At 45.0% G+C, this 144179-nt stretch overlaps 5 protein-coding genes across 13 annotated transcripts in view; 3 read left to right on the top strand and 2 right to left on the bottom strand.

Moving 5' to 3' along the window:
* The first annotated feature begins 2236 nt into the window (after nucleotides 1-2236).
* ZDHHC4 (zDHHC palmitoyltransferase 4) lies at nucleotides 2237-38376 on the top strand. 2 transcript variants are annotated; one of them, XM_089686789.1, is made up of 7 exons: nucleotides 2237-2363; nucleotides 3865-3994; nucleotides 6442-6503; nucleotides 8194-8372; nucleotides 20468-20593; nucleotides 23331-23575; nucleotides 38028-38376. In XM_089686789.1, exons 2-7 carry the CDS (start codon nucleotides 3872-3874, stop codon nucleotides 38094-38096), a joined length of 804 nt encoding a protein of 267 aa, XP_089542915.1. In that variant the 5' UTR covers nucleotides 2237-2363; nucleotides 3865-3871; the 3' UTR covers nucleotides 38097-38376. The 2 variants fall into 2 exon arrangements, with proteins under 2 accessions (XP_089542915.1, XP_089542914.1); XM_089686788.1 differs by lacking the exon at nucleotides 38028-38376 and adding an exon at nucleotides 25394-28621.
* On the bottom strand, nucleotides 35435-78834 carry E4F1 (E4F transcription factor 1). Of its 6 annotated transcripts, none has more exons than XM_089686785.1 (13): nucleotides 78648-78834; nucleotides 61471-61619; nucleotides 61194-61281; nucleotides 58838-59037; nucleotides 58631-58751; nucleotides 56860-57012; nucleotides 55650-55786; nucleotides 52594-52696; nucleotides 50949-51166; nucleotides 49382-49580; nucleotides 45550-45689; nucleotides 44118-44183; nucleotides 35435-41316 (listed from the first exon to the last, which is right to left on the bottom strand). In XM_089686785.1, the coding sequence occupies exons 1-13, from the start codon at nucleotides 78751-78753 to the stop codon at nucleotides 40861-40863; spliced, it is 2136 nt and encodes a 711-aa protein (XP_089542911.1). In that variant the 5' UTR covers nucleotides 78754-78834; the 3' UTR covers nucleotides 35435-40860. The 6 variants fall into 6 exon arrangements, with proteins under 6 accessions (XP_089542911.1, XP_089542910.1, XP_089542907.1 ...); XM_089686784.1 differs by having other exon boundaries at nucleotides 58838-59040; XM_089686781.1 differs by having other exon boundaries at nucleotides 58838-59040; nucleotides 61194-61284; nucleotides 78648-78833.
* A 3634-nt stretch (nucleotides 78835-82468) lies between these two features.
* PGP (phosphoglycolate phosphatase) lies at nucleotides 82469-89424 on the top strand. The gene is made up of 2 exons (XM_089686790.1): nucleotides 82469-83131; nucleotides 88629-89424. Exons 1-2 carry the CDS (start codon nucleotides 82531-82533, stop codon nucleotides 88952-88954), a joined length of 927 nt encoding a protein of 308 aa, XP_089542916.1. The 5' UTR covers nucleotides 82469-82530; the 3' UTR covers nucleotides 88955-89424.
* Nucleotides 89425-100695: 11271 nt separating this feature from the next.
* BRICD5 (BRICHOS domain containing 5) lies at nucleotides 100696-131053 on the top strand. 2 transcript variants are annotated; one of them, XM_089686793.1, is made up of 6 exons: nucleotides 100696-100772; nucleotides 105556-105696; nucleotides 122434-122583; nucleotides 125965-126072; nucleotides 128630-128783; nucleotides 130532-131053. In XM_089686793.1, exons 1-6 carry the CDS (start codon nucleotides 100749-100751, stop codon nucleotides 130621-130623), a joined length of 669 nt encoding a protein of 222 aa, XP_089542919.1. In that variant the 5' UTR covers nucleotides 100696-100748; the 3' UTR covers nucleotides 130624-131053. The 2 variants fall into 2 exon arrangements, with proteins under 2 accessions (XP_089542919.1, XP_089542920.1); XM_089686794.1 differs by having other exon boundaries at nucleotides 122446-122583.
* Nucleotides 131006-144179, bottom strand: part of MLST8 (MTOR associated protein MLST8) — a 48513-nt gene continuing 35339 nt past the window's right edge. Inside the window, exons 8-10 of one of the 2 annotated variants that reach the window (XM_089686792.1) lie at nucleotides 137766-137929; nucleotides 136263-136353; nucleotides 133837-133966 (exon numbers count right to left, since the gene is read on the bottom strand). In XM_089686792.1, the coding sequence (XP_089542918.1) occupies nucleotides 136292-136353; nucleotides 137766-137929 (226 nt within the window). In that variant the 3' untranslated portion in view covers nucleotides 133837-133966; nucleotides 136263-136291. Of the gene's footprint in view, nucleotides 133967-136262; nucleotides 136354-137765; nucleotides 137930-144179 lie in introns of both variants that reach the window. The other variant, XM_089686791.1, reaches the window with a different exon arrangement.

Raw genomic sequence — 144179 nt, forward strand, 5'->3', positions numbered from 1 at the left:
ATCACAGAAAGGCAAAAGGAGGTGAGAATCAACCACCACAAACAGACAAAAAGATACAGGACTAATCTTCTGAGTTTTGCAGAAAGTCAGTAGCAGGGAGACAGTTTAAGGTGGAGAACACACCGCAGGGTCCGGGGAGACCAAATATAGTGAATGCAGGGTCCGGGGAGACCAGATATAGTGACTGCAGGGTCCGGGGAGACCAGATATAGTGACTGCAGGGTCCGGGGAGACTAGATATAGTGACTGCAGGGTCCGGGGAGACCGGATATAGTGACTGCAGGGTCCGGGGAGACCGGATAAAGCGACTGTGGGGTCCGGGGAGACCGGATATAGCGAATGCGGGGTCCGGGGAGACCGGATATAGCGAATGCGGGGTCCGGGGAGACCGGATATAGTGAATGCGGGGTCCGGGGAGACCGGATATAGCGAATGCAGAGCCCGGGGAGACCGGATATAGTGAATGCAGGGTCCGGGGAGAGCGGATATAGTGAATGCGGGGTCCTGGGAGACCGGATATAGTAAATGCGGGGTCCGGGGAGACCGGATATAGTGAATGCGGGGTCCGGGGAGACTGGATATAGTGAATGCGGGGTCCGGGGAGACCGGATATAGTGAATGCAGGATCCGGGGAGACCGGATATAGTGAATGCAGGGTCCGGGGAGAGTGGATATAGTGAATGCAGAGTCCGGGGAGGCCGAATATAGTGAATGCGGGGTCCGGGGAGAGCAGATATAGTGAATGCGGGGTCCTGGGAGACCAGATATAGTGAATGCAGAGTCCGCGGAGAGTGGATATAGTGAATGTAGGGTCCGGGGAGACCGAATATAGTGATTGCAGGGTCCGGGGAGACCGGATATAGTAAATGCAGGATCCGGGGAGAGCGGATATAGTGAATGCAGGGCCCAGGGAGAGCGGATATAGTGAATGCAAGGTCCGGGGAGACCAGATATAGTAGATGCAGGGTCCGGGGAGACCGGATACAGTAAATGCAGGGTCCGGGGAGACCAGATACAGTAAATGCAGGGTCTGGGGAGACCGGATATAGTGAATGCAGGGTCCGGGGAGAGCGGATATAGTGAATGCAGGGTCCGGGGAGAGCGGATATAGTGAATGCAGGGTCCTGGGAGACCAAATATAGTGAATGCAGGGTCCAGGGAGACCGGATATAGTGAATGCAGGGTCCGGGGAGAGCGGATATAGTGAATGCAGGGTCCGGGGACACCGGATATAGTGAATGCAGGGTCCGGGGACACCGGATATAGTGAATGCAGGATCCGTGGAGACCGGATATAGTGAATGCAGGGTTCAGGGAGACCAGATATAGTGAATGCGGGGTTCGGAGAGACCAGATATAATGAATGCAGGGTCCGGGGAGAGCGGATATAGTGAATGCAGGGTTCGGGGAGACCAGATATAGGGAATGCAGGGTCCGGGCAGAGCGGATATAGTGAATGCAGGGTCCTGGGTTTAGTAACACTTGAAACTCTACAATGATAACCTGTAAAGCCTTTTATAGTGTCACCAACTGACAATTTTCAGGCTCCGTAGTTTGTTGCCATTTTACGGGCATGCACAATTTTAAATCTTGACATGTTTGGTACTTATTGACTCTACACGTCATCATAATATATATTTTACCTAAAAGCTGGCTATTTCGTTGTTTGTGCGCGCTAAAATTCATTTCAGGTTATCCATGAAAACGTTCGTTAGATATGCGGCTGTGCAAATATCATGCAACATAAAAGATTGCAAGTTCATTCTCCAGGGCCTCTGCTTTTGGAAATTATATCATCGTTTGGGGGTTCTAAGTCATTTTCTAGCAAAAAATGCTGATTTTTATTTGTATGTGAGAAATGTTGAAATATCCCCAGATGGCAAGTGGTTAAAGTAATGAAGCCAGGGGACAAGCATCACAGCCAGGGGATTAGCATTTTCAGGAGAGAAGCCTCCACATTACTCAGTACTGATTCCCTGACACCAGGGGTCCTGCTACATTCCCAGGTACCGTGCTGTTTACTATTGAAATGAATGGAGTAATGTACATTCGCTCCAATATAATAACACCCTGCTAAGAGTAGCCATAGTGCCTCATCCTTGTCCTTCTCCATAGTCCTCCCATCCCTCCCAGGTGCCTCCACAGCCCCCATCCCACCCAGGTGCTTCCACATCCCTATCTGTGAGCAGAGTCGGCAATCCTTACTATCGGCGATCGTCTCCACCACCTGAAGCGCGTCACATGACCCCATCTGCCTGGGTGTACTTCAATCCTGTGCCGAAGTCGCTCTCCTCTTCCGGGTGTAGGAAGATGGCGGCGCCCAGCGGCGAATAACAACACACAGGTGGTTTGACATAACAGCACGTAAGTGTCTCATTTATTCTGATTTATAGGAGCTGTTTTGTTTTTTAGGATGTTGTAGTGTAAAATCAGTCATAATTAGGATATGCAGCAAAATATGTCTTCAGGTAAATGCAAACCTAAATTCTAAAACCTCATGTGAACTTTAACATGTTCTTGTTATTTTAAAAGGCACTTTCGTTCTCTTTAAATCTGCAAGTTTCATAAAAGGAATAGCTGAATATCCCTGCCATGATGGTCCTGGTACTTCCTGTTATAGGGTGACAACCAGGGATGAGCCCAGGTGTGTCCAATCCCAACCCAAGTGAGTGATCCAGCCGGGAAGCTGGCAGCTGTACTGGGCCAGTTATCTGTGGCTGGGGCATTGCCCTCCTCGCAGCCACATGTAAACAAGGGGGATGTATACTTGCAGCTGTTGGGGGAGGGGATACCTTGGCTGAAGGTGTTTGACCGCTGATGACAGCTTCCTGGCCGGGTCACTTACTTGGGTTGGGATTGGATCCAAACATGCCCAAGCTTCATCTTTAGTGACAACGCTCTGTCCCTGTCTTGGAGTTGTACTCCTGGGATGTCACTCTCTCAATGTAGACTGTACATCAATTAGCTATAACTTTATGACCACCCACCTACAGCCCCAGGGTGGATTCCATTGACATTGGCGGGGATCAGTCTGTTTATCTCCCGCTGATCAGAGCAGAATGGGTGGATGAGCATACACAGAGCCCACTCTGCTCTTTCGGTGCCTAAGAGTAAACAGACTCCGCTGTCCGTTTACACCCATCTGCCCTCTGATCCAATCCTTTTAGATGGAAGGGAACGGATCCCCTTTCATTTTTTTGTTTTGTTTAGCGGACTGGATCAGATTGGTGGTAGGTGGTTGGAAACAGACACAAGTTTGTTTACACCCGCCAGTCCATGAGGTGAATGGACTGTCTGATCAGGTCCATCTGAAAAACAGACACGTGCACCTGCTTGGAACCGCTGTGTGAAAGGGGACAAAGGCTTAGAAAATAAACTGCAAGGGACCATTTTTATTTCCCTGGAACTCATTTTAAGGAACCTGTTCACACCAGGTACGTGGGACTGTGCTGGGCAACCTTGCCCAACATGGTCCCAGTGCAAGACAAGGCAAAAAAAAAAAAGCTTGATCCTTACGCTAGCCAGTAGGCTAGTTCACACAACTGTGCTGCGGTGGTGTGTGCTGAAAAAAAGTGTAGCATGGAGTACTTTTTTTTGTTTTTTTTTTGTTTTCCCTCAGCACAGCATCGTGCAATGCAGTCCACCACATATCACCTGCCAATAGAATGTAATGAAAGTTCACACACAAAAAAGAGGGGTGGAATCAGCAATATTTTTCCAGTGCTCCCCAACAGTTGTGCGTTTAGTTTGGCTGCTGATGTGAACAAGACCTTGCTCCCCCTGTTTCTGTAAAGTAGCACAGCTTTGAATTACTCCCACTTACAGAGGAATACATCTAATCTTCTATGTCTGTGTTTTCTTCTAGTTTCAGAATGGACTTCCTGTGGCTTTTCATCCTCTATGTTTCTGTTCTTGTTCTTTTTATTTCCATTTACTGCTGCTTATCAGGAAGATCCAGGAGCAGATTGGACAGCGTGTTCTACAGAGCTGAAGAGGTGAGACAGTTTTTCCAATACCAACCTAAGGACAATGTCGGACAAGTATTTTGAACACAAGAAACTTTATTTAGGAGAAATTTGTCCTTGCTGCTGGTAGCAACTAGTCAGATTGATTCTATCACTTATGTATACTGACATGGATGAATAAAAGGAAGAAAAAAGAATAATCTTTGCATCCGCAATACAGGTTGGAGATGCACCTCTTGCATTGTTTTGACCAATGTAGTCAGTGTGGTAAAACCAGATAAGATAGGTAGTCTCCAGCACTTCAAGAATGCCCACTTCCACGTCCACTTCAAACAGTGTCACGTTTTATTTATTTCAGGTACTTATATAGCGCCGTCAATTTACGCAGCGCTTTACATATACATTATACATTCACATCAGTCCCTAACCCTCAAGGGGTGTACAATCTAAGGTCCCTAACTCACATTCATACATACACATACTAGGGACAATTTAGACAGGATCCAATTAACCTACCAGAATGTGGGAGGAAACCGGAGTACCCAGAGGAAACCCATGCAGGCACAGGGAGAACATGCAAACTCTACAGTCTTCTTCTAGAGAGTGCTTTTATTTATTTATTTCAGGTACTTCTATAGCGCTGTCAATTTACACAACACTTTACATATATATTGTACATTCACATCAGTCCCTTAGTCTCAAGGGGTGTACAATCTAAGGTCCCTAACTCACATTCATACATACACATACTAGGGACAATTTAGACAGGATCCAATTAACCTACCAGCATGTCTTTGGAGTGTGGGAGGAAACCTGAGTACCCACAGGAAACCCACGCAGTCACAGGGAGAACATGCAAACTCCAGGCAGGTGGTGCCATGGTTGGGATTTGAACCAGCGACCCTAGTACTGCCAGGTGGAAGTGCTAACCATTTAGCCACTGTGCTGCCCATCACATAAGTCATAATAACCAACATTTCAGGGCCTTGCAGGGTCCCTATGTCAAGGTGACTTAGATCTTATGAGGACATGAAATATTGGCTATTATGACCTATATGGAACTCCTTTTTTTTTTTTTCCACACTGATTGGAACAAATGGATATTCTTGGAATGCTTCTGACATTTTAATATTTTGTGTAGCACTGCAGTTTTTGGTCACTGTGCATAGCAGTATCACCAGAGGTATACAGGGACTGCCAATGCTGACTTGACAATGCTAGTTGCCTGGTTATTATCCTAAACAACTGTCTTCAAAAGTGTCACTGACCCAGAAAAAGTATCAAGAAATTAAAGGACGAGACCTAAATCCTTATAAACATGCTTGTTTTGGGTTTGTGACCCAAAGTATTAAAGCCAAAGGGTTCGTGACAACCCACCAACTAGCATTTTCAGAAGGTCAGCAATGATGGCCTCCATGTTTATCTCAAAACAAGTTTCCTTTAAGTAAATTTTTAAAGGTGAACTCTGGGTGCATGCAGATATGTAAATATTATCCACAAAGAATATAAATCCACTTTGTGCACCAAATTCTCTTGCACAACCCATTATTATCTTTTTAAAGCAGTGATATCACCCTGTGTTACATGTAGACTGTGTAGAGAGCATTGCTTTGGCTGAGATCCAGAAGGTTCTTTTGGCCTTTTATCCGCCCCCCCCACTTCTAGTTGGTCACTCTGCACAAGAAGAGGGAGTGGTCTTTATCCTCCTAGATTGTAAGCTCCTAGGATCAGGCCCTGAAATCCCTCTTGTATTGAACTGTATTGTTGCTGTATTGTCTCCCGTTATATTGTAAAGTGCTGAGCAAACTGTTGGCGCTATATAAATCCTGTATAATAATAATAATATATAAATCCTGTATAATAATAATAATATATAAATCCTGTATAATAATAATATATAAATCCTGTATAATAATAATAATTATAGGAAGCTCCTCCATAGAGACAGTGTTGTGGGTAGTCCTCCGACAACTGGCTAAAGAATCTTCAGTGTCCGACATACTTCCTGGAGTGTCAAATGCCTTATGTCCCACAGCACTCTGTGGCATTGATGAAGAGGTCAATGGATGAAATCTAGCACACAGCAGGGGACCAGGCTGAAGATTCTTCACCAGCTTAGCATTTTAAGGGGGCAAAAATTGGCAGTGAGGGCAACAAGACAGTCAAGTATTTACACTCTCCTTTTTAGGAAGTCCTTTTTTTTTCCCATTTTAAAAGTTTAATCTGCGGAAGAGTCACTTTCAAGTTTAGAGATAAGATGGTCCTTTACCAGACAGATCCCATGTTAACCCAACATACATGAAGAGAAGACTGGCATATCAAGTAAACATGAAGTCTACCATTCTCTGATCCAAACAACCAGATCCTTGTATACCCATTTTTTATTTTTTTTTTTTTATTTTTTTTTTTTTAGCTACACCAAGGTGGAAAAAGATATCCATTTCTATGTGTAAAGCTGAACTCATTTATATTTGCAGGCTCTTTCCTATGTGTTACCAACATGGCTGCACAGTCGTCTTACCAACTACTTCTATACAAGGTATGTTACTTACAATTCGGTAGGTTAGACGCCTACAGTGGTTGTCACTTTCCTCTCCTTTTCTTCATACTTTTTTTTACTTTTTACATTAACCACTTCAAGTCTGGACACTTTCACCCCCTTCCAGTCAAGGTCAATTTTCAGCTTGCAGCGCTATCACAGTTTTAATGACAATGGTGTGGCCATGCAACACTGTACCCATATGAATTTTTTTAGCATTTTTTTTTTTTTCTTTTTTGAGACAGATAAAACTTTATTTTGGTGGTATTTATTCACCACTGGGATTATTATTTTTTTTTTTTTGTTATATAAATGAAAAAGTAAAAAGTGTTTTTCTTATAAAATTTTGCATATAAATAATCTTTCTTCAAAAATGTTGGGCAAAATGTATTTGGTTATCTTTTTTAGTAAAAACAAAAAAATAACCCAAATTAGTTCACAACCAAAAATTCTAATTTTTCAAAAAAAAATTTTACATTTTTATTTTTTTTTTATATTATTTGTTTTGTTTTTTTTTTTTTTTTTTTTTTACATACCACTAAACATTTTGTGGGTGGAGTTGAACATGTTAAAGGGGAACTCCAAGCAAAACTTTGTCTTTTTAAAGCCATTTGTTTCCCTGCTGGGGAAATTATCCCTGTAAAGATTATTATTATTATTATTATACAGGATTTATATGGCACCAACAGTTTGCTCAGCGCTTTATAATATAACGGGAGACAATACAGCAACAATACAAGAGGGTTAGGAGGGCCCTGATCTTGGCAGCTTACAATCTAGGAGAAACGATATGGAGTCATATCAAGGCGTACGTAACATCCCTCATTTCCTGTCCAGGAGATACCTGTCACCAGGACAGGAAGTGAGGGGAATCCTCCTTGCAGTAGCACAGACTAGAATAAAAAAAAAACATTTTTAAGATAACGGGATCTCTCAAAAATTGATAGCCAACACATTTTTGGGTCAAGCACAAATCCCCTTCATCGGGGCATAGATTTATTATGTGAGAACAATCAGGACAGTTGCTTAATCTTGCTCATTAGAGTTTTCTGATCAGAGGTTCTAAGTCATCTCAACTCCCGCTATGCAACATGAAATAAAACATTTTACCTGGTGAGAGCATTTAACAATATACATCATAGATTGTAAGCTCCAAGGAGCAGGGCCCTCCTATCCCTCTTGTATTGAACTGTATTGTTGCTGTATTGTCTCCCGTTATATTGTAAAGCGCTGAGCAAACTGTTGGCGCTATATAAATCCTGTATAATAATAATTAATATAACTAGTGAAGTCTAAAAAATTCTGAACTCCTGTCCTGCCTGCTTGTTTTAGGTCAGAGACTCATGGGGGGTTATTTATTAAATCTGCAAGGTGCAAAATCCTGCTGCAGTTCTGCATAGAAACCAGCCGGCTTCCAGGTTTTGTTGTCAAAGGTTAAGTGAACAAGCTGAAGTCAGAAGCTGATTGGCTACCATGCACAGCTGCACCAGATTCTGAGTGCACTGGTTTTAGTAAATCTCAACCATTAAATAGCTGTGTCAGGAACTGGGATGACAGCCCTGGAGTCTATACCTTAATAAAAAAAAAAGTCGGCAGTGGCAGCTCCTGTATTTTATGCTCACAGATTCTCTTTCGTATCTCCACATAGGGTTGTTTATTGTGAGACTTCTGTTACTTTGCCTTTTTATAGGAGTGGAGCTTTTGTGGTTCTGCACTTGGTTCTGGATGCAGTGGTGTTTGCGGAATACACCTGGGAGGTGCTGGGCTACAGCCTGGAGATGGAACTACGCCGGATATTTGTCTTCTTGCCCTATGCTTTGATCACTGTGAATCTTTATTTCTTTTACAAATGCTGCAAATCCGATCCAGGTAAGAAGGCACACTTGTGTTTTTTTTGCTACAATTTGTAAAGCAGGAAGAATATTACATATAAAGTGGAAGCCACTTTCTACATTATCCACAGTTTGTGGATATCTGACTGGTACATCTATATGTGCTGTTTGGACATTCCATTCTAAAACCATGAACATTAATATGGCATTTCAGCAAGATTTGAAGTGTTTCTGTGGGAATTTGTGCCTGTTCAGTGTAACGGAACCGGACCCAGACTGCACTTGGATATTTCCGTTAGACTCACGCTTCCCTGTCCGAACACAGATCCCCAGACACCACCGCTGACCATACAGGAAATAGACACCCCAGTCTTGTACGAAAGACAGGTAATGAACTGCTTTATTTTAACATAGATACAAGATATATACACAGGGCGGGGAAATACAACCAGTAACAGGAAACACATCAGCAGGCCGTCCCACCAGGGGGAAGGGCTGCCAGAACCCCCCCACCAAGCCAGTACAAACACATTAGAACAATGGGATACACCACCTGGCAGTAGACAATACACAAACCCATACATCCCATAATAGTTTGCTCTCACGCAAGTCACACAATAGAACAATGGCAGTGAACAATGGACAACCCCCACACCAATACACAAACATTAAGTCCCATATTAGTTTGCTAGAACAATGGGATGCAGCCGCATGGCAGAGAACAATGAACAACCCCCACACCAATATTAGAACATTTCATCCTGTACCCCTAACAGGCACAGGATGACTTACACATAATAGGAACATGGGGAGCGGAGACAGGGGTCCCTCCACCCCCAAAAGTCACTCCCGTCACAATCAGTCATTCAGGACATTTGTGAGGCTGGGGGCTGATGTTGGGAAAAATCTGTCCTGTAGTGAGTTCCAATTCCTCCCAAAAGTATTCAGTAGGGCTGAAATCAGGGCTGGCTAGTTAACGTAAAAAAGAAAAAAAAAAGGCGTGGCACCCTAGTAATTTTTGCTGTCCTCAATGTTGTCATGCTAGATCTCCACCTTTTGAAAGGTTACCTACCCCTGTCCTAGCCTATACAGCCACAGGACTGGCGGAACAAAAAAAATGATTTTCCCTATTACACATTGGGTTGAAGTTGCTGAGAAGTGGGCAGATTAGAGGAGATGCATTTTAGTTAATGTGCAATTATATTAATTACTGTTTCCAGTCTTTGGTGGCTATTAATCGTGTAATGTGTACAAAACGCAATTAAAGAATTCTGGCTTAAATGAAACCGGATATTGACTTAAAGTGAAGAGCTGCTGAAAACAGACACATATTTCTTAGTAAAATGGGTTTATTGTGTACTGAGAATGTCTGTCTGTCTTAAAGTTGGTTGCATGAAGGTAAAAAACCTTGTGTGTATCCTGATACTCACCTAGGCCCCCCTCTCGATCCAATGATGTGAACTGGAGTCTCTGCTATCCTGGGACTTCCTCACCTCGTTGGCTGAGATTGGCTCCTGCTGCTGTCGATCAGCCAATGAGCCAGCGAGGAGAAGGGGCGGGGCCGACCCTGGACACACAGAGCAGCAGTTGGGGAGTGCGCATGCTGGGGCACCCCCTTAACAGGCTGCTTCTTGCTGTGGGGGTACCTGACAGGAGGGAGGGGCAAGGAGCGCCGGTAGGGGTCCCGAGAAGAAGAGGATCCGGGCTGCTCTGTGCAAAACCACTGTACTCAGCAGGTAAGTACTATGACATTTTTTGTTTTTAATTTAAGCCTTTAAAATCACCTTAATTTATACTACAATATAACACTTTGTACATTTAATGTCTTCCTTTAATGGGGGGGAAGCCAATATGCAAGCCAGGACCCCATATCCTTCACACCCTCCCCTTCCACTGATTCGAGCTGACCAACAATACAGTTGCAGAACATATACATATACTTTGCTCTTTATTCCTGATAGAAGTCCAGTTCACACCATGTTACTTCTGTACCATGCGATCCGGTGCAGGCAAACTCGCTGCGTTTTGTAACCTGCGTTTGGGGTGTTGTTACATTAACAGTGACACCCGCTGCAGATCGCAGTGGTGTGTTTTGAACATGGTGCTGGAAATGCGCATATAAAGTGCATTTCCTGGTCCGCGTTCTGGTGTGAACTCGTCCTTACAGTTGCTCAGGAGTGGCATGCTGAGGAGGAAGTATGGCTACCTGTAGCTGGATTAATGATTGAAATCCATATATGTGAATTGTTCCACCTGCCAAAGGTGCAGTTCTGTTCAGCCAGTCTTGCAAACCCATTCACATGCTGTGTAGACAGGTGGATGACACCGCTTTCTTTATTCAATAGTAGAGATGAGCGAATCGAAGTAGGCGAAGTGGAATTCGAGTTGAATATTGGAAAATTTTCGATTCGCGCCGAATCCGAAAAATAGCCTACTTCAGAGGCGCGAATCGAAATTTTTCCTAAAATGGCGGCGGACATGTGCGGCGACGGAGCGGGGATGTCTGGGAAGGCGCGCAGACAAGGCGCGCTGACCCATAATGCATTCCTTAATGACATGTGATCGCATTAGCCAATCAGCAGCCAGCCAGCCAGCACTGTGTAATGGTCGAGCTATAAATAGCGGCCATTTTAGAATTCTTCATTTGCCTCCAGTCATTCAAGAGAGGCAGACCGCTCTGTATTAGGGACAGAGTTAGGGCCACAGAAACGTTACTTGGGGACAGAGAAACGTTACTTAGGGACAGAGAAGCATTACTCAGGGACACAGAATTGTTAATGAGGGCCACAGAATCGTTACTTAGGGCCAAAGAAACGCTAGTTAGGGCCACAGAATTGTTACTCAGGGACAGACAGAATTGTTACTGAGTGCCAGAGAATTGTTACTTAGGGCCACAGAAACATTAGTTAGGGCCACAGAATTGTTACTCGGACAGACACAGAATTGTTACTGAGGGCCACAGAATTGTTACTGAGGGCCACAGAACCGTTACTCAGGGACACAGAATTGTTACTCAGGGACACAGAACCGTTACTTAGGGCCACAGAATTGTTACTCAGGGACAGACACAGAATTGTTACTCAGGGCCACAGAACCGTTACTGAGGGCCACAGAATTGTTACTGAGGGCCACAGAATTGTTACTGAGGGCCACAGAATTGTTACTGAGGGCCACAGAATTGTTACTGAGGGCCACAGAATTGTTACTGAGGGCCACAGAATTGTTACTGAGGGCCACAGAATTGTTACTGAGGGCCACAGAATTGTTACTGAGGGCCACAGAATTGTTACTGAGGGCCACAGAATTGTTACTGAGGGCCACAGAATTGTTACTGAGGGCCACAGAATTGTTACTGAGGGCCACAGAATTGTTACTGAGGGCCACAGAATTGTTACTGAGGGCCACAGAATTGTTACTGAGGGCCACAGAATTGTTACTGAGGGCCACAGAATTGTTACTGAGGGCCACAGAATTGTTACTGAGGGCCACAGAATTGTTACTGAGGGCCACAGAATTGTTACTGAGGGCCACAGAATTGTTACTGAGGGCCACAGAATTGTTACTGAGGGCCACAGAATTGTTACTCGGGGACAGACACAGAACTGTTACTCGGGGACAGACACAGAACTGTTACTCGGGGACAGACACAGAACTGTTACTCGGGGACAGACACAGAACTGTTACTCGGGGACAGACACAGAACTGTTACTCGGGGACACAGAATCGTTTAATTAAAGAGTATGTCAGACAACATGCAGAGGAGTGGCAGAGGAGGCAATGTTTTAGGAGCGAGCAGACGTGGCAGCAGAGGAAGGGGTCGAGGCAGCACTATTCGCAGCCAGAGGCTAGTGCTCCCGGTGTCATCCAGTACAGTGAGGAAGAGCTAACAGAGGGCGGTCAGGAACGGGGGGAGACATCCGCCTCTTCAGCAGCCAGGCGAAGAAGTAGTGGCGAGGAGAGTGGCTCGGTAGCCGGTGTAGAGACAGGTCTGTCTCCTGACCCACACGCAGCCGAGGGGGCTAGTAGTGAGGCGGAGACCCTAATTGATGATGATGAGGCTGATCGCACTTGGCAGCCTCGTCGTCATCAGGCTATTGCTTCCGCATCATCAGGAGAAGAGGGTGGCAGCTTGGCAGCGAGCAAAACAGTCGGTGGGTTGTCTCCATCGCCACACTCTGCCATGTGCCACTTTCAGGTCTCCTCACACACTGCTGGTGTGTTGAATTTTTTGACATAGGGTGCTGGCAGATTACGGGCCTCCTATAGCTGCTGCCAGGCCCCTAATCTGCCATGGGCCCCTATACCGCCTCCTCCTGCTGCTGCCAGGTCCAAAGTCTGTCATGGGTCCCTGTACGGCCTCCCATTGCTGCTGTCTCCATCGCCACACTCTGCCATGTGCCACTTTCAGGTCTCCTCACACACTGCTGGTGTGTTGAATTTTTTGACATAGGGTGCTGGCAGATTACGGGCCTCCCATAGCTGCTGCCAGGCCCCTAATCTGCCATGGGCCCCTATATACCGCCTCCTCATGCTGCTGCCAGGTCCAGAGTCTGTCATGGGTCCCTGTACGGCCTCCCATTGCTGCTGTCTCCATCGCCACACTCTGCCATGTGCCACTTTCAGGTCTCCTCACACACTGCTGGTGTGTTGAATTTTTTGACATAGGGTGCTGGCAGATTACGGGCCTCCCATAGCTGCTGCCAGGCCCCTAATCTGCCATGGGCCCCTATACCGCCTCCTCATGCTGCTGCCAGGTCCAGGCGAACGTAGTCACACAGGGGAGGAACTTCTCAGTGTAATGAACAGAGAAATCGACAGATGGCTGTCTCCGCGCAAACTGAAAATCGGAACCATGTTGACCGACAACGGAAAGAACATGGTGTCTGCTCTGCGTCAAGTAAGGTTGTGCCATGCGCCATGCATGGCTCACGTGTTCAATCTGGTTGTCAAGCGGTTCCTAAAATCCACCATCCCACTGCAAGACATCCTTAAAATGTCACGTAAACTTTGCATGCATTTCAGCCATTCCTACACCGCAAAGCACACCCTCCTTGAGCTGCAGCGGCAGAACGGAATTGCACAGCATCACCTGATCTGCGACGTTGCAACAAGGTGGAATTCAACCCTACACATGTTAGACCGCCTTTACGAACAGCGAAAGGCCATCACCGATTTCCTGATGTTACAAGCGGATAAAGGTACTCCCCTGTGTAACTTAGATGTCAGCCATTGGCAGCTCATGCGTGACACCTGCCGCTTGCTCAGGCCCTTTGAGGAGGCCACGCTATTCGTGAGTCGGCAGGACTATGGGATGAACGACGTCATTCCTCTGTTGCACGTCCTGGAACAAATGCTGTTAACAATGGCTGGTCAGGGTGCGGTAGACGTGGCGCACAGATCTCAACGCCACATGACCCCTGTGGGGGCAGGACAGGAAGAAGAGGAGGAGGTAGAGGAGGACATTTGTGCTCAGGAATTATTGAGTGAAATGGGTGGTTTTTCCACTCAGCGGACAGGAGTGGAGGAGCAGGAGCATCTGGTAGAGGAGGAGGAGGAGGAGGAGACAGAGGACCCAGACGCATCGTGGCAGTATGCTGTGAAGATGGAGGCAGGGAGTCCCTCGCATTCCTTGGCACAAATGGCCCATAGCATGCTCGGTTGCTTGCGTAGCGACAGCCAAATAATAACCATCAGACAGAGGGATGACTTTTGGCTGTCCACCTTGTTGGACCCTCGCTACCGTTCAAAAATGGTGGCCTTTTTCACACCTGCTGAGAGGGAGGCCAAAATAACGTACTATAAAAACCACCTATGTAGTCAGTTGGTCTCTGCCTTTCTGCGCCAATGTCCATCCTCAGACACTGTGGGCCCTGTGCGCTCGCGTTCCGCTGCCATGGCAGCAGGGGAGGGGTGGGGTGGTAGGAGCAGTGGCAGCTCCACCAGCAGCGGCTGCCTCAGTCTGCAGTCGATGATGAGTAGCTTTCTTCACCAGCGCAGTGAGGAAACTACTAACCAGCAGCAGCAGCATCAGGTGGACCTAGAGCAGGAGCTCAAACAACAGGCTTGGGCCTACTTGGACAGCACCCTGCCAACCGAGGTAGACAATCCCCTTGACTACTGGGCAACGAAACTTGACCTTTGGCCCCAACTAGATGAATTTGCCCTTGAAAGGCTGTCATGCCCGGCCAGTAGCGTGGCATCGGAGCGCGTGTTTAGTGCGGCAGGAGGTATTGTAACTCCGCGGAGGACACGACTGTCCACCCAAAGTGTGGAGAGACTCACGTTTGTGAAAATGAATCAGGCGTGGATTAGTCTGGATTTCAAACCACCAGTTCCTGACACAACTGACTAAATCCGCCATGAATCATGCCCCAAACATGTGCCACTTTCACGTCTCCTCACACTGCTGGTGTGTTGAATTTTTTGACATAGGGTGCTGGCAGATTACGGGCCTCCCATAGCTGCTGCCAGGCCCTTAATCTGCCATGGGCCCCTATATACCGCCTCCTCATGCTGCTGCCAAGTCCAGAGTCTGTCATGGGTCCCTGTACGGCCTCCCATTGCTGCTGTCTCCATCGCCACACTCTGCCATGTGCCACTTTCAGGTCTCCTCACACTGCTGGTGTGTTGCATTTTTTGACATAGGGTGCTGGCAGATTACGGGCCTCCCATAGCTGCTGCCAGGCCCGTAATCTGCCATGGGTCCCCGTACCGCCTCCTCATGCTGCTGCCAGGTCCAGAGTCTCTCATGGGTCCCTGTACGGCCTCCCATTGCTGCTGTCTCCATCGCCACACTCTGCTATGTGCCACTTTCAGGTCTCCTCACACTGCTGGTGTGTTCCATTTTTTGTCATAGGGTGCTGGCAGATTACGGGCCTCCCATTGCTGCTGCCAGGCCCGTAATCTGCCATGGGCCCCTGTACCGCCTCTTCGTGCTGCTGCCAGGTCCAGAGTGTGTCATGGGTCCCTGTACGGCCTCCCATTGCTGCTGCCAGGAGGCAGCAGGGTCGCAGCAGTGTCAGTGGAGCCAAACGGCCACGGAGTAGAGCACCAGCTCCATTGCAGCCTACCACCACGGCCAGTAGTGGTGCCGGTGTGCACGGAGGAAGTAGCAGTCAGCCAGTGAGGAGTAGCGGGGGCAAAGTTTCCTACTCGGCGGTGTGGCAATTTTTCGTCAAGCCGCCCGAGGAAGTAAACGTAGCCGTATGTCGACTATGTGGCCAGAAAGTCAAGCGTGGCCAGGGGGCCCATGTTGGGACTACAGCGTTGCGTCAGCATATGCAGCGTCGCCATTCGGTGGCCTGGGAAAACCGTGATAAAGATACGGCAGTTCTGCCTGCCCCAGCCCAGGGTTCCATTTTGTCATAGGGTGCTGGCAGATTACGGGCATCCCATTGCTGCTGCCAGGCCTTAATCTGCCATGGGCCCCTGTACCGCCTCCTCATGCTGCTGCCAGGTCCAGAGTCTGTCATGGGTCCCTGTACGGCCTCCCATTGCTGCTGTCTCCATCGCCACACTCTGCCATGTGCCACTTTCAGGTCTCCTCACACACTGCTGGTGTGTTGAATTTTTTGACATAGGGTGCTGGCAGATTACGGGCCTCCCATAGCTGCTGCCAGGCCCCTAATCTGCCATGGGCCCCTATACCGCCTCCTCATGCTGCTGCCAGGTCCACAGTCTCTCATGCCATGTGCCACTTTCAGGTCTCCTCACACTGCTGGTGTGTTGAATTTTTTGACATAGGGTGCTGGCAGATTACGGGCCTCCTATAGCTGCTGCCAGGCCCCTAATCTGCCATGGGCCCCTATACCGCCTCCTCATGCTGCTGCCAGGTCCAGAGTCTCTCATGGGTCCCTGTACGGCCTCCCATTGCTGCTGTCTCCATCGCCACACTCTGCCATGTGCCACTTTCAGGTCTCCTCACACACTGCTGGTGTGTTGAATTTTTTGACATGGGGTGCTGGCAGATTACGGGCCTCCCATTGCTGCTGCCAGGCCCGTAATCTGCCATGGGCCCCCGTACCGACTCCTCATGCTGTGACGTTGCAACAAGGTGGAATTCAACCCTACATATGTTAGACCGCCTTTACGAACAGCAAAAGGCCATCACAGATTTCCTGATGTTAAAAGCGGATAAAGGTACTCCCTGTGTAACTTAGATGTCAGCCATTGTCAGCTCATGCGTGACACTTGCGCTTGCTCAGGCCCTTTGAGGAGGCCACGCTATTCGTGAGTCGGCAGGACTATGGGATGAACGACGTCATTCCTCTGTTGCACGTCCTGGAACAAATGCTGTTAATAATGGCTGGTCAGGTTGCGGTAGACGTGGCGCACAGATCTCAACGCCACATGACCCATGTGGGGGCAGGACAGGAAGAAGAGGAGGAGGTAGAGGAGGACATTGGTGCTCAGGAATTATTGAGTGAAATGGGTGGTTTTTCCACTCAGCGGACAGGAGTGGAGGAGCAGGAGCATCTGGTAGAGGAGGAGGAAGAGGAGACAGAGGACCCAGACGCACCGTGGCAGTATGCTGTGGAGATGGAGGCAGGGAGTCCCTCGCATTCCTTGGCACAAATGGCCCATAGCATGCTCGCTTGCTTGCGTAGCGACAGCCGAATAATAACCATCAGACAGAGGGATGACTTTTGGCTGTCCACCTTGTTGGACCCTCGCTACCGTTCCAAAATGGTGGCCTTTTTCACACCTGCTGAGAGGGAGGCCAAAATAACGTACTATAAAAACCACCTATGTAGTCAGCTGGTCTCTGCCTGTCTGCGCCAACGTCCATCCTCAGACACTGTGGGCCCTGTGCGCTCGCGTTACGCTGCCATGGCAGCAGGCGAGGGGTGGGGTGGTAGGAGCAGTGGTAGCTCCACCAGCAGCGGCTGCCTCAGTCTGCAGTCGATGATGAGTAGCTTTCTTCACCAGCGCAGTGAGGAAACTAATAACCAGCCGCAGCAGCAGCAGCAGCAGCAGCATCAGGTGGACCTGGAGCAGGACCTCAAACAGGCTTAGGCCTACTTGGACAGCACCCTGCCAACCGAGGTAGACAATCCCCTTGACTACTGGGCAACGAAACTTGACCTTTGGCCCCAACTAGATGAATTTGCCCTTGAAAGGCTGTCATGCCCGGCCAGTAGCGTGGCATCGGAGCGCGTGTTTAGTGCGGCAGGAGGTATTGTAACTCCGCGGAGGACACGACTGTCCACCCAAAGTGTGGAGAGACTCACGTTTGTGAAAATGAATCAGGCGTGGATTAGTCTGGATTTCAAACCACCAGTTCCTGACACAACTGACTAAATCCGCCATGAATCATGCCCCAAACATGTGCCACTTTCAGGTCTCCTCACACTGCTGGTGTGTTCCATTTTTTGTCATAGGGTGCTGGCAGATTACGGGCCTCCCATAGCTGCTGCCAGGCCCCTAATCTGCCATAGGCCCCTATATACCGCCTCCTCATGCTGCTGCCAGGTCCAGAGTCTCTCATGGGTCCCTGTACGGCCTCCCATTGCTGCTGTCTCCATCGCCACACTCTGCCATGTGCCACTTTCAGGTCTCCTCACACTGCTGGTGTGTTGAATTTTTTGACATAGGGTGCTGGCAGATTACGGGCCTCCCATAGCTGCTGCCAGGCCCCTAATCTGCCATAGGCCCCTATATACCGCCTCCTCATGCTGCTGCCAGGTCCAGAGTCTCTCATGGGTCCCTGTACGGCCTCCCATTGCTGCTGTCTCCATCGCCACACTCTGCCATGTGCCACTTTCAGGTCTCCTCACACACTGCTGGTGTGTTGAATTTTTTGACATAGGGTGCTGGCAGATTACGGGCCTCCCATAGCTGCTGCCAGGCCCCTAATCTGCCATGGGCCCCTATATACCGCCTCCTCATGCTGCTGCCAAGTCCAGAGTCTGTCATGGGTCCCTGTACGGCCTCCCATTGCTGCTGTCTCCATCGCCACACTCTGCCATGTGCCACTTTCAGGTCTCCTCACACTGCTGGTGTGTTGAATTTTTTGACATAGGGTGCTGGCAGATTACGGGCCTCCTATAGCTGCTGCCAGGCCCCTAATCTGCCATGGGCCCCTATACCGCCTCCTCATGCTGCTGCCAGGTCCAGAGTCTCTCATGGGTCCCTGTACGGCCTCCCATTGCTGCTGTCTCCATCGCCACACTCTGCCATGTGCCACTTTCAGGTCTCCTCACACTGCTGGTGGGTTCCATTTTGTCATAGGGTGCTGACAGATTACGGGCCTCCCATTGCTGCTGCCAGACCCGTAATCTGCCATGGGCCTCCGTACCGCCTGGTCACGCTGCTGCTGGGTCCACAGTGTGACATGGGTCCCTGTACCGCCTCCCATTGCTCCCACTCTGCCATGTGCCACTTTGAGGTCTCCTCACACTCCTGCTGGTTTCCATTTTGTCATAGGTTGCTGTATGGCCTCCCATTGCTGCTGCCTCCACCGCCACACTGTGGCTCCAAACACTGGTTTTGGCCCCGTGACTGGCCAAATGAGTGAAGTGTGCGGTGATTCTAAGATCGACGGCACTCATCTGCATGTCATACTGACTGACAGTATTATTTCTCTTCCCCAGCAGACTCCAAGGGCATTTAAATTAAAGGTACAGTGTTCTGCACTAATATTTAGTCTCTCTGAAGCCTAGAAACACCCTTTTTTAAGTTAAATTCACAGCGAATATATTCGACTCGAATCGAATATTGTCCACGAATTCGCCGAATCAGTCGAATCGAATTTTTGAATACTTCGCTCATCTCTATTCAATAGCAAAGACTTTCTCCCTGCTCCAGCCTGCTAATTGGACAGTGAAGGAGCCACAGCCCTTTTTGAAGTCCTTTTTTTTTTTTTTCCCTCCTGTAAGCTTGTTTATAGTGTTAGACTGATGTCTGTATAAACCTGGTAAGCTGATGGCAATGGCATTTCCTTTCTCTATCTGAGTTCAAAGTGCAGAGGATTACATGAAGCTAATATGCATAGACATATTAGAGCTAAACTTTTCACACTGTATTTAACCACTTCCCGTCTGACCCATGTATATAAACGGCCGAACGGGAGCAGTGCAGGGGCGGGTGGTCGTTTATAAATGTCCTTCCTGCTTGTGTTCGCTCTCTGGGAGCACGCAGCACTGCGATCCGGTGCCCGCTGTGTCCAGAGGACACAGCAGAACACAGATTGTTGTACGGGACATCTGTGTGAGGTCCTGATCATGTGATCACTGATTGGCCAATCAGTGATCACATGAATAGTAGTAAGCAAGATGTCACTTCTGACATCATTGCTTACTACTAGTGAAATCTGTGAATGATCACAGAGGTCACATGGTACAAGGCTATTCACAACAGTCTTGTACCATGTGACAAGCTGTGACCAATCACAGTTCACACAGTATTTCTCAAAGGCTGCAAGAATGCAGCCAGAGAGAAGGAGAAATTTTTTGGGGCACGAAGTAGAGCCCGGAATACATGGTGGGGGTGCCATTACCCCGGGGTGTGTGGAAGCAATTGGGCAGCAGCCCGACTGCTTAACCCCCACCCCTGCTGCCGCTGTCAGATCTGTATGACGTACAGACCTGGCAGCGAAAGGGTTAAATCCAGAACTTTTTGTAGATTTGAATAGAGTAGGGGAAGGGTTAAAACCTGCTGTCGGTTTGAGGAAATTTCCTTTCATTGCCTGTTCCAGAGACGCAACAGGAAGTTAGAGGAAATCTCCCAAATGCAAGGATTGCCCTCTTAGACTGCTGTCTCCAAAAACAGGTGTCCACATAGGGAGATTTCCTCTCACATCTTGTTCTAGGACAACTATAAAATTTTGTAACTCCCCTCATTAATTCTTGGTGACCATCATTGCTATAAAATAAAAGTAGAGAATCACTCCAATGGGGGCACAGACATCTATATGAACTTTGACAACCTCTCCATCCTTCACTAAAAAAAAAATTTTTTCTCTATAAATACACTTAAAGTGAATTGTGATTGGTCGCTGTGAACAACTGCACTGCAGTACCGGGTATTGCCAGACTGTGGGACTGCAAGCAAAGTCTAGATCTGCAGTAGGGTCATGTAAGAACACAGCATTAGGTTCATTCATTCATTTCCTTTTCTGTGTTTTTTTTATAGGGACAGTGACAAAAAGCAATGAGGTGTTTTGCACTGAGATGTACCAGTATGACAACGTCATGTTTCATCAAGGGAGAAAATGTCAGACGTGTCTCCTGATGAAGCCAGCGAGATCAAAGCACTGCGGTGAGAACCTTTTATCTGGAGAACAGAGAATTTGAAGAAACAATTACAGGAAAGGTGATAGCAGTCAGTCACTCATGTCAGCCAGAGACCAGCAACACTGATCTCTGCACTACACAAGTACCAATAGACATCAAAAGGAAGCCAGGACTTCAAGAAAGAACTTCCTATTGCTGAGTCGCTTTAAAGGTGCAGAGTGTGTGTGTGTGTGTGTTGTTGTGTTCACTAAGATGCCCATCTAAGAGGTTTGTTTTAAACCATCAACACTTCCTGCTGACACCACCAATTGTGGAAGGAAGTTCCATATCCTTACTGCTCTGACAGTAAAGAACCCTTTATGCAGTTTAAGTTTAAATGGGTCAGGGGTCATGCAGCCTCATAAGACAGTCAGAGGAAAATGAAAGCTCCTCCTATAAGATAAACAAGTGCTCAGCTGGACACTGATGGGAGTCACAAGACTGCTCTAACTGCTGATGAGAAAAGGTATTTTAGCAGTTTTTTGTATTTGCTAAAATAATTGCATTTCCATGTACTGTGGGAGAACAGATATAGTGAATGCAGGGTCCGGGGAGAACAGATATAGTGAATGCAGGGTCCGGGGAGAACAGATATAGTGAATGCAGGGTCCGGGGAGAACAGATATAGTGAATGCAGGGCCCAGGGGAGACCGGATATAGTGAATGTAGGGTCTGGGGAGACCGGATATAGTGAATGCAGGGTCCGGGGAGACCGGATATAGTGAATGCAGGGTCCGGGGAGACCGGATATAGTGAATGCGGGTTCTGGGGAGACCGGATATAGTGAATGCTGGGTCCGGGGAGACCGGATATAGTGAATGCGGGGTATCCAGAGAGACCGGATATAGTGAATGCGGGGTATCCAGAGAGACCGGATATAGTGAATGCGGGGTATCCAGAGAGACCGGATATAGTGAATGCGGGGTATCCAGAGAGACCGGATATAGTGAATGCGGGGTCCGGGGAGACCGGATATAGTGCATGCGGGGTATCCAGAGAGACCGGATATAGTGAATGCGGGGTATCCAGAGAGACCGGATATAGTGAATGCGGGGTATCCAGAGAGACCGGATATAGTGAATGCGGGGTATCCAGAGAGACCGGATATAGTGAATGCGGGGTATCCAGAGAGACCGGATATAGTGAATGCGGGGTATCCGGAGAGACCGGATATAGTGAATGCGGGGTATCCGGAGAGACCGGATATAGTGAATGCGGGGTATCCGGAGAGACCGGATATAGTGAATGCGGGGTATCCGGAGAGACCGGATATAGTGAATGCGGGGTATCCGGAGAGACCGGATATAGTGCATGCAGGGTCCGGGGAGACCGGATATAGTGCATGCGGGGTATCCGGGGAGACCGGATATAGTGAATCCTGGGTTTAGTAACACTTTAAATATAAAACTTTTCCAAACAGAAGTATGGTGGCCACCTTCTGAAAATATTTCCTGGCCTTCTGGCTTCTGTTCGTTCTGAGTCACTGAGCAGGAACAAGTGTGCAGATCTGGAAAGTCAGAAGTCGTTATTGGCATACTTGTTCTGTGTTAGTGATTCAATCTATTAAAGAAAGACAATCAGCATGACAGCCAGGCAAATAGCACTTGCTGAATAATACCTCAGCAATGGCAGCCTACATGCATCTCTCTAGAAAGAAAGGTTTATTTCAAGAAAATCTCATATTATTTATGGATCCCTACATGTAATATCAGATTCTTCATGCAGTGCCTCCTGCTGGTGAAAATATGGTATTGCAACTCAATCGTGAAACCAAGATTCCTTTTTAGAGTATCACGCTGGGGTCAATTCGATCAAGTAGTGCAAACAAACACACTGTTATTTAAAAGGAATGTCTGAGAGCTTGCATCCCTCCACTTGACTATATAAAGAAGTGCCAATAAAATATGTTGTGTGCTTTTTTTTTTTTTCTGTATTAGAGCAGGAAACAGGACAGGGAGTGATGGAAAAACCAACATTTTATAGTTTTCTCTGTAACAGGAATAGAGGGAAAATCCTTGCAATACAGACACCTGACCAGTTACAACTATCTAGGAAGATTTTTCCTCACTTAGGAGAGCTTCCTCAAAGGGACCCAATGGAAAAAAAAAACAAAAAAAAATTGATGGGTCCTTTTTTAACCGCTTCCCAACCGTCCTATAGTAGAAGTACTGCTACAGAGCGGCAGGGCTGCGCAAAATCAAGTGTGTGTGTGTGTGTGTGTATATGTATGTGATTTCGTATTTCCTGTGTAGGGGGGGCGCACGCGCGCACCACCCTACCCACGCTGCTGCAGCTACAGCTGTCGATCACTGGGTCCTGGCTGGAGATTCGCCACCGGCACCCGATGATCGCTGAGGAACACTGACAGAGGAGAGGTCTGTATGTAAACAATACAGATCTCTCCCCTGTCAGCTCCTGCATACTGCTTTGTATGGCTATGCATAGCAGAACCATACAAAGCAGCATGCTTACGCAGTAAAACACACACACAAAAATAGTAAAACAGCACACTGTTAATCCTTTGATCGCCCCAGAAATAAATTTGGGGTTTTTGATATAATAGTAAAAACTTTCATTAACCTCTTTTTGTATGATCTCTTTAGGTTTTCTGCTTTATTAGCTGATCCTCTCTTTAAGTCTAGCTTTTGTTTCGTCTGAGATTTTAGCTCATTGTATTGGTGTGTAAGAGGCCCTGAATATCACATATGGTAATCTTCTTATAGGTGTATGCAATGTCTGCGTGGAGCGATTTGATCATCACTGTGTGTGGGTTAACAACTGCATTGGAGCCCAGAATATAAGATGCTTCTTCCTCTACCTGGTCAGTCTGTCTTTCACAGCTCTGTCAATGGCTGGAGTCATTGCAGCATTCCTCCTGCAGGTGGTTCTGTTGTCACATATGATGCACGCAGCCTATAAGGACAGCGATGGCCATGAACAGTTGGTTGGCATTGTTTTCATCATTCAGGTAGGCTGCATGAGTTTTAAATGGTATACAAATCTTAATGCTGCAAAACTATTAAAGTATAACAAAAGGCGATTTTTTTTTTTTCACTGTGAAGAAACCTTTAATTGTTTGGAGATTAAATTTCTTTTCCTCCAGATGTAAAGAGTGCCCCCTTGTCCTCTGTGATGACCTCAGGGTGAATAACTACATCGAGTTCACTATATTAACCACCGATGTATTTATGCATAGAGATCATATCCCCCCTTATGTATTATACATGGAGATCATATCCCTCCTTATCTATTATACATGGTGATCATATCCCCCCTTATGTATTATACATGGAGATCATATCCCCCCTTATGTATTATACATGGAGATCATATCCCTCCTTATGTATTATACATGGAGATCATATCCCCCCTTATGTATTATACATGGAGATCATATCCCCCCCTTATGTATTATACATGGAGATCATATTCCCCCTTATGTATTATACATGGAGATCATATCCCCCCTTATGTATTATACATGGTGATCATATCCCTCTTATGTATTATACATGGAGATCATATCCCCCTTATGTATTATACATGGAGATCATATCCCCCCTTATGTATTACACATGGTGATCATATCCCCCTTATGTATTATACATGGAGATCATATCCCCCCTTATGTATTACACATGGAGATCATATCCCCCCTTATGTATTACACATAGAGATCATATCCCCCCTTATGTATTATACATGGAGATCATATCCCCCCTTATGTATTATACATGGTGATCATATCCCCCTTATGTATTATAGATGGAGATCATATCCCCCCCTTATGTATTATACATGGAGATCATATCCCCCCTTATGTATTATAGCTGGAGATCATATCCCCCCCTTATGTATTATACATGGTGATCATATCCCCCCTTATGTATTATACATAGAGATCATATCCCCCCTTATGTATTATACATGGAGATCATATCCCCCCCTTATGTATTATACATGGAGATCATATCCCCCTTATGTATTATACATGGAGATCATATCCCCCCTTATGTATTATACATGGAGATCATATCCCCCCTTATGTATTATACATGGAGATCATATCCCCCCCTTATGTATTATACATGGAGATCATATCCCCCCTTATGTATTATACATGGAGATCATATCCCCCCTTATGTATTATACATGGAGATCATATCCCCCCCTTATGTATTATACATGGAGATCATATCCCCCCCTTATGTATTATACATGGAGATCATATCCCCCCTTATGTATTATACATGGTGATCATATCCCCCCTTATGTATTATACATAAAAACACACCCCCTTGAGGTTTCCTCATCATGCTGCTTGGACTTACAGGAGACTGCTGCAGAGAAAGGTGCCATGTAATTGCATGATCAGCATTCTCTGCAATGTTCAAGGCTGCCTGCCATTGGTGGACAGAAGTGGAAGAAAGGGGACCTTGCGTGTTGTGATTGGACAGAAGACACCGAAGATGTTTATAAACATTAATTTTAACACAAATGCTGGGAGGTTGCTAGATTGGAATCGCTCCCTGCAGGAGCAGATTGTATCATGCTTTGCTAAGTTTTTTTTTTTTTTTGTTTGTTTTGCCTTCCTCTGGATCAACTGTGGGTATAGGATTGTGACTTTTATTTTCTTAATGGTTGAACTGGATGGACTTTTGTCTTTTTTCAGCCAAACTAACTATGAATTGGGATTTAAGTAAGGTGAATTTGTGTGCTCTAATTCTCCACACACCAGAACGGATTGCCTTTTGTGAGATTTGCTATTGTGTTTTTGTTTCCCCAGCACCTCTTCCTGACCTTCCCGCGGATTGTCTTCGCTCTGGGATTCCTGCTCATGCTTACTCTCCTACTAGGTGGCTACACCTGCTTTGTGTGTCACCTCTGCGTCACCAACCAGACCACCAATGAGTGGTACAAGGCCCGAAGTCTCAGCTCCTCATCAGCATCTGCTAGGACTTACTCCAGAGGCATTATGGGTAACTTGAGGGAGGTTTTCCAGCCTTATAGGAGTTGTAACAAGAAGAGATGAGACTGTGATGGCAGTGACTACAATAGTCAAAGGGCACCAGTCACATATTATGCAGGATGCCTGGTATGAACCAACACTCAGACCAATGCCACAATGACCGTTCTAGTTCTGAGTGAATGAATGGCCTGAAGTACCTGGCCTTCACACATCATGGCTGCTACAGGTGGGGAAATGGGACATCGTATGGAGAATAATAACTTCCAAAGATTCACCATTCCTTGTATATTTCATGGCACTGGCCCATCACTTAACCAGAGAACATTAAATACCTGCAGTGCAGAAGATTCGCTTTTGGTGGAGCTGATGATGAAACATTAGGAAAAAAATGTTTATAGCCAACCATCAATTGCACTAACAAAATCCATCCCCCCCTAAAAGGACAAGTTCTCCATAGCCCACCTTAATTTTGTTAGTTTTGAATATGTATAATTCCCCATGTGACCAGACTATTACATACCCTATGGGGTGGGTTTACTAAAACTGGTTCACTCAGAAACTGGTGCAGCTGTGCATGGTAGCCAATCAGCTTCTAACTTCAGCTTGTTCAATTAGACTTTGGCAATAAATCCTGGAAGCTGATTGGTTTTTGCTCCAGAGTTTGCACTCTCCGGCATTCGTAAATAAACCCCTATATGACCAGAAGTATGTGGACACCCTTCCATATTGAGTTCAGGTGTTCCCAGTGAAGGGTAATGCTACAGTATACTCCATTTACAAAGCTAAAAATTGGAACTCCAGTTAAAAGTTTGAAAAAAAAACTCCATACAGTTTCTAAAAGTAAATACACATTGGGCACTTTCTGTGGTGCACGTGTTGTAATTCTGGAAGCTCTTATGCATTGTTTTGGTCAGTCCAGCTCGGACATCGGTGTATGTGTAGTCCACACCCACTGTCCATAGAGATCTGTGTTTTTGCTGGCACCAGTCAAAAAAAAGAAAAAAGAAAGGTACCGTTGAATCAATTTTCATAAAAAAAAAAAAAATGAATGACCTTAACCACTTCTCAACCGCCCGTTTCATATAAACGGCCGGACGGTGGCAGTGCAGGGTCGGGTGGCCGTTTATAAACGGCCTCCCCGCACCCTGCTTGTGCAAGCTCCCTGGGAGCGCGCAGCACCGCGATCCGGTGCCCGCTGTGTCCTCCGGACACAGTGAAACACTGATCGTCGGACGGGACCTCTGTACGAGGTCCCGATCATGTGATCACTGATTGGCCAATCAGTGATCACATGCAAAGTAGTAAAGCAAGATGTCAATTGTGACATCATTGCTCACTACGTGTGAAATCTGTGAATGATCACAGAGGTCACATGGTACAAGCCTATTCACAAAAGCCTTGTACCATGTGACAAGCTGTGACCAATCACAGCTCATTCAGTACTTCTCAATGAGTGCAAGAATGCACACAGAGAGAAAGAGAAATGATTGCTTTTACATCCTATATGGGTGTAAAAGCAATTGGTGTAAATAAAAAAAAAAAATCTTCATCACCCCCCACAAGTAGTACAGTGTCACCATGGTGACACTGTATTGCTAGGGTGACAGTATGTAAAATAAATAAACAATATAAAAATGTAAAAAAATGTTTAAAAATGATAATTTTTGGTTATAAACTAATTTGTTTTTTTTTTTTGTTTTTTTTACTAAAAAGATAACGGAATAAATTTTGGCAAAGATTTATGATGAAATATTATTTATTTGCAAAATTTTATAAAAAAAAAAACACTTTTGTTCAAAATTTTGGGACTTTTTCATTTACATAGCAAAAAAAATTAAAATCCCAGCGGTGAATAAATACCACCAAAATAAAGCTTTATCTGTCTCAAAAAATGGTAAAAAATTAATTTGGGTACAGTGTTGCATGACCGTGCAATTGTCATTCAAAGTGTGATAGCGCTGAAAGCTGAAAATTGGCCTGGTCAGGAAGGGGGTAAAAGTGTCCGGTCTGGAAGTGGTTAATAAAGCACTGGGATGTTTTTTTGACTTGGGGCCCATTTACACCAGAAGGTCATACAAGAAAGGTGCGTTCCATGTGTATTTCCCGCACCATATTCAAAACACACTGCCATTGTGATCTGCTGCAAGTGCCAACACATTGTCAGTGGCATGCCAAATGCAGAGTCTTTGCTGGCACCAGATCGCATGATACCGCAATATTTTTGCGTTGTGGTGTATTTTGGATATTTTTTTATAAATATTTATTGGTTTTCAATCAGATATAATTAACAAACATTTTCTTCATTAAATAATCATTATATTCCTCATAATTTATTTAATTCCCACAACCCTAATTCCCTCCTAAGCCCCTCCCCGCCCACGCCCATCCTCGTATCCCCCCTCCATCCCACTCTGCCTTTTCTTTTCTAATCCGAGAGAGAAAAAAACAAAAATATATATATATATAGCGCTATCCTTTTCTTTCTAAAACTCATTTCTAAAATACATTATTCGTTTCAAGAGGTATAAATCAACTATATTTCACTTTCTGTCTAAATTCTTCCCATTTTCCCCACTTTTTATGGTACATCTCCATCCCGTCTATGTGAGGCAGGGCCCTCCTAACCCTCTTCTATCGAATTGTACTGGAACTAGACTTTCTCCAGTACTGTCTGTTTTGTAAAGCACGCGCCCCTTACCCGGAAATGCAAAATCACGTATATATACGTGATTTTGCACACCCGTGCCGCCCTGTAGCAGTATTTTTGCTATAGGGTGGCAAGGAAGCGGTTAAAAAAAGGCTGCCTAACAAGTCAAAATGTAGCAAAAAGGTACATGTACTATTTTCTGTAATGTAGTGCACTACAACACACAGCAGATCATAACTGTGTGCTGCAACGTATGTTCATCAGCAAAGTGTGTTGGGGCGCCATTTAGGAGGTAATAAACCACCCTAAACTGGGCAAAATATGTTTTTCTTGTGTCCCAGTTGTAGAAATAGAAAACGGTTGGCGCACACACCTAGTGCATTATCCAAGGTTTATTGTAGGAGTGAAAGAATAATAAAAACATACTCACAGACGAAGCATGTATCTAAAAAGCATAGAAAAATGACGATGGCCACAACGGCAGACAAGGTGTTCTCACTGTCAGTGCGATCAAATGGCTGACACGTTTGGGGACGAATCCCTTTCCTCAGAGCTGATGACCAACCTCTGATGCTGATGTATGATGAATGGAAAGTAAGAGCCTTGCTGTTGATGCCTCAGCCATTTGACCGCACTGACAGTGAGAACACCTTGCCTGCCATTGTGGCCATTGTCATTTTTCTATGCTTTTTAGATACATGCTTCGTCTGTGAGTATGTTTTTATTATTTCACTCCTACAATAAACCTTGGATAATGCACTAGGTGTGTGCACCACCTGTTTTCTCTCTATCCAGTGGCTGATTTCCCCGTCTGAGGAGGGCTGCACCCCTGAAGCATTTCCTTTAGTTGTCGCTGTCCTGGTACCCTTGGCTTCCCTTTTGGCTGTGCATATCCTGAGGCGCTGGAGTGTACATGTGATATCCAGTTGTAGAAATGTTTGTCACTTCTTGCCCCTGATAGCAAATCATTAAAAAAAAATGAAGACTTATAGTAGCCCTTTTCCACTCTATTGAAAATATATTTTGGCTGAAGTTGGTCTCCCCCTTTAGAACAAATGCTTTAAAAATGAATAAGGCATCTGCTACAATTTCCTGCATGCAGATTAGTCTTCTATATAACAAAGTAAATGAATATATATATATATATATATATATATATATATATATATATATATATATATATATATATATATATATATATATAATTTATTGAATTGTTTATGTTTACGCTCCTTAGATTTCTGTCATGGCGGGATTTGGGGTGTTTGTGGTCGGTAGGGGTCTATGGAGGCCCCCCTCTAGGGCTGATGGCCTTCTTCCCCTCTTGGCCCTTTCCTTCACTTCCCTTCTTTTCTATTTGAGTGGTCTATGGCCCTCCTTCCATTATTTCTTATCTTGCATATTTAATGGTACTTAGAGTAATCTCATGGAATGTCCGAGGTTTAAACCATAAATTTAAACGGTCCCTAATGTTTACATTTCTCCAATTTCACAAACCACATATTCTTTTTTTTTTTTTTTTTGCAAGAAACTCATCTCCTGGGTAGCAAAATTTTATCCCTCCCGTAGGGCCTGGGTGCAACAGGCTTTTTCATGCTACGTATTCTAGTTATGCGAGAGGGGTTGCTATACTCTTGAATAAATCTGTACAGTGTACTGTAGTGCAGGTATGTTTAGATCCTGGGGGCAGATTTATCATTTTAATCCTAGAGATTTGCAATGTGAAATATTCTTTTGTCAATTTTTTTTTTGCCACCACCTTCTCTGCTGAGGTATTATATAAGATACAGGAACAGCTGGCCCCGATACATGTCTCTGAGGTGATTATTGCTGGTGACTTTAATACGGTATTTGACGTCTCTTTGTCCTCCTCGAACCCTAGGAGGACTGTCTGTCCGGATTTGGAGATATGGTCCCAAACCTTTGTTTGACTGAGCTGTGGAGGCTTCAACATCCTGGGGTATGATACTAATGTTTCTCGGCAGCTCACAGGTTGGCCTCTAGAATTGATATTGCATCTGGCTCTTGTTCATTGTCTAAGTCAGTGCAGAGGATCGCTTACCTACCGGCAGGTATCTCTGATCATTCCCCACTAGAGTTGACATTGAGGTTAGGAAACGGGAGACAACCAAGATGTTGGAGACTGGATCCTATGTGGATTCGCATCACAAAAGTACAAGAGTTGTTGTCTGGGTCCTGCTCACAGTTTTGGGAAATTAATGCTCAGTCTGCCTTCCCTCTGTTAGTTTGGGACGCTTTCAAAGCTTATACACGAGGGCATTATATCTCGGCCATTAAATCAGCAAGGAAGGATTTCACCAGCACCACTTCCGTGTTGGAACGTAATGTTGCCAATATGGTTTATAAATTCACGGGCTCCCTTACTGAGGACAATTGGCTGGGGCCTGCAGGGAGCTGCAACTACATTTTACGTCCCTGTCCCATGTGGATGCAGCCCTTCTTGCGGGCAGATTGTTTGAATTTGGTGATTAGAATGGCAAATTTAGTAGATGCATCTCATCAGCAGACAATATTTCCTCGACTTTTGTCCTTTACAGATGACCTCCTTCTAGAGCAATCTCAGATCCTGCAGGAATTTAGAAGTTCTTTTCAGTCTCTTTTATAGTCCTTGCCCCTCTCCGGATCCCATAGTCTTGGGGGATAGACTGGGGAGCCTTTCCTTGCCGCGTTTGTCAAGTTCAGCTGCATTGTCAACTGACAAAGAAATCACTATCCTAGAAATTGAGGCAGCTATTCATTCATTCCTGCCCAATAAAACCCCCCGGGCTGGACGGATTACCTGGAGATGGTATAATTTATATATTTCAGATCTGGCACGGCATCTTTATAATCTCTTCAGGGAAAGCTTGAGCCAGGGTTTCCTCCCCCCCATGTATCAGGCTCACATTGTCTTGATACCGAAGCCTGGTAAGGATCCTTTGCACTGCTCCTCCTATAGACCCATATCACTATTGAATTATGATTTAAAAATTCTGACTAAAATTTTAGCACAGAGGTTGAGGAAACTCCTTCCTTCTCTCCCAAGCATGGATCAGACTGGGTTTATCCCTGGGAAATCCACTGATATTCATTTGCGACGCGTTTTGTCACATATTCAATTCCTTTCAGCAGAGTCATCCTCCCGGGTGATGGTCATGCTTGATGTTGAAAAGCTGTTTGACTCTGTTGACTGGGTTTATATGTCTAAGGTGTTGAAGCTGATGGGTTTTTGACCAACATTTTAGTTCCTGGTTAAGCATTTTATATAGTGATCCCAGACCCAGATCAAATTGGGTGGTGACCTTTTTTGACCCTTTCCCTGTGGGTAGGGGGACAAGACAGGGATGCCCTCTCTCCCATGCCCGCTTTGCATTGGTTATGGAGCCCTTGGCTCAGGCTTTGCGGATGTCCCCTGAGGTTCTATACAGGTGGGCACTATTAATGAGAAAGTGTCTCTATACGCAGATGATATGGTGTTGTTTCTCCATGATCTGGGTCCATCCCTTAAGGCAGACGGCCTTGGCCCTGATTTCTTGCCATTTTTGAGACTAAGGGTTAACTGGGATAAATCTCAAATTCTCCCTATAGACCAGAGTGTTAAAACTTTGCTTGATCCTGACATCCCCTTGCAGTGGGCCTCCACAGTGAAATATTTGGGTATTGTGGTTTCATGGAACCCCTTAGATTTCTGTAGGCTCAATTTATTCCGGTTACTCTTGAGGACGAAGCAATGTATGGCATCATGGACTAACCTTCCACTCTCCCTCATAGGTAAGATTAACTTAGTCAAAATGAAACTCCTTCCCTCCTTCCTGTAGGTACTCCGACATACTCTGGTCTGGATTCCACGGAACTACTTCAAACAATTTGATGCAGCAGTGGTCTCTTTACTGTGGGGTTCGAGACAGCCGAGGTTTAAACTTAGGGTGCTGCAGAAACCCTGGACTGAGGGGGGATTGGCTGCCCTAATCTATATTCTTATTACCTTGTGGTGTTGCTCTCTCATGCGCACAACTGAATAGTGGCTGATGAGACCAATGCTGCTGTGGTATTGGAGGCAGCTTTTATGGGCTTTTATGAAGCCCTCCGTAACCTATTATATAGGGGTCCAGCCACACCTCTTCCCATTACTGTGGCTATGAGAGCGGTCCTTAAGGCCTGGCGGTTACATTTTCCTTTTGCGTCCTGAGTTTGGTCGCCCCACACACCGTTATGGCTGAATCCCTCTTTAAAAAAATTCTCTTTTCCCTGACCCTCAGGTCTGGGCATCAAAAAATGTTAAGTATCTGCAGCAGATCTGTGAGGCTACGTCATGCTTTTCATTTACAATTTCAGGGTAGTCTACTACAGTTTCTGGAGTTGGGGTGTGAGTCCATGCTGTGGGATGTGTCCCTGAGGAAACCCCTCTCCTCTGTTTACAAAGCCTTGCGTCAGTCCATATTGGTCTGGAGCATCTTTTTACGCAATGGCGAGTGGAGGTGCCCGATTTGGACTCTTGGGATTGGGAGGACATATGGGAGCATCCTGTGCAGCAATTGGTTTCTACTTGTAACCGATTGATTCAGTTTAAGATTCTACATAGAATATATTATACTCCTCAGAGGCTGCTCCGGATGTTTCCGGAACACCCTTCTAGATGTTGGCATGGCCCTAAGGATCCAGCAATATTTTTACATATCTTCTGAAGCTGCCTTGTTATCCAGAGGTACTGGACAGATGTAGTTAAGAATATCGCTGTTATAGAGGATATATGTCAAAGTGGAATTCTCTTCATGCTCCCACATCCAGTTCCTGGAAACAACTGGTTAATACAGTTCTCCCTCCTATATAAATATACTTATGAATCTAGGGTAGTGATGGCGAACCTTTTTGAGCCCGAGTGCCCAAACTGAAATAAAAAAGTTGGTTTTGTGTTGCAAAGTGCCAGCACTGGAATTAATCACTTGCCTACTGGGCACTTCTACCCCCTTCCTGCCCAGGACAATTTTCAGCTTTCAGTGCTGTTGCACTTAACAATGACAATTGTGTGGTCATGCAACACTGTAACCATATGTAATTTTTATCTTTTTTTCACACAAATAGAGCTTTTTTTGGTGGTATTTAATCACCGTTTTATTTTTTGTGCTATAAATGAAAAAAGAGCAAAAAATTAAAAACATAAAAGGTTTCCTTTGCTTCTATTCTAAAATTTTGCAAACAGGTAATTTTGCCTTTTACTGGCCTTTTACCACGTCACGTGATCAGCTGTGTCTGTAGGACACAGCGATCACGGAAATCTCCCGGTGCGTGCCCCCGGGGGTGCGCAGGAGAGCGAATTCTTCCTGGCGTGCCCACTGAGATGGCTCTGCGTGCCAGCTCTGGCACGCGTGCCATAGGTTCGCCATCACTGATCTAGGGGGTGTCCCACTAAATTTACGAAGGTGTGGCATATCTGGATTGACTCTTCCAAATCGGTCCCTTCCAGCTCTGCTTAGGATCGAGTGATAGTTGTCTACCTCGTCACAGATTTTTTGCTCGGTGTGGGTTGTCAGTGATCTCCTGTGGGAATTTTCTTCTGCTGTATCTAGCCCTGTGATATCATTGGGTGCGGTTGTCGTCTGTTTGTTATTGTTCACCTTATCTGTATGTTATATTTTTCCTTTTGTTTGGTTTTTTTTATTATTTGTGATTTATTCAAGCCTGGGTATGCCCATTAGGCTTTGTTTTGTATTCTCCACTTTATAAGTCAATAAAGAGAATTAAAAAAAAAAAAAAAAATATGATCAAACTCTTCCCATGACTTTTTTTTTGTCAAATTGCCTAGTTTTATGCATTTGATCCTATAACGATTGATGATATTGAACAGGCCTTAGACTACTGCTGGGTACCACCATTTTGGATGTGACAGCAGCAGCCCTAAAGCTGTCACTCAAATGACACTCTGTAGTTTTCTCCTGCTATTATTTATTTCTATTTGGGGCTGATTGAACAACCTCTTATTTATCTGATGACAGGATCGAGTGGCTGATGTAGGAGCTTTCATGCGAAAGAGTATTGAATAATGCCAGCTCTGACACATGCCCTGCTCTGCTACACCTTCAGCTCTCTACTTATGATCCTGGCCATTGGGCTGAGATGAGCAGTTTGTGCAGCACTTTACAAAGGAAGGATAAGGGGGCACTCTTTACATCTGGAGGAAAAGAAACTTAATCTCCCAACACGGAAAGGTTTCTTCACAGTAAGAGCTGTGAAAATGTGGAATAGAATCCCTCAAAAGTTGGTTCTGGTCAGCTCAGTGGATTGTTTCTAAAAAGTCCTGGATTGTTTCTTGGATACACAGAATATAACTGGATAGTAACATTTATAGGTAAAGTTGATCCAGGGAATATCTGATTGCCTCTCGGGGAATCAGGAAGGAATTCGTTTCCCAGCAGGAGCAAATTGGACCATGCTTTGCTTGTTTCTTTTTTTGCCTTCCTCCTGGATCAACTGTGGGTATAGGATAACGTTTTTTTTTTCCTATGGTTGAACTGGATGGACTTTTTTTTTTAGCCAGACTATGTAAAACAAGGCAGTTAGAAGGGCCCTGCTCATGAAAACTCACAATCTAAAAGAGAAGGACAAGTGATGCAAAAGGTAGTAACAGTGGGGTTGATTTACTAAAACTGGAGCGTACAACACCTGGTGCAGCTCTTCATAGAAACCAATCCGCTTCCAAGCTTTTTTTTTTTTTTGGCAAAGCTTAATTGAACAAGCTGCAGTTAGATGCTGATTGGCTACCATGCACAGCTTCACCAGATTTTGCACTCTCCCAGTTTTAGTAAATCAACCTCCTGTGTGTGAATGAGTTGTTCAAGAAAGTAAAATTCAAATGTTGGATAAAGGTTATCTTGATGACGTGAATTTTCAGGGACCAGGAGTAAGAGATAGTCAGACAGCTTGAGGTAGGGAATTCAAGAGGATGGGAAAAGGCAGCTAGAGGGTAGGTGGTTTTGAGAGGAGCAGAAGACCGTTTGGTTGATAACTAGGAGACAGATTTAGTACCAGCCTCTCAAATGTATAGATGTAGTAGGTCAGTGATACAGAATGCCAGCAGATATCAAGAACTGAATGAGACTTGGGTAAACATTCTTTGGAAAGCCTGTCTATAAAACAAATTGTATGGTGCTTGGTGGAGAGAAACTATAATTTGTTAAACACTCAGAGATGCCCATAAAGAAAAAGTCAGACCATTCTTTTACAAAAGAGTAACTTTAATAGACACAACTGTTGCAGAGCCACCGGCCCCACTTTTCACATTTCCTCTATGAGCGGACACAATATTGGCCGGATTGTGTACTAGGCAGAGTCCTCAAATGTCATATAGAGAATTCCTGACTGCAGATCATATTATGATGGGTTGCATAGGCATCTGTGTGAAAGCCGGTGCTGTGTTGGTCCGTGCAATATGCTGCTTCACTCTTATGGACATTAAGGGGTTTATTTACTAAAGCTGGAGAGTCCAAAATCAGACTCCCTTCTGCCTAGAAACCAATCAGCTTCTAACCTCAGCTTGTTCAATGAAGCTTTGGCAATGAAACCTGGAAGCTGATTGGTTTCTATGCAGAAGGGAGTCTGATTTTGGACTCTCCAGCTTTAGTAAATAAACCCCTAAGGGTTCACCATCAGCAGGCAATACATGCAACATGTCACTGAAAGTGCAAACCTGACCCCACTCCATGAATTAAGAGGCAGTTTTTAAAACAGGTTATATTATATTGGTGTAGAACCAGGGGCTGAACTCCCACACCTAGTTGCCATCCCCAATAGTCACTGCTCTAGGCATGTGGAGTCTGACCTTTCGTCTTGCATCCTTGCCCCAGATCGTGATTGGGATCATAGCCCCACCTTCCAGGTTCCCTTTAAATACCTGCAAACAGACCTTTGATAAAAATACAAGGTCTTATATACTGCAGCCCCAAACAAAAACATAATGGAATTTGGGGGGAGAGAAATCAAAAGGAATATGTTATTTAAAAAAAAAAAAAAAACCCACCAGACACAACTTGGTTTTCACCCAGCTTCCACCTCCCTTGCTGTAGATGCCAGTGAGGTCACTGTGGCAAACTGGCAACATAGAGAATTCCCAATGTATTTACAAGAAATTCCAGAACCCTGTAAAAAGGTGAGCTATTACAGGTGAAATGTGTTTTCAGTGAAGTTGGTCTTAGAAGAATGTTGTCCAATCTGGTTACAAATGGTGCCACATCCCATATATAGACAAAATGGAGGGGGTAGCATGGAGAATGGATTTTAAACAGCACCAAAAACTGTACACAAGATTTAAAAAAATTAAGTTTATTACATTTAAACTATAAAACATCATGGATCTAAAAACATGATAGAAAACTGGTCCATGATCATACATGAAAGCCACCATAAAACATATAAACATCATAATAATACATACGACGTTTCAATTTTTGACATATCCCTCCCCATGAAGATTTGCAATGCATCAGTGTTGTTATATGTATTATGTTCATGATTCACAGAGGTTTTCATGTAGGATTTTGGACCACTTTTGTAACATTTTTATATGCATGGCGTTTTATTTATAATTAAATGTAATGAAGTGAAAAGTTTAGTTCATTCCCGCTCTATTGTCCAGTGTTATCCATCTACCTCTTGCAGCAGAGAAAAGTCAAATATACTTTGGTCACAAAGAGACAAAGGCTGGCCATAGCCGGGCCATTTGTCGGCCAATAAACGAAAAATCGGTCGTTGCCAATGCTGCCACCAGTCTACGAAAAACAGACTTTTTCGTGGATTTTCCAGCATGACCGATAAAAAGAAACAGAAGATCCACAAAAACCGGCCGACGGCATTGCCCCACTAACGGCGTGAATATCGGCCGATTTTTTTGTGCGGACGTAAATTCGGCTGACAAAAACAATCCGTCTATGGCCTGCATAAGGCCGGCCATAGACTGTTCAAATCTCAGCCAGCTCAGCAGGGACTGGCCGAGATTCAAACCATGAATGAGCAAGCTGAATGTACCAAGTTAATCGATCAACTTGGGTACAAACATCCCGTCAGCTTTAATTGCGATTATCACTAGCAGCTGCTCTGGCCGCTAGCAATAGTCACTGTCTTCTCCCGGCAGGGACGGCTACCCCCCGCCACCCCACCCGTGGTTGAGAAAAATTTGCATCGTCTATAGCCTGCCAAACACTATGTAAATACATATAAAAAAAAAAAAAAAGTAAATCCTTTGAGGTGGTAGTAGATTTCTCTAAAGCGAACCTGCAAGGTCATAAATAAGTGAGCTGCTATTGCTCATGTGTTGGTTTCAAAGGGGTCCATCCTGATCCTTGCATTATAACCTTGGCTGTAGTTGCTTTGGAAAAAAAAAATGAAGTCAGAAAGTGTGCATGCCCGTTCCAAGTCCTTTATTCGATACTAAGAGCAGGATTAAGATGACAGCCATGGACCCTGCACCTTTTAAAACTGAAGTTCAGTTTTAACATTTCCCTCAATGCCCCAGTTTAGAGATTTTTGAAGTTTCCAGGAACCCATGGGGTCACTTTTCAGTCATCAGTCTATAAGTGGTCCTAAAGATGAAAAAAAAGGGTGAAAGCTCTCTGCATCAGGGCAGAGATAACTGCAACTTAAATCATTATACTCTCCTAATCTTGATCAGGAATATCTGGAGTTGGCCTGTAAATGAATAGTATGCTACGCTCTTTTGTATATTCATCCCATAACCAGTTACTTCAATATGTATGCAACTAATCCCAGATTACCAATACAATGACAAAATGGGACCTCTTAATCCAACACCAGAGAGAAGCACATTCAGCAGACCACAGCATGGCAGATAAACAATTAATGGCAATCTCCCAACATACATAAGAAGGGAACTACAAGGCAACCAAGGAGTGAGTCTTACATTGGTGCTTCTGGTCCAGAGATCCCATGGCAAACCCTTCCTCCTTCATGGCTGCCTTACCATGTGTGCCAGAGAATCTCACATGAGAAATCTCCCGACATACGGTCTGATCATTGCCATAGATCCTGAGGAAGAAGTCACGCCAGGTATCCTTTAACCTTCAAATGTAATTATATTGTTTTAAATGCAATAAAACAGTGGTGTTACGTTTTAATAAAAAACATTCAGGATTTTGAGTGGCAATTGAGCATTAATGTCTTGATATATAAATGAACGTATTTTTATAACATCTTCTTGTTAAATATACATAACGTTTCTATCTGTGCGTTTGTAATGTTAAGATTGGGAACTCCTTTGGAGTACAGTAAGCCATGTAAATAGCTCTGTGAATGCTCTAAAACAGGGGTCTCCATCATTTCTAAGCAAAAGGCCATTTTACTGCCCTTCAGGCTTTGGGGGGGGGGCGGACTTTGGCCAGTGGGAGTAGAAAATGTGACAGCATCAATGCCTCATCATTGGTTTTAATAGGAGGAATAGTGCCCTTTTGTTGGTATGAATGGGAAGAATAGTGCTGCATTGATGGTGTCAGTAAAAGGAATGGTTCCCCGTCATTGGTGTCAGTTGGTGAAATAGTGCTCCAAGGGCCAGATAAAGGCAAGCAAAGGGCCACATCCAGCCCCTGGCCGCAGTATGGAGAACACTGCTCTAAAACAAAAAAAAATTACAGGAAATAAATAAGGGGATTTTAAAGTGATCTTAAAAAGGAAGTTTAAAAAAAGAAAAAACACAAAAACAAAAAGTAAAACAAACACACCAAACATGTCATACTTTCCTGCTCTGTGCACTGGTTCTGCGCAGAGCAGCCCTAATCCTCCTCTTCTCGGATCCTCAGCTGGCACTTTTGCCCCTCTCTCTTGCCTAGGCACCCAAGCAGGCTCACTTCCGAGTCGCTGCTCTGTGTGCCTATTTACACACAGAGCCACATCTCAGTCCCACCCCCTCTCTTTCCTCATTGGCTCACTGGCTGTGACTGAAGGCAGTGGGAGCCAATTGCTCCCACTGCAGTCTCAGCCAATGAAGAGGCTATATGAAGGCAAAAAACCTTGAGCCTTTACAACCACATTAATGGTTACCCATGTGCAGTAAATGGCAGCTGTTATGTTGGCCTTCGGTTACCGGCCATCCTACCACTAAACCTATTTGTTTCCAACTGCATTGGAAAAAGGGTTAGACACTCTGTATGGTGTATCATTTCCCATTTGGAAAAACCTTTCACATGAGTAGAAAGGAAGTGAGAATTCTCCTGACCAGACACGGAGAGCAATAAAGCAAAGGTACCAACAGCCCCTCCCCCACTCTTTAATGCTGGCTGTAGGGTTCTTATAGAGAGACTTTCACTCGCTCCTCTATCACTAAAATATGAATGAAGGGAAAATCTGAAGAGGGATGAAAACAATAGAACCTACAGAGGCTTTAACCCTCACTCTAAGGAAAAGCTTTCTAGGTAAGAATGCATAACATTGGTCAGTTTTAGGAGAGGACAAAAGGCTGAGTGGAGCTGGCTGTCATTCCAAACATTAAGGATTGAAATATTACTCTTCCATATGAAGTCTGACCATTCTACATAATATTCCCTAGTGTGGGATTATATTATCCGAGTTGATGAATAAATTCTGGGACGCTGCCACCAATATACCTGGCCAAAAAAAACTGCCTAAAAAGGTAACGGTATCAAAATGCAGACACCTTGCAGCCCGTTTTAGTATTGAAAGTATCGGTTTTGCTTTAGCAAATGGATCCTAGGCTCACACTATACCCAGATCCTTGACATCTTTTTTATTTTTTTCCCAACAAAGCCAAGGCTCCCGTCAGGTAACTATCCAGTACAGATAAATGAAGAGACCGGCAATTTATACCTTAGGCCAGGGGTGTCAAATTGGCGACCCTCCAGCTGTTGCAAAACTACAAGTCCCATCATGCCTCTTCCTTTGGGAGTCATGCTTGTAACTGTCAATGTTGCAATGCCTCATGGGACTTGTAGTTTGGCAACAACTGGAGGGCCGCCAGTTTGACACCCGTGGCTTAGGCAGTGTAGGCCAGATCTGGGGTTTACTTTTCTGACCAGACATCTCCTCAAACTACTCCTTGCTGGAGTGAACTCCATTTCGAAACCAACTTAGAACTCTTCTTTAAACTAGAGTTCTGGTTTAATTGTGGTCATGCTACACACATAGCAAAAGATCCCCTCTAGTAGTGGCTGTGCAGAGGGGATCCACCACAAGTCATGAAGGGTGTAGCCTTCATTTATGCTTTAAAAAGCTGCAGACTTCTCAATATGAGAAAGACCCGGGTGCAGCTACCCACAACAGTATTTATCAGTAGAAGAAGCCGATACATGAGATTCCAGAGTCCATGTACAAGAGGCAATTCAAAAGTTCCAAAAAGGCACAACTACCATTCTAACATTCCACGCTGTTTTAGCCGAAAGGCCCGAAATGGCCAGGAATTGTGAGAAAAAACAATTCACAGTCGCAGTCCTGCACCAGTAATTTAGGAGGAGGAAGAACCCTGTAGTGGGTTTGCCTGTAGACTCCATATCATGCCTGACATTCCCATTCACAGCACCATCTAGTAGCTGAAATTGTATACTCTCCGCTGCTGGTCACAGCGGACAAGTGCACAGTATTTTGCTCCCTGTTTCTTTGCAGCATAGAAAGCAGCAATGCGCTACACAATCACAGTCTGGACCTCCACCTCCTCTTCGTGTATGGTGGTGATGACAAATTCTTCTCCGACTTGCTCCACCATTTCCACATCTTCTTGTGCCACCACTTCCTCCGGCACCGCCAGTTCCTCAGGTATTACCACTTCCTCCGGCACCGCCAGTTCCTCAGGTATTACCACTTCCTCCGGCACCACCACTTCCTCAGGCACAATAATCTCCTCACTGGCAGTGGCTTCACTTGTTATCACTGTCCCGTTTCCAACGGCTGAGGCCAAAGTCAGGGCCACTTGCTCAGTCAGAGATTCTGGAGTTGCTATAGTAATAGTGTCTGTAGTGGGGACCTCCTCTATACAGGGCTCAGTGCTGTCATCCAGTGTTACATTCTGTACGATAATCTGCTGGCCAGGACTGGCTGTGCTCACTATTTGTTGGACCACCTTCAATATATGGCTGTTGACCTGTCAAAACAGAATATTCTTCATTTTAGATTGTTACTAAACCCGTGACCCTGCATACACTATATCTGGTCTCCCACAGTACACACAACATGGAAATGCAATTATTTTAGTAAATATAAACTGATAAATACCTTTTCTCATCAGCAGTATATAGCAGTCTTGTGACTTCTATCAGTGTCCAGCAGAGCACTGATTAAAGCTTGAAGGAGGCATTTTCATTCTTCCCTGACTGTCTATACTAGGGCCCTATGCCCTATCGATTGTCATGTCCTATGAGGCTTCATAACCCCTGACCCTCTGTCTGGATAGTGCTGATTGGCCCTGTGCTGATGACATGCACTCCCAAGAAAAAAAAAAAAAAAACACTCTAGCAATATACACCAAACTGAGCATGTGCAGCTTACCCCCAAGGCTCTGTTCTATCAGCAGATGGATTGAGGACTGTGGAAGGGGAGGATCAGAGAAGTCAGGATCAACCAACCTTTTTACACAATGCCAAGGATTAACCCCTTAGGTTCCACAGTGAGTATAACAAGCATGCTTAACTGCATATACAGACTGATTGTACTGCTGTGGGTTTAGTAACACTTTAACTGTAGATGACATCAGCTGGAAAAAAATTCCCCCAGCTTTTTTAAATTACTTTTAGGAATTATGGCACCAACACCCTCTATGGAAAATCATTTCTACATCATGCAAACATCTAAATACATATATTTAGATTGTAAGCTCCACGAGCAGAGCCCTCATATTCCTTCTGTACTGAAATGTATTGTAATTGTATTGTCTCCCGTTATATTGTAAAGTGCGGCGCAAACGTTTGCGCTATATAAATCCTGTATAATAATAATAATAATAATATAAATCCTGTATAATAATATATAAACCCTGTATAATAATAATATATAAATCCTGTATAATAATAATAATATATAAATCCTGTATAATAATAATAATAATAATATATAAACCCTGTATAATAATAATATATAAATCCTGTATAATAATAATATATAAATCCTGTATAATAATAATAATATAAATCCTGTATAATAATAATAATATAAATCCTGTATAATAATATATAAATCCTGTATAATAATAATAATATAAATCCTGTATAATAATATATAAATCCTGTATAATAAGAATATATAAATCCTGTATAATAATATATAAATCCTGTATAATAATAATAATAATATATAAATCCTGTATAATAATATATAAATCCTGTAATATAATAATATATAAATCCTGTATAATAATAATATATAAATCCTGTAATATAATAATATATAAATCCTGTAATATAATAATATATAAATCCTGTAATATAATAATATATAAATCCTGTAATATAATAATATATAAATCCTGTATAATAATAATATATAAATCCTGTATAATAATAATATATAAATCCTGTAATATAATAATATATGGGAGCAGTTTTACAAGCCAAAGGATTTGTATTTCTGGCCAATCAGTTCTTAGGTATACATATCTTTGCCACACAGTACAGGCCCTGAAGGGCAGGAAATCTGATTTTTCTCTGCTGCAGTTTAATAACACTTGCAGGTCTTGTCCCTACCACAGCCTGTGACTGGACAGTGAAAGGACAAGCAGTAGACTGATAATCTCATCTGTCAGGCCTCAGTCACACCATTCATGCAGAAAAACGGATGAAAACCGACATGCAGATTTCACTTGCGAAGACATCAGTTTTCACATGCGAGCTTCAATGTTTTATACATGTTGCAGATTCCTGCGCAGAAAATCCGCACGCAATACTAGTTTTGTGATGTGAACAGGAACACAGAGAACAATTGATTTTGTTGTGACCTTGCAGAACGAGTGCAGAAACCCTGACGTCTCTGCACCATGGTGTGAATGAGGCATCAGTCTGCTCTCTCTTCCCATCAGCATGCTCCTTGTTAGCACAGGCCGCACAACTGATTGCATATTTTCCTTTCCAGACTTCCCAGTCCGAGCTCTGCTGTACAGTAAATTGCAAGAGACTGATAAGTCAAATTCCACTACTTACACTGACTAAAGGGTAATTCCACTTTAGTGTGGAAAAAAAAAAAGAAAAGAAAAGCCAATAAAAAAAAAAAAAATTAAATATAGCATATACAATTGTGATACAAGTCATTGTAATTGAATGTTTTTAAAAATGACCTTTCCTTTTCATTCTGTAGTGCTGTAATTTTCTGTAAAAGGTAATATGGCTACCTGGAGGTGTCCTGTACACAGATGGTGTACAGAACACCCGCACACGTCATTTCCTATCAAGATAAAAGTCAGATTTTAGGCATCCCCTGCAACAAAAATGTCATTTTTGGTGAGATACTCCCAAAGGGAAATCATGTCTAAAGGGATGCAGATCTTGCAGATCAAACCAATAATTCTTTAGAATAACAAAAGGTAGGAATCCGCAATAAAGTTTGTTAAATCCTTGCAATGTACATTTTGTGTATTTTATATTGTGTATTTTTTTTCTCAACAAAAGTGGAGTTACTTTTTAATAACGCATTTGATGATGTATTGGAAATACAGAGCTTCATGAATTTATATCTTACATTTGCCTTGGGTTCAGCTTCAAAATGTGCATGAGTGCTTTTGAACAGTGAAGAAAAAAAGAAAGGAAAGGGGGATGCTGCGATTGAAAATATTTGAAGACAGGTCCTGCTTTTGTCTTTTTTAATCTACTTACTGCCTTGGGAAAGGTTGATATCTAAGCTGGTAGCAAAAAGTTAGCAGATTCATCATTTTCAATGTAAATTTTGCATACAACTCACCTCGTGTGCTCCTGTGCTCTGCAGTAACTCAGCAGCCTCACTGGCCTCTAAATCTTCAGAGGTCGCCTATATGAATCAAGACAAAAACAGAACTGCAATTACGGTGTTCTTTAAAAGAAGCCTTTGCTATACTGTACTCAGGTTTTGTGCTGCCCTAGCCAACACAAAAATTGTGTGCGTTTCTCTCTCTCAGATCGTACCACACACACATACACACTTACCCCCCACCTCTTTCAAGTGCTGATGATCTCCAATCAGCAGGAAATATGGGCAGGGGGTGGTAATCATAGTGTGTGTGTGTGTGTGTGTGTGTGTGTGTGTGTGTGTGTGTGTGTGTGTGTGTGTGTGTGTGTGTGTGTGTGTGTGTGTGTGTGTGTGTGTGTGTGTGTGTGTGTGTGTGTGTGTGTGTGTGTGTGTGTGTGTGTGTGTGTGTGTGTGTGTGTGTGTGTGTGTGTGTGTGTGTGTGTGTGTGTGTGTGTTCCCCATACGATCTATCAGTGTATCATATGCTGGATGGATGACAGGAGGGAGAGCCCAGAGAACACAACACAGCTCACCTCCTCCGGGCTCTTTCCTCTCCGCCACTTCTCCTTTCCCTGTTGCAGGCTCTCCCCTGGTCCCAGCTCTGAGTGCGGGCGTCGGGAAGGAGCTCAGCAGAGAGCGGCCACTCAGGAACACCAGTGCACCCCTTCCATCCGGCCAGGTCTGTCTCATCCTCCAGCAGCAGAAAGCCGGTGGGAGGGAGAGGGTGAGAAACCTCAAACCGGCTATCAGCTGCTGGAGGGAGAGGTACACAGTGCATCCTTCTACAATTGCTCTCCCCCACCACACTGATCCTCCTGCTGTCTGGGCCACCTACAGGAGTACCAGTGGCACGCCTCTGATGCCGGCCCTGCATGGCTCTGTCCGCTGCTGCTCACAAGGTCCCTTCTTCGGGGGGGCATTCCCGCCCTAGGCAAAACCCTTGCTTGCCTCACAGTAGATTCGCCCCTAACTGTACTGTTAAATAAAAAAATAAAAAAAAGAAAAGTGAGTACCCTTGGTTCCTGTGCACACCCACAGACTTTCCCCACTGGTCAGAGTTTGCCTACCCATCCACTAGCTTCTTGAAATGGCCATCACAGTGATGAAGACCCAGTTCTCAAAAGGGCTGCAACATTAGCTCAAGCAAAGATGCAAAATGTAGTGTAGCTGCCAGTGTATTATTTTCCATAATCTATTGCTGTGGAAAACATGAAACTGGTGCTCTGTAGTCAGGACTATACCTACAGGTGGCTAAAGCTGCTGGACCATCCTAGATGCTGCTTCAGCATATCCTGAACCCCTGAAAACATTAAACCGTTGCTGTGCTCTCATGTGCCGTTTGACAAGAATTCCCCAACCGTCATAAACAGCATTCCAGTGTGTCCCATCTTATATGATAGACAGTTACCTCAATAATATATTCCTGAGTGTCAGCAACCACTGAAGAGAACTCGACCAGCACTGTGTGCGGCTCCTCAGAGAGGATGTCTTCAGCCACGGATTTACTGCCGCAACCTGCCAAGTTTTGTAGATGTGCTGCACAGCCACCTAAAAGTAATAAAAACAGAAAATTACAGGCAATGGCATGTGCCAGAGCTTAAAAAAAAAAAAAAAGAGGGCCAAGTGAAAGATATAACACCAATGTGTCAGAAAAGAAATCAAACACAGAATTATTGAGTTGGAAAAAGATCACCCCCTCCTAAAAATGACTCACCTTCTCAGTGGCACACAAAGCCATTTGACTTTCAACTGTGATCAGTGTGATTAGCTCAGCATGAGTAGAGCTTTCCTGGAAAATTTCAGTCCCTGGCAGTGCAACTGAAGCAAACAATCAACTATGGGTGGAAAGCACTGTCAAAAGATCTCTGGGATAAAGTTGTGGACAGGCACAAGTCAGGAGATGAGTACAAAAAAAATTTCAAAGGCTTTATCAATGCCTAGAAGCAGAGTGAAGTCTATTATTAAGAAGTGGAAGGTATTTGGTACAACACAGACCCTCCCGTGGTCAGAACATTGCTCCAAACTGGATGAGAGAGCCAGGAGGAAACTGGTCAGAGAGGCTACAAAGAGGCCTACAGCAACTCTGAATCAATTGCAGGAATTGATGACAAAGTGGTCATTGTGTGCGTGTGACAACAATATCACAAATTCTCCACAAATGTGGCTTGTATGGGAGGGTTGCAAGAAATGCAGTCACCACTGAGCTTTTCCAAATCGCACCTTGAAGATTCTGAGGCCGCATGGAAAAAAAGTGTTCTGGTCAGATGAGGCTAAAATTTAATGATTTGGCCTCAACACTAAACAATATGTCTGGAGGAAATCCAATCCAGCTCCCCATTCTTACAGTACACCATGGAGGTGGGAATATCCTGGTATGGGGAGTTCTCTGAAACAAGGACTGGAGCGCTTCTCAGGATAAAAAAAAATGGATTGGGCAAAATACCATAAAATTCTTGGGGAAAATCTGCTTCCTTCTGCCAGAAAGTTGTCAATGGGAAGAAGGTTTACCTTCCAACATGATAATGACCTAAAGCACACAGCAACAATGACCCCCTAGTGGATGAAAAAGGTGAATGTCCTTGCATGGCCTAGTCAGAGCCCAGACTTCAACCCCATTGAAAATCTGTGGAATGACTTGACTGCAGTCCACAAACGGTCACCATCAAATCTAACTGAACTCGAGCAATTCTGCAAAGAAGAGCGGGCAAATATTGCAAAGTCTAGATGTGAAAAGTTAGTAGAGACATCCCAACAGACTAAAGGCTGGAATTAAAGCAAAAGGTGGTTCAACAAAATACTGACACCAGGGGGTGATCCTTTTTCCAACTCAGTGATTCTGTTTTCTTTCCAACTCAGTGATTCTGTTTTTGATTGTTTTTATTTTTTTTTTCTGACATGCCGGTGTTATATCTTTCACTTGGAGGTTATAAGTATATACATCTGGATAAAACAAAAACTGTGTCTGTCTTCATTTCAGCATTTCAGTCTGCAAAGCAACAAAATGTGTATTATTTTTTTTTTTTTTTTAAAGGGGGGGGGCGATTCTTTTTTTTACCTACTGTAAATACTCAAATCCTCCAACCTCCTCCCCACACCCCTTGGACTATCCTGGCCCTGTCCCAGCTTCTTAGTTACCTAGTATTAACACCACATCCTGTGCAAAAATCCTCTTCCCACAAGTCTTATACAGATACCCTATAGATGGGCCCATCCCAGGGGCAAACTGACCATTTGGAAACTCGGGCACTGTCCGAGGGCCCGGGGTCAGTATGGGGCCCCATGAGATGCCCCAGTACCTTTTTCATAGCCTTTTTTGAATTTGGGCAAGGACACAGGGGCCCCATGATCCCCTATTGCCTGGGGGCCACATGAGTTGTCAGTCCGCCCCTGGCCCATCCTAAACACTGGAACTACATCCAGTTCATTTCTTGTTGGGGCTCCTTTTAACAAATATGGCAATATCGGCCAAAAAAATAGATTAATCATGTCTTGACAGCCGCTAGATGTTGGATAGCATTGAAATGGAAACAACAGCTACCACCATCCCGAATCGATCTCTATAAACAGATCCATGACATTTACAATATGGAATACCAGACGGCTCTTCTTCATATTAAAATTACTTGGCTTAACAAGATCTGGCACCCCTGGAACCTTTTAGAACCACGTCCACATCAATAATCCTATGCTCTTGACATCCTGTCTGTCGGGGGTTATGTGCACCTGTCCAGTAGGGTGGGTCTTGCATCTCACCCCTCCCTGATTCTTTTCTATACTCCTCATTTTCCTCTCTCTTTCTGTTTTTACATATACGAAGCAGTTGTACATTTTACGCTACAATAGGCTTTTCAGTCTATTATATACTTGTACATCTTTACACAAGATGTTTTTTCTATCCATTTATTCTTAGTTCTTGGATTTATATTCATATTGATATATGCCTGAAATCCAAGGAAGCGCAAATCATATTGTCCAACGCCTGGAACTGAGCAGGTGGGGTTTTTTTACATTTAGCCCTGCTGAGGGCTAGCAGCCTCTTTAACCTGGTTTCAAATACATGCGTGTGCTGAAATCGCAATGCTTCTTTGTGAATACCATTGTTTCTGTGCGACTGTGCTGACTCTCTCTCCATAACAGCCTCCCACCGACTTCAATGCAAAATTGTCTCCCACTAACTTCAATTCGAAAACATCCTCCCATTCACTTCAATTCGAAAACTCCTTTTAACCACTTTCCTGCCGTCCTATAGCAGAAGTATTGCTACAGGGCGACAGGGCTGCACAAAATCACGCATACATACACACACGTGATTGGAATTTCCGGGTAGGGAGCAAGCACTGCTATTAGTGGCTAGGGATGTCAATCACTTGGTTCCGGCCGGAGAGTCCCGGCTGGTACTCGGCGATCGTTGAGCAAAGCTGACAGGGAAGAGATCTGTGTGTCAGTATGGACATGCTGTTTTGTATCTCTTTGCATAGCAGACAATGCTGAATTTCTTTGCTGGACTGTTATTGGTCATCTTTACTGAATATCTCTTGGCTCAATGTTGTGTACCATGTACTACCATAATGCATGTACTACTATAATTCTTTTTTTGGATTTTTGATTTGCTGTATCTTGACATTTTATGTCTCTTTCTTCTTTCTTTTAATGTAAAAAATTAATAAAGGGAAAGTTATAACAAAAATAAATACTGAACTCCTTCCCACCCCAAATTCATGAGGCCTCAGTGTGCAGGCACAACCAATACCAGGGATGGTTTCTGCTCAAGGAGAAGAACACATTACACAAGACTCTGCCCTGGTACAGGGATAGTAAAAAGGTGGGGTGAGGGGTGTTAATTGTGGGTTATGTCAAGGATTAGGCTTCATTCACACAGGCAATGATATACATGCATTTAAGAATCCTTTCACACGGCGCGGACCCGTTTAGTGGATCCGCTTGCTCAGCGGGTGATCTCTCCGCTGATCCCCGCTGAGCAAACGGGTGACAGGTCTGTGTCCACTCCACTGCTGCAGAGCAGGCCCAGAGCTGCTCGCTATCCTAAATGGGCAGTCGGATGGAAACGGACATTTCCGCTCAGTTATATTAGTGTTGTAACGTGCATCAAAGAAATTAGGTTTCAAAAGTCTCAAATCTTTAAAATTGGATCAATAAAACTACATTGGTTATATGCAATACTCCCATGTCCTGTACAGACCCACTCAGCCTAGGCTGCTGTAGGCAATGAGCCAATTTACCTTTGGTTTTCATATGGCGGTTTAGCGTTCCATGCTCTGCAAACGCTCTGCCGCACTTGTGACACTTGTAAGGCTTTTCTCCCGTGTGGTGCCTTATGTGCCGCACCAGGGAACCTTTCTCTCGGAAGCTGTTAGGGCAGTATGGACAAACAAACGGCCTGTCTGCAAAGTGGGTGCGGTAATGCACTTGCTGAGCATTCTGGATTAAAGAAGACAAATGCTTGTGAGGCAAAACAGGTTTCTATTAATTCCACAAATTGAATCTTTTTATTTGTTACATACGTCTTGTACATTCTTTATTATCTAAAATATACTTAACCACTTGCCTACTGGGCACTTTTCCCCCCTTCCTGCCCAGGTCAATTTTCAGCTTTTAGCTCTCTCACACTTTGAATAACAATTGAGCGGTCATGCAACATTGTACCCATATGGAATTTTTATAATTTTTTTCAAAGAAATAGAGCTTTCTTTTGGTGGTATTTAATCGCCACTGGGTGTTTTATTTTTTGCACTATAAACAAAGAAAGAGCAAAAAACTTGGGGGGGGGGGGGGGCGGAGGTTTTTCTTTGTTTCGATTATAAAATTTTGCAAACAGGTAATTTTCTTCCTTCACTGATATGCATTGATGAGACTGCACTGATAGGCACTGATGAGGTGGCACGGATAGGCTGCACTGATAGGCAGCAATGATGGGCACTGATGGGTGGCGCTGATCACCAGAACACTGATCAGTACTGATGTCCTCTGTGACATTTGTCGATTATTGATAGTATTTTCCTCACGCTGTTACAGAGTGAGGAAAGTGCTGCCGATAACTGGCAACTGTGTTTACTTGGTGATCTGCTGCGTCATTGGACACAGCTGATCACATGGTAAAAGGCCACTGTGATTGGCCTTTTACCTCATCATGTGATCAGTTGTGTCCATAGTACACAGCGATCACGGACAGTGCTAAGTTCGCGCCGCTGGGGGCTCACGGGAGGTCGTATTCTGGAAGGATGTCATATGATGCCCTCCCAGAACTGGACAGCCGCGCTGTAGCGGTCATTCGGCTATAGCGCAGTTGTAAAGTGATTAAAGCTCAACTCCAGGCAAACATAAAATTACACAAATGAATGCAGCTCTATATCTATTCATTTATTATTACATGTGTGCTGTGCCATGGTGCTCATATGCCAACAAAGAACACGCTGATAGGAGGAGAGAGCAGAGAAATAAGCTCATAAGAATGCTGCTTCTCCTTTCACTGTCCAGTCACAGGCTGAGAGAGGTACAAGACCTATAGATGTTACCAACCCACATGAAAGAAAATTCAGGTCTTCTGTCCTTCCAGCAGTGTAAAAAGAGATGTGTAAGCCTCAGAACCGGATGAACAACAACAAAATCCTACGGCCGGAAAAAAATCAGCTATCATGCACCAAAGCCCTCCCCCCCGCCATCTGACCGTGCTATTTTATGGTCCTAAAAGACAGTTTCCCCACTAACCTATTTGTAGCAGACAACTCATGCACAGTGCATCCTACAACAGCTCTCACAAAAGCAGTGTTACCCCAGCCCCACACTCACCTTTGTTTTATACCTCTTCCCACACTTTGGACAGGGGAACGGCCTGTCATCAGAGTGCACTCTCATGTGACCTTTTACATGAGCGACTGTCTTGTACATCTTCCCGCACTCGCCACACTTGTATTTACGGTTATTGGCGTGTGATTCCTGGTGCTTCCTGAGCAGGTGAGCCTTCAAGAACTCCCGGCCGCACTGATCGCAACGGTACAGTTTACAACCTGCCCAAAAATCAATATTGGCATCTCAGCATTGTTTGGAACACGGTAATCACTAGAATTTAAGTACATTAAAGTCTATCGATCTGCACGACACATCAACAATCTGTATTTTAAAAATGCTGCCAATTTCACCACGAATGTAAAGGGTTGATCGCACCAGAAAGACAGTTAAGGCATTTCCTCTGGACGTGTGACAAAGCTCAGACATGCTTTCGAAATTTCCCACAGCAATTGCCTTGCATCCAGATATTATAACATACCCAACTGCAAGTATTGACACACCCAACAATATCGCATGCCACCAATGTTATCATGGAACCCCCCCCCAAAGTCTGGACCGTGCTTCGCTGCCTAGGCCCACCTCTCTGCAGTGATGGCTGATAGTAGGTGCTGGGGCAAAAAACATCAACGGCTTCCAAATCTGCCGAAAGACACCCCCCATACATACACCTACAAGTGATCACGAGAGGTGGAGGTCCGACTTTGCACATGAAGTTGACATGTAGGTGCGCCTGCAACACCCCTCCAAAGCCAGAAGTGTGTACTGAAGAAGTGAGGGAAGTCATCACAAAGTAAACAAACAGGAAAAGCCAAAAACTAGACTTTACCAAAATACGTAATGGAAGCATAATATAAACATGAGGCTTTACATTTAAACTAATGCAGGCCATAGACGGGTCGTTTATCGGCCGAATTTTCGTCCGCATCAAATTTCGGCCGATAATCACGCCGTTAGTGGGGCCAGCCCGTCGGCCGTTTTTTGCAGATCTCCTCATTTATTTTTATCGGTCATGCTGGAAAATCCGCGTAAACAGTCTATGGCCTGCCTTCTCTTTCCAAGCATTTTTTTCCCATGTTCTGAGTTGAGGGACAGGCCTTAAAATATTACAAAGAATATTTTGATTTTAAAGGTTTAACTCAAGAAAAACACACAGATGAATTACATATATGGGAGCCAAAGTTGTTCTATTTCTGCCCATCCAGTCCTGAGATTTACACAAGTCCACCATACAGCTCAGCCCTGACTAGCAGAGGAGGAGACTTGATATTACTCTGATGCAATGAACATTGTCAGTCTGTGAGTGGGCAGAGGAAAGCAGCTGACTACAGAGCTCATCTCTCACTCTGCTCTCTCTTCCTTTCAGCATGTTCTATGTTAGCACATAAGCATTGCAGCACAGTGGACTAGTTCATTGAGCTGCGTATCCCTCTCTCAGTCTAAGTGATGCTGTATACTGGATTGTAAGAGGCAGATAGATGGCACAAATCCAAGGACCTACACAGCTTTCTGTGTATTGATGTATTAATGCACCATTGCATTTATTGTTTTTTTGTTTTATCTGCCTGGATTTCAGCATTACTTACACAAGGGCTCTTGTTTAGAGAGTCAGATGAGCGTGAAAAAAGGTTTGAGGTGCATAGGTTACCTTCATGACCCTTCAGGTGTACTTTCAAGGAGTTGCTAGTCTTGCAGATTTCACCGCACTGAGGACACACCAATTCTTCTGTGTTGCCCACTATGATATCTGTCTATTAAAAGGATACAATTAGAAGTCAGTGGGGATTTTAGTCCTCTCCAGCAGGGATGGACAAATCCCAGGAGCTGAGCAATAGGTGCAACTATATTTATTTGGGATATACCAACAAAACAGGTAAGAGTGAAAAGAAAAAACAAAGTGAGGGGGTGAAGTTCCTCTTTAAAGACAGGATCTACTGTGTTTTGTACTGCTGCTTTAACCGCTTCCAGCCCGCCCGGCCGGGCAACAGCTACAGGCAAAGCGACTTACCCGCTCCAGCAGACACAGCAGAATGCAGATCCTGGTGAACAGGACCTGGTGATCATGTGATCGCTATGTGATCACATGAACACAATGTAATCAAAGCTGCTATGAATCAATCTCATTCATAACAGCGCTGCTCCTCTTCCTAGTGAGCTGTGATTGGCCCACAGCTGTCACATGATACATGGGGCCAATCAAAGCACCCTGTACCATGTGACCAGCTCCAGCCAATCGCAGATCACTATCTTGAGCTGTCAAAAACCTAACCCATTCATGACAGTTTATGAATGAGTTAGGTTCATGACAGCAAGCTTTGCATTGCAGGAGAAATGATCTTTATTTCTCCTGCAAAACATAAAAAAAAAATCCCTGATAAACACACACACACGTACAATGTTGCTATGGTAATGTTGTACTAGTCTGATAAAGTATTAAAAAAAATAATAAAACTTTTAAAAAAATAAAATAAAAAATACCATATTGAGAATTTTTTTTTTTTTTAATTTTCTTCTTTTTTTTTTATTTAAACTACTTGCCAACCACTTACCTGCATTTTGCAGGTGAGCAGCAGCTCTTGGCAAAGCGAAGTAATCTTGCGTCGCTTCCTTTTTTGGAGTGTGAACGCATCTGCCCCCCCCCCCCAGTCAGTCCAGAGAGAGACAAGAGAATACAGCACTGAGTAAAAGCACCACTACATTTTTACACACACGTTAGATTAGCACGTTTACCCTTTTGATTGCCCCCATTAACCCTTTTATTGCCCAGTCATCCAGCCAGTACCATTATTACAGTGTCAGTATATAGAATTTTTCACTGATCACTGTATTCCTGCCACTAGCAACATCACATAACATCAGGGTCAGTAAGCGCCCCTCCCAGCCAGGGTCAGCTATCGTTAGATTGCCCGCACACTATCGCACTCACCTTATAGGTTGCTGATCACCCCCATTACTAGTATAGTGTTTGCACGGATCAAGATATTGATCATGGACAGAACTATACTAGTGCCGGTTTAGTATAGTGTCCCCAAAAACTCAGTGTTAGCAGGATCAGCCCCGTTCGCTGCCAGCCTCAGTGTTTAGCTCCTCCACTGTTTTTCACAGAAGATTGGTACCAATTGATAGTGGGCCAAGGCAATTTATATGCACAACAATACATCGCTGCCCACCCAAATTCAGCTCCTGCCAGACAATTTGCATGGAAACCTATCACAGTTTCTGATTTTAAAAAACTCTTTTGGGCCTAACCCTCAACATGGGCATTTAAAAAAAAAAAAAAATTAATTGCGGTCATATTGGTCCACAGACCCGATTCATCATTTGCCCATGTTCCCTGCTGTTACATATATGCCCAACATGGACCATGTACGTCACTGGACTTTGAGTGGTTATTCCGGGATGATGCCTGCAGCTACAGGCATCATCCTGGTATCTTTTTTTCAGCTGCCGGTCAGCTTTCATTTCAAAGCAATCCTAGTGGCCAATTAGCTGCCGAATTGTTTTTACAAGCAGAGGGAAGGGACATTCCTCTTCCCCTCCTGCTGCCTTCCACAATTTTCTTGAGCTCTCCTGAGCCACAGGGGAATCCGAGAATGCAGCCGGAAGATCCACTGGCTGACCATAGAGCTGGTCAGAGACCAGAATGGCTCCAATCATCTCTATAGTCTAAGAAATTGGAAGCTACAAGCATTTCATCACTTCAGTTTCGCTGGATATCAACAGCGCCATTTGTAAATTGGGAAAGCATCTGATCACACCGATCTTGGTGAGATCAGATGATGTAAGGGCAGAGAAGATATCTAGAGTCTAATAGACCCCAGATTTCTCAAAAAAGAATACCTGTCAATGCCTATTGCAGTCAGAGGGGATATTTACATTCCCTGTGATAGCAATAAAAGTAATTTTAAAAAAAGAGAAAAAAGGGACAGTGTAAAAAAAAAAAAAAAAAAAAAAAAAATTGTAGTTTTCAAAAAATTTGTGGCAAAAAATAAAAATTTACATGGACTCAATATGTGTCTCTGCAAAATCCTTGGGGTGTCTACTTTCCAAAAAGGAGTCATTTTGGGGGGTGGGAGTGGGTTTGTACTGCCCTGGCATTTTTGTGCCTCAAGAAATGCGATAGGCAGTCAGAAAGTAAAAGCTACATAATTACCAATATGTATACCATAGTTTGCAGACGCTATAACTTTCACAAAGACCAATTAATATACATGTATTAAGATTTTTTTTTTTACCAAAGACATGTAGCAGAATATAATTTAGCCTAAATTTATGACTAATTTTGAGTCTATTGCATATTTTCTATAACCGACAGTGAAAAATATTGGGGGTTTTTCCAAAGTTGTGAGGTCTTTTTTTGTTTATAGCGCAAAAAGTAAAAACCGCAGAGGTGATCAAACACCACCAAAAGAAAGCTCTATTTGTGTAAAAAAAAGGACATAAATTGAATTTGGGTACAGCAATGCACAACCGCACAATTACCAGTTGAAATAGCGCAGTGCCTAACACCAAAAAATGGCCTGGTCATGAAGGGGGGTAAATATACTGGAGGGCAAGTGGTTAATGCAACAAATTAAGAACCAATGCTGTTAAAGAACAATACCTGAGCATGGATGTGGAAGGATTCTAAACATATTACCTCACTGCACATCCATGCATTTTCAACGCCCAGAACCCGCAGTTTGCAGCAAAATCCATACTCACCCGAGGTTTAACAGTCACTGCTTGCACCTGGACCTCGTGCAGTAGGTTGCCCTTCTCATCTGCTAATAATCGCATCACTGGCGAATCATTTACCTCATCTGTCCCCGTCTGGGATGAAGTGTCTGTAGATGCAAAATCTGAATAAAGCAAAGTATTGGGAAACTTAAGAAATAAAACACTGCTTTAAAGTGGAACTATACTTACAATAGGAAGTTCCACTGGTCCTCCTCCCCCCCCCCTTTCCTCTGCCATTAATGTAAACTGTTTTATGTGTGTTTTTTTTTCCCCCAGGGAGCAGGTACCTATTTCTTCCACTTCTGCCCTGCTCGCCTAGGCCCTGCTTGCCTTCCACTTCACACCCCCTCACTGCAATCCCTGGCCGCAACCTCCTGGGACACATCACAGGTCACAGGAAATTGCAGGACCATTCATAAAGCACAGTGGGGAGCCAGCTTTGAACCGGCAAAAAGACACAGCCACCTTCCCACACTCAAGATGGCGGCACTTAGGACCCAAAGGCAGACAAAAAAACCAGCCTGGGTGTTGACAGTGCTGGATCCCTGGACAAGCGAGTACTGTTTTTCCAAAGAGAGCAATTACAGTATTTGTAGCCAATGACTTTGAATTTTTCCAATGATGATTGGTGATCCTATTTATGTCCATATCCCGGAGGCAGGCATTTGGGCCATGTGACACCTTTGATTGGCTGTCACATGATTGGAAAGCTCCTGACTGGGAGTATGAATCAGGAGCTTACCAATCCCTGCCAGCTACCGTGCTGGGAGCGCACTCTCAGCACGGTAAGTTGCTTTAACAGGGCGGCATATATGCAGCCATTCTGCGTTAAGGCCCACCCACCAAACGGCCACATATATGCGTACAGCCAGTGTCAAGAGGTTAAGAGAATAAAAGGTTCGCAGTCCATTTCCCCACAAAACAGCATTAAAATAAATAAATACAATTCTACTGCTGTCAATTTCCAGTGCAAGTTGTATGGGCAAAGCACTTTATGTACTCATTAGAAGATATATCAACAGATGCCTATTTATAAAGAGGTTTAAGTTTAAATAAAAGGTCTAGTGGAAAGGGAAAAAAAAAAAAATCACAACTCTGTGAAAAACAAAACAACCTAGTAAAAGATATTAAGTGTCTTCCACCTGCTTCTGTCAGCCTCTATACACAAACATACCAAAGTGCTCTGTGGACCCACCTGACGAGTTCTCATCCCGGCTGTTCATATAGGTTTTCTCCATGTTGATCATCATCTTCTCAGTGCAGGGAGTGAGAGACCTCATGTGCCGTGATAATGCCCCAGATTCACGGAAACTCTTGCCACACTTAGAGCAAACATAGGGCCTCTCATCTGGTAAACAAGCACAGAGAAAATAAAATAAATAATTCTATTATATATCTTAAGAACCACACTTGTCTTCTCTGTGCTGCCAAATGAACCTGTATCCCAGAGAAGCATATAGGAACTATAGGATTCCACACAGCAACCCTTTTAGCTGAACAATCAGCAATCACATGATAACATGTAAGCAAACCTGTCATGAATGGCTTTAAAAAAAAGAAAAAGAAAAAAGGAATGATTAAATACCACCAAAAGAAAGCTCTACTTGTGTGAAAAAAACTATATAAATTTAATTTTGGTACAGTGTTGCATGACCGAGCAATTGCCAAAGTAGTGCAGAGCTGAATAGCAAAAATGCTCTGTCAATGAAGGGGGGGTGAAACCTTCCACAGGTCCAGGGGTTAAAAAAATTCTAGAGGCAGGGGAAAAAAAAACAAAAAAAAAAAAAAAACCACGCAGACACCAACACATCTGTGCCCCAACACCAATCTATTTGGTTAACCCTCCATTAACATTCTCAACAATCTTAACAATTACAAGCAGAATTGTTATTGGGGAACTTTCTGCTAGAACAGTGGTTCTCAACCTTCCTAATGCCGCGACCCTTTAATACAGTTCCTCATGTTGTGGTGACCCCCAACCATAAAATTATTTACCCAGTAATCATAATTCATGAGTGTCGTTTTTACCTCCAATACTGCTGCTTTCAACACAGTAGCTGCTTTTAACAGAGTAGCTGCTTTCAACACAGTAGCTGCTTTCAACACAGCAGCTGCTTTCTACACAGTAGCTGCTCTTTACACATCGGAAATATGTGTTTTCTGATGGTCTTAGGGGACCCCTGTGAAAGGGTCGTTCGACCCCCAAAGGGGTTGCGACCCACAGGTTGAGAACCACTGTGCTAGAACCACCTTTAGTAGAAACCATCACTTTTTATTCTAATCACCCTTTAGAAAGTACAGTAAAACATTATATGAAGTTTGTTATAATCTATATAAAATTGTGGGACATCCTATTTGAAAACCATGGGATTGATATGGAGCTGGCTCCCTCTTTAAAGCCATAGCAGCATCTATTCTTCTGGGAAGGATTTCCACAAGATTTTGAAGTGTCTCTGTGGGAATTAATACCCATACAGCCAAAAGAACATCGGTTGGGTCAGGTACGGATGTTGGATGGGAAAGCCTGGCTCACAAATGGTGTTTGATCGGGTTTTGGTCAAGGCTCAGTGAAGGCCACTTGGGTTCCTCCAAACAAAATCACTTCTTCATGGAGCTGGCTTTGTGCACAGGGGAACAGTCAGGCTGGAACAGAAGAGGGCCATCCCCAAATTGTGGCCACAGACTTTAATTGCCCTGATTACTAATCACTGGGAAGAAGAGGGAAAGAAGCTTTGCAATTGCTAACTGCAATAAAAGTTTGACTACTTCTAACCCCTCACCAATCTATTCAAAAATAAAAAAGGTTTTGCGTTTAGTTATACACTTTGCTGCTCTTTTGTTTAAATCTACACTAGAAGAACATGTAAATATGAGAAATATCACTTTACTGAATAATACGTTTTAGACATTTTCACTCTTTTGATAATGCTGCTCCATGAAAAAATTGATCACAAGTCTTCCCTTACCTGTGTGCCGTCGGTGGTGTCTAATTAGGGAGCCCTTTGTCCTGAAGGCATCCCCGCACATTCTACAAACAAAGTCCTTCCTGTTGGTATGGATGAGCATATGTGCTTTCAGAATGTTAGCCTAGGAAGAATAGATTAGATCAGACTTGGAGTCCCGAATACATAATGCAGAACCCATACGAGCAGAACGACAGGATGTCAACATACTGTCTTAAAGGTCTTCTCGCACAACTGGCACACATAGCGACCTTTCTCATCCATAACCATTTTCATCATCGAGGTCTCCTCTTGCGAAGGGGCCTCCTCTGGGCTCTCATGCCAATCCAAATCATATTCCTGGGTATCACTTCTCTGCTCGCCATCAACAGTCTCCTCAGTGGGGATACAATCCTTTACCTCTTCAGAGGCTGCTGGGTGACAGGAAACATCACATGAGCACATACGGAGCGCCAAGCACCATGAAGTCAATAGGGTTGGCTTAAACAGTACTTGTAGGCTGAGAAAAAGCAATGTGGAAAAGAAGTGCAAAGAAAGTATTCGGCCTTCTTTTGTCAGTTATGTGGATTTTACCACATTCAAGCCCCACTTATGTCACCAAGCTTTCTTCTGTTCTTGTATAGGGAGTTTAAAGTCATTTGAAGCGATGGTTCAAGGTGCTAAGGGCTAGGTCACACCAGCGTGTTTCAATGCATCACAAAGCTATTCAAAGCTATTATATATATATATATATATATATATATATATATATATATATATATAATATCTATCACGATCTCTATCGGTCAATGTGGATAGTGTCTTGGCTGGAATTTTAATTGAGGACCCTAGTGCTGGGTGGCAGACCTTCTAACCACTATGTTGCCGATAGATTACAAGATCCAGTGTTAGGCTGTGCAGGTGACTATATACTAGACCCTCTACTTTGCAACACACTGCACTGCATTGGCAGAATAATCTTTAGAAGATAACTTCTGGGAGTGTTAAATACCTGTTCCCTTGTTGAGCATTGTGGTTCCACCCTCTGCCTGCTATGTCACTACTATGTTCCTGCAGCTGTGGTGACATAGCGGAAGGACAGTACAACCAAGCAGGCAACCAGCACATATGTGCATATCTGCTGGATGCTGAAGATTCTTCAGTTGGCGTAGTTCTGCAAAACAGTGGAGGCACGGGTGGCAGGGCAGGCAAATATTAACAGTCTTCTTCTAGAGAGTGCTTTTATTTATTTATTTCAGGTACTTATATAACGCTGTCAATTTACGCAGCGCTTTACATATATATTGTACATTCACATCAGTCCCTAAGTCTCAAGGGGTGTACAGTCTAAGGTCCCTAACTTGCATACATACACATACTAGGGCCAATTTAGACAGGAGCCAATTAACCTACCAGAATGTGGGAGGACACTAGTACCCAGAGGAAACCCATGCAGGCACAAGGAGAACATGCAAACTCCAGGCAGGTGGTACCGTGGTTGGGATTCAAACCAAACGACCCTAGTACTGCCAGGCAGAAGTCCTAACCATTTAGCCACTGTGCCGTGTGACCTCTGTTGGTAACTTCAGAAGGCAGAAAGCTCCCAGTATCAGTTCGATCACTACAAGTACATCAAAATATCCCATTATTTACCAGGAGAGAAGAGGTGGAGAGCACGTTTCAAGTAGTGGTGCACAAAAATGAAAATTCATGTGCCGAAACCGATACTAAAAAATTCCGAATGCATGTGGCCGAAAACTGAACCAAAATGTCTGCATATGTGGGGGTGGGGAAGCTCCAATTTTTTTTTCTACTTTCATGTATATTTTTATTAATTTTTTTTACTGATTTTATTTTTAATTTTTTATTTTATTGCTATCACATAGGGGACCAATAGTCCCTTCTGTGATAGCATATGAGTGGACAGGCCATCTTTGTAGGGTGGAGAGGCAGTGTGTGCAAGTAGGGGGCAGGAGAGGAGCAGTGTATACAGAGAGGTTCCCTCACTGGCTGTCAATATATCTCAGTGCTGGTTTTTAAATGCAATTGACAGCTTTTTTTTTCCTCTTCACTATAGCTCAGAGAAAAAAAAAAAAAAAAAAAAAAAAAAAAAAAAAAAAAAAAAAAACTTTGCTTCTTTTAGCTGGGGGGAAAGTGACAGGTCATTCTCTGCCAACTTTTTTTTTTTTTTTTCTTCACCGTAGCTCAATTACATTTAAAAACCAGCACTGACATATAGGGGTTTATTTACTAAAGCTGGAGAGTCCAAAATCAGACTCCCTTCTGCATAGAAACCAATCAGCTTCCAGGTTTCATTGCCAAAGCTTCATTGAATAAGCTGAGGTTAGAAGCTGATTGGTTTCTATGCAGAAGGGAGTCTGATTTTGGACTCTCCAGCTTTAGTAAATAAATCCCATAGTGACAGCCAGTCACTGTATACACTGCTCCTCTCCTGCCTTTCTCCGCCAACCCCATTTGCAGTACACAGTCCTCTGTAGCGGGTACATTTTTCAGCTAATATTTCGGCCGATATGTTTTGGTGGCCAAAATTTCAGTGCACCCCTAGTTTCAAGATTTTCAGAATTACCTTGATCGTCCGCAGTGCTGATCTCCTCTGATGAGGCCTCCACAACAACGTGGGAAATGCTCCCAGGATCTTCTACGGAAGGAACTACCTGCTGTTACACACAAAGAGGATAAAGTCATAATTATGAGTTTAGTGCCTACTCCTAAAATCCTTACTTACAAATACCTAATTGAAAACAAAATAACAAAAGAGAAAAACAGCTACTGAAGAAATAATCTTCTCATCAGTCATCCAGCCAATATTCAATCAAATGTGGATGAGAAGATATAACTTGTACCTCCTGGCTGCTGAGGATTGATATGGAAGACTCCAGGGACTGCTCCACCACCTTCTGGCACACCTTTTGTACCTTGTGCTGGACAAACTCTTCCAGGCTCGTGAATTCTGTCTGACAGCGGCCACATTTATGCACATCGTCTTCGTCATCTGCAACAAGAGAGCTGATGTTTTATGCATTTTAGTGTGATACCCAATACAATTCTGCTTACTGCCACTTTACTTTAGTTTTCATAGTGAAGAATAGCATCGCATACGTACGCTGTATACATGTGGTTTACATACTTTTTGGTACAACAAACTGTGCACAAAATAACTTCAAACTGCAATGTAACCCCTTGCCCTCCTGAGGATCCCCCCCTTCATGTCCAGGCCATTTTTTGCGTTACGGTGCTGCATTACTTTAACTGACAATTGCGCGGTCATGCAATGCTGCACCCAAATGAAATTTACATCCTTTTTTCCCACGAATTGAGCTTTCTTTCGGTGGTATTTGATCGTCTGTGCCCTTTTTATTTTTGTTAGAAGCAAAAAAAAGACCGACAATTATGAGGAAAAAAAACCCCAATATTTTGGACTTTTTGCCATTAACCACTTGCCTACCAGGCACTTATACCCCCTTCCTTACCAGGCCAATTTTCAGCTTTCAGCGCTGCCGCACTTTGATTGACAATTGCGCGGTCATGCAACATTGTACCCATATGAAATTTTGATCATTTTTTTCTCACAAATAGAGCTTTCTTTTGGTGGTATTTAATCGCCACTGGGCGCTTTACTTTTTGCGCTATAAATTAAAAAAAGTGCAAAAAATTTGAAAAAAAAAAAAAAAGTTTATTTGTTTCTTTTATAAAATTTTTCAAACAGGTATTTTTTCTCCTTCACTGATTTGCGTTGATGAGGCGGCACTGATGGGCACTGATAGGCGGCACTGATGGGCACTGATAGGCGGCACTGATGGGCACTGATAGGCAGCACTAAAGGGCACTGATAGGCAGTACTAATGAGGTGGCACGGATAGGCGGCACTGATAGACAGCACTAATTAGGGGTCACGGATAGGTGGCACTGATATGCAGCACTGATAGGCGGCACTGATAGGTGACACTGATGATGGGTACTGATAGACGGCACTGACTGGCATCACTTCTGGGCACTGACTGGCGGCACTGACTGGCACAACCCCTGGGCACTGACTGGTGGCACTGACTGGCAGCACTGGTGGGTGGCACTGGTGGACAGCACTGGTGGGTGGGCACAGGTGGGTGGCACTGGTGGGCACAGGTGGGTGGCACTGGTGGGCACAGGTGGGTGGGCACAGGTGGGTGGCACTGCTGGGCACATGTAGGTGGCACTGCTGGGCACAGGTAGGTGGCACTGCAGAGTGGCACAGGTGGGGGCACTGCTGGGCACAGGTGGGGGCACTGCTGGGAATGGGTGGGCGGGGCTAGTGGGCGCACAGCTGATCGGAACTTGCGGGGGTCACTGCTGGGCACCGATCATCAGGGCACTGATCATCAGTGCCCTGATGATCGGTGCCGATCCCCGCTCTGACAACTGCCGGTTCTCGGCAGTACTTTCCTCACGATCTGACAGCGTGAGGAAAGCGCAGCCGAGAACCGGCACTTGCATTTTCCTGTGATCAGCGTGTCATTGGACACCGCTGATCACGTGGTAAAAGGCCGGTGGGATCGGCCTTTCACCACATCTCGTGATCAGCTGTGTCCGTAGGACACAGCGATCACGGAGATCGCCGGGTGCGCGCCCCCTGGGGCGCGCAGGAGAACGCGTTCTGGGAGGACGTCATATGACGTCCACTCAGAACTGGCCGGCCGCGGTGAAGCCGTCATTCGGCTATGCGCGGTCGGCAAGTGGTTAAACATGTCCAGTAAAAAAATTAAAAATCCATCATAAATTTAGGCCAAAATGTATTCTTCTACATGTCTTTGCTAAAAATAAAATCCCAAATCGTGTAAATTAATTGGTTTACATGAAAGTTATAGCATTTACAAATGGCAGTATAGATAATGGGATTTTTTTTTCTACTAGTAATGGCGGCGATCAGCGACTTTTAGTGGGCCTGCGGTGGACATTCTGACACTAGGAGGGAAATAACTTGGTGTCACTGACACCCCAGTGACTCCAATACAGTGATCAGTGCTAAAAAAAAAAAAAAAAAAAAAAAGCACCGACACTGTACTAATGGTATTGGGCAGGAAGGGATTAATGTGAGGTGCGATCAAAGGGTTAACTGTGTGCTGGGAGTGTCTTACTAGAGAGCAGGGGGTGTGTTCATCACTATAAGCACACTGATCGGGATGGCTGTACTGTGCACAGCCATCCCAAGCAGTGTGCTTGAGCTGACAGGTCAGAGATGCTCGGTAATCAATGGGTGCTGGCGGAACCCGGTGATTGACATCCGCGGGTAGGGCGCACGCGCCCCCTACCCGGAAATGCAAAATGATGTATATACACGTGATTCTGTGCACAGGTGTTGCCCTGTAGCAGTATATCTGCTATAAGGCAATCCTTAAGCGGTTAAAAAAAACAAATACATGAATGCATTTATACACATGCATGTGTATAAAGCTACCCATACACATTACAATCTAATTGTACAATCTTTTCTAGATTTAACAGTTTAATAGTGCAAGGGCTTGACTGGATACAAAGAAATTGATTGTTAAGGTAGGTCCTCACTCTACATAACATTGGTAAACCTAGATGAGACTGTACGATTGGATGATAAAAGGGTACAGCTGATTGTGTACGGCATAATCACGGCAAGGTGACAGTGTCTGCATACAGTCCACCCCTCCAGGCCTCAAAGTGGTGTTAAACCCAAAAGCAAACATTTATTATATTGCAGCCTACCAATTCTGAGATGTGGTGGCTGCATTTGTTTTCTTTTTTAGGCATCCTATCCTTTTTGACCTGGTGATCTGGACAAGAAATCTGTTTTACAGCAGAACAAGCAATCGTGCAGATGTAGCAATTAGAGTGTTGTGATAAACCATTTGTAACGGAACCGGACCCAGACCGCACATGGGTATTTCTGTTATACTCCAGCTTCCCTGTCCGAACACCATCCATAGACCCAACCGCTGATCATGCAGGAAATAAGACAGCACCAGACTCTCTTAAGACAGGAAGTTAACTCCTTTATTTTTACACAAACACAAGATATATACACAGGGCGGGGAAATACAACCAGGAACAGGAAACACATCATCAGGCCCTCCCAGCAGGGGGAAGGGCTGCAGGAAACACCCCCCACCAAACCAAGACACAGAACAATGGGATGCAGGACATGGCAGTGAACAATGAACAATGGACCAACCACATGGCAGTGAACAATGGACAACCCCCACACCCATATTGGAACATTTCACCCTGTACCCCCTAACAGGCACAGGGTGCCTTAGACATAAGAGGGATTTGGAAAGATGATACAGGGGTCCCCCCACCCCCAAAAGTCACTCCCGTCATGCCATTTACTACTGACAGGTGCTTACAATGGACAGCTTTATCCCAAAAGGAAAAGAAAAAAAAACTGCTGAAACGGCTTATAAAATGTGAGCTGGAGTTTGGCTTCAAGTTGTTACTGTATTTAAATCTGCTGGTATGTCTAACATTCCCCGCAGATTAACAATGCTGCTGTCCAAAAGTGCCCTGGAGCTCATTCATCCACAGTGGGGGTGCTCTAATGCAGGAGGTGTGTTACTGGCTAGATCACCAGATAAAATTAGAGGGGAAAAGAAAAGAAAACTAATGCAGCTACCAAATCTAATGAACGGTAAGCTGCAATATTTTACATTTTTGGTTTTAATACCCCTACAGAGCCACACTCCCTCAATGCCTACCCACCGCAGCATCCCAGCTTGTCTAAGCTCCCTTGAAACCATGTAAGTTGGTGGCGTTTAGACATGGATATGCCATCACAAAACCCTGACAAGACCAGTAAAAGAGCATGGCTCAGTGAGTATAATTGCCTTTTTTGTTGGGGGGGGGGGGAGAACTATCAGCAGCCATTGTCACTTTTCAAAAGAACACTATAGTGGCTTTAAAAAAAAATCTTAACGCGATAATAACGTTTGGTTTTCACTTGTATCTGCAAGTACGATTATAAAAAGGCTTCATTGTAGGTGCAATAAATATCTCCTAAACATGTGCCGTTTAGAAGACATTCACAATTTAGCAGCTGGTGACATCACCAGGGAATGCACACAGAGAGATCATGACCCTTGTATGTATGCATGGGAGTGATGTCATTGCGACCTGGCCAATCAAATGCCTGGAGAGCGTGAAACCCAGAAGGAAGACCAGGTGAAGATGGAAGAACTGACCGCAGTCGGCTGGAGATCATTTTCCTATAACTGATACTTTGTATAACAAAACACAATCTGCAGTGAACTTACGTATAGTAAGTAACAAGCTGATGTTTTCAGGAGGAGGTCAGCAAAGATGGCCTCTGTATTTTTCTCAGTACTGAATGATTATAGTATACATCTTAAAGTGTTACAAAACCCAGGACCCCGCATTCACTATATCCGATCCCCCCGGACCCTGCATTCACTATATCCGGTCTCCCCGGACCCTGCATTCACTATATCCGGTCTCCCCGGACCCTGCATTCACTATATCCGGTCTCCCCGGACCCTGCATTCACTATATCCGGTCTCCCCGGACCCTGCATTCACTATATCCGGTCTCCCCGGACCCTGCATTCACAATATCCGGTCTCCCCGGACCCTGCATTCACTATATCCGGTCTCCCCGGACCCTGCATTCACTATATCCGGTCTCCCCGGACCCTGCATTCACTATATCCGGTCTCCCCGGACCCTGCATTCACTATATCCGGTCTCCCCGGACCCTGCATTCACTATATCCGGTCTCCCCGGACCCTGCATTCACTATATCCGGTCTCCCCGGACCCTGCATTCACTATATCCGGTCTCCCCGGACCCTGCATTCACTATATCCGGTCTCCCCGGAACCTGCATTCACTATATCCGGTCTCCCCGGACCCTGCATTCACTATATCCGGTCTCCTCGGACCCTGCATTCACTATATCCGGTCTCCTCGGACCCTGCATTCACTATATCCGGTCTCCTCGGACTCTGCATTCACTATATCCGGTCTCCCCGGACCCTGCATTCACTATATCCGGTCTCCCCGGACCCCGCATTCACTATATCCGGTCTCCCTGGACCCTGCATTCACTATATCCGATCCCCCCGGACCCTGCATTCACTATATCCGGTCTCCCCGGACCCTGCATTCACTATATCCGGTCTCCTCGGACCCTGCATTCACTATATCCGGTCTCCCCGGACCCTGCATTCACTATATCCGGTCTCCTCGGACCCTGCATTCACTATATCCGGTCTCCTCGGACCCTGCATTCACTATATCCGGTCTCCTCGGACTCTGCATTCACTATATCCGGTCTCCCCGGACCCCGCATTCACTATATCCGGTCTCCCCGGACCCCGCATTCACTATATCCGGTCTCCCTGGACCCTGCATTCACTATATCCGATCCCCCCGGACCCTGCATTCACTATATCCGGTCTCCCCGGACCCTGCATTCACTATATCCGGTCTCCTCGGACCCTGCATTCACTATATCCGGTCCCCCCGCACCCTGCATTCATTATATCCGGTCCCCCCGCACCCTGCATTCACTATATCCGGTCTCCCCGCACCCTGCATTCACTATATCCGGTCTCCCCGCACCCTGCATTCACTATATCCGGTCTCCCAGGACCCCGCATTCACTATATCCACGTCTGTCCAAGTATACGACGTCCACCGCCACCCCTCTGTCCAAGTATACGACGTCCACCGCCACCCCTCTGTCCAAGTATACCACATCCACCGCCACCACTCTGTCCAAGTATAGGGCGTCCATCGCCACCCCTCTGTCCAAGTATACCATGTCCACCGCCACCCCTCTGTCCAAGTATACCACGTCCGCCGCCACCCCTCTGTCCAAGTATACCACGTCCGCCACCACCCCTCTGTCCAAGTACACCACGTCCACCGCCACCCCTCTGTCCAAGTATACCAGGTCCACCGCCACCCCTCTGTCCAAGTATACCTGATTGTACTGTTGTGGGTTTAGTACCACTTTAATGCTATGGAGGCAATGTATATCTCTATTCTCCTAGATTGTAAGCTCCCAGGATCAGGATCCTCCTATCCCTCTTGTATTGAACTGTATTGTTGCTGTATTGTCTCCCGTTATATTGTAAAGTGCTGAGTAACTGTTGGCACCATAAATCCTGTATAATAATAATATATAAATCCTGTATAATAATAATAATAATAATATATAAATCCTGTATAATAATAATATATAAATCCTGTATAATAATATATAAATCCTGTATAATAATAATAATTATAATAATATATAAATCCTGTATAATAATAATAATAATAATATATAACTCCTGTATAATAATAATAATAATAATATATAACTCCTGTATAATAATAATAATATATAACTCCTGTATAATAATAATAATATATAAATCCTGTATAATAATAATAATATATAAATCCTGTATAATAATAATAATATATAAATCCTGTATAATAATAATAATAATAATAATAATAATATATAAATCCTGTATAATAATAATAATAATATAAATCCTGTATAATAATAATAATATATAAATCCTGTATAATAATAATAATAATATAAATCCTGTATAATAATAATAATATATAAATCCTGTATAATAATAATAATAATAATAATAATATATAAATCCTGTATAATAATAATAATATATAAATCCTGTATAATATATAGATAATATATAAATCCTGTATAATAATATATAAATAATATATAAATCCTGTATAATAATAATATATAAATCCTGTATAATAATAATATATAAATCCTGTATAATAATATATAAATAATATATAAATCCTATATAATAATAATCATAGGAAAACTATAGCAGTCGCCAAAAAGGACAACACAACCGACTGCAGCTTACTGGAAGTTGACAAGCTGAGGGCACGTGCTGCCACTTATAAACAAGAGGGCTGGGGACCACATCAGGGCAGCGTCACCTTATGCCCATGGATGATATTTATCCACCTTCGCTGTTTTCTATTATAACAGGAATCCTGAATTTTGCTGCCAATCTCTCTGTGCAGAAGCTGCACAACTTCCCAGCTCAGTTGTCTATGGAGAGCTCAGTCTAGGACTAAACACAAAGGGTGGCTGTGATCGAGATTATCAGTAGGCGGAAATCAGAAGAATGAAATCCCCGACTGTACCGCAAGGAGGATGTTATCAACAGGCAGCACCTGGCTCTAGTCTTCATAATACTGACCGAGAATAAAAGGGAGCAGATAAAAAAAAAAAAAAAGCTTTGTTATTGTTTTTAGCTTTTTTTATTGCTGTGTACATTGGGGTGACAGCGATAATTCTAGGGCCATAATTTATAATTAAAATGTAACTGAAGGCAAAAATTTTTTTTTTTAAGTTTTGGATATAGCGGAGAGGGATTAAAGCCCCTGTCAGGTTTTACTGCTGTCTGTGTCCCCGTTGGGGAGATCCACCCCATTTTATTTGTCCCGTTTACGGTTATCATTGAAAGTAAAAGAAAATCCCAGATTTTGGGCTGTCGTCAGAATAACAGAGGGAATGGTAAAATTGCGCACTCACCTACTGTTACCTACAGTTGCAAGAAAAAGTATGTGAACCCCTTGGGATTACGTGGAGTTTTGCATGAATTGGGCATAAAATGTGCTCTGAACGTCATCTAAGTCACAACAATAGAAGAACACAGTCTGCTGAACATAATACTACACAAACATTAGATGTTGCCATGGTTTAATTGCACATAACATGTAAACATTCACAGTGCAGGGAGGAAAAAGTATGTGAGGCCCTAGCTTAATGACTTCTCCCAGAGCTAATTGGAGCCAGGAGTGAGCCAACCTTGACTCCAATCAGTGTGATGATATTGGATGTGTTGCTGACAGCTGTCCTGCCCTTTAAAAACACACACCTTTTGGGTTTACTGGTTTCAAGAAGCACTGTCTGATGTGAACCATGCCTCGCAGAAAAGAGCTCTCAGAAGACCTACGATCAAGAATTGTTGACTTGCATGAAGCTGGAAAGGGTTACAAAAGTATCTCCAAAAGCCTTGATGTTCATGTGTCCACGGTAAGACAGACTGTCTACAAATGGAGAAAGTTTAGCACTGTTGCTACTCTCCCTAGGCGTGGTCGTCCTGTACAAATGACTGCAAGAGCACAGCGCAGAATGCTGCATGAGGTAAAGAAGAATCCCAGAGTGTCAGCTAAAGACCTACAGAAATCTCTGGCACATGCTAACATTTTTGTTGACACATCTACAATAAGGAAAACATTAAACAAGAATGGAGTACATGGGAGGACACCACGGAGGAAGCCATTGCTGTCTAAAAAGAATATTGCAGCACGTTTGAAGTTTGCAAAAGAGCACCTGGATGTTCCACAGCACTACTGGCAAAATATACTGTGGACAGATGAAACCAAGATTGAGTTGTTTGGGAAGAACACACAACACTATGTGTGGAGAAAAAAAGGCACAGCACACCAACATCAAAACCTCATCCCCACTGTGAAACATGGCGGAGGGAGCATCATGGTTTGTGGCTGCTTTGCTGCCTCAGGACCTGGACGGATTGTTGTCATTGATGGGAAAATGAATTCCAGAGTTTATCAAGACATTTTGCAGGAAAACGTACGACCATCTGTCCGCCAACTGAAGCTCCGCAGAGGATGGGTGATGCAACAGGACAATGACCCAAAGCATACAAGTAATTCAACAAAACAATGGCTGCAACAGCACAGAATACGCCTTCTGGAGTGGCCCAGTCAGAGTCCTGACCTCAACCCGATTGAAATGCTGTGGCATGACCTTAAGAGAGCGATTCACACCAGACATCCCAGGAATATTGCTACACTGAAACAGTTTTGTGAAGAGGAGTGGTCCAAAATTACTCCAGATCGTTGTGCAGGTCTGATCTGCAACTACAGGAAACGTTTGGTTGAGGGTATTGCTGCCAAAGGAGGGTCAACCAGTTATTAAGTCCAAAGGTTCACATACGGTTTCCTTCCTGCATTGTGAATGTTTACATGTTATGTGCAATTAAACCATGGCAACATCTAATGTTTGTGTAGTATTATGTTCAGCAGACTGTGTTCTTCTATTGTTGTGACTTAGATGACGTTCAGAGCACATTTTATGCCCAATTCATGCAAAACTCCACGTAATCCCAAGGAGTTCACATACTTTTTCTTGCAACTTTATTTCCGTGGAATAAAAGTTTAAAGGAATACTACACTATGGGCACCTCTTTTGTGGCTCTTTTATGGAGCCATTAAATTACAGAGCCAGTGGATGCTCCTTACTGATCCAGCACCCAGAGGAGGGAATCCCTGTAAGCAGGTTGCAGACCCATCCATCCTAAAGGGGACCTCTGGACGAGCAGACTTCACCTTAATCTACAGATTCACTGCTGTGCTACCCTATCTCTGAAGGAAGATCATCACACACCTGTTATACCCCACAATCCTAAGTGTTCCGTGGTCGATATATTAATGCGTATGTTCCATGCGCATCTGGTGAGTGTGCAATTTTACCATTCCTTCTGAGCACCAGCATTTGATTTCTGCCTATTTTTGGATCATACAGTCAGGTCCATAAATATTGGGACATCGACACAGTTCTAACATTTTTTGCTCTATACACCACCAAAATGGATTTGAAATGAAACGAACAAGATGTGCTTTAACTGCAGACCATCAGCTTTAATTTGAGGGTATTTACATCCAAATCAGGTGAACGGTGTAGGAATTACAATAGTTTGCATATGTGCCTCCCACTTGTTTAGGGACCAAAAGTAATGGGACAGAATAATAATCATAAATCAAACTTTCACTTTTTATTACTTGGTTGCAAATCCTATGCAGTCAATTACAGCCTGAAGTCTGGAATGCATAGACATCACCAGACGCTGGGTTTCATCCCTGGTGATGCTCTGCCAGGCCTCTACTGCAACTGTCTTCAGTTCCTGCTTGTTCTTGGGGCATTTTCCCTTCAGTTTTGTCTTCAGCAAGTGAAATGCATGCTCAATCGGATTCAGGTCAAGTGATTGACTTGGCCATTGCATAACATTCCACTTCTTTCCCTTAAAAAACTCTTTGGTTGCTTTTGCAGTATGCTTTGGGTCATTGTCCATCTGCACTGTGAAGCGTCCAATGAGTTGTGAAGCATTTGGCTGAATATGAGCAGATAATATTGCCCAAAACACTTCAGAATTCATCCTGCTGCTTTTGTCAGCAGTCACATTATCAATAAATACAAGAGAACCAGTTCCATTGGCAGCCATACATGCCCACGCCATGACATTACCACCACCATGCTTCACTGATGAGGTGATATGCTTAGGATCATGAGCAGTTCCTTTCCTTCTCCATACTCTTCTCTTCCCATCACTCTGGTACAAGTTGATCTTGGTCTCATCTGTCCATAGGATGTTGTTCCAGAACTGTGAAAGCTTTTTTAGATATCGTTTGGCAAACTCTAATCTGGCCTTCCTGTTTTTGAGGCTCACCAATGGTTTACATCTTGTGGCGAACCCTCTATATTCACTCTGGTGAAGTCTTCTCTTGATTGTTGACTTTGACACACATACACCTACCTCCTGGAGAGTGTTCTTGATCTGGCCAACTGTTGTGAAGGGTGTTTGCTTCACCAGGGAAAGAATTCTTCGGTCATCCACCACAGTTGTTTTCCGTGGTCTTCCGGGTCTTTTGGTGTTGCTGAGCTCACTGGTGCGTTCCTTCTTTTTAAGAATGTTCCAAACAGGTGTTTTGGCCACGCCTAATGTTTTTGCTATCTCTCTGATGGGTTTGTTTTGTTTTTTCAGCCTAATGATGGCTTGCTTCAGTGATAGTGACAGTTCTTTGGATCTCATCTTGAGAGTTGACCGCAACAGATTCCAAATGCAAATAGCACACTTGAAATGAACTCTGGACCTTTTATCTGCTCATTGTAATTGGGATAATGAGGGAATAACACACACCTGGCCATGGAACAGCTGAGAAACCAATTGTCCCATTACTTTTGGTCCCTTAACAAGTGGGAGGCACATATGCAAACTGTTGTAATTCCTACACCGTTCACCTGATTTGGATGTAAATACCCTCAAATTAAGCTGACAGTCTGCAGTTTAAGCACATCTTGTTTGTTTCATTTCAAATCCATTGTGGTGGTGTATAGAGCCATAAATGTTAGAATTGTGTCGATGTCCCAATATTTATGGACCTGACTGTATATCATCATCTATTCACGAACTATTATATCTTGATTGTATCCTGATTACATCTTTGACTGTTTTATTAGCGCTACACTCTATTGATATATTTTGTTTTTTGAGCTTTTATATGGTTACCTTAGTGCTTTAGCTGCTGTACTGGAGAGCGCTCACTTTGTTTTTATTTATAGAATAACAGAGGGGAAATCAGGGATTTCCTCTCATTTCCTGTTTTAGCTATGGGACAGGAAGTGAAGGGAAATCTCCCCAATGCGACACAAAAAATATATATATATTGCAGGGATACAGATGGCAAAAGAAAGCCTGATAGGGGTTATACCCCGCTCTTACTCTATCCAAAAAAAAAATGCCTTTAGTTTTGCATTAACTCTAAAATGATGCCCTATAAAGGCTTTCATAGCATCACCTATGGATTATTTTGTGTCCTGTAGTTTGACACCATTTCACAGGTGTGCATTTTAAATGCTTGACATGTTTGGTATCTGACTGCTTTTCAGAGGGTGTTTGACAGGCGGCAGGAAGGTGACGTGTCGCCTCCTGTTTTAACCATGTATCCTATGGTTATGTCACCCTCCCCTGCATTTATTTGAATGGGTAGCAATTGGCAACAGTATTGCCTGTGGGTATCATTTTTGTTGTGTATACGACCCCATCCATCCACTGTTTTGGGTTAAGTGGGGTGGTAAAACAATGGCTCAAACACCTGTTTTTGCCACCCTCCAGCCACAAGTGTGAATGAGACTTTAAAGTGACTCTGAAGGCTTATTTTTTAATTTCTTTTAAACTAACATGTCTATACTTACCTGCTGTGTGCAGTGATTTTGCACAGAGAAGCCCGGAGCCTCCTCTTCTCGGGTCCCCTGTCGGCGTTCCTGGCCCTTCCCTCCTGTTGGGTACCCTCACAGCAAGCAGCTTGCTTTGGGGGCACCCGAGAAAGTGCATTTCGCAGCCGCTGCTCTGTGTGTACATTCACACATGGAGCCGCGGCTTGGCACCCCCCACCTTCTCATTGGCTCACTGGCTGTGAATGACAGCAGCAGGAGCCAATGGCACCCTCTGCTGTCTCTGCCAATGAAGAGAGGGAGTCTCGGGATAGTCAACACTCCAGTGCACATCACTGGACTGAGAGGGGGCTTAGGTGAGTATTGGGGGCGCTGGGGGGGGGTGCTTTGTGCAGAGATGACTAGCTCCTGTGCAGAAGTGATGTCATGCAAAGTCGGACCAATCCTGTGTGCCGAGGTGACTAGCTCCTGTGAAGGAGTGAGGTCAAACAAAGTAGGGCCAATCGTGTGTGGTGTGCTGAAATGACTAGCTCCTTGCAGGAGTGATGTCATCCAAGGCCGGGCCAATCCTGTGTGATGAGATGACTAGCTCCTGTGCAGGAGTGATGTCATCCAAGGCCGGACCAATCCTGTGTGACAAGATGACTAGCTCCTGTGCAGAAGTGATGTCATCCAAAGTCAGACCAATCCTGTGTGCTGAGGTGACTAGCTCCTGTGCAGGAGTGAGGTCATACAAAGTAGGGCCAATCCTGTGTGCTGAAATGACTAGCTCCTGTGCTGGAGTGATGTCACCCAAGGCCGGACCAATCCTGTGTGATGAGATGACTAGCTCCTGTGCAGGAGTGATGTCACCCAAGGCCGGACCAATCCTGTGTGACGAGATGACTAGCTCCTGTGCAGGAGTGATGTCATCCAAAGCTAGGCCAATCCTGTGTGCCGAGATGACTAGCTCCTGTGCAGGAGTGATGTCATCCAAGGCCGGACCAATCCTGTGTGACGAGATGACTAGCTCCTGTGCGGGAGTGATGTCATCCAAAGCTAGGCCAATCCTGTGTGCCGAGATGACTAGCTCCTGTGCGGGAGTGATGTCATCCAAAGCTAGGCCAATCCTGTGTGACGAGATGACTAGCTCCTGTGCAGGAGTGATGTCATCCAAAGCAGGACCAATCCTGTGTGCTGAAATGACTAGCTCCTTGCAGAAGTGATGTCATCCAAAGCCGGGCTAATCCTGTGTGATGAGATGACTAGCTCCTGTGCAGGAGTGATGTCACCCAAGGCTGGACCAATCCTGTGTGACGAGATGACTAGCTCCTGTGCGGGAGTGATGTCATCCAAAGCTAGGCCAATCCTGTGTGCCGAGATGACTAGCTCCTGTGCAGGCGTGAGGTCATACAAAGTAGGGCCAATCCTGTGTGCTGAAATGACTAGCTCCTTGCAGGAGTGATGTCATCCAAGATCAGACCGATCCTGTGTGCCGAGATGACTAGCTCTTGTGCAGGCGTGAGGTCATACAAAGTAGGGCCAATCCTGTGTGCTGAAATGACTAGCTCCTTGCAGGAGTGATGTCATCCAAGATCAGACCGATCCTGTGTGATGAGATGACTAGCTCCTGTGCAGGAGTGATGTCATCCAAAGCAGGGCCAATCCTGTGTGACGAGATGACTAGCTCCTGTGCGGGAGTGATGTCATCCAAAGCAGGGCCAATCCTGTGTGACGAGATGACTAGCTCCTGTGCAGGAGCGATGTCATCCAAAGCTAGGCCAATCCTGTGTGCTGAGATGACTAGCTCCTGTGCAGGAGTGATGTCATCCAAAGCCGGACCGATCCTGTGTGACGAGATGACTAGCTCCTGTGCGGGAGTGATGTCATCCAAAGCCGGACCGATCCTGTGTGACGAGATGACTAGCTCCTTGCAGGAGTGATGTCATCCAAGACCGGGCCAATCCTGTGTGACGAGATGACTAGCTCCTGTGCAGGAGTGATGTCATCCAAAGCAGGGCCAATCCTGTGTGCCGAGATGACTAGCTCCTGTGCAGGAGTGATGTCATCCAAAGCAGGGCCAATCCTGTGTGCCGAGATGACTAGCTCCTGTGCAGGAGTGATGTCATCCAAAGCAGGGCCAATCCTGTGTGCTGAAATGACGTCATCCAAAGCCGGACCGATCCTGTGTGACGAGATGACTAGCTCCTGTGCGGGAGTGATGTAATCCAAGACCGGGCCAATCCTGTGTGACGAGATGACTAGCTCCTGTGCGGGAGTGATGTCATCCAAGACCGGGCCAATCCTGTGTGCCGAGATGCCTAGCTCCTGTGCAGGAGTGATGTCATCCAAGACCGGGCCAATCCTGTGTGCCGAGATGACTAGCTCCTGTGCAGGAGTGATGTCATCCAAGACCGGGCCAATCCTATGTGCCGAGATGACTAGCTCCTGTGCAAGAGTGATGTCATCCAAAGCCGGGCCAATGAAGATGGCCGAAACCCAGCACACAAGAGACGATGCCACCAAGGATGCATTGGGACCGTGAGCATCTTCCCTTTGGGTCCACTTTAAAGTAGAATAGAAAGGCAATTTATTTTCCATTTTGGATGGAGTAAGGCTGTTTTCACACCGATCTGTTTTTCTTCCGCTTTTGCGTAAAAAAAAAAAAACGAAAGAAAAACACGTGACCTTGTATTCCTATGGAACTCTTCACACTGATCCATTGTGGGTCGGGTGGGTGCGTTTTTTAAAATACTGCTTGCTGCAGGTTTGACGTGGTGAAAAAAAAGCACCTCCCCATTGAAATCAATGAAAAAGGTGGCAGAAACGCTCCCCAGCGGTGCGTTTTTCAATCACACGGTCTGTAAAAAAAAAAAAAGTAGTAGAAATGCAGCAAAAACGCATATGTCAGTTTTTTGCCCTTGGGGGGAGACTTCCTTTCACTTCCTGTCCCATAGCCAAAACAGGAAGTGAGATGAAATCGCTGCAAAATGAAGGAATTATTTTGAACTATTGTCCCCATTGGAAGATTTCCCCTCTATTTCCTGTTCTGATGACAACCCAAAATGTTGTGTTTATTTTCACTTGCAGTGATAGCAGCAAACGGGTCCAACAGAGCGGGTGAATCTCTCTGACAGGGATACAGACAGCAATAAAAACCTGACAGGGGTCCTAATCCCTCTCCATTCTGTCCAAAACTAAAGAAAAAAGTTTTGCTTTCAATTATACTTTAAAGTAGAACGGAATGCAAAATATTTTCCTCCAATCTTGAATAGAGTAAGGGAGGGTTATAAGCCCTGTCAGTTTTTGTGCCCTTTGTGTCCCATAGGGGGAGATTTCCTTTCACTTCCTGTCCCATAGCCAAAACAAGAAGTGAGAGGAAATCCCTCAAAGGTGAAGGAATCCCCATTGGGATTACTAGTGTCCCCATTGGGAGATTTACCCTCTATTTCCTGTTCTGGGGACAACTCAAAACTTGGGAAATTCTTTTATGTTTGGCGATAACGGTCAGCAGGTGGGGACACAGCCGTTCCTCAAACTCTCCGGAAAATTAACGTGGCGTTTCCGATCGCGCTCCCTACACCTGTAAATTTTTTGCCTTTTTTGTCCCATTGGAGGGGACTTCTTTTCACTTCCTGTCCCATAGCCAAAACAGGAAGTGAGAGGAAATCCCTGCAAAATGAGAGAGTCACCAGAACTAGTATCCCCACTGGAAGATTTCCCCTCTATTTCCTTTTCTGGTGACAACCCAAAATTTTGGGTTTCACTTGTAGTGATAACAGCAAACGGGTCCAATAGAGCGGGTGAATCTCTCCGACAGGGACACAGACAGCAATAAAAACCTGACCGGGGTCCTAATCCCTCTCCATTCTGTCCAAAACTAAAAGAAAAAAAAGTTTCACCTTTAGTTATACTTTAAAGTAGAATGGAATACAAAATATTTTCCCCCAATCTTGAATAGAGTAAGGGAGGGTTATAAGCCCTGTCAGTTGTTTTTTTTGCCATCTGTGTACCATAGGGAGAGATTTCTTTTCACTTCCTGTCCCATAGCCAAAACAGGAAGTGAGAGGAAATCCCTGCAAAAGGAAAGAATCTGTGTTTGTCACCAGAACTAGTGTCCCCACTGGAAAACTTCCCCTCTATTTCCTGTTCTGGTGACAACCCAAAATTTGGGGTTTACTTTCACTTGCCGTGATAGCAGCAAACAGGTCCAAAGGAGCGGATGAAACTGTCCAAAACTAAAGAAAAACGTTTTGCCTTTAGTTATACTTTAAAGTAGAATGGAATGCAAAATATTTTTCCCCATCTTGAATAAATTAAGGGAGGGTTATAACCCCTGTTATACCATGTGTACCATGGGGGAGATTTCCCTTCACTTCCTGTCCCATAGCAAAACAGGAAGTGAAAGGAAATCCCTCCAAAGTGAAGGAATCCCTGGGTGTCACCAGAACTAGTGTCCCCATTGGAAGATTTCCCCTCTATTTCCTGTTCTGGTGACAACTCACCATTTGGGAAATTCTTTAATTTTGGCGATAACGGTCAGCAGGTGGGGACACAGCCGTTCCACAAACTCTCCGGAAAGTTAAGGTGGCGTTTCCGATCGCGCTCCCGACACATATAAAACGCGCACACTCCCTGCACATAAAAACGAGCGCGCTCCCGACACAAACGCACATGCTCCCGGCACATAAAAACGCACGCGCTCCCGCCACATAAAAACGCACGCGCTCCCGCCACATAAAAACGCACGCGCTCCCGCCACATAAAAACGCACGCGCTCCCGGCACATCAGACACGTTTCCATGGAGACCATTTAAAATGCCAATCGCCTGGCCTCTGAACATGCACGTCCTGCCATCTGACATCTGCGGGAATTCATAAAGAAAAGCAGAAACACTTTTATTTCACATGAAGATAAATTGATTTTCCTAAAACTGTCAAAAACAAACAAAAAAGTGAAGCTGTCAAAATAAACAAACACAAGCCCCGCCCACACGTGCAGCTTCAATAACCCACCACCCGTGCCCGGGTGTCGGGTGCGCGCTCACCTTCCTCCCTGTAGTGGCTGATGAGGGCCGCCGCGGGCTCGGTCAGGATGAGCGGACTGCTAGGAGCTGCTTCCTCCGACTCCCCCACCCCCGGCTCCGAGCTCATCCCAGCCAGGGCTGACTTCTCCTCCTCTGTCGCAACGAAACGAGCGCACAGCGGCTGGAGCACGGCGCAAAATGGCGGCTTTACGACCGTGTCGTCATAACAACGGAGGAGGACGGCTGCCCCTGGAAGGGGGTAGGCGGGGCACGTTGAGGACGCCGAAGGCTATAGAAGGCGCGGCGGCCATGTCTGATATGGGCGGAGGATGGTTGAGAGTTTGGAGGATACTGCTGCTTTCATCAATTAAAACCCATAGAGTTCAATATCATATCAAGGAACACGGAGCTGCTGTGCTGGACCATATAATGGGAATGTGCATAAAATATAACTTTGTGAATAATGCCATAGGCAGCCCTGGAATATTTTACCCACCCTCATGACCAGGCCAGTTTTTGCTGTTCAGCACTGTGATACCCTAAAGCAGAGTTCCGGCCCCCAGCCCCCCCCCCAACCAAAAAAAAAAATGTTTAAATTAAAAGTCAGCGGCTACAAATACTGCAGCCGCTGACTTTAATATTAGGGCGATTACCTGTCCAGGGATCCAGCAGTGGCCTCACCCCAAGCCTTTTCTTCAATCGTCTGTCAGGTGCTGGCGCCACCATCTTGACTAAGGCAAACTAGTAGTAAAGCCTTGCGGCTTCACAGCTGGGTTCCTACTGCGCATGCGCGAAGCGTGCTGCGCTTTGTGAATGGCCCCAGTCCTCTGGGACTGTGAAGTGAGCCTGGAAGTTGGTACATCTCAAAACTAAGTACCCTCCCGAAAAAAAAAAAAGTGCCAAATGTGGCAGTGGAGGGGAGGAGGCATAAAAGCTGAGTTCCCACTTTTGGGTGGAACTCCGCTTTAACGTAATTGTGCAGTTATGCAACCCTGTACCCAAATGAAAAATCCACTCCTCTCAAGACCTCCTGCTCTCCAGTTCCCTTGTTAGCTCCTCCCGTGCTCGCCTCCTTTAGGTGATCCTTGAAAACTCATTTATTTAGGGAAGCCTACCCCTGCTGCCTAGGTGAAGGCGATGTCACCATCCTAGGTGAGGGCGATGTCACCACCCCTGGTGCCTAGGTGAGGGCGATGTCACCGTCCCTGGTGCCTAGGTGAGGGCGATGTCACCACCCCTGATGCCTAGGTGAGGGCGATGTCACCACCCCTGGTGCCTAGGGGAGGGCTATGTCACCATCCTAGGTGCCTAGGTGGGGATGATGTCACCATCTTAGATGCCTAGGTGAGGGCGATGTCCCCAACCCATGTGCCTAGGTGAGGGCGATGTCCCCAACCCATGTGCCTAGGTGAGGGTGATGTCCCCATCCCTGATGCCTAGGTGAGGGTGATGTCACCATCCTAGTTGCCTAGGTGAGGGCGATGTCACCACCCTTGGTTCCTAGGTGAAGGTGATGTCACCATCCTTGGTGTATAGGTGAGGGTGATGTTCCTAAATGTGGGTGATGTTACCAACCTTGGTGCCTAGTTGAGGGTGATGTCACCATATTTTCTGGCAAGATCCCATTGCTGAGTACACAAAATCTCATGATAAGATGCTTGATTTGGAAGTGAAACCTTCTTGTCAGATTTTGGGTACTCAGCAATGCCCGAGATCTTGTCAGCAAAAATCTCACCTTGGCACCTAGGACGGTGACCTCACCTTGGCACCTAGGACGGTGACCTCACCTTGGCACCTAGGATGGTGACCTCACCTTGGCACCTAGGACGGTGACCTCCCTATACACCTAGGAAGGTGACCTCTCCTTGGCACCTAGGAGGGTGATCTCTCCTTGGCACCTAGGAGGGTGACCTCTCCTTGGCACCTAGGACGGTCACCTCACCTTGGAACCTAGGAGGGTAACCTCTCCTTGGCACCTAGGACAGTGACCTCTCCTTGGCACCTAGGACGGTGACCTCACCTAGACACCTAGGACGGTGACCTCTGCTTGGCACCTAGGACAGTGACCTCACCTAGACACCTAGGACGGTGACCTCACCTTGGCACCTAGGACGGTGACCTCACCTAGGACAATGACCTCACCTTGGCACCTAGGACAGTGACCTCACCTTGGCACCTAGGATGGTGACCTCACCTAGACACCTAGGATGGTGACCTCTTCTTGGCACCTAGGACGGTGACCTCACCTAGACACCTAGGACGGTGACCTCTCCTTGGCACCTAGGACGGTGACCTCACCTAGACACCTAGGACGGTGACCTCACCTTGGCACCTAGGACGGTGACCTCACCTTGGCACCTAGGAGGGTGACCTCACCTTGGCACCTAGGATGGTGACCTCACCTTGGCACCTAGGACGGTGACCTCCCTATACACCTAGGAAGGTGACCTCCCCTAGGACAGTCACCTCACCTAGACACCTAGGAAGCTGACCTCTCCTTGGCACCTAGGAGGGTGATCTCTCCTTGGCACCTAGGAGGGTGACCTCTCCTTGGCACCTAGGACGGTGACCTCACCTTGGCACCTAGGAGGGTAACCTCTCCTTGGCACCTAGGACAGTGACCTCTCCTTGGCACCTAGGACGGTGACCTCACCTAGACACCTAGGACGGTGACCTCTGCTTGGCACCTAGGACAGTGACCTCACCTAGACACCTAGGACGGTGACCTCACCTTGGCACCTAGGACGGTGACCTCACCTAGGACGGTGACCTCACCTTGGCACCTAGGACGGTGACCTCACCTTGGCACCTAGGATGGTGACCTCACCTAGACACCTAGGATGGTGACCTCTTCTTGGCACCTAGGACGGTGACCTCACCTAGACACCTAGGACGGTGACCTCACCTAGACACCTAGGACGGTGACCTCACCTTGGCACCTAGGACGGTGACCTCTCCTTGGCACCTAGGACGGTGACCTCACCTTGGCACCTAGGACGGTGACCTCACCTAGGAGGGTGACCTCACCTTGGCACCTAGGAGGGTGACCTCACCTTGGCACCTAGGAGGGTGACCTCACCTTGGCACCTAGGACGGTGACCTCCCTAGACACCTAGGACGGTGACCTCTCCTTGGCACCTAGGACGGTGACCTCTCCTTGGCACCTAGGACGGTGACCTCACCTTGGCACCTAGGACGGTGACCTCACCTAGGAGGGTGACCTCACCTTGGCACCTAGGAGGGTGACCTCACCTTGGCACCTAGGAGGGTGACCTCACCTTGGCACCTAGGACGGTGACCTCCCTAGACACCTAGGACGGTGACCTCTCCTTGGCACCTAGGACGGTGACCTCTCCTTGGCACCTAGGACGGTGACCTCTCCTTGGCACGTAGGACGGTGACCTCACCTAGGACGGTGACCTCACCTTGGCACCTAGGACGGTGACTTCTCCTTGGCACCTTACCTAGAATTGTATCACCACTCTCACTTAGGCTTCATGGGTAGAGGTGAAGGTAAGGTCAATATATAAACAATATTTTTCATGCACAGTTTTTATTTCTGTTTGATGCATTTTGGGGATGAGGGAGCTGTGAACCCAAAGTGGACATTTCATTTTTGTAGCAAAGTCCATTTTAAGGGCTGTAATCTGACTTCACTCGCTTCATGCTTGTTTCATGTGGCGGACTTGTGAGTGGTGCCAGTATCAGCAATGGCTGCGCCCATAGCTCTGCCCTCACAGCCGGTTGCTAAGGACAACCCAATCCTATCACCGTAGCCCGACCCCTCTAGAGAGAACAGCTGAGCCTACAGTCTCCCGCCTCCACCAATCAGCGGCCACTGTGATTCCACCGTAAGCCAATGGTGTGCTGGAACGGGCAGACATGAGGACAGGCTGCCCTCAGAATGAATATGGCCGCCTCCAAGTGCGTGCGCCTGAACGGAGAGCTCTCCCGCCGCTTCCTGGTCTCGGTGGACACGGTGCTCTTCGACTGTGACGGCGTCTTGTGGCGGGGAGATGAGGCAGTCCAGGGGGCCCCGGAGCTGGTGAACGAGCTGAAGCGGAGCGGCAAGCGGGTGTTCTACCTCACCAACAACAGCACGAAGACCCGGGCCATGTACTCCGACAAGCTGGGCCGCCTGGGCTTCTCCGCCGAGCCCGGGGAGGTGTTCGGGACGGCCTACTGCACGGCGCTCTACCTGCGGGACACGGCCCGGCTCCGGGGGAAGGTCTTCCTGATTGGAGGGGGCGCTCTGAGCCAGGAGCTGGCGGCGGCCGGCATCCCTCACCTGGGGCAAGGAGCGGACCCGGTCACCGGGGGGATGAAGGACTGGGCGGACCTCAGCCGGGACCCCGAGGTCAGGGCGGTGGTGGTCGGCTTCGATGAGAACTTCAACTACATGAAACTGACCCGAGCTCTGCACTACCTACAGGACCCCGCCTGCCTCTTCATCGCCACCAACACTGACACCAGGCTGCCCCTGGAGGGGGGCCGGGCCATCCCTGGTACGAAGGGGGTCTGGGCCGTGCCCGCCACGACTGGGGGCCAGGGGGTTCCGGGCCGTGCCCGCCACGACTGGGGGCCAGGGGGTTCCGGGCCGTGCCCGCCACGACTGGGGGCCAGGGGGTTCCGGGCCGTGCCCGCCACGACTGGGGGCCAGGGGGTTCCGGGCCGTGCCCGCCACGACTGGGGGCCAGGGGGTTCCGGGCCGTGCCCGCCACGACTGGGGGCCAGGGGGTTCCGGGCCGTGCCCGCCACAAAGGGGTTCCAGCCGTGCCCGCCATGAAAGGGGCCAGGGGGTTCTGGGCTGTGCCCGCTACGAAGGGGGCCAGGGGGTCTGGGCCATCGAGGGGAGGGGGGGGCCAGGTTATCCCTATTGGGGGGTACATGGGGTGAGGTGGGCAAGCCATCCCTTGTACCAAGCCTTCTTTCCAGGAGAGGTACATAAGGGGGCCGGGGGGGGGTCCAGGCCATCGAGGGGAGGGGTGGGAGCAGGTTATCCCTATCGGGGGGAGGGGGTACATTGGGTGATGTGGGCAAGCCATCCCTTGTACCGAGCCTTCTTTCCAGGAGAGGTACATATGGGGGAGCCTTCTTTCCAGGAGAGGTACATATGGGGGAGCCTTCTTTCCAGGAGAGGTACATATGGGGGAGCCTTCTTTCCAGGAGAGGTACATAAGGGGGCCCAGGCCATCAAGGGGAGGGGGGGGCAGGTTATCCCAATTGGGGGGGGTACATTGGGTGAGGTGGGCAAGCCATCCCTTGTACCGAGCCTTGTTTCCAGGAGAGGTACATGTGGGGGAGCCTTGTTTCCAGGAGAGGTACATGTGGGGGAGCCTTGTTTCCAGGAGAGGTACATGTGGGGGAGCCTTGTTTCCAGGAGAGGTACATAAGGGGGCCGGGGGGTTTAGGCCATTGAGGGGAGGGGGGGCAAGTTATTCCTATTGGGGGGGGGGGTACATTGGGTGAGGTGGGCAAGCCATCCCTTGTACCGAGCCTTCTTTCCAGGAGAGGTACATATGGGGGAGCAGGCCTTCATTGAAAGGGACACTGGCAAGGTTGGAGGTGTCTCTGTGATCCCCTCCTCTGAGATAGATATATAATATGGCCGGGCAGAGGTGCCACCATGGCTCCCCTTCTGTGTATGAAACACTGGTCAGGTCAGAGTTGCCACCGTGACCCCCACTGCTTAATAACACTGGATGGGCCAGAGGTTTCGACTTGACCTCTTCTGATTGAGAGCCAGATATATAATTAATCTCTTGCCATAGGATGAGGTCGAAGGTGTTGCTATTGACTTGCCTCTGGTGTGAAGAACACTGGCAGGGTCAGAGGTGTTGCCAAAATTTCCCTTCCTCTGGTACATATAACAGTTGCCATAGATGGGCAGGAAAGGGTGTCTTCATGGCCCCTCTCTGATGTATAGAACACTGGGCAGGTCAGGAGTGCCATTGAGACCCCCCTCTGGTTTATAGAACACTGAGCATAGATAGGGTCATGCTGCCTTAAAGCGGAGTTCTGGCCCCCACCACGTCCCAGACAAAAAAATTAAGTCAGCAGCTACAAATACTGTAGCTGCTGACTTTTAATACTGGGGCACTTACCTGTCCAGGATTCCGGTCTTCACCCCTAGCTGATTCTTCAGTTGGTTGTTGGGTGCTGGCACCGCCATCTTAACTATGGGAATCTGGCAGTGAAGCCTTGTGGCTTCACCGCTGGTTACCTACTGCACTTTCTGAATGGGCTGCGGGAGGGCCCAAACCTCCAGCTCGGTTTGCCGCAGCAAACTGAGCTGGAAGTGGGAGTGGGTGCCTGCTCGCCCCAAAAGGTGCCAACTGTGGAACTTTGTTTTCCCCCTGCCCCCCCCCCCCCCCCCCCCAAGTATATAAGAACACTGATCATAGGCAGATGGAGGTCAGAGATGCTGCCATGACCTGCATTTCTGGTATTAGAACTCTGCTCATTGATTAGGGGGAGGTCAGAGTTTCTTTCATCATCCCTGTTGGATATATAAAACATAGTTCAGGGAGAGTGGTTCAGAGGTGTCGCCATGATCCCCTCTGCTACTCTGGTATATGTAACCCTGGTCATATACAGCAGAGGGAGGTAAGATGTATGCGCATGATTCCCTCCCCCTTGTGCATTGATCTAAATGGATTATTCCATTGATTACTTCCTCCAGCTCCATGGGTCTGTACTTTCATAGGAGGCTGTGCGTTGCACACATGATCTGCTGACTGCAGTTGCAATGCTCTGCAGGTTACAATGCAAAAAGAATACAAAATGCAGTTCTGTTTTCTTAAAGGTGCAATGGTTTGCAGGCAAAAATAATAAATGCACTTTTTTTTTTACCTGCAAAAAAATGTGCTTTTATCATTTTTGGGCAAAAGGTGAACTTATCCTTTAATGTGGTGGCATTATTCCCCTCCCCCCCCCCCCCCCCCTTTCCAAAGAGTGGACTATCACTTTAAATGTCACCATTGTCTAACAGAATGACCTTGTACATGATCTAATATGCTTTGGGTGCTTGGAGGACCCAGAACATGACTATACAAGGTGATCGTATTGCGAGGAAGCTGGTGTCTGGTAACTGCCAAGTCCTAATCAGGAAAGGTCAAATCTGCTAAATCATTATGACAGAGGAAGTGGTTGTACCTCTGTGCTCACAGGCTTCCCTCAGAGGTTTAGGTGCCATTTATGAACACATGTTCTATTTGCTTGGCAGCTAGGCATTAGCCAACACCCTGTTCACAAATGTCTCCTCTTATATCCGTTCAAACAATATGCAACTTGCCAAGTATGCAATGTGTGCCTCCAGTATGTAAGGCTGGGTTTATGGACCAATCATGTTGTCAAGATGATGTTACACAATTACTATGCCAATTCATTTTGTAAGTGGAATCTGAAAATACTGTACTTTCTCTTTAACCGCCTCCTGCCCGCCATATAAGGAAATGATGGGCGCAAGGCGGTTCTCTCGTTCTGGGAGGATGTCTTATGATGTCCTCCCACTCTAACCGCGCATGCGTGGCTTCGGGGGCATGCAGTGATTGGTGCTGCTCTGTGTCCCTCGGTTCAGCGGAGCACCGATCAACAGAAAGAGCCGAAGACGTCGGCTTGGTCATGTGATCAGCTGTGTCCAATCACAGCTGATCGCGTGTAAATAGGTAAATGCCGGTTATCGGCATTTCTCTCCTCACGAGCTGTCACGCTGACAGAGGAGAGGAGAGCCAGTAATCGGCATTCCTCAGTGTGCCCTGATGATCAGTGTAGGCCCAGCAGTGTCACCTGTCAGTGTCCATCAATGCCAGTGACCATCAGTACCACCTATCAGTGCCCATCAGTGATGCCTGTCAATTGCCATCAGTGCCACCTATCAGCGCCCATCACTGCAGCCTCATTAGTGCACATCAGTGGAGGAGGAAAAATCACTTATTCACAAAATTTTATAACAAAAACTAAGAAAAAACAATTTTGTTTTCAAAATTTTCAGTTTTTGGTTTGTTTAGCAAAAAATTAAAAACCCAGAGGTGATTAAATACCATCAAAAGAAACCTCTATCTGTCTCAAAAAATGATAAAAATTTCATACAGTCATGGCCGAAATTGTTGGCACCCTTGATATTTCTCCAGGAAATCATGTATTTCTCACGAAACGTATTGCATTAACACATGTTTTGCTATACACATGTTTATTCCCTTTGTGTGTATTGGGACAAAACAAAAAAAGGGAGGAAAGAAAGCAAATTCGACATAATGTCACACAAACCTCCAAAAATGGGCTGGACAAAAGTATTGGCACCCTTTCACAACTGCGGATAAATAAGAATGTTACAAGCATGTGATGCTCCTGTAAACTCACCTGGGGCAAGTAACAGGTGTGGGCAATATAGAAATCACACCTGAAAGCAGATAAAAAGGAGAGACGTTCACTTAACCTTTGCATTGTGTGTCTGTCTGTGCCACACTAAGCATGGACAACAGAAAGAGGAGACGAGAACTGTCTGAGGACCTGAGAACCAAAATTGTGGCAAAATATCAACAATCTCAAGGTTACAAGTCCATCTCCAGAGAACTAGATTTGCCTTTGTCCACAGTGCGCAACATTATCAAGAAGTTTGCAACCCATGGCACTGTAGCTAATCTCCCTGGTCGTGGACGGATGAGGAAAATTGATGAAAGATTGCAACGCAGAATAGTCCGGATGGTGGATAAGCAGCCCCAAACATGTTCCAAAGACATTCAAGCTGTCCTGCAGGCTCAGGGAGCATCAGTGTCAGCGCGAACTATCCGTCGACATTTAAATGAAATGAAACGCTATGGCAGGAGACCCAGGAGGACCCCACTGCTGACACAGAGACATAAAAAAGCAAGACTACAGTTTGCCAAAATGTACTTGAGTAAGCCAAAAGCCTTCTGGGAAAACGTCTTGTGGACAGATGAGACCAAGATAGAGCTTTTCGGTAAAGCACATCATTCTACTGTTTACCGAAAACGGAATGAGGCCTACAAAGAACAAAACACAGTACCTACGGTAAAATATGGTGGAGGTTCAATGATGTTTTGGGGTTGTTTTGCTGCCTCTGGCACTGGGTGCCTTGACTGTGTGCAAGGCATCATGAAATCTGAGGATTACCAAAGGATTTTGGGTCGCACTGTAGGGCCCAGTGTCAGAAAGCTGGGTTTGCGTCCAAGATCCTGGGTCTTCCAGCAGGACAATGACCCCAAACATACGTCAAAAAGCACTCAGAAATGGATGGCAAAGAAGCGCTGGAGAGTTCTGAAGTGGCCAGCAATGAGCCCAGATCTAAATCCCATTGAACACCTGTGGAGAGATCTTAAAATTGCTGTTGGGAAAAGGTGTCCTTCCAATAAGAGAGACCTGGAGCTGTTTGCAAAGGAAGAGTGGTCCAAAATTCCGGGTGAGAGGTGTCAGAAGCTTATTGATGGTTATAGGAAGCGACTGATTTCAGTTATGTTTTCCAAAGGGTGTGCAACCAAATATTAAGTTAAGGGTGCCAATACTTTTGTCCAGCCCATTTTTGGGGTTTTGTGTGACATTATGTCATATTTGCTTTTCTGCCTCTGTTTTATATTTGTTCCAATACATACAAAGGGAATAAACATGTGTATAGCAAAACATGTGTTAATGCAATACCTTTTTTGTGTGAAATACTTGATTTTCAGGAAAAATATCAAGGGTGCCAACAATTTCGGCCATGACTGTATGTGTACAGTGTGAATGACAATTGCGTGGTGATGCAAAAGTGTGACAGCTCTGAAAGCTGGGAATTGGCCTGGGCAGGAAGGGGTATAAGTGCCCGGTAGGCAAGTGGTTAAAAAGAAATGGTCAGGTTGGGAAAAAAGACCACTTTGGATTGTAAAGTTATTCTCCAAATGCTTTTTGCTGCATAAAAGGTTTTCTGTGTGATTAGGCAGGTTGTGGACCTTGGAAATTTTAATTAAAAAATAAATAAATACATTTCTTGTGTTGTCATTGCAGGAACTGGTTGCTTGGTACGAGCGGTGGAAACTGCTGCTCATCGCAAAGCCCAGGTTATCGGAAAACCCAACTCATTCCTGTATGACTGCGTGGTCAAAGAATGTGGTCTGGATCCCTCAAGGACTGTCATGGTGGGCGATCGCCTGGACACAGACATTCAGATGGGTTCTACGTGTGGCATCCGCACACTCCTGACCCTCACAGGCTTTTCTAGTCTGGAAGATGCAAAGGCCTACCAAGACAGCGGCTCCCTCTCTCTGGTCCCTGACTTCTATGTAGACTCTGTGGCTGACCTGCTGCCAGCACTGACTGAGGATGCCCATTGACATGATTTCAGTGGAACTGGATACACAAAAATAACCAAATTATGTTCTAATTTATGCAAATAATGTGGTTTCTGACCTGCACTGCCTATACAACAATTGAATCGTTCTCTGGTTTTGGACAATACAAATACAGGGGTTATCCCGGTGACCATTTTAATAGTTTTATGAAAAGTTATAGTTAAATGCCAAGCTCTTGTACAAATGATGGGCTAAAGGTGAGATATACTGTATATCAGGAACTAAACCATATCATTTATTTTATTACCTAATATAGTGGTTATACAGAAACAGCTCTGTATATTATATTAAATTATTTTTCTTATGTTGAATAGCTTATAGTTATTGCAGTACTGGCATCACATTTATATGGCATTGCAAGATTTGCAAAGGTACACATCTAAGAAACTGCAAGTTTTAAAGTTTTGTGTATTTGACCACAGGACAAACCTATCTTAAAGTAATTCAAAGTCTGTGCTGCTTGTGTGTTTTTGGTTTCTGTTTACAGAGGTCCCTTTCCTAAGAGGGCTGATAAGTGTGTGTACCTATTTTGTGCTGATTTCTGTTAGTGGTCTTTGCAGTAAGTGCTTGAAAAAAAAAAAAAAAAGGGTGGGTATTAGGCTTGTACTTTAGTGCCCACGTGGAGAGTGTGCACACTGAAGGGAAGTGGCTATGCTGTGGTCCCATAGTGGACCCACACTTGTGAGTTTAAGCCTGGGTTCACATGCACTATATTGCCAAGAGTATTGGTCGGCCTGTCTTTACACACACACACACACGAGCTTTAATGGCCCCCCAGTCTTGGTCCATAGGGTTCAATATTGAGTTGGCCCCGCCCTTTGCAGTTATAACCGCTTCAACTCTTCTGGGAAGGACGTCCACAAGGTTTAGGAGGGTGTCTATGGGAAGGTTGGACCATTCTTCCAGAAGCACATTTGTGATATCAGGCACTGATGTCGGGGGAGGAGGCCTGGCTCACAGTCTCCTCTCTAATTCATCCCAAAGGTGTTCTATGGGGTTGAGGTCAGGACTCTGTGCAGGCCAGTCAAGTTCCTCCACCCCAAACTGGCTCCTCCATGTCTTTATGGACCTTGCTTTGTGCACTGGTGTGCAGTCATGTTGGAACAGGAAGGGGCCAAACTTCCCACAAACTTAGGAGCATGAAATTGTCCAAAATGTCTTGGTATGCTGACGCCTTAAGAATTCCCTTCACGGAAACTAGGGGGCCAAGCCCAACCCCTGAAACACAACCCCACAACATCATCCCCCCTCCACCAAACTTTACACTTGGCACAATGCAGTCAGGCAAGTACCGTGCTCTTGGCAATCGCCGAACCCAGACACGGTCATCAGATTTTCAGGCAGAGAAGCGTGATTGGTCACTCCAGAGAACACGTCTCCACTGCTCTAGAGTCCAGTGGCGGCGTGCTTTACACCCCTGCATCCGACGCTTTGCATTGCACTTGGTGATGTAAGGCTTGGATGCAGCTGCTCAGCCATGGAAACCCATTCCATGAAGCTCTCTACACACTGCTGTTCTAATCTAAAGGACACACCAAGTTTGGAGATCTTTATCTATTGACTCTGCAGACAGTTGGTGACCTCTGCGCACTGTGCGCTTCAGCATGTGCTGACCCCGCTCTGTCATTTTCTGTGGCCTACCACTTGTGGCTGAGTTGCTGTTGTTCCCAGTTGCTTCCACTTTGTTATAATCCCACTAACAGTTGATTGTGGAATATTTAGTAGCCAGGAAATGTCACGGATTACACAGGTGACAACCTATCACGGTACCACGCTTGGAGTCACTGAGCTCCTGAGAGCGACCCATTCTTTCACCAATGTCTGTAGAAGCAGTCTGCGTGCCTAGGTGCTTGATTATTTACACCTGTGTCCATGGAGGTGATTGGAACACCTGAATCCAATGATTTGGTGGAGGGTCACAATACTTTTTGGCAGTATAGTGTGTGTGCACATCTGGTGTGAGTTTGTTCAGTGGTTCAGGTGCTAATTGACAAAGGGTTTTAGAAACGCTGCTGCCAGCTCCTTTTAAAAAGGCTGTAGGTTAAACTTTCAGTTTAAGCACTTTCTGCAGCTGATTTAATCACTTACTTAGTGCAGTTTCTTCAGCTTTTAATCCTTCCCTATGTTCCAGTTTGAGCTATTGCCATGATCACTGCCCCAGGTTTTCTGATTCAGAGTGGCTCCTTCCTCTTGCGGCATCCTATGGAACTGCCCTTGCATGCAGGGGCTAGAATTGTGTCTCTACACTGTGTGCAATAATAGCATAGACTAGGATGGAAAGACCTTCCACGTCTTCTCAAGGTTAACAGATTGGCTGGAGATTGCAATGTGCACTGTTAACTCTTTCCTTGTGAAGGATGGAAATTTAGGGAAGCAGCACTGGGAGAGCAGAAACCAGCACCATTGAAGGTTGTGAACTGAAAGTGCTGGGGTAGGAACTTTAACATAGATTACTAGAGAATTTTTGATTTGGCTAAATGTGTTAAACTACACGCTAAGGGTGTAATACTACTTCAAAGTAGATGTAAAGGCATCTTATCCCGCCTGCCCAAATGCTCAGGGAACGCTGGACCATGGACTTCTGGGAGCCACGATCTCACTTACAGATTCCCATGACTTGGCTGTTGTTGGCACTCACTCCTCTCCTCTGTGGCAGCTACTCACGGACATGGGAGCTGGAGCTGTGCGATCATGTGACCGGAGTGGATTCAAAGTTGGTAAGTGCATGCACCTACAGGCAGGTGTAAACAGATTTGTATCCAAAAAAAATATTTTAAGGTATAAACCCTCAAAAACAAACTGCACTGCGAATATATAAATGTGAATCAAAAAAAGGTACACATCTCATAACATGCTGCCACATTGAACTAAGTGCAGAAAATATCAAAATAATATTCTATAAAATATTAATGCAACGCTAAAACTCAAACAAATAGTTTTCAAAATGTATAAACGCAGGAAAAGTCCAAATAATTCAGTCTATTTTTTGTGATCACCACGTGAGGTTAATTTATCTTCATATTCCAATAATCACCATGTGCATATTAGTGAAACAATCTGAAGTTGTGCCATGCTCCCCTCTTAGGTATGCACTCACCAAACATATTTGCCTGCCATTCTCATGCTTGGCATTTTGAGCTTTCGGATATATAATTCTCCAAGGAATAGACCCCTCCGCTATATACAGTATATAGGACTACATTCTGTCAGTGGGCCAAGACCTTCCTGTCCCATTCCCAGAAGAAAATTGAGTTGGGCTGAGCGCTGCTCAGCCATTCAGAGTAAGCTTTGTACTCTAGGATGTCTGATGTCATAAACTCCACCTCAGCCAATCAGAGGACACTTTGTACTCTAGGATGTCTGATGTCATGAACTCCACCTCAGCCAATCAGAGGACACTTTGTACTCTAGGATGTCTGATGTCATGAACTCCACCTCAGCCAATCAGAGGACACTTTGTACTCTAGGATGTCTGATGTCATGAACTCCACCTCAGCCAATCAGAGGAAGCTTTGTACTCTAGGATGTCTGATGTCATGAACTCCACCTCAGCCAATCAGAGGAAGCTTTGTACTCTAGGATGTCTGATGTCATGAACTCCACCTCAGCCAATCAGAGGACACTTTGTACTCTAGGATGTCTGATGTCATGAACTCCACCTCAGCCAATCAAAGGACGCTTTGTACTCTAGGATGTCTGATGTCATGAACTTCACCTCAGCCAATCAGAGGAAGCTTTGTATTAATACCTAGAATACAAAGCTTCCTCTGGCTGAGCAGCGCTCAATCCGACTTTTGGATTGAGATGGGAAGGTCTCGTCTCACTGCGGGAAAACACTGTACTGTATACTGTATATAGCTGAGGCTGCATTCAGTTTATACAGCGTTCCCAGACACTGCAATTGTTAACTAAATTAGTTTGAATCACCTTGGTCCAAATGAACTATTTCAATTGAAACCTGGAGGTCAGCTTTAACCACTTGCCCGCCACCCTATAGCAGAAGTACTGCTGCATAGTCATGTAAATATACGTGACTTGCATTTCGGGGCATGGGGGCGTGCACGGCGCCACCCACGCCGCTATTGGCTACTGGACATGTCAATCACCAGGTCCCAGCTGGCGATTCTCAGCGAGGGCTTAGTGATCGTTTGCAGAGCCCTGTGTGTAAACACAGATCTCTCTCAGGACATGCTGCTTTGTATTTCTCTGCAAAGCATGTCTCCGTAGTAAAACGCACACAGTTACCCTTTGTTCGCCCCATATGTTAACCCCTTTTTCCCCAGTGTCATTAGCACAGTATCAGTGCTTTTTATTAGCACTGATCACTGTATTAGTGTCATTGGGGTGGCAGTTAGTAAGTCCCGTCCCGTCCCCCAGTGTCAGAATGCCTGCCGCAGTTCCGCTATAAGATGCTGATCACCGCCATTACTAGTAAAAAAAATAAAAATTCCACTATATATACTGCCATTTTTAGGCGCTGTAACTTTCATGTAATCCAATTATACACTTGATGTGATTTTTCTTTTAGCAAAGACGTAGCAGAATACATTTTGGCCTACATTTATGAAGAATTTTGTTTTTTCACTGGATATGTTTTATAGCGAACAGTCAAAAATGTATTTTTAATTTTTTTTTCGAAATTGTTGGTCTTTTTTTGTTTATAGTGCAAAAAATAAAGACCGCAGAGATGATCAAATACCATCGAAAGAAAGCTCTATTTCATTTACGGTATGTACAGAGTTGCATGAGTGCGCAATTGTCAGTTAAAGTAACACAGTGCTGTATCGTAAGAATGGCCTGGTCAGGAAGGGGGGTAAATATTCTGGAGGGCAAGTAATCAAAGATGACCTGTCAATATACAGTTGTGGCCAAAATTATTCAACCCCCAATGCTGTAAAGGGGTTTAGGGACTATAGTGTACATTTGGAATTGTATTCAGAATCAAATCCTACAAGGACGTTGTAACTACCCAAATGCAACTAAAATGACATCAATTGTTTATGTAATACAGTAGTAAATGGTTCTTATGTGGTTTCTTCATTGCCACAATTATTCAACCCCTTAAAGACTACCACTCTGAAGAACAGAGGTTCATACAGGTGCTTTCCATCAGGTATTGAAAACACCTGTGGATGTCACCGAGCAGCAATCAAGCATAATAAGCACCAATTAGGCAGCTTTAAAATGACTGTGATACTCAGCTCCTTCTAGACATTTACTGGTGTGGTTACAAACATGGTGAAGGCAAGAGAATGGTCCAGGAAGACAAGAGAAGAGGTGATTTCTCTTCACAGGAAGGGCAATGGCTATAAGAAGATTGCAAAGATGTTAAACATACCAAGAGACACCTTAGGAAGCATCATTCGCAAATTCAAGGCAAAGGGCACTGTTGAAACGCTACCTGGTCGTGGCAGAAAGAAGATGCTGACTTCGACTGCTGTGCGCTACCTGAAGCGTAGAGTGGAGAGAAGTCCCCGTGTGACTGCTGAGGAACTGAGAAAAGATTTGTCAGATGTGGGTACAGAAGTTTCAGCCCAGACAATAAGACGCACACTGCGTAATGAAGGCCTCCGTGCCAGAACTCCCAGGCGTACCCCCTTGCTGTCTCCAAAGAATAAGAAGAGTCGACTGCAGTATGCCAAAAGCCATGTGGACAAACCACAAAAGTTGTGGGATAGTGTTCTGTGGACTGATGAAACAAAATTAGAACTGTTTGGGCCCATGGATCAACGCTATGTTTGGAGGAGGAAGAACAAGGCCTATGATGAAAAGAACACCTTGCCTACTGTGAAGCATGGTGGAGGGTCAATCATGCTTTGGGGCTGTTTTGCTTCTGCAGGTACAGGGAAGCTTCAGCGTGTGCAAGGTACCATGAATTCTCTTCAGTACCAGGAGATATTGGATGGAAACGTGATGCAGTCCGTCACACACCTGAGGCTTGGGAGACGTTGGACCTTTCAACAGGACAATGATCCCAAGCATACCTCCAAGTCCACTAGAGCATGGTTGCAGAGGAAAGGCTGGAACATTTTGGAGTGGCCATCGCAGTCACCAGACTTAAATCCGATTGAGAACCTCTGGTGGGACTTAAAGAAAGCAGTTGCAGTGCGCAAGCCTAAGAATGTGACTGAACTGGAGGCCTTTGCCCATGAAGAATGGGCGAAGATACCCGTAGATCGCTGCAAGACACTTGTGTCAAGCTATGCTTCACGTTTAAAAGCTGTTATAACTGTAAAAGGATGCTGTACTAAGTACTAAGATTGAATGTCACTTGGGGGTTGAATAAAACTGATAATGCTGTGAGCACAGAAAAGACATTTGTGGTTATTTCATTATAACTGTTATGTTATATTTGTCTGACCTACAAGTGCCTCTTTAATGTAAATGTAAGCAAGATGACTGAATGATCAAAAGCAATGTCAAACTGGCCAAAACACTCAATTTCAGTGGGGGTTGAATAATTTTGGCCACAACTGTAAATGTATGAGCTGCTATTGCTAACTTTTTATTACCCCCTTTCACTGTTAACGTGGTAGTAAACTCTTGTATACAAAAAAATAACAGAAAATATCCAGTGAGTGGCAGTTTTGTGGATGAAAATGCCTTATTGATGTCAGAGGAGATTGGGCAGACTGGTTGGAGATGATAGAAAGGCAACAGTAGCTCATAACCATTCATTATAGCCAAGGTATGCAGAATCCATCTCTGAACACACGTCGAACCTTGAAGCAGATGGACCAGAGCAGTAGAAGACCACTCCTTTCAGCTAAAAACAGGAAACAGAGGCTACAATTCGCACAGGCTCACCAAAATTGGACAATAGAAGATTGGAAAAATGTTGCCTGGTCTGATGAGTCTCAATTTCCCTAGAGATGGTTGTGTGTGAACATCCCAGTAGTTCAGCAATTTTTGAAACACTCAGACTAGCCCGTCTGGCACCAACAACCATGCCACGTTCAAAGTCACTTAAATCCTCTTTCTTCCCCATTCTGATGCTTGTCTTCACCACATCTAGAAGTCTAAAGGCATTGAATTGCTGCCATGTGCTTGACTGATTAGAAATTTGTGTCACCAAGCAATTGAGCAGGTGTACCTAATAAAGTGGCTGGTGAGTGTAATTATTATTTCCTGCAGGGTCTGTTCTGTGTGCTGGTCCTGGCCTAGTTGGTTCTCCTAACCGGTGGGGTAAGACAAAAGGCATCATGTACACAACCTACCCATAATCTGAGGAAGCACAATTACATCCTTCTGTTCTGTACAGGTCACCACCATGCCTGAATACCTGCAAAAACGTTTTGGAGGAAGGAGGATCCAGATCTATCTTGCCATCCTGTACTTGTTCATCTACATATTTACCAAGATCTCTGTAAGGTTTAAGACACATTCTGAGTGCATTTTCAGAGGTTTATTAAGGGACCAACAAACACAAATTGCATGTTGCTGTATTTAAAGTGTCTGTATGTCACCACATTATCAATAGTAGCTTCTGGACATATGGCAGCAGCTTGCTATGGTGCTAGGGTTGGGTATACACCACTGAGCTAGAGCGGCAATGCCCTCTGCTTGGCCAGAAGCCTCTTTTTTTTTTTTTGTTAAAGCAGAACTCTGGGCATAAACGTCTTTTGTTGCTTATTTCCTTCTTTCACTGACTATGTCTTCCATCTTCTGGTTCACTCATAAGTTGCTCTGAAATAGCCTATTCCTTTTCAAATCAAACCGTTAATTCTCTTTGGTTTCCTGTTGTAAGATCGGTGGCTGCTATGTCCTCTATTACCCCAACCACTGGTATTGGCACATCCCTTCTGTAGTTCTTCCTCCAGGAAGCAGAGATGTAATTCAGCCCCTCTTACAGTGGTGGGCAGACCGAGACTCTCAAACACATTCAACATGTACAGGCCTAATGTAACCACCCACATTCACTACAATTCCATGTGGTTTATGGGATCTGTAGTTTCCTTTTACTGCACAGAGAAAAAGGAGAGGATATGATGTAATCTTTGCTGTTACACATCCTCCTTGGCAGAGCAGATGCTGTTCTCTTTTGAATTACAGAGATGAGGTCATAAAAATCAAATTGGACTTTTCTCCTAAATGGTCAGGATTTTCAAAATTGTATTTAGTGTTTTGTGTAGGGGGGTGTACTAATGGGTGATTTTTTGCCTAGCGTGGAGTTCTTCTTTAAGGCTTAAAGTTCTTTTATCTGTCATGAGACAGTAGACCTAAAGGGATCTGAATTGTCTGTGTGGCGGTGTACAAAAGACCCAAATAAGTGTTTTCAGGGAACAAGGGAACAGGTTTGTGTAGATATAATTATTATTATTTCCTGCAGGGTCTGTTCTGTGTGCTGGTCCTGGCCTGGTTAGTTCTCCCGATCTACCTAACCGGTGGGGTAAGACAAAAGGCATCATGTACACAACCTGCCCATTATCTGAGGAAGCACAATGACATCCTTCTGTTCTGTACAGGTCACCACCATGCCTGAAAACTTGCGCAAACATTTTGCAGGAAGGAGGATCCAGATCTATCTTGCCATCCTGTACTTGTTCATCTACATATTTACCAAGATCTCCGTAAGGTTTAAGACACATTCTGAGTGCATTTTCAGAGGTTTATTAAGGGACCAGCAAACACAAATTGTATGTCGCTGTATTTAAAGTGTCTGTATGTCACCACATTATCAATAGTAGCTTCTAGGGTTATGGCAGCGGCATGCTATGTCACTAGGGTTGGGTATACACTACTATCCTAGAGCGGCAATGCCCTCTGCTTGGCCAGAAGCCTCATATTTTGTTAAGGCTTAAGGTTCTTTCATCTGGCATGAGACAGTGGGCATAAAGGGATCTGAATTGTCTGTGTGGTGGTATATAAAAGACCCAAATAAGTGTTTTCAGGGAACAAAGTGATTATCCAGTTTAGAATCACTTGCCTAAGTGTGAGCTACCTGTGCACAGCTCCCTTCCTGTGGTTGTGACTGATTTCACCTGAGCTACCTGTGCACAGCTCCCTTCCTGTGCTTGTGGGTAGAGAGCGATTAATTCTCCTCACAGTAGGTTGAGAAACTAGAAAGGTTCCTCTGCAAATATTGTAAATCTATCAGCATAATTTGCATAACCCTGCTCTGACTGCTGACAGTTGAGACGTCAAGCGCTGTAAGGTGAGGGGTGCACCTACTCTCCCTAAAGGAAAAACAAAGGACAGTAGAACAGTATATTCTAAAATTGGGATTTGGCACGGAAGTGATGAGTATGCAAATAAGAGGCAAGTTTACATTGGGAATGATTAGTGTGATGGTGGGGGCTACAGGAGGGTTAGTGTGAGGACTCTTAGTGCCAGGAATTCTATGCCACCATCAATTCACGCCTCTCTCCCAGAACTAAAACCTTATGTATCAACAAATTCTGATATCCTATGCTGCCCATTATCTTTATGTTAACTTAGATATTTTATTTATTTATTAAAGGTACTTATATAGCGCCCTCAATTTATGCAGTGCTTTACAAATATATTATACATTCAAATCAGTTCCTGCCCTCAAGGAACATAAAATCTAAAGTCCCCAACTCACATTCATACATACACACACTAGGGTCATTTTAGACAGGAGCTAATTCACCTACCTTATTTCATCTTTTTTTCTCCAAAACAGTTTGACTTTCAGGCCCGTTGCACATTGTCTCATGCCCATTCCAGCCTTGTGAGGGTCTACAATCTTGGACAACTCTTTGGTCTTATCACTCCTAATTTCAGTGATTAATAGCAGAGCATAATATATGCGACACATTAAACTCTAATTAGTATTCATGTGTGTCATGTTCTGTCTTCATTAACATTCCTGTAACATAAACATAATGTGCATAAAATTAAAAAACATATATATGACTAAAAACATAAACGGTGATGTTCCCCAAAAAATTATATATATATTATAAATAATAAGTCCCGTGATGAAAAGAATTAAAAGTTCAATATAATTTCCACAATGTGAGTCCACTTTATAAATAATTTCCAGTGAAAATATATCAATATATTGAAACCACGTGCTGTGCCCGTCATGCACCCCCTCTTAGGTGTGCACTCTCCAGAACAAAGCCTTTAATTAGCCTGATCATACAGGTATCCAATTGTTGGGATCAAGAGGTTCCTCCAAGAATCACCCTTATCATGAATGGTTGCCAGGATCATAGTAAATACTCCATTCCATTGTTATATAGAAAGAGAAAAAAATTCCGCTCCAGTAAACAACTTTAATAAGCCAAATATTGCACTTACAGCAATTAAAAACTCAATAAGCCTTTTAAAACATATTCAGTGACTCAGTTGCCACATGGTGCTCTCACCACCTCTAGATCTGCCGGACAGAACGCCGTCATGTCACTTCTGGTTATGGATCTGCGTCACTTCCGGTCCGCCGCACTGTCACGCCCCCGACGCGTTTCGTCATATCCTGACTTAATCATAGGGAACATCACTGTTTATGTTTTTGGTCACATATGTTTTTTAATTCTGTGCACATTATGTTTGTTACAGGAATGTTAATGAAGACAGAAAAATACACTAATGAATGCTAATTAGCGTTTAATGTGTTGCATATATTATGCACCGCTATTAGTCACTGAAATTAGGGGTGATAATATAGAATGTATGTTTGATATTGAAAGAAAAATGGCAGCAATATAGTATAATTGAGAAATTTGTTTAGTAGCATCTGGCACAATTTAGTGATCTTAAATTAATTTTTTCTGAGGGGTCACTTATAAGGGAGCTCTTTGGTCTTGCCCATGATGGTGATGAGGTTTAAATGGAATAAAGAGATTCTGTGGACAGGTGTCTTTTATACACATACTGAGTTGTCATTAGGAGCACCTTCTTAAATTGACAGGACTGATCTGTGCATCACATGAGAACATAACCCGTCTGTGGGAGCCAGGATTATTGTTGGTTGGTAGGGGATCAAATAGTTATTTTGCTCACTGAACTACCACTCAATTTATAACATTTGTATCATGTATCATTTCTGGATTTTTGGTTGATATTCTGGATAAAAACCTAATAAGGGTAATAACCCATCTTTACTCTATCCAAATGAAAAATGTTTTGACCTTACATAGCCTTTAAGTCACCGGCATTTGCCACATGACGTGGGGTACTGGAAGAACTGGCCAATCAGCCAATCATTGTTCTCTCTTTGGGTGATGACTGTGTAATTGACACTCATGTGACCAGCCTACTGCAACAATTAGTCTTGTTTTCTGAAGTTACTTAAATGTTTTTATAGTTAATAATTTCCAGAACTTTAAGGTGGAACCCCAGCCCCTACTTTTTTTTTTTTGGCTGGAGTTGTAGTTTCAAACAAGGCTCACTTGGAATTTGAGTACAGGTTTCAATGTTAACTCTAAATGTTTTTCTCCTTAGCTCGGTAGGTTTCCGGTACACTGTGTGTCTTTTGTGACTTGCTGTAGGCCAGGAATTTGTGCACTTGGCGGCCTTTCCATCCAAGCCATGATGAACTTTTTTTTTTTCCCCCATCAAGCACAAAGCTGAGATTTGTGTTTCCATTTCAATGATTCCAGCTTTCCTCTCCCAGTTTCTCATCACAGCCTTGTCATTGTTCCATTCCCGGTTCTCGGGTTTCTCAGGTGGGGCTTGGCTGAGAAGGTGGCTGTGGAGGTGCTCGTTCCTGGGGTGTTGATGGACGTGCCCTTCATGTGTGCTGTCCCTGGACTATGCGGGGTCTGCACATTGCAGGGACGTGCACAGCCTGGGACAGCAGCACAGTATGGAGGAGAGCAGAGACCCAGTGGTAAGAGATGTACTTTACTTGCTGGACAGAGTACTCACAACAATCACATCCACTTCTCAGAGAAAACTGCTGCCCAACAGTGGCTGGTTTAGTCATATTTTTCGTAAGGAGGATGTGACATAGTTTTGTAAGTAACATTTATTACTTCTATTGTTCCCTGATGTTTGCACGGGCTTTTAAGGTATCCATCAAAGCCAGGTAGACCAATTCAATCCTGCTTGTTACCATAGAAGGTAGACACATAGAATGTTCTGCCTGTGCTAGGTTTTTTACAGTTTTATCATGGTAACAAGCTGCCCACTTTTATTTGGTGCGGTAGATATTCCAAGAGTCTGCGAAATTTAGAACACGATTGATATTGTTGGTTAAGTTGGACATGCTTTGAAGAACACAAGTGATGGAAAAGTATTGGTTAAACTCTGCAAGCTTAGAAGACCACAAGTGATGGATAATATTGAATAAATTGACCAAGCTTAGAAGACCACAAGTGATGGATAATATTGATTAAATTGACCAAGCTTAGAAGACCACAAGTGATGGATAATATTGATTAAATTGACCAAGCTTAGAAGACCACAAGTGATGGATAATATTGAATAAATTGACCAAGCTTAGAAGACCACAAGTGATGGATAATATTGATTAAATTGACCAAGCTTAGAAGACCACAAGTGATGGATAATATTGATTAAATTGACCAAGCTTAGAAGACCACAAGTGATGGATAATATTGATTAAATTGACCAAGCTTAGAAGACCACAAGTGGTGGATAATATTGATTAAATTGACCAAGCTTAGACCACAAGTGGTGGATAATATTGATTAAATTGACCAAGCTTAGACCGCAAGTGGTGGATAATATTGATTAAATTGACCAAGCTTAGAAGAACACAAGTGATAGTCAGAGTTGGCTGAGTCTCAGCAGCACCTTCAATAGATAATGTCAAACTTACAGATCTGAAGTCACTCTTTAATACTTTACTAAAGAAAGCCACTTGATCCATTGTGCTCAAGCTCTTTAAAAAAAGTCACTTCACTTTAAATGTTCAACATGTTTTATTGAGATACCAATAGTAAACAGTTTTTTTAAGTACATTACAAAGGTAACTGACCTAAACTTGATTCTGACTTTTTTGGGATATATTCTGAAAACCTGGATCTTGAAGAGTCTCTCACCCAGTAAATACAGCACTAAGTCACATGGCTAATTAGAATTGGAAATCGGGTAGTCTGTGATATCGGTTTGCTAAGGTTCATTTACAAGTTAATTTCATGCAATTCAAAGTCCATGAGGGAGAGCACATTCCTTGTAATGGCTGCTAGAGATAGACAATGTAGAAATACATCTGCTGCCAGCATTCCATTAAAGTATCAGGAGATGCTAGCTGACTGAAAAGACCACTAATATATAAAAATCATTGTATTCTGGTAACTATCCAGCTGATAAATGCAGTTATAGCATTCAATGAACAGATTATCTCATGTCTCTATCAATTTTTTTTCTGCACATTACATTTTGTTTTTTTTTTTTGCAACCGTCACCCCATATTCTTGTGGTTTTGGGTGTCTCCAGCCAAAACCCTTTCTGTCTTGGACAAAGCTCCATGCTTTTCTCGGCTATTTAGAGCTCCAGGTGCGAGATTCCCCCTTACTTCCTTCTTGTTAACAACATTGTTTTAAGGCAGAAAGGAGAGGAAACTGGTACATATAGCATACAGACATAAGAATATTATATTTCAGCATAGTAATGGAAGGACAAAACTCCTACTTCCAGCTGCCAAGATTACAGCTTTCCCAAAAGGGATGACTAAGGCTGTGGCAATCATGCCCAGTACAAGGTGGCCATTATGACTATAGAAAGGCTATGCAGCTTTGAGTGGGCCTGCACAGTGAATATCACTGGATTGTGGCTAAAGGTAAGTATAAGACCAGAGAGGCAGCACTCTGGTCAGCGGGGGAACTTGGTAAAGGGAAAAATGTGCAATTTTCATTTAATACTTCTTTTAAAAATTAAAGGACACTGAAATTTAGATACAGTTGGGTTAATCTGCTTCCTTCAGAAGACACTGGCAATCAGAAAAATTGTAAACTGCCCCCTACTCTGTAACTTCTCTTTCACCTAGAATGGCTCAATTTTCTGTTAAAGCAGTACTAAGGAAATGAACAAAAAACACAGAAGGGTGGGAACACTTTCCCTCAATGGACTCTAAGAAATGGATTTTACAGTAAGTATGTAATTCTTGTCCATTGAGGGTCCCAAGAATTCAGTTGGGATTTTCAAAAGCAATATAACTGAGGGGTGGGCAACACAGCAAAAAAACATTAATAAGCTTCACTAGAAGAGCTGGTGACTGCCTTTTAGCTTAGGAGCCGCCTGAAAGACCAACGCTCAAATTTGAAAAGGATGAGTGGGGACCCCTACCAGATAGGAGAACCTGCCAACGTGCCCACAGAGGATTAACCTATTTCTCCTGACCAGGATAGAGAAGGTTACCGCTAGATTGGAATGACCCCACATGAAGGTGATTCCAAACTGGAGTCAGTGTGAAGCTGATCAACCAGAACCCACCTTAGACAGTCAACAGAAAAAAACACTGGGTTTAACCCTCAGAAGTAACAGATACTAAGGGAACCCTGTACAAAAAACAGGTCCAAGAAGGAAAGGCCGTCTAGTGTACATAAAAAGGCCTGACATCTTTAATTCTTAGGATCATTCGGATAAAATTCTGTGACTAAAAGAGATTGTCTGGCCAGAAGACCAGTCTTGCTAAGCAAGGTACACTAGGGAATGCACAATATTGGTACAACCCAATAGCCTACAAGAGCATGAAGAAATCAATGAAACTTCCAGAGAATTCAAGGATTTGATCCCACAAAGCCAAAATGACAGAAGGAACTGCCAAAGGGTAGTCAGGAATGAAAGTTAGACCTTGGGCCCAAAAAACAATGCAAATGAAACTAAAACATCCTCTCTGACATTACAAGATGACACTGGGGCCTACAGAAGAATGCTGTGAAGTCTGCCTAGCCCCAGCCACAGCAATAGCTCTGGATCCCTCATTCCCTGTGAAGCATCAACAGCTGAGAAGCGAGGGACTGCAATCTTAGCGGTTTCCTGAGGGGCAGGGCAAGGGAAAACATCTCAAGAGCCTTCTCCAGAGGCTCCTGATCAGCCTATGATGGAGGACCAGTTCTCAGAGTATTTCCAAAGTCTTCTAGATATACTCTGTCCCCAGCACAGAGTATTTACAGCAGGAGAGAGTATTTGCAGCAGGAAGTTAATGTTCTCTCCAGGACCCTCCAGTGATGATCTCTATCCAGGGCACTGTTCTCAGGAAGGAAAATTCGAACATGGCTAATACCTCAGCTTTGTCCATGACAGAGCCAGGCAACTTTTACTGCCATAGGGGGGACTCCCACTCTGTCCTAGAGGTAAAGGCACTGCAACACCTAGATGGTGTCTAAAGAAGTCTGAAGCAGGAAACTTAGTCAAGGTGGATTCCCCAGCTTGGGGGTGGAGGTACTGAGGGGTTGAGTAGAATGCCCCAAGTATGGGGAGGAGAAACTGCTCCAGTCATCTAAAGAGGCTCAAGGGTTATGGTGGTGACTTCTTGATCCGAAGAGTCAGGACCTACTCAGAACCCAAACCCATAATCATTAGTTCAAAACCATACTTGCCTAGCTGGATGCAGTATTGGTCCGATGCTGCACCTGTTTCCTAATGGCTCTAAGGGTGAGAACTGAGCGATCACATCACACCACTGATTGCTCAGTTCTCCCCGACACTGTGAGCAGAGAGTGGTGACTGTCAGTTATTGCTCCCTGCCCTGACCACCCCACCCCCAGTACTCACTGGAGTGCCGAGCTGTGAAGGGGGTGGGAGTGGCTGGCTCAGGTAAGCCAGTGCCCAGAGATCTGGGTGGATCCTGACTATAAAGTCGGGATCTTTCTCTAGCCTGGACCAGCTATGTGACATCAGCTGACAGTGGACTGCTGTCAGCTGAAAACGGGTCACAGGAGCGCAGAACGAACTTCAATCCTGTGATCCATAGGAGAAGTACAGCAAAAAGAGCTTTTCTTCTATTTGATGATTTTGTACGATTACTGTACACATTAAACAAAAATTGGATGTTGTGTTCATGTACGATAAACATTTTCTAGCATTCACCCTCATTTTTTGTCATCCATATGGTCAGGATTTACCCCAGAGTCTGGAGCGGCACCTGGCTCAGATTCTCAGCAAGCCGCTGAGAGCCTGTGCCAGCTACTCCCTCCTCCTTCACAGCCCAGTGCTCCAGTGAGCGTGGGGGGAGGCAGAGCAGAGAGCGGTGACTGACAGTCACCGCTCTCTGCTCACAGATGCAGTGAGATCTCAGTGATCAGCAGTCATGTGATCACTGAGTTCTCACACTTAGAGCCGGCGGGGGACAGATGCCGCATCCACCTAGGTAAGTATAATTTATTTTTAAAAATCCCATACTTCTCTTTTAACAGCTCTGCAGTCTGCTGTGCCCTCTGTGCTCCTTCTTCAGAGTGGAATACAGGAGGGGTGATACTGGCCAGATTAATGGGTAAAAACAGAGGGGGAAAAAAGCCTAAAAAAGAAAACTAATGTCTAATGATTGGTATGCTGCAATCTATTACATTTTTGGTTTTGGTTTTTATACCTATTTAATGGACAAAAACAAAAAAATAGCCTTTTTGTTAGGAAATATTTTATCATCCTGTAACTATATTCAAACAATAATGGGCATGTGCTGATCCTGGTTTGTTTCCCCGCAGCCCCCTACAGAGAGAGGACTGCAAGAGAGATCAAAGGCTCCTACAAGGATATTCTGGGGTTTCCTGGCCGTGGCTTTGCTCTTCTCCATAGTGGGAATAAGCGTGGTTGGAGTGCTGGGCTGGAAAGATAATAAAACAAAGGTAAGTAGGAAAACGTACAGCTTGACGGTAATGAAAGTGTTACTAATCCCGCAACAGTAAAATCAGTCTGCATGTGCAGTAAAGCATGCTTGTTATACTCACTGTGGAAGCTAAGGGGTTAATCCTCTGAATTGTGTAAAAAGGTTGTTTGATCCTGTCTTCTCGGATTCTCCCCTTCTTCCAGTGCCCCCCCCCTCTTATCTCCTGATAAGACATATTGTGTGGAGTCACTCTGCACATGCTCAGTTTGGTGTGTATTGCTAGAGAGTCAATCCTCAGCATTGTGTAAAAAGGCTGCTTGATGCTGTCTTCTCGGATCCTCCCCTTCTTCCACAGTCCTCAATCCATTTGCTGATAGAACAGAGCCTTGGGGGCAAACTGCACATGTTCAGTTTGGTGTGTATTGCTAGAGAGTTGTTTTTTTTTTTTGGGAGAGTGCATGTGATCAGCACAGAGCCAATCAGCACTGTCCAGACAGAGGTCAGGGGTTATGCAATCTCTTGGGGCAGTGAGAGAATGAAAACTCCTCCTACACTTTTTAACCAGTGCTCAGCCGGACACTGATAGAAGACACAAGACTGCTCTAACTGCTGATGAGAAAAAGGTATTTAGCAGTTTATATTTACTAAAATAATTGCATTTCCATGTCCTGTGTACTGTGGGAGAGCGGATATAGTGAATGCGGGGTCCGGGGAGACCAGATATAGTGAATGCAGAGTCCAGGGACACTAGATATAGTGAATGCAGGGTCCGGGGAGACCGAATATAGTGAATGCAGGGTCCGGGAGACAAGATATAGTGAATGCAGCGTCCGGAGAGACCGGATATAGTGAATGCAGGGTCCGGGGAGACCGGATACAGGGAATGTAGGGTCCAGGGAGACCAGATATAGTGAGTTCAGGGTCCGGGGAAACCGGATATAGTGAATGCAGGGCCTGGAGAGACCAGATATAGTGAATGCAGGGTCCGGAGAGACAGGATATAGTGAATGCATTGTCCGGGGAGACCGGATATAGTGAATGCAGGGTCCGGGGAGACCGGATATAGTGAATGCGGGGTCCGGGGAGACCGGATATAGTGAGTGCAGGGTCCGGGGAAACCGGATATAGTGAATGCTGGGTCCGGGGAGAGCAGATTTAGTGAATGCGGGGTCCGGGAAGACCAGATATAGTGAATGCGGGGTCCGGGCAGAGCGGATATAGTGAATGCAGGGTCTGGGGAGAGCGGATATAGTGAATGCAGGGTCCGGGGAGAGTGGATATAGTGAATGCAGGGTCCGGGGAGACCGGATATAGTGAATGCGGGGTCCGTGGAGACCAGATATAGTGAATGCAGGATCCGGGGAGACCAGATATAATGAATGCAGGGTACGGGGAGACCAGATATAGTGAATGCAGGGTCCTGGGAGAACCAGATATAGTGAATGTAGGGTCTGGGGCAGTGGTGTATTTAGGTTTTGTGCTGCCCTAGGCAACACAAAAATTGTCTCCCCTCCCCATGGGGAGACCCTGACACTGACCAACACCCCCCTCCCCAACGAAGAAAGCCTGACGTTAACCAACAACACCCCAGCCCCACCACTACCCAAGAGAGCCTTCCACTACCACTGCTCCCCATACATTGGCAACCTCCCTCCCACCCCAGCAAGAGATAAGACACTCACCTTTACAGCTCCGGACATCCCCGAGAACAAGAGTCAGGCTCTGCATACACCATCAAGCAGCCCGTAGCCTCTCTCAGATCCCACCTAGTCTCCATGCTCCGTGTGTCCCTTCTTCCTTTCCTTCTTTTGGGGGGGGGGGGGGACACTGAAAAATGCCACCCTAGGCAAATGCCTTGTTTGCCTTGTGGTAAATACACCCCTGGTCCGGGGAGAGCGGATATAGTGACTGCAGGGTCCGGGGAGACCGGATATAGTGAATGCAGGGTCTGGGGAGACCGGATATAGTGAATGCAGGGTCCGGGGAGAGCGGATATAGTGAATGCAGGGTCCGGGGAGACCGGATATAGTGAATGCAGGGTCCGGGGAGACCGGATATAGTGAATGCAGGGTCCGGGGAGACCGGATATAGTGAATGCAGGTTCCGGGGAGAGCGGATATAGGGAATGCAGGTTCCAGGGAGACCGGATATAGTGAATGCAGGTTCCAGGGAGAGCGGATATAGTGAATGCAGGGTCCGGGGAGAGCGGATATAGTAAATGCAGGGTCTGGGGAGACCAGATATAGTAAGTGCAGGGTCCGGGGTTTAGTAACACTTTAATTTCCTAAGGAAGAAAAGTAACCCAAATCTAATGCACAGTTGGTTTGAAAATGCTGAACAGGTAATCCATAAATCTCATTGGTTGTGTTTGCTTTTAAGTACAGTTATTATACAGGATTTATATAGCGCTAAAAGGTTTGCTCAGCGCTGTACATTATAGTGAGGGACAGAACATGTGACAGTACAGTAATAAAACAAAACACGAGGGGTTCGAGGGCCCTGCTCTTTCGAGCTTACAATCTAGGAGGGAGGGGATAGTGGTACAGGAGGAAGTGACTGTGGGGGATGGAGTGGTAGGAGGAGTGGAGGAGATCGGTTGTTAGGTGAGGGTGGGGTAGGCTTCCCGGAAGAGATGGGTTTTCAGGGTGCACCTAAAGGTGAGGAGGGTAGACGACAGTCTGATGGATTGGAGTAGTGAGTTCCAGAGGAAGGGGAAGTCCTGGAGAAGTCCTGCAGTCTGGCGTGGGAGGTGGAGACCAGGGAGCTAGAAAGTAGGAGGACTTGTGAGGAGCGAAGATTACGGGTTGGGTGGTATTTGGGTATCAGGTCGGTGAGGTAGTTTGGGGCAGCGTTATGAATGGCTTTGTATGTCTGTGTTAGTAGTTTGAATTTAATGCGTTGGGCAATCGGGAGCCAGTGGAGGGAATGACAGAGGGGGGTGGCAGAAGCGGAGCGGTTGGTAAGGTGGATGAGTCTGGCCGCTGAGTTCAGGATAGACTGAAGCGGGGATAGTCTGCGTTGGGGTAGGCCGGTGAGGAGGGAGTTGCAGTAGTTCAGACGTGAGATGATGAGGGAGTGAACAAGTTGTTTAGTAGTGTCTGGGGTTAGGAACGAACATATTTTGGAGATGTTGCGGAGGTGGAGCCTGCATGAGTTTGCCAACGATTGGACATGGGGTTGGAAGGACAGGTTGGAGTCTAGAGTGACACCTAGGACTTTGGCTTGCGGGGTGGGACTGATAGTGGCGTTGTTGGTTGTGATGGAGAGGGTGGGGGGGTCACGGGCTGGGGGGAAAATCAGGAGCTCGGTTTTGGAAAGGTTCAATTTGAGGCAATGGAGCGACATCCAGTCTGATATGTCGTTCAGTAGGTGGGTGGTACGAACGGAGACTGAGGGGGTGAGGTAAATTTGCGTGTCATCGGCGTAGAGGTGATAGTTGAAGCCGTGAGAGTATCAATTTGCCGAGGGAGGAGGTGTAGATGGAGAAGAGAAGGGGCCCGAGGACAGAGCCTTGGGGGACCCCAACAGAGAGGGGGAGAGAGGGGGAGGTGGTAGCGTTATGGGTAACGCGTTGGGATAGGTAGGAGGAGAGCCAGGAGAGAGCGGAGTCTCTGATGCCGAGGGAGTGCAGTTTATTAAGGAGGAGGGGATGGTCGACTGTGTCGAAGGCCGCGGAGAGGTCGAGGAGTAGGAGGACTGAGTAGTGGCCATTAGCTTTGGCGGTTAGCTGGTCGTTAGTGATTTTGAGTAGGGCGGTTTCGGTGGAGTGTAGGGGATGGAAGGAGGTTGTTGTCAGTGAGGTGGGCGCTTAGGCGATTGTAGACTAAGCGCTCAAGGAGCTTGGAAGTAAATGGCAGCAGGAAGATGGGTGTAAGGTTATACAGTTCAATGGCCACTATTCCTATTTGCACACAGATGAACCAGTTGTTGGGTGAGTAGTAATGAGCAGTATTTAGAACGCAGGCAATGCAATAGCCAGATGTGGAGGCTGCAAATGATTTTCTAATAGGGATTTAATAAATACCTTTCCTGCCATACAACGCTGTAGGCCGTTCTGTATGGTGTAGCCTGTTAACAATCTAACTAATGGATTTAAGGGGAACCTCTCTGGAGATCAGCTCCCTATCAAGACTCCCATCCAGCACGGCAAGCCGCTAGCTTATCGCTCACAAGCAGTTCTTTTCAGCATGTAGAAGTAGCAGAACGGGCGTTTCCACCTTCATCAAAATTCAAATGAAATGTTTACATTTTAAAGCATGCTGTACATAGCTTTTTGAAAGCATCACAGCACCCTTCCCCAGTTCTCCTCTCAACAGTACTCAGCACTGATGAAAGTGGGGGGCTGGCCCTAGGGAGGGGGTCACAATGCCTTGATAGGTGGGTGTCAGTCTGGAGGAGTGGGTGTTGTTATGCAGACTGTATTTGTATACAGACCACCGTATGTAATGCCCATATGTGATGCTGAACCTTCATAATTGAAAGAACTGAAATTCAATAAATGAATTGAAAGGGCGGGCTGGGGAGTAAATAGCTAGATGATGCTGGATGTCCTCGAGCCAGGAAATGAGGCAGGCTCTATCAGACTTGGTTAAAGCGGATCTCTACCCCCCCCCCCCTCCCCTTGTTTTTAACTTCAGCTTGCTGGTCCTGTACTTTTAAGGTATTGACCCAGCAGATCCAGTGTTGTCCTGCGGAGATCCGCTTGATTTCTGTCCTGTGCTGTCATCTTCTTTAGTGATGTCATCGGGTAGCTACAGGCTGTTTCAGATTCAGCCGGCAGCTTCACGATGATGTGCCACTTGGCACATCCCCCTCCGTCAGTGAAAGACTATGCCTCCTGGGTTACATGATATACATATCCCAGGAGGCACAGCGGGCAAAGTGCACATCATTCACCTAGGTTAGTGATGTCCTTTGGGGACAGGCCAGAAAAACAAATTAAAACAACTTAACATAGTATTAAATAAAAATATAAACAAAACTGTAGCTGCTGACTTTTAAAAAACACCCCACATGGAAGAAAAATATATTTGAAATATATTTTAAAAATACTCTTCCCAAATATATTGACATATATTTGAAATACTACAATTCTGGCCATATTCAATATATATATATATATATATATATACACACATACATACTGTACATATATACACATACATACATACACACATATATACACATACATACTGTACATATATACACATACATACATACATACACATACACACATATATACACATACATACATATATATATATATATATATATATATATATATACACATATACATACACACACACAGTGTATGTTGAAATGCGCTTTCATTACAAAATATATGAAAAATACATTTTCAAATATACTGTATGTCTTTAAAAATACATTTAATCTACATTTTTGGAATCCACTTACAAGTAAATGTAAAAATATATGTTAAAGTTATTTTTTCGTATGTTTAAAAAAATCTGAAGAATATAATTAAAAGTTATACATTTTGTGATATATTAAAAACACATTTCAACATGCAGTATATGTGTGTGTGTATTTGAAAATTTATTTTTCTAAGTAGATTTCATATATTTTGTAATAAAAGCACATTTCAACATACAGTGTATGTGTGTATATATATATGTGTGTGTATGTGTATGTATATATATATATATACAGTCAGGTCCATAAATATTGGGACATCGACACAATTCTAACATTTTTGGCTCTATACACCACCTCAATGGATTTGAAATGAAACGAACAAGATGTGCTTTAATTGCAGACTGTCAGCTTTAATTTGAGGGTATTTACATCCAAATCAGGTGAATGGCGTAGGAATTACAACAGTTTGCATATGTGCCTCCCACTTGTTAAGGGACCAAAAGTAATGGGACAGAATAATAATCATAAATCAAACTTTCGCTTTTTAATACTTGGTTGCAAATCCTTTGCAGTCAATTACAGCCTGAAGTCTGGAACGCATAGACATCACCAGACGCTGGGTTTCATCCCTGGTGATGCTCTGCCAGGCCTCTACTGCAACTGTCTTCAGTTCCTGCTTGTTCTTGGGGCATTTTCCCTTCAGTTTTGTCTTCAGCAAGTGAAACGCATGCTCAATCGGATTCAGGTCAGGTGATTGACTTGGCCATTGCATAATATTCCACTTCTTTCCCTTAAAAAACTCTTTGGTTGCTTTTGCAGTATACTTTGGGTCATTGTCCATCTGCACTGTGAAGCGTCCAATGAGTTGTGAAGCATTTGGCTGAATATGAGCAGATAATATTGCCCGAAACACTTCGGAATTCATCCGGCTGCTTTTGTCAGCAGTCACATCATCAATAAATACAAGAGAAGCAGTTCCATTGGCAGCCATACATGCCCATGCCATGACACTACCACCACCATGCTTCACTGATGAGGTGGTATGCTTAGGATCATGAGCAGTTCCTTTCCTTCTCCATTCTCTTCTCTTCCCATCACTCTGGTACAAGTTGATCTTGGTCTCATCTGTCCATAGGATGTTGTTCCAGAACTGTGAAGGCTTTTTTAGATGTTTGGCAAACTCTAATCTGGCCTTCCTGTTTTTGAGGCTCACCAATGGTTTCCATCTTGTGGTGAACCCTCTGTATTCACTCTGGTGAAGTCTTCTCTTGATTGTTGACTTTGACACACATACACCTACCTCCTGGAGAGTGTTCTTGATCTGGCCAACTGTTGTGAAGGGTGTTTTCTTCACCAGGGAAATAATTCTTCGGTCATCCACCACAGTTGTTTTCCGTGATCTTCCGGGTCTTTTGGTGTTGCTGAGCTCACCGGCACGTTCCTTCTTTTTAAGAATGTTCCAAACAGTTGTTTTGGCCACGCCTAATGTTTTTGCTATCTCTCTGATGGGTTTGTTTTGTTTTTTCAGCCTAATGATGGCTTGCTTCACTGATAGTGACAGCTCTTTGGATATTGGAGTTGACAGCAACAGATTCCAAATGCAAATAGCACACTTGAAATGAACTCTGGACCTTTTATCTGCTCATTGTAATTGGGATAATGAGGAAATATCACACACCTGGCCATGGAACAGCTGAGAAGCCAATTGTCCCATTACTTTTGGTCCCTTAACAAGTGGGAGGCACATATGTAAACTGTTGTAATTCCTACACCGTTCACCTGATTTGGATGTAAATACCCTCAAATTAAAGCTGACAGTCTGCAGTTAAAGCACATCTTGTTCGTTTCATTTCAAATCCATTGTGGTGGTGTATAGAGCCAAAAATGTTAGAATTGTGTCGATGTCCCAATATTTATGGACCTGACTGTATATATATATATATCTACACACATACATACATATGTATGTATGTATTATATTATATTGAATATGGCCAAAATTGTAGTATTTCAAATATATGTCAATATATTTGGGAAGAATATTTTTAAAATATATTTTTCTTTCATGTGGGACTTACCTGTCCCACAATCCCGCGGTGTCCTCAGTGCAGTCAGGTTCACTGGCCGTCCTCTGTCCCCGACATAGGCATCTTAAGTGTGGGTACCTGGCTGTGACAGCTTGCAGCTTGACATCAGGATGCCTACTGAGCATGCGCGAGCGGCACTGCGCATTGTGAATGGTACTGCAGTCCTCTGGGACCTGTCACAGAACACTGTGGGAGGGGAGGAGAACTTCTGCTTCCGATGGTCTAGGTCAGTGGTTCTCAACCTTTCTAGCGCCGCGACCCCTTAATACAGTTCCTCATGTTGTGGTGACCCCCAACCATAAAATTATTTTCGTTGCTACTTCATAACTGTAATTTTGCAGTAGGAGGAATAGTGCCACGTCATTGGTGTCATTGGGAGGAATAGTGCCCCATCATTGGTGTCATTGGGAGGAATAGTGCCCCATCATTGGTGTCAGTGGGAGGAATAGTGCCCCGTCATTGGTGTCAGTGGGAGGAATAGTGCCCCGTCATTGGTGTCAGTGGGAGGAATAGTGCCCCCTTCATTGGTGTCAGTGGGAGGAATCGTGCCCCGTCATTGGTGTCAGTGGGAGGAATAGTGCCCCGTCATCGGTGTCAGTGGGAGGAATAGTGCCCCATCATCGGTGTCAGTGGGAGGAATAGAGCCCCATCATCGGTGTCAGTGGGAGGAATAGTGCCCCATCATCGGTGTCAGTGGGAGGAATAGTGCCCCATCATCGGTGTCAGTGGGAGGAATAGTGCCCCATCATCGGTGTCAGTGGGAGCAGGAATAGTGCCCCATCATCGGTGTCAGTGGGAGGAATAGTGCCTCATCATCGGTATCAGTGGGAGGAGGAATAGTGCCCCATCATAGGTGTCAGTGGGAGCAGGAATAGTGCCCCATCATAGGTGTCAGTGGGAGCAGGAATAGTGCCCCATCAGTGGTGTCAGTGGGGGGAATAGTGCCCCATCATAGGTGTCAGTGGGAGGAATAGTGCCTCATCATTGGTATCAGTGGGAGGAATAGTGCCCCATCATTGGTATCAGTGGGAGGAATAGTGCCCCGTCATTGGTGTCAGTGGGAGGAATAGTGCCCCGTCATTGGTATCAGTGGGAGGAGGAATAGTGCCCCGTCATTGGTATCAGTGGGAGGAATAGTGCCCCGTCATTGGTATCAGTGGGAGGAATAGTGCCCCGTCATTGGTGTCAGTGGGAGGAATAGTGCCTCGTCATCGGTGTCAGTGGGAGGAATAGTGCCTCGTCATCGGTATCAGTGTGAGGAATAGTGCCCCATCATCGGTGTCAGTGGGAGGAATAGTGCCCCATCATCGGTATCAGTGGGAGGAATAGTGCCCCATCATCGGTATCAGTGGGAGGAATAGTGCCCCATCATCGGTATCAGTGGGAGGAATAGTGCCCCATCATCGGTATCAGTGGGAGGAATAGTGCCCCTTCATCGGTATCAGTGGGAGGAATAGTGCCCCATCATCGGTGTCAGTGGGAGGAATAGTGCCCCATCATCGGTGTCAGTGGGAGGAATAGTGCCTCATCATCGGTGTCAGTGGGAGGAATAGTGCCCCATCATTGGTGTCAGTGGGAGGAATAGTGCCCCATCATCGGTGTCAGTGGGAGGAATAGTGCCCCATCATCGGTGTCAGTGGGAGGAATAGTGCCCCATCATCGCTGTCAGTGGGAGGAATAGTGCCCCATCATTGGTGTCAGTGGGAGGAGGAATAGTGCCCCATCATTGGTGTCAGTGGGGGGAGGAATAGTGCCCCATCATAGGTGTCAGTGGGGGGAATAGTGCCCCATCATTGGTGTCAGTGGGGGGAATAGTGCCCCATCATAGGTGTCAGTGGGGGGAATAGTGCCCCATCATAGGTGTCAGTGGGGGGAGGAATAGTGCCCCATCCTTGGTGTCAGTGGGGGGAGGAATAGTGCCCCATCCTTGGTGTCAGTGGGGGGAGGAATAGTGCCCCATCCTTGGTGTCAGTGGGGGGAGGAATCGTGCCCCATCCTTGGTGTCAGTGGGGGAGGAATCGTGCCCCATCGTTGGTGTCATTTGGGGGAGGAATAGTGCCCCATCGTTGGTGTCAGTGGGAGGAATAGTGCCCCATCGTTGGTGTCAGTGGGAGGAATAGTGTCCCATCGTTGGTGTCAGTGGGAGGAATAGTGCCCCATCATTGGTGTCAGTGGGAGGAATAGTGCCCCATCATTGGTGTCAGTGGGAGGAATAGTGCCCCATCATTGGTGTCAGTGGGAGGAATAGTGCCCCATCATTGGTGTCAGTGGGAGGAATAGTGCCCCATCATTGGTGTCAGTGGGAGGAATAGTGCCCCATCATTGGTATTAGTGACACCAATGATACTTACCTTGCAGACCCCTGCTCCAGCCTGGGCTCGCTCGCTCCCTCCCTCTCCCATGGTACCGACACTTACCTGTCAGATGTCTTCCTTCTCCGGCCGCTCTCCTCCTCTTCACTCGCTCGATCTTCACGGTGCCGCTCGGCTCCTCCTCTCCAAGCTCCACCTCCTTGCCGGTGATTGGCCGCCTGTGTGCCTCTCCTGAGCTACAGTGCCGGCGGCCAATCACAGGCGAGGATTGATCTCGAGGTGTGTCCAGATGACAGGGGCGGCATGTCATCCCGCCCACACCTGGAGACGGCGGTGGCGGCGGCGGCGGCGAGGAGCGGTGTCTCGGTTCCTAAGACCATCGGAAATATGTGTTTTCCGATGGTCTTAGGCGATCCCTGTGGAAGCGTCGTTCGACCCCCAAAGGGGTCGCGACCCCCAGGTTGAGAACCGCTGGTCTAGGTGATCGCAGTGGAACTGGGAGAGGGTACCTGTCAAAATTGGGTACCTGCTCTCCAAAGGTTCTAATCCTTCACGGGGAGCAGGGACTCCTTAAAGTGAAACTTCCCCTTTTGTATGGAGCTCCTCTTTAAGCTTCTAAAGCACACTGGGAGAAGCTCACAGTGTGCAGTGAAATCAATAATCAAGTGAGTCTGCAATTCCAATACAGGAGAGAGCCTGCATAAATGTACAAGACTGAAGGGAAGGCTGGAGGTCAGATTTAACACAGTGCTCTTCTCAATTAGAGCATATCTAGAAACAAAAATGTAATATAGCGCAACGCACCAGTCCTGAGATCTGATGGCTGCATTATTTTTCTTTTTAGGCTTTTTTTTTTCTTTACTTTTACCTGATGCCAGTACCAAACTTCTTGTCCTAGTATTACAACAGTATACTCTGGGCTAGTAGACCGTATACACTGGGATGAAGGCATGCACACTGATCCCACCCATTAAGGTGTATTGTACACCTTTTCCTGACATGGCCACTTAAGAGCCTCGAATTGTGTTGATGAGGCTTTAACCTGTTTTTACGATCAATAAACTTTCCTGAAGAATCCACTTGAAAGCACCTTTTTGTTTAACCTCCCTGGCGGTATTCCTGTGTGTAGCTCGGGGTAGCTCGGGGTAAAGTTTCAGTACCACAAGCGGTAACCCCGAGCTACACTTACCATGCAGCGCTGCTCCGGGATCCCTCGATCACTTACCTTGTCCTGCGCTCCTGCGATGTCCCTCCTGCAGAGTCCCCGGCAATGTAATCCAGCGGATGCCGGCATCTGTCACCTGGGTTCCGTCCCCTGCAAGCGTTGGGGCGTACGGGGGACAGAACTGGCGGGAAATTTAAAAATGACAAAAAGTGACATTTACTAAAATCACTAAAATCACATAGTATAACATTACTGTATCAAACCATTTCACATACATTTTGTCCCGAGTGCTTTGTCCGGCGCCCTGCCTGCATTTTTACTGTTCTTTCTGCCTGGAAACTGAGAAATGTCCATGGCGTCCAAAAAACGTCCCTTTAGGTCAAAAGCGGTTTTAGACCGGCTAGAGAACAGCGATAGTAAATCAGAACTACTTGCAGAATTGAGTGATAATGATTCGTGGGGGAAATTCGTCATCAGACACTGAAAACGATTTTGCGACTTTGCTCAGCGATGTGCGAACTTGGCGCTATATTTCAAATTTCAGTGTTTTTGGTTTGATTATATTATTGAATTAAATTTATTATTATTATTATATTATTATTTTTTATGATTATTTATTATATTATAATTTATGATTTTGTGTTTCAAATTTTATCATCCCCGGGATGTTTACTAGACTCTTGTTCGGACAGATTTCAGTGAGTTCTTCCTAAAAATTACAGCCTACAATAAAAAATAATACATATTTCCATGCAAAAACATTTACCACTTTGAGCACAGATATATGGACGTAATCAGACCGCTAGGGAGGTTAATGGGCACCTCTGCTGACCACACATTGGTTCTATTTTGGGGCCTCATTCTTTTCACCATTGTTCACTGGATTTGTTCGCAACGTATTGCAGTGCAAACGTTTCTGGAAGACCCCAACGAGCATCGAGTGTGACCACCCATACTCTGCATGGAGACAGTCATATTCTGCACATGTGCTAAAATAGGTTGCTTGACCCTAAGACAGGTATCCAGCAACCATGTGAATGTGAGTCTATGCTTTTTACACTTGTTGCCATACTCTTCACATATGTACAACTGAATACTCTTCTTAGAAGAAACTCTTTCGTGGCTTTTATTCCTCATTTTTCTTCTTGTCTCTGCTCATCTGGAGCATCACTGACTCATTACAACACTAAAGCTGGCCATAGATGCATTTGATCCATCTATGAGCAGGCTGGTTGTGCTAAAGTCGATTCATGGATCGACTTCAGTACAACCAGCCTGTTGGAATTTTTTCATGTGATCATTGGTGGCTATAGCTGCCAGCAGTGATCATCGTGTTCTGCCGGCAGGGAAGGCTCCCCGCCAACAGAACACAGTAGCTGCAGGAGGGATTCCCCCATCAACACTGACTGCTTTACTCCCCCTACTGTAGTGGGACAACAGAAGGGGGGACAGAACTATGGAAACCGTCCCCTCACCTCTTCTTCATACCATAAAAGGGTAGAGTTCTGAATCCCCAGAGATAACTGAGAACATGTAACTGATGAGAATGTACCACAGGCAAAGTGCATGGAAGTCAGATGACATGATTTCTGGCAGAATCAACAGGTATTTTTTTGCACTTCTCAAACAAATATATCTAAACACTCTTAGATTTATATTTAACAGACCAAAGGGGAGCAAATAAGAGACGTCGATTGTTAGGGTTCGACTGCAATGCTTGATATCAGATACAATCCCCTTTGCTCAGGTCCGGGACAAGGGGTGGGCAGGAGGGGTGGCTGCCCTGGGCACAATGGTATACTGTAGGGATGGTGGCTCCTTCCTTCTGTTACAAGGATGACAGGAGTAGTGACAGGGGTATAACTACTCCTGTCAGCACAGTGCTGTGAGCGACAAGGAGAGGAGGAGAGAGACAGGAGGTGATACAGGCTGTGTTCTCTCTTCCCTGCCTTCTTTCTGCCACTGTAATGCTCCAGTATTCGGGAGCCTTTTGGCATCTTAGCCCTCTGCGCAATGGTTTACTGTAGGGATGGTGGATCCTTCCTTCTGTTACAAGGATGACAGGAGTAGTGACGGGGTATAACTACTCCTGTCAGCTCAGTGCTGTGAGTGAGGAGAGAGACAGGAGGTGATACAGGCTGTGTTCTCTCTTCCCTGCCTTCTTTCTGCCACTGTAGTGCTCCTGTATTCGGGAGCCTTTTGGCATCTTAGCCCTGTGCGCAATGGTTTACTGTAGTGATGGTGGCTCCTTCCTTCTGTTACAAGGATGACAGGAGTAGTGACAGGGGTAAAACTACTCCTGTCAGGACAAGGAGAGGAGGAGAGAGACAGGAGGTGATGCAGGCTGTGTTCTCTCTTCCCTGCCTCCTTCCTGCCACTGTAGCGCTCCTGTATTTGGGAGCCTTTTGGCATCTTAGCCCTGGGCGCAATGGTTTACTGTAGGGATGGTGGCTCCTTCCTTCTGTTACAAGGATGACAGGAGTAGTGACAGGGGTATAACTACTCCTGTCAGTGACAAGGGGAGGAGGAGAGAGTCAGGAGGTGATACAGGCTGTGTTCTCTCTTCCCTGCCTCCTTCCTGCCACTGTAGCGCTCCTGTATTTGGGAACCTTTTGGCATCTTAGCCCTGGGCGCAATGGTTTACTGTAGGGATGGTGGCTCCTTCCTTTTGTTACAAGGATGACAGGAGTAGTGACAAGGGTAAAACTACTCCTGCCAGGACAAGGAGAGGAGGAGAGAGACAAGAGGTGATATAGGCTGTGTTCTCTCTTCCTTGCCTCCTTCCTGCCACTGTAGCGCTCCTGTATTTGGGAGCCTTTTGGCATCTTAGCCCTGGGCGCTGGATCACCTTGTCCCGGCACTGCCTTTGCTGTAACCAGGCAAAGGTTGATTTATTGGGTAACATTATAGCAGGAACAGGACACGCGCCAGGAGACTCTCAGTGATCTTCTCCAGTTTCACTGCAGACTTCCTTTGATAAGGGGATGTGATTGAGAGAAGTCTCCACAATGCCCTTCACCTGGTGACTTGTTAAGTGAAATGTGTTGGCACTGCACAGCGTCTCTCTTCTAAGTCTCTCATTTACAGAGCTCCAAAATTCCTATGATGGACTTGAATCCTTCTATGCTTCCTTTACATCTGATACAGAGATCTTCATAAAATAAATGCTTTTATAAATAAACTAAAAATGACCGTTTTTGTGGACCCCCTTCCTCCACACAGCATTAAGTCTGGGAGTAAAGGGATAAGGCGTAATACCTTATTCCCAACTCTTGTAGGCTCCTTCCATCCATGCGTGTGGTTCACCACAGATTCCTCACTAAGGTGCTCCAGGCTGTGGTTGCACGCCTGCTTCCTCCAAGCACAAATGCAGGGTTAATAGCCCAGCATTGTAGATGATGATACAGAGGAACCGCCCAGAGCGTCAGGGAGAAGAGGACACCTCCAGAGCTGGGTTTAAAGTAAGTTATACCTTTTCAGCTCCCCATAAACCTAACAATCCTCTACCCCATGGCAGTGAGGGGGATCCCTACTGCAAGAGTTTGTTCTTCTCCTACCTGGAATAAGAAATAAAAAATACATTGTATGTACCTGAATTTTACATGGAATCAGTCTCTTGCAGTCCCTGTACAGCAGATCTCAGATATGGAGAGGAAGAAGAAGTACAAGTAAACAATCAGTTCATATGCTAATGAAGAGCATACTGATAGGAGGAGAAAGCAAAGTGATGAGAGCTGAGCCTGACAGTCAGTTGCTTCTCCCTTACTGTTCAATAGCAGGCTGGGGGAGGGACCATGACAGCCTGGGCTGAGAGTAGGGGAGTTGAATGATGCTGGCTGTCATTCAACACTGAAGACTGAGGACATCTATTGGTGGAAAATAAGTACTTCCTGTTACAACTCTGGATTGAAGGTGAGTTTTGTAGCCCTCCCTTCGCCTATTACATGAACATACAGTATGCACTGATAGTTACTGCATACATGTAAGTGTGAAAAGTCCCATAATCTACTATTCATCTAGGAGAATACTTATATACCTCTTAATTGTAAGTTAGTAAAAAGGAAAAGCAGTGGCATTGATCATAGCAGTCACACAAATCTTTTTTTAGACTGTCTGACTCCAGTCACACACGGTAAATTATACAGTTAGGTCCATATATATTTGGACACCGGCACAATTTTAGTTTTTTTCCAGGTATTTACCAAAACATATTCAAGCTATAGTTATATAATGGATATGGGCTGAAAGTGCACACTCTCAGGTTTAATTTGAGGGTATGTACATCCAAATTGGAGGAAGGGTTTAGGAATTACAGCTCTTAAAGAGTAGCCATTCCCCCTTTTTCAAGGGACCAAAAGTAATTGGACAATTGACTCAAAAGCTGTTTCATGGCCAGGTGTGGGCTACTCCTTTGTTATTTCTTCATCAATTAAGCAGGTAAAAGGTCTGGCATTGATTCTAAGTGTGGTATTTGCATTTGGAATATATTGCTGTGGACCTACATCATGCGTTCAAAGGAGCTGTCCATGCAAGTGAAACATGCCATTGTAAGGATTCAAAAATGAAACAAATCCATCATTGAGATAGCAGCAACATTAGGAGTGGGCAAATCAACAGTTTGGTACATTCTGAGGAAAGAAGAACTCACTGGTGAGCTCAGCAACATAAAAAGCCATGAACGTCCATGGCAGACAACAGTGGTGGATGATCGCAGGATCCTCTCTACGGTAAAGAAAAAACAATTCACAACATCCAGACAAGTGAAGGACACTCTCCAGGAGGTGGGCGTATCAATGTCAAAGTCTACAATCAAGAGAAGACTTCACGAGAGCAAATACAGAGGGTTCACCACAAGGTACAAACCATTCGTAAACCTGAAGAATAGAAAAGCCAGATTAGACTTTGCCAAAAAACATCTAAAAAAGCCAGACCAGTTCTGGAAAAGCATTCTTTGGACGGATGAAACTAAGATTAATCTGTACCAGAATGACAAGAAGAAAAGTGTGGAGAAGGCTTTGAACAGCTCATGATCCAAAGCACACAACGTCATCTGTAAAACATAGTGGAGGCAGTGTGATGGCATGGGCATGCATGGCTTCCAGTGGCACTGGGTCATTGGTGTTTATTGATGATGTGACAGAAGACAGAAGCAGCCGGATGAATTCTGCAGTGTTTAGAGATATACTGTCAGCCCAGATTCAGCCAAATGCAGCAAAGTTGATTGTATGGCACTTCACAGTACAGATGGACAATGATCCAAAACACAAAGCAAAAGCAACCCAGGAGCTTTTGAAGGAAAATAAGTGGAATATTTGCAATGGCCGAGTCATTCACCTGATCTCAACCCAATTGAGCATGCATTTCACTTGCTGAAGGCAAAACTAAAGGCAGAAAAACCCACAAAGAACAACTGAAGACAGCTGCAGTTAGACCCTGGCAAAGCATCAGAAAGGAGGAATCCCAGTCTTTAGTAATGTCCATGGGTTCCAGACTTCAGGCAGTCATTGCCAGTAAAAGGATTCTCAACAAAATATTAAAAATGAACATTTTATTTATGATTGTATTAATTTGTCCAATTACATTTTAGCCCTGAAAATGGAGGGACTGTGTAAAAAAAATGGTTGCAGTTCCTAAAATGTGTACTTGATATTCATGTTCAATCCCTTGAACTAAAGCTGAAAGTCTGCACTTCAAATTCATTTGGATTGTTTCATATTAATATATTCTGGTGGCATACAGAGCCAAAAGTATGAAAATAGTGCCTGTGTCCAAATATATATGGACCTAAGTGTAATTGACAAGAACTTTATGTTTAGCCTCTATTACAGGTCGTCCGACTGACCTACAAAAACCTGCAGGGTTCCCCGGTAAACCAGTCTGCTGTTACCGACAGGAAGAGGAATACGGTCACCTATCGCGTCACTTCCAGGAACCAGACCTCTGTAGTGTTATATGACAGCAAACACGTGAGTGCCTGTTACTGCAATGCAACACCGTACATACAACTGTGCTCCCTGCACAAAGGAAACTAGAATGCTTCTGGGGCAATTGTAATTTTTTTTTTGTAATTTTTAAAAACTGTTTCATATTGATTCTTTAAAATTGAAAATAAATCTGCGTATAGTTCATCTCCCTGGTTACTACCTCCCCCTCTTCATCAACATAATAACATTTTAAAACACACTTTTTCCCATTTCTATTAAATATCTTTTTTTTAAACCCAGTGTCATCTTCACTGGATCACTGTGCTTCTCTATGTAATGCAGGCAGATCATGGCTAGAGAGAGGAACTGTCTATAGCTTCTTGAAAACAGCATAGGTAAAGAGCTAGGTGATCAGACCTTCCTATCAGCATTAGGGAGTAGGAGCAGCCAAGTTCTTTACATTAAAAACAAAACATTGGATTTTCTTTTCCATTACTTTAAAAGGCTGTGTAATTTAGGTAATGTAGATGATATTGGCAGAATATTATCATATCAGTCCATTTTTATTGAGACCAAGAGTCCATTACAAAGTCACACATGAGATGACTTATAGACGTGAGTTGTACAAAGTCTTATAAGGCTCCATGCACACGGGGCGTTTTAATAACGCTGGTAACGTTAGCTGTGTAAAATCACATTAAAAACATGAGTTTTTCAGCTTTTTTTTGGGGCGTTTTTTCTTGTTTGTGTTTTTTTAGCGGTTTTTTTTGGGGGGGGTACAACAAAAAAATACAAAAACACCGGTTTGCCACAATTTACTGTGTTTTTCGGCGATCGAACATTTTTACAGCTAAAAAACTCCTCTAGAAACCCACTAGTCCTGGGTTTTTTTCCAGCCAAAAAACACTGATTACAGCCCATGTGTGCATGGACACATAGGATAACACGCCGGGGATGGACACGTAGGATAACATGCCGGGGATGGACACACAGGATAACATGCCGGGGATGGACACGTAGGATAACATGCCGGGGATGGACACACAGGATAACATGCCGGGGATGGACACGTAGGATAACACGCCGGGGATGGACACGTAGGATAACACGTCGGAGATGGACACGTAGGATAACACGCCGGGGATGGACACGTAGGATAACACGTCGGGGATGGACACGTAGGATAACACGCAGGGGATGGACACGTAGGATAACACGCCGGGGATGCACACGTAGGATAACACGTCGGAGATGGACACGTAGGATAACACACCGGGGATGGACACATTGGATAACACGCCGGGAATGGACACATAGGTTATCCTATGTGTTATCCTACGTGTCCATCCCCGGCGTGTTATCCTATGTGTCCATCCCCGGAGTGTTATCCTACGTGTCCATCCCCGGAGTGTTATCCTACGTGTCCATCCCCGGCGTGTTATCCTATGTGTCCATCCCCGGCGTGTTATCCTATGTGTCCATCCCCAGCATGTTATCCTATGTGTCCATCCCCAGCATGTTATCCTATGTGTCCATCCCCAGCATGTTATCCTATGTGTCCATGCACACATGGGCTGTAATCAGTGTTTTTTGACTGGAAAAAAACCCAGGACTAGTGGGCTGATCCCGCGGATCACTATTAGTTGCAAGATCAGTTAACCACGTATAAGTTCAACCTATACGGGGTTAACTGATCTTGCAACCCATTGTGATCCTCGGGATCAGCTTCAGCGGTTTGCAGCCCGTAAGGGGTTAACTGTGACAGCTCTGTGCTAAAGTTGGAGATCGGAGCTCAGCTTCTTAGGCCTGAAACCAGCAAACGCGCAGTTGCTTCAGGTGGTACATACCTTCACGGGTCCGGGATACTCATTTTACCGCTACACTGGGGCAGCTGTCACTGTGCCGGGAATCTGGAATCACCCCAATAACTGGCCAGGACCTTCACACAGCCCAGAAGCTCTGCTGGCATCCTGCTCCTGCACCCCCTAGGGACGCCACTGATTCCAACCAATAATTTTACTGTAGTCTCCTTAAAGTGGTTCTAACAGCTCCCCCTAATACTTACTCCAGGCCGATCACAATCTAGCTATATGCACGTAAGTGCCTGCTCTCCTGGGTCTCTGCCTCCTCATTGGCTGAGGTACAGCAGGGGGAGCCATTAGCTCCTGCTGCTGTCAATCACAGCCAGTGAGGAGGGAGCGGGGGCAGGGCACTCGGAAAAGAAGAGGAGCCAAGGACGCCAGAGGAGGACCTGAGAAGAGGACACAGGCCGCTGTGTGCAAAACCACTGCACAAAGCAGGTAAGTATTGCGTTTGTTATTTTTAAAACAAATTCAAAGTTGGGGACTTCCAAAATTTGGCAAAGGTTTATCTGATCACAGTGAAGAGAAGTGTTCTAAAATAAACTTTTGTTTTCAATGGGCTTTTTTGTTTTTGCTGAGAGGGGATCGAGCGTGAGCGTATGACCTCAAAATGATGGCTATGTGTCTGCATACCTAGGACCATAGCAATCAGGCAATGTCACCAGATATGTAGGAAGATTGCAGGTTCTGGACATCTTCAACAGCATGTTGGGGGATCTCTCCAAGTTTATCCAATTTGTGTAGGTGCCATAGAAGATTTCTTTTTTTAATACATGATCCACTGTAAAGTATATTTCCAATTTGTAGTCAAAATGGGAAAATGATACTATATGTTTGTTATGTGTTCCTATTTGCTTACCTTTTAGATGTTTTTGAGAAAGTGTCATGGCGGGCTGCAAACATTTCTCAGCTAGCTCTACATGATGTGACCCTATAACTGAGCTGGAGACTGTTAATTAATTGGGAAGCCCAACTTCAAAACCGTTATCTCTTTGATAAAGCAGTAGTAAACTGCAAAAAGATACCGAAAAAAAATCTCCCTACAAATTAAAAGCATAATATGCTCGTATGAAAGACTTACCTGAAAACAAAGCCCTCCAGCTGGAACGTGTCTCGGCTCACCGGGGCTTCCATCTTCATCCAATCTTCCTTTCGAGTTCAGGGGCTGCGGACATTTGACTGGCAGGCACCCCGGCATGGCGCGCCATCCATTGAGAGCGCAGTGCGCATGCGCCGGTGACAGCACCGGCATTGCTAAAGTAAATATCTCATAAACGGTGCACATTTAGGAGATATTTACTGTACCTACAGGTAAGCCACCCTATAGGCATACCTGTAGGTACAAGAGAAAAAGAAGACAAGTGTTCAAATGTACTTTAAGTGGCATATCTGCCTCCAGACAGAGGTAATGATGGTAAACACAGCTTCCCAGACTGCTTATAACAAAGAGAACTAAAGCATTATCAGTACTGAGATTTCTATGAGAGGTAAGAAATACTTGTGTTACACCTTCTTATCATGCATGCAGGTAATGTGATTTTTTTCATCTATCATTTTGCAGAGTCTGGTGTGCTATAAGGCTGCTGGAGAGAAATCCTGTTTCCTGCGTCGCATGGAAGTCCGAGACATAGAAAACATACAATCCTTCTTAAATACGTCTGTACCCAAGGTGATATATTTCACTATTTTATATTGCCCAACCTCATTCAATATGTTGGTTTGTATACTATATGACCAAAGGTTTGTGAACACCTATCCATCACATCGGCTATATAGCTAAAAGTATGCAGAAATCCCCCCAGAAACATGTTTTTAACTACTTTCCTACCAGGCCATTTCTGAGACTTCTCACATGGAAAAATCTGCATTTTTTGCTAAAAAATTACTTAGAACCCCCAAACATTATATATTTTTTTAAGCAGAGGCCTTAGAGCAGCCTTTCCCAACCTTTTCAACACAGAGGAACCCTTGAAACAACTTTTTGGTCTCAGGGAATCCTTGCGAAAAGTTACTAGAACTCATGATACATTAGTGTGATGGTCGGTGGGAAGAATGTTCCTTACACTTGTGGTCATTGCGAAGAATTACCCCTTACAGATGGATTAAAAGATCAATGGTGTCAGTGGGAACTTATCCTAGTCAGAAATTGCTTATTGCCCAAGGAACCACTAAGCAACCTCTGGTGGAACCCTAGGGTTTAATGAAACCCTGTCCTAGAGAATAAAATGGTGGGTGTTGCAATTTTTGTGGTCATTGGGAAGAATCCCCCCCTTACAGATGACTTAAAAGATCAATGGTGTCAGTGAGAACTTATCCGAGTCAGAAATTGCTTAGAACCACTAAGCAACCTCTGGTGGAACCCTAGGGTTCCATGAAACCCTGGTTAGGAAACCCTGTCATAGAGAATAAAATGGTGGGTGTTGCAATTTTTGTGGTCATTGGGAAGAATTGCCCCCTTACAGATGACTTAAAAGATCAATGGTGTCAGTGGGAACTTATTGGGAGTCAGAAATTGCTTATTGCCCAAGGAACCACTAAGCAACCTCTGGTGGAGCCCTAGGGTTCCATGATACCCTGGTTAGGAAACCCTGTCGTAGAGAATAAAATGGTGGGTGTTGCAATTTTTGTGGTCATTGGGAAGAATTGCCCCCTTACAGATTGCTAAAAAGATCAATGGTGTCAGTGGGAACTTATTGGGAGTCAGAAATTGCTTATTGCCCAAGGAACCACTAAGCAACCTCTGGTGGAGCCCTAGGAAACCATGAAACCCTGGTTAAGAAACCCTGCCCTAGAGAATAAAATGATGGGTGTTGCAATTTTTTTTATGTCAAACGGTATTTGCGCAGAGGATTTTACAAATGAAAATTTTTAGGAAAAAATACACTTTAATAAATTAGTGTACATAAACACAATAGGATACCCAATTTTTGTTAAAATATAAAAGATAATGTTGCGCCGAGTAAATAGATACCTAACGTTACATTGGAGCAGTGCCAAACTATGGTACCTAAAATTCTCCATAGGTGTCGATTTAAAAACCTTTATAGGTTACACAGGAGTTCTGGTGCTAGAATTGTTGCTCCTGCTCTGACGTTCTATACCTCACGTGTGGTGCAAACAATGTTTACATAGGTGTGCGGGTCTAACATATACGTTTGCATTTGCATGTGTGCATGGGGGGGCTGCACTTCAAAAGCTTTTTTTTTTCCCATCAACATTATTGCTATCACAAGGGATGAAGGACATCCCTTGTGATAGCATGAGCTGTGAAAGTTAATCTTTATGGAGAAATCTGGGGTCTAATACACCCCACATCTCTCCTCTGGCCTCCAGTGCATTCTATCAGACACAGACTGGCCAGTAAACAAACAACTGAAAATGAAAGTGACAAAGTCCTCGTCGCTTCTAGTTTCTGATGTCTCAGAGAAGGAGGAACAACCTTTTCTCTCAGCTCACTGATAGAGATGCGGCCGGTTGAAGCGGTCCTGGACTCCGCGATGGGATAGGAGAGCTCGGGAAATCCGGGGCTGCAGGGGGGGAGGGGAGAGCACCCTCTTCCACCACCTGTGAAAGTGATCGAGTGGCTATGTACCCACTCAAATCACTTTTTACATCAGCAAACAGCATCGCCGACTGAAAACGTCGATACCAGGATGATGCCTGTAGCTGCATGCTTCATTCCAGTACAACCAATTAAACCCCAGGACGTCATAAGACGTCCACCCGGGGGGAAGTGATTAAAAGTAGAACTAAAAGGTAAAACTTTTTTTTTTTCATTTTGGATAGAGAAATGGAGGGTTATAACCCCTGTCAGTTTTATTGTGCCATTTAAGTCTCATAGGGAAAACAGAAAGTGAGAGGAAATCCCTCTGAAGTGAAGGGAATCCCAGGGTGTCACCGGGGTCATCAGATCTAGTGTCACTATTGGAAGATTTCCCCTCTATTACTTTAATGGTGTTGACCCAAAATTTGTGATTTTTCTTTTACTTTTGATGATAATGACAACCATCACAAATAGAGGGTGAATCTCCCTAATGAGGACACCGACAGCAATAAAAACTGACAAGGGTTCTAATCCATCTCCACTCTATCCAAAACAACAAAAAAAAAGACTTTTGCCATTGCTTACACATTAACAGCTAAACTCCTTGCAGTTTATGTAAGGATGAGGAGGCATATTTTTTTTCTAAGCAAGTGCATGATGTGTAGTCTCTGCTCTGTTGCAGGATGGGATCCTTTTGCTGCAAAATAATAGGACGCGCTACTACCGAGAATTCCTAGGAGTGCTTGCCGGTCGGAAGGTCAACCATGAGCTCGTAGGAGAGCCTGTACAGCAGTTGTGTGACCAGCTCCCTATATACTGGGTGAAGAAGAGCGAAGGTAGGTAGACACTACCCAGCCAGGCAGATGAACCAAGGGAACAGCAGGAGGAGGGAAAAAAACAAAATTTGCTGAAATTGTAAGAATGAATGCAGAATTCCAGCCTTACCTACTTGTATAGGTTCCGCTCCCGAAATGAAATAGTTTTCTCTGATTTCACTGCACACTGTGAGCTTCTCACAATGTGCATTAAAAGTTGCAGAAAGTCTGATAGCGCCTGTTTCATTTTCTGGCTGAAGGATGCCCAGCCCCATTTATTTTGCTGTACTGATTACCTGCAGTAAAGAAAAGCCTGTCTATGCAGGCTGATGCAAGTGTGTAAATTTCAAGACTGGATGCAGAGAGATACAAATACTTTAAAGATGAACTCAAGCTGTTTTATCTTTCAAAGTATAACTAAAGGCAAATCTTTTTAGAGTGGAGAGGGACTAAAACACCTGTCCGGATTGTATTGCTGTCTGTGCCCCCATTATCGCTGAAAGTGAAAGAAAATACCCAATTTCTGGTTGTCCCTAGAACAGAAATAGGAGGAAAATCTACTAATGGGGACATGAATTCCACTGACCCTGGTGACAACAAGGGATTCTATCACTTTGGAGGGATTTCCTCTTTCTGTTTTGGCTATGGGAGAGGAAGTGATAAGAAAGCTCCCCAATGGGACACAGATGGACAAAAAAAATGTCAGGGGTTATAGCCCTCCCTTAATCTATTTAGAATGGAATAAAAAAAGTTTTTCCTTTAGTTCCACTTTAATCTAGGTGTCGGCAAGTTAGGCAGAGATGTTGGGGAACCTTCTATCGAATGTACAAACATCAGCCACAACCTGTCCTCAAGTTCAGGCAGCCCAGACTTACCCTAGGTTCACATCTGTGCGGGTGGTACCGCTGGGGATCTGCATGAAAATCCATGCAGCCGCACCAGCCGCACAGAGGAATGCGGACCCGCGGGTGGGTGCCATTAGTTCTAATGGCACGCCGCCCACACTGGGAAACGCAACCGTACTGGGAACCGAGGGTCCCCGTGCGGGCTGCGTTTTCTAAAGAAGTGCAGGGACTTCTTTCCCTGCGTGTCACGGGCACGGGACTCCATTCAAATGAATGGGCTCTCGTGCCCATGCAAAACACGGCCCGCACGGCCGCAGAGATGTGAACCGGGGGTTAAGCTGCTCCTAGAACAATCGAATCTCGGCTGGTTCAGCAGGGACCAGCTGAGATTCGATCCACCTACGGGCAGGCTGGTTGTACTGATTGAAGTCCATCAATCGAGTTCAATACAACCAGCCTGGATTTTTTTTGTACACAGTAATGCTGGCTGTCAGCAGTGATCATTGTGTTGTGCCAGCCGCGAAGGTTCCCCACCGGCAGAAAACAATAGCTCCATGGGAAGCATTCCCTACTCAAAGCTGACTGTATTGATGGGGGGAATCAAGCGATTTTCTTTACTTCCACCCATGATGGATGGAAAGAAAATTGTATCATCTACGGCCTGCCTTAGTTCATAAATACATATAGCAAAATCACACCAGCTGTTGGAATACAGTTGAAGTAGTCATATAATAGATGTATACCCATACAATTGAACTCATTATGTATCCAGACTTTTCCTCTGAATTCTGATCAGACAGATCTGCAAAATGAATCTAAGATGACCAAATCTGTGAGATGACTGGCCAGTGTATGGGTACATCATATAGTAAAATAAAGTGTGCTCTACCCAATATGTAACATTTTATCTTCCGATCCCTGCAGGTCCAACAAGACGTCTCATCTATCTCTGCATCGACATCTGTTTTCCCAACAACATCTGTGTGTCTGTCTGTTTTTACTACCTGCCTGATTAAGCTGGACCTGATGGCACCGGCACCACACGGCTCTGCCCGGACAGTCCCCTTGAAGCAGATTTGCACATAGTCCGGCACTTCCAGTTTTTGTTTTTTTTGCGTTTATAAATGTTTGATCTTTTTTGTGCAGCTGGACTGTGCCGTGTTTTGCACATTCCCTACTAATCAAACAGTTGCTGTCAGCAGTTGTTTAGTTCTCATTCATTCTGGATTAAAAAAAAAAAAAAAAAAAGACTTCATCCATGAAAAATAATTGTTTTAGATGTTGCTTAAACCAGTGACATTACACGATGAAACGTGTGAGATGGTCCAGTGCAGCCCTGACCTCCATTCTATAAAAGCTGGAGAGCTGAAGAAGTATAGTAATGGGCGGGACTGCGTGTTACATTAGGGTGTGTCCTGTGTTGTTCAATAAAGTTTATTGAATGCATTTGTGCATCACTTGGTATGAAAAACACATTCTAATGTCAATGCCTAACATAACTTTTTATAGTCAATATTTATTTTTCATTTTTTCATATTCACTTCCATATGTTATTTGCGAATCCACCAGCCAAAACTTTTTTTTTTCAGTTCACAAAGCTCTGGTTCACACATTTGCAGTGCAATACCACATACTCAATGTGTGGTACAGTAGGGAAGCCCAGCTTTTGTAACCCCTTTGCACCGGCGCCTCCCGGCCCTTTAAGGGTTTCAGAAGCCAGGAGGCGGGGCGGGGTTTAGGGTCATGTGACCGCCGTGACACGCCGTCACATGATCGGGAAAGGTCCCGATCGAAAGAGGAGATCGGGACCTTATCGTGAGTACCAGACATGTGTGCTGGGAGCGTGCACTCTCAGCACATATGTTCTTTTTTAAAAGAACGCAAATGTACGGTCACTCGGCGTCTAGGCCCAGACGCCGGAAGGCCACACATTTGCGTTCGGCCGGCGTGAAGAGGTTAAAAACAGTGCACCACAGTCCATAGATGATTCACATCTGCGCATTTTGGTGCAATGAAACACAGGTTTGTAGTAGGCTGAGGATGCCATAAGCAGCGGTTTCTCTTCAGAGGTCCAACGTACCCCCTGCTGAGTCAAAGCTAGAGCTCTCTAATAAGCAGGATGCATATGCTCTGCTGAAAGCAGAGCTACAGGTTTAACTCAGCAGGGGCATACTGGACCTCTGAAGAGAGACCGCTGCTTCCACACAGAAAGCAAGGATCCCTCACTGCAGCATGCTGGCAGGGGATAGGCTTTTCTTCTCAGACTGTGGCTGCTCTCTAAAGAAAACAAACTGTAAGACTTTGCACATCTTTTGTTTTGATCAACCTGGAATGTATTTAGCAGATTTAAACTAAACGTTCAATCAAACTGTTAACAGTGAGGTGGTTTGAAGTGACTGCTTCAGAGGATAGAAAAAGACGACAGTTTTCTGCAGCTCCACCGTTAGGTTTGCCGATATTTCATTTAAAAAAAAAAAAAAGCCATTTAAAGTCCAACTCTGAGCAAAAAAAAAATTTTCCCTTGCAGTGGGGCTGTTCCTGCACTGCATGGGTTAACTGCTTGAGAGGAGATATGCTTACCTGCTTCTCCCAGCACAAGGCTGTTCTGACCCCCCCCCCCCACAAACACCAGTGGTCTTAAATAGTGGACTGTTCCTGATGTCATAATGCACAGGGCAGGCTCCACAGACCAGGAACAGTCCACTGCAGGACTAGTGGTGGGGGGAGTGCCTTTTCCAGTGGAACGAAGGATCGTGTGAGTATAAACTTTCTCTTCACCCGCAGACAAAATGAGTAAGCAACCTATGCAGTGCGGGCACAGCCCCACTGCATGGAGAATGGGAGATGGGGTTTAACTATATTCATGAGTTGTCTGTTGATGCCAACTTTTTCCATTCTTGCCACAATATTCAAGATTTGTCAATAAATTCCATGAACATAAGAAAAGTATTCTGCATTCACCAATAGATATGACAAACCGTGACAAAACCACAATATTAATTACTGCTTTAGTTGAATAGGTGGGGCACAATTCATAAAAACAGAAAATGTCTTTATAAATTATGCAAACTTATTTTACATATGGTATGGATGTACACCTAAAGAGAACCAGTCGGCATCTGTAACATCTGAATCTCTACACTTGAATTGTTATAATAGCAAAGCCTTTTCTCTCAGAGACTGGTTTTGATGATCTTCTAGTATTCTCTCCCTCTCAAGAGTGTCAGGCTGTAAGGTTGTCCTTTCACCTGCCTGAGATCAGTGCTAACAGACACTGGGAAGGCTGTAAGGTTGCCCTTTCACCTGCCTGAGATCAGTGCTGATAACACACTGAGAAGGCAGTAAGGTTGTCCTTTCACCTGCCTGAGATCAGTGCTGATAACACACTGAGAAGGCAGTAAGGTTGTCCTTTCACCTGCCTGAGATCAGTGCTGATAACACACTGAGAAGGCTGTAAGGTTGTCCTTTCACCTGCCTGAGATCAGTGCTGATAACACACTGAGAAGGCTGTAAGGTTGTCCTTTCACCAGCCTGAGATCAGTGCTGATAACACACTGAGAAGGCAGTAAGGTTGTCCTTTCACCTGCCTGAGATCAGTGCTGATAACAGAAACTGAGAAGGCAGTAAGGTTGTCTTTTCACCTGCCTGAGATCAGTGCTGATAACAGACACTGAGAAGGCTGTAAGGTTGTCCTTTCACCTGCCTGAGATCAGTGCTGATAACACACTGAGAAGGCTGTAAGGTTGTCCTTTCACCTGCCTGAGATCAGTGCTGATAACAGACACTGAGAAGGCTGTAAGGTTGTCCTTTCACCTGCCTGAGATCAGTGCTAACAGACACTGAGAAAACTGTTATGTAACAAAAGCAGCAACTCTAGCAGTGTAGACAACGCGTCAACAGCCCTAAGATCAGATGGGAGACAAGTCAGTGTCCATGGGGGCTTTTAACATGACATTTCTGCATTGACAGGGAGAGAATTCAGGTGAATAACAAAACACACACTTATCCCTGGGAGGTACGACGGCACTATTATAACTATATAAACACATCCCCCTCATGTGGTGTAATCATTTCAAAGTGATCCAACTATTCAGCTGGGGTTATCTTTCCAAACTGAAATTCTGACATTTTTCTCTACTTCAGAACAAAAGTCTCTTTCTTTGGCTGACTGTGTTTGTAACCCAGCAAGGTGGCATTGAAAGCCAGATCTTGTGCTGAGGGCTCATGTAATCAGTTTGTGTCAGCCCAACACGCTGTCATTAAATGCTAGACAGACCACCGCTTTCTGATGCCCGCTGTATTCTCTCTTGATCTCGCCGGTCTCTACGCACCACAGCCGAGCCAGGTTATCTGATGATGCTGCAGGAGGAAACAGAGAATTTTATACTAAAACAAATGATTTATATATTTTTTTTTAATTACTTGAAAAGCATGAAGCCAAAGGGTTGGTCTTTCAGTTCAGCTATAGATTTATTAAAGTGGAAGGCAAGTCAAAACCTAACTAAGCTTAAATCTACTCTCGACCCCATTCTAAGCCTACTCTGTCTACCCTGTGAAAGGAAAGATGCCTATACTTACTATTGTGAAGTCACTCTGGTCAGATAACATGATCTCTCCAGCGTCAGCTTCAGTGCAGAGGAGACATCACCAACAACGGCTGCAAAGCCTATGCAGTGATATCACCCATAGGCTTACTATGGGGGCATCCGTTGTTGGCTGTCTCTCTTCCAAACTGAAGCTGGCACTGGGACCTGATCATGTGACCAGACCGGAGCACCCTCAGAATAGGTAAGTATGGGCATCTTTCCTTTTACAGGGTAGATAGAGAAGACTTAGAATGGGGGTGGGAGTAGATTTAAACTTAGGTGTTCCCTTGCCTTCCACTTAAACCTATATACAGTATATATCTGTAAGATAGCATGAAGAACGGTGAAAGATTATGTGATAGCCACACTTAAAGTGTAACTCCAGCCAAAGAGTTAATAAACGTGGGAAATGGAAACATGTTAACAATTTTACATAGCATAATATGTTTTGCAGCTTCCGGTGTCACATGCCTGTCCATCAGACTATAAAAAGACAATCTTAAAGTGTTACTAAACCCAGGCCCTGCATTCACTATATCTGGTCTCCCCGGACCCTGCATTCACTATATCTGGTCTCCTTGGACCCTGCATTCACTATATCTGGTCTCCCCGGACCCTGCATTCACTATATCTGGTCTCCCCGGACCCTGCATTCACTATATCTGGTCTCCCCGGACCCTGCATTCACTATATCTGGTCTCCCCGGACCTTGCATTCACTATATCCGGTCTTCCCGTTCCCTGCAATTTATATATCTGGTCTCCCCGGACCCTGCATTCCCTATATCTGGTCTCCCCGGACCCTGCATTCACTATATCCGGTCTCCCCGGACCCTGCATTCACTATATCCGGTCTCCCCGGACCCTGCATTCACTATATCCGGTCTCCCCGGACCCTGCATTCACTATATCCGGTCTCCCCGGACCCTGCATTCACTATATCCGGTCTCCCCGGGCCCTGCATTCACTATATCCGGTCTCCCCGGACCCTGCATTCACTATATCCGGTCTCCCCGGACCCTGCATTCACTATATCCGGTCTCCCCAGACCCTGCATTCACTATATCTGGTCTCCTTGGACCCTGCATTCACTATATCCGGTCTCCCCAGACCCTGCATTCACTATATCTGGTCTCCCCGGACCCTGCATTCACTATATCTGGTCTCCCCGGACCCTGCATTCACTATATCTGGTCTCCCCGGACCCTGCATTCCCTATATCCGGTCTCCCTGGACCCTGCATTCACTATATCTGGTCTCCCCGGACCCTGCATGCCCTATATCTGGTCTCCCTGGACCCTGCATTCACTATATCCGGTCTCCCTGGACCCTGCAATCACTATATCTGGTCTCCCTGGACCCTGCATTCACTATACCTGGTCTCCCACAGTACACACAACATGCAAGTGCAATTATTTTAGTAAATATAAACTGCTAAATACCTTGTGACTTCTATCAGTGACCAGCAGAGCACTGGTTAAAGCTTGTAGGAGGAGTTTTCATTCTGCTCTAGGAAGATGTAGAACCCCTGACCTGTCTGGACAGTGATTGGCCCTGTGCTGATCACACGCACGCTCCCTCTCTAGCAATACACACCAAACTGACTCCACCCCATATGTCTTATCAGGAGATGAGGGAGACACTGGAAGAAGGGGAGGATCAGAGAAGTCAGGATCCAACAGCCTTTTTACACAATGCAGATGATTAACCCCTTAGGTTCCACAGTGAGTATAACAAGCATGCTTTACTGCATATACAGACTGATTTTACCGTTGTGGGTTTAGTAACACTTTAATATGTGTAATGTAAAATGCCCAAGCACCTCCCCCTCAAGTGTCCGATGCCTGAATACACTGCCACACAATGGTTTAATTACTGCTCATTCTCGCAAAGCCTTTGAGCGATTCATTGAAAACAAAAATACATTCGATGTGCAGTAAGCACTGCAATGCCCCTACGTTGTAGGACTCTGGAACGCACTGTAACACATTACTATACATTTCTGCTCAGTGAGATAGGCCGGCCATACATGGGTCAATTTTCTAAAGATTTTTCGTTCGAAAATCATACCTAACAATAATCGGCCAATTTTTGCTCTGTTAGTGGGGCAATGGCACTGGTCGATTTTCGTGGTCCCTCCAAATTTCGTTTATCAGGCATGCTGGAAAATTCATATAAAACAACCGATTTTCGAAATGATTGGTGGCACCATCGGAATAAAGAATGAACAATGTTTTAGATCGAAGAATCGTTCGGAATTCGACCCATGTAAGGCCTGCTTTACCAAAAATGTTGCAGGTGTGATAATCCATTGATTATAGTGTGTTGGCAGCTCATTCAAATTAATGGTCTATTAACATAACATGCGTTAATCTAAAATAGAATACAGTTGGCACGGTGTAAACGAGTCCCTACTCTAATTGCTTAAAATTGTTAGCTGGAGTTAAGCTTTAATTTGTCTATTTCCTAACCTCCCTAGCAGTCTGATTATGTCCATATTTCTGTGCTCAAAGCAGTACATTTTTGAAATATGTCATTTTTTTATTGTAGGCCTGTAATTTTTAGGAATAACTCACTGAAATCTGTCCGAACAAGAGTCTAGTAAACATCCCGGGTAGGATAAAACTTGAAACACGAAATCATAAATTATAATTTAATAAATAATCATAAAAAATAATAATATAATAAATGTAATTCAATAATATAATCAAACCAAAAACACTGAAATTTGAAATATAGCGCCAAGTTCGCACATCGCTGAGCAAAGTCGCAGAATCGTTTTCAGTGTCTGATGACGAATTTCCCCCACGAATCATTATCACTGAATTCTGCAAGTGGTTCTGATTTACTATCGCTGTTCTCTAGCCGGTCTAAACCCGCTTTTGACCTAAAGGGACGCTTTTTGGACTCCATGGACGTTTCTCAGTTTCCAGGCAGAAAGAACAGTAAAAATGCAGGCAGGGCACAGGACAAAGCACTAGGGACAAAATGTATGTGAAATGGTTTGATACAGGAATGTTATACTATGTGATTTTAGTGTATTCAGTGAATGTCACTTTTTGACATTTTCAAATTTCCCGCAGGTTACGTCCCCCGTACGTCCCGACGTCGCAGGGGACGGAACCCAGAAGACTGATGCCGGCATCGGCCGGAGGAGATGGCCGGGGACAATGCAGGAGGGACATCGTGGGAGCGCAGGACAAGGTAAGTGCTGGAGGGATCCCTGAGCAATGCTGCAGTGTAATCCCGAGTGTAGCTCGTTGTTACCGTTTGTGGTGCTGAAATTTTCCCCCGAGCTACACTCAGGAATACCTCCAGGGAGGTTAAAGTCTATCAAAGACTACTCTGTCCACACGGTGACAACCCTACAGTGATTTCACAGCAGAATGCACAGCATTGTCACCATTTAAGAAAGTGAAAAAAAACAGATCTACTGGCAGGATCAACAGGTAATAAAGCCATGTTACAGGGGACCCAGAAAAACAAAGCCTGCTGCAGTAGCACTCGTGACAAGCTGTATTCATTTTTTTTATTTTTTCTCACAGTTCCACTTTAAGCAGATTATTTCTGTACCTGTAACAATGTACTGCGAGTCCCCGGAAAAGGCACAGTCCCACATCCAGCCTCTTGATGTCTCTCCGGGGTTGTTACTCTTTATACTCAGCTCTGTCATCAGTGAGAAGTTGGAGGTCCTCCAGATCTTGCAGGTCTGATCAGCTGAGCATGTGGCCAGGAGTCTGCAAAAAGGAACAGATGCTGAACTCTCCAACACGTACAATGGGCGGAAGTGCAGTATATTATTCTTGTTTTTCCTGTGTTCTACTGGCAACAGCTATAAAAACAGAAGATCAGCTCCTCCCCAAAAAAACTATCAATTCTCAATCTGTCAACTAGTGTCTATCATTCCTTTTCTAACAAAAACAAGGTGCCAGAAAGACAGACAAGCAAATATTTTTCTATAGCAAAGTGACAGGTTTTCTTAAAGCGGAGCCCCAACCCAAAAGGGGAAGTTCCGCTTTAAAGACTGCTCCCCCACTCCCCATTAAGGATTGGCACCTTTGGGGGGCGGGAGTGGGTACTCGAATTTGACAGGTACCAGCTGCCATGTCCGGTCCAATCGCCTAGGCAATCGGAAGTGGAAGGTGTCCTCCCTCCCTCCCTGTAGTATTTTGGACACGTGACAGGACCTAGAAGACTACAGGATCATTCATGAAGTGCAGCGCTACTCACGCAAGCGCAGTGGGTACCCGGCTGTGAAGCACTATCACAGCCGGATGCCCACACTGAAGATGCCGGGCCTCCTGGAACACAGGACAGCCAGTGAAACGGGGACAAACCATGGGACCGAGGGACAGGTAAGTGGCTGTTTTTTAAAAGTCAGCAGCTACAGTTTTTTTACAGGTTGAGTGGAACTCCACTTTAATAACTCTTCCCCTCCTGCTGATTCTCACCTTTAGCACTGGTTTAACCTTGCTTCCAAATATGGCATTGGACAGACTTTTTTTTTTAAGCACTCAATGCCAATCACAGCCCCTGTCACTACATAAAATGGGATGCTTACAGTCCTGTTTACACTTGCGTTTGCTTTGCTTCAAAAATTATACCTCATGCCGATTTCTTGGTGCTTCAAAGTATCTCCAAAGCCTCCTTAGGGGTCTATGACAAAGCTCACTTACAGCACCTGCAGCGTTGGACAGCCTTTCATTGAGCTTTAGCTTCACTTTGTCTTTTAGGTATTGCAGGTGTGACATATCCCAGGATGCAATGGGAAACCAACAAGTGAACTGGAAAGACATAATCAGCAGTCACTTCTGGTTCATGTGTATATATTCTGGTAGTGTCTGATGCAGAAGTCATATCTGGCATGCAGCGTGAAGCAGCAGAAAGGCGAGTGAGGTCCAGACTGGAGTAAGTAGCAGAGGGCACAAGTGGTGTGCAACATGGGAATGCTATAGCAGAAGGTGAGCGAGGACTGAGGGGCAGATGATCAGCAGAGATGGGGGAACGCAGCAGGAGAAACTAGCAGATGTCACACATGGTGCAGTGTGGGAGCAATATAGTGGGAGGTGAACGGGGACCAGAAAGAGAGGATGATCAGCAAACCAGAGGATCAGCAGAGCTGGGGGTTAATACTGACAGGGGATCAGCAGAGCTGGGGGTTAATACTGACAGGGGATCAGCAGAGCTGTGGGTTACCTCCAAGTGGGGGATCGGTAGAGCTGGGGGTTACTTCCAAGTGGGGAATCGGTAGAGCTGGGGGTTACTTCAAAGTGGGGGATCGGTAGAGCTGGGGGTTACTTCCAAGTGGGGGAGCAGCAAAGCTGTGGGTTACTTCCAAGTGGGGGAGCAGCAAAGCTGGGGGAAATTAATTAATGGGGGATCAATAGAGCTGGGGGTTACTACTGAGGTGGGATCAGCAGAGCTGGGGGTTACTTCCAAGTGGGGGATCGGTAGAGCTGGGGGTTACGTTCAAGTGGGGGAGCAGCAAAGGTGGGGGAAATTAATGAATGGGGGATCAATAGAGCTGGGGGTTACTACAGAGCTGGGGGTTACTTCCAAGTGGGGGAGTAGCAAAGCTGGGGGAAATTAATGAATGGGGGATCAATAGAGCTGGGGGTTACTACTGAAGGGGATCAGCAGAGCTGGCGGTTACTACAAAGTTGGGGATCAGCAAAGCGTCAGGTTATTATTGAGCAGGGGACCAGCATAGCTGGAGGTTACAACTGAGTGGGGCATCAGCAGAGCTGGGGGCAGGGGATCTGCTGAAGGAGGGTACTAATAAGCTTGGGATCTGCTGAAGGAGGGTACCAATGAGCTGGGGATCTGCTGAACAGGGATACTAGAGAGCTGGGGATCTGCTGAGTGAAGGTACCACTGAGCTGAGGTTCTACTGAGCCCCTTTAAAACAAATTGAAAATCAACACAAACAGGGCATTTGCCAAGCTTTATTAAAGCTTCAAAAAAGCATAACCGAAGCATCAAAAAAACATGAAAAAAGCATGATGAAGCGCTATGCACGTTAATGTCCAAGCAAGTGTAAATGAGCCCTTACTGTTCTCCCTTGTCAGATGGGAAAGGGGAAAAAATCCTCAGCCCTGATTACGTTTTGACGCAGAGCTTACACAGGGATCAGACATAGGGATTTGGCAACAAACAAGGCAGTGTAGGGAAGATGGGCTATCAAGTGAACTTTTCCAATGAATGGGCAACGTGTCAGGCTCCTTCTATAGGCATTTTAGAACCTAACTGAACACCTAGACTGTATTAAACTAAAAGTTCAATTGGCCTTTATTGCTGGCTTCACATCTTTGTGTTTCCGTCATCCATTTTCTTAAATGATGTGCTCAGCATCTAGAAAAGTGTGAGAAGAGCCTATCATTTCCCACATGTAGCTAGGCCAACAGCACATGTCCTGTTGTTATAGGCAAGACTCAGCATCCCTGCATTTGCAGTGCATGTACCCTTTGTTCTCATGCACTCCTGTTGACTTTTATGGGTCCCTCGACGCACATTAACTGATGAAAAAATACTAAATTAACAACTTCCCATCCGGCCCATGTACATAAACGGCCGGACGGGAGCAGTGCACGAGCGGGTTGCCGTTCATAAACGGCGCTCGCATTTACAGGCTGTGTGCGCTCCCTAGGAGCGTGCAGCACTGCAATCCGGTGCCCGCTGTGTTCGATCGATGTACGGGACCTCTGCGTGAGGTCTCGATCATGTGATCACTGATTGGCCAATCAGTGATCACATGAATAGTAGTAAGCAAGATGTCACTGCTGACATCATTGCTTGCTACTAGTGAAATCTGTGAATGATCACAGAAATCACATGGTACAAGGCTATTCACAACAGCCTTGTACCATGTGACAAGCTGTGACCAATCACAGCTCACACAGTATTTCTCAATGGCTGCAAGAATGCAGCCAGAGAGAAGGATAAATGATTGCTTTTACAGCCTTTATGGGTGTAAAAGCAATCAGTGTACGAAAAAAAAAATCTTCATCACCCCCCACAAGTAGTACAGTGTCACTATGATGACACTATACTGCTAAGGTGACGGTATGGTAAAAAAAAAACATAAGTAAAAATATAAAAAAAATAAAAATGTAAAGAAAATGTTTTTAAAAATTATAATTTTTGGTTAGAAACTAATTTGGCTTATTTTTTTTTTACTAAAATGATAACTGAATACATTTTAGATAAGATTTATGAAGAAAGATTATTGATTTGCAAAATTTTATAAGAAAAACACTTTTTTCTAAATTTTTGGACATTTTCATTTGTATAGCAAAAAAAAATAAAAATCCCAGTTGTGAATAAATACCACCAAAATAAAGTTTTATCTGTTTCAAAAAAATGCAAAAAAATTAATATGGGTACAGTGTTGCATGACCGCGCAACTGTCATTCAACGTGTGATAGCATTGAAAGCTGAAAATCGGCCTGGACAGGAAGGGGGTAAAAGTGTCCGGACTGGAAGGGGGTAAAAGTGTCCGGACTGGAAGGGGGTAAAAGTGTCCGGACATGAAGTGGTTAAAACATTTTTCAATGACGTACCTCAACACGACGCAAATATGTGAACCAGATCCATGAAAACATTGGGATGCCAGGTAACATGCATTTTGATGCATGATAATACTGACACATAGGTTTGGATTGGACCTAAATGAAACCTGCACTGAAGGAAATATACCGACCGGTACTGATGACCTCCCTGGCTCCGATGCGTTGATTTACCTATCAAGATCAAGTCAGAACTCTTGGGTCTGTGTATGTCCTCTGGATCAGTGATTGTGAATCAGCACAACCGCAAGGCAACTAGAATTTTCAAAATGAAGTTCCCAATTACTATAGATATAATACTGACTTTAAAATTCGTCACTCCTCTGTGAATGAGAAACTACAGCCTTGGTGGCGGTTGGCTTGTAGTTCTCCATGAACAGCCACGACGCTGTGGAGCACCATGGAGTTCATTGAATCTTCCTTTCAGTATATCTGCTTGCTCATACATCTTGTTCATTCTTCTAGAATGTAACAATGGACAACATAGACACTTTCCTTTCAAACATTTGTTATATGAGCTCCTCAAAGGCAGTGCTGTCACTTTTGTGCTGCTCACTGTTCTCCTCGCTGGGGAGCCCTGCAGTGTAGGGATCTCCTCTCTCTGCGTTTCCTCCCCTGTTGCTTCATCTTTATTCTCCCACGAGTCATCAGGTCATTGGGGTAGGGGGGTTGCTCTCACATGAGGAAGCAGAGCCTTACCTCTACTAAGATGGCCGCCTCCACATTGATCAGGCATGTGAAGTTACAGTTGTGGCCAAAATTATTCAACCCCCACTGAAATTGAGTGTTTTGGCCAGTTTGACATTGCTTTTGATCATTCAGTCATCTTGCTTACATTTACATTAAAGAGGCACTTGTAGGTCAGACAAATATAACATAACAGTTATAATGAAATAACCACAAATGTCTTTTCTGTGCTCACAGCATTATCAGTTTTATTCAACCCCCAAGTGACATTCAATCTTAGTACTTAGTACAGCATCCTTTTACAGTTATAACAGCTTTTAAACGTGAAGCATAGCTTGACACAAGTGTCTTGCAGCGATCTACGGGTATCTTCGCCCATTCTTCATGGGCAAAGGCCTCCAGTTCAGTCACATTCTTAGGCTTGCGCACTGCAACTGCTTTCTTTAAGTCCCACCAGAGGTTCTCAATCGGATTTAAGTCTGGTGACTGCGATGGCCACTCCAAAATGTTCCAGCCTTTCCTCTGCAACCATGCTCTAGTGGACTTGGAGGTATGCTTGGGATCATTGTCCTGTTGAAAGGTCCAACGTCTCCCAAGCCTCAGGTGTGTGACGGACTGCATCACGTTTCCATCCAATATCTCCTGGTACTGAAGAGAATTCATGGTACCTTGCACACGCTGAAGCTTCCCTGTACCTGCAGAAGCAAAACAGCCCCAAAGCATGATTGACCCTCCACCATGCTTCACAGTAGGCAAGGTGTTCTTTTCATCATAGGCCTTGTTCTTCCTCCTCCAAACATAGCGTTGATCCATGGGCCCAAACAGTTCTAATTTTGTTTCATCAGTCCACAGAACACTATCCCACAACTTTTGTGGTTTGTCCACATGGCTTTTGGCATACTGCAGTCGACTCTTCTTATTCTTTGGAGACAGCAAGGGGGTACGCCTGGGAGTTCTGGCACGGAGGCCTTCATTACGCAGTGTGCGTCTTATTGTCTGGGCTGAAACTTCTGTACCCACATCTGACAAATCTTTTCTCAGTTCCTCAGCAGTCACACGGGGACTTCTCTCCACTCTACGCTTCAGGTAGCGCACAGCAGTCGAAGTCAGCATCTTCTTTCTGCCACGACCAGGTAGCGTTTCAACAGTGCCCTTTGCCTTGAATTTGCGAATGATGCTTCCTAAGGTGTCTCTTGGTATGTTTAACATCTTTGCAATCTTCTTATAGCCATTGCCCTTCCTGTGAAGAGAAATCACCTCTTCTCTTGTCTTCCTGGACCATTCTCTTGCCTTCACCATGTTTGTAACCACACCAGTAAATGTCTAGAAGGAGCTGAGTATCACAGTCATTTTAAAGCTGCCTAATTGGTGCTTATTATGCTTGATTGCTGCTCGGTGACATCCACAGGTGTTTTCAATACCTGATGGAAAGCACCTGTATGAACCTCTGTTCTTCAGAGTGGTAGTCTTTAAGGGGTTGAATAATTGTGGCAATGAAGAAACCACATAAGAACCATTTACTACTGTATTACATAAACAATTGATGTCATTTTAGTTGCATTTGGGTAGTTACAACGTCCTTGTAGGATTTGATTCTGAATACAATTCCAAATGTACACTATAGTCCCTAAACCCCTTTACAGCATTGGGGGTTGAATAATTTTGGCCACAACTGTACATGCCTGATGAAGGGGTCCAGCGAGACTCCGAAACGTTGCCTTGCTGTAACTATGTG

This window comes from Staurois parvus, unplaced genomic scaffold (assembly GCF_062004578.1).
Source record: "Staurois parvus isolate SC_StPar_1 unplaced genomic scaffold, SC_StPar_1.0 ptg000412l, whole genome shotgun sequence".
NCBI lineage: Eukaryota > Metazoa > Chordata > Amphibia > Anura > Ranidae > Staurois > Staurois parvus.

What these genes read in the sequence shown, in the direction of transcription:
- BRICD5 (XM_089686793.1), top strand. Translation starts at nt 100,749, where the DNA reads ATGGAGGAGAGCAGAGACCCAGTG. An exon ending in AGGAGAGCAGAGACCCAGTG is followed by an intron (nt 100,773 to 105,555) that starts GTAAGAGATGTA and finishes GTTTCCCCGCAG; the next exon opens with CCCCCTACAGAGAGAGGACT. An exon ending in CTGGGTGAAGAAGAGCGAAG is followed by an intron (nt 128,784 to 130,531) that starts GTAGGTAGACAC and finishes CGATCCCTGCAG; the next exon opens with GTCCAACAAGACGTCTCATC.
- E4F1 (XM_089686781.1), bottom strand. Translation starts at nt 78,753, where the DNA reads ATGAGCTCGGAGCCGGGGGTGGGGGAGTCGGAGGAAGCAGCTCCTAGC. An exon ending in CAGCCACTACAGGGAGGAAG is followed by an intron (nt 61,620 to 78,647) that starts GTGAGCGCGCAC and finishes CTCTTGTTGCAG; the next exon opens with ATGACGAAGACGATGTGCAT. An exon ending in ACACCTGAAGGGTCATGAAG is followed by an intron (nt 51,167 to 52,593) that starts GTAACCTATGCA and finishes ATTTTTGGGCAG; the next exon opens with GTTGTAAACTGTACCGTTGC.
- PGP (XM_089686790.1), top strand. Translation starts at nt 82,531, where the DNA reads ATGAATATGGCCGCCTCCAAGTGCGTGCGCCTGAACGGAGAGCTCTCC. An exon ending in GGGGGGCCGGGCCATCCCTG is followed by an intron (nt 83,132 to 88,628) that starts GTACGAAGGGGG and finishes TTGTCATTGCAG; the next exon opens with GAACTGGTTGCTTGGTACGA.
- ZDHHC4 (XM_089686788.1), top strand. Translation starts at nt 3,872, where the DNA reads ATGGACTTCCTGTGGCTTTTCATCCTCTATGTTTCTGTTCTTGTTCTT. An exon ending in TGTTCTACAGAGCTGAAGAG is followed by an intron (nt 3,995 to 6,441) that starts GTGAGACAGTTT and finishes TTATATTTGCAG; the next exon opens with GCTCTTTCCTATGTGTTACC. An exon ending in ACCAACTACTTCTATACAAG is followed by an intron (nt 6,504 to 8,193) that starts GTATGTTACTTA and finishes GCCTTTTTATAG; the next exon opens with GAGTGGAGCTTTTGTGGTTC.